The following is a 106,458-nucleotide window of genomic DNA, read 5'->3' on the forward strand; positions in this document are numbered from 1 at the left end:
ACAACAGCTAAATTCCGTTTTCTCTATTTCGCATGTACCAAATCTTGAACCTAGAGTTTTTGGGTGTACAACATATGTTCATATCCCTAAAGTCTTACGAAGTAAATTGGACCCCTGTGCAAAACGATGTATCTTTGTCGGCTACTCAGATTTTCAGAAAGGATATAGATGTTATGACCCAGTGAATAAGAAATTGCATGTCACTTTAGATGTCTCTTTCCGTGAGAGTGAACCATACTACACCGGGGGTGTTTGGGGTTCATCTCTTCAGGGGGGAAACCGAATGAAGATTCTGAGCTTAATGGATTAAATAGTGGAGGAAAAAAATGTGAAGCAGAGTACTTGGAGCTGGAGGCAATGGAAAAAAGATTGAGTACACATAATCTACCCCATGATCACCCTACTACCTCTAAGTCCAACATGTCTGATGAAGCTCCAGATTTGCCTCATTTGTTGGAGAACGAGGATGATTTACCCCCGGAAAGTGATAAATCATTTCCCGAAGAAGACGTATTAACACAACTAACTGAAGAGTCTTCCCAGAATGTCCAGACTAGTGCTACACCCGAGGTAACTATCGATTCCCCTTTTAATAAAAATTGTTCTCCTGCTCGTTTTCCACCAAGATTAAACAGGGGTATTCCAAAGAAACAATATGAACCTAACCTCAAAGCAAATGCCAAATATCCTATTAATAATTATATCTCTTCTCACCGACTATCGGATTCATATGCTCTGGTTGTTGATCAATTATCCAAAGTATATATTCCTAATAGTGTGCAGGAAGCGTTAACAGATCCAAGGTGGATTAAGGCAATGAATGAAGAGATGGAGGCTCTGAAAAAGAATGCAACTTGGGAATTAGTTCCGCTGCCCGGGGGAAAGAAAACGGTCGGATGTAAGTGGGTGTACACGGTGAAGCTTAAAGCTGATGGAAGCATTGATAGGTATAAAGCACGATTGGTAGCAAAGGGTTACACACAGAAGTACGGTATTGATTATCGTGAGACATTTGCACCAGTAGCTAAGCTCAATATTGTTCGCATTCTCATCTCCATTGCAGCAAATCGCGATTGGCCTTTACGACAATTCGACGTAAAAAATGCCTTTCTAAATGGTGATCTAGAAGAAGAAGTGTACATGGATCTTCCACCAGGTGTTAAGCTTAAATCTGCACAATCAAATAGCGTATGCAAATTAAAAAGATCATTGTATGGACTTAAACAATCACCTAGGGCTTGGTTCGGGAGATTTACATCAGTAATGAAGTTGGTTGGTTACAAAACTTTGATCACACTTTATTTATTAAACGCAAAAGAGAAAAGATAACGGCATTGATTGTGTATGTAGATGATATGGTCTTGACCGACAATGATCATGAAGAAATGAATGAGCTACAGAAATATTTATCTACGAAGTTCGAAATGAAAGATCTTGGACAAATGCGATATTTCTTAGGTATTGAAGTGTCACGATCAAGACATGGAATCTCTCTTTGCCAACGAAAGTATGTTTTGGACTTATTGACTGAAACTGGAATGCTAACATGTAAGCCCGTTGAAACACCGATGGAAATAAATCATCAACTTGGAATTTCTTCTAGTCAAAGCCTGGTAGATGTAGGTCGTTATCAACGACTAGTGGGAAAGTTGATCTATCTAACTCATACGAGACCAGATATTGCCTATGCCGTGAGTGTTGTAAGCCAATTTATGCATGCTCCAAGTGAAGAATATATGATTGCAGTGCATAGAATATTGAGGTACTTGAAAGGCTCTCCGGGAAAAGGGCTACTCTACTCAAAGAATGAAAATTCCACCATTGAAGGCTACATCGATGCTGATTGGGCAGGAGATTCATCAACCAGGAGATCTACTTCCGGTTATCTCACATTCGTAGAAGGAAATCTTGTGATCTGGAGGAGCAAGAAACAAAAGGTTGTTGCTCGCTCGAGTGCGGAAGCGGAATTTCGGGGAATGGCGCATGGTTTATGTGAGCTGCTATGGATTAAAAAAATTCTGAGAGATCTCGGAATTAAGTGTTCAAGTCCCATGAGTTTATTTTGTGATAACAAAGCTGCGATTCAAATTGCCCAAAATCCGGTACAACATGACCGCACTAAACATGTTGAAATCGATCGTCTTTTTATTAGAGAAAAGCTCGACCAAAAGATTATTCAGTTTCCATTCGTCAAGTCGGAGAGCCAACTTGCAGATATCCTCACGAAGGCTGTCTCGGGAAGGATATTTCATGAAGTGATCAGCAAGTTGAGCATGATAGACATCTATGCATCAACTTGAGGGGGAGTGTTAGCATGAGGGATTCGATCAAATCCCGAGACTGTTGCAATTAATCTTTATTCTAGGAATCAGTAATTATGGAGAAAAATATGTTTCCGTGTACATTTATATTTCTTAGAATAGAATAGATTTACGTGTATATATCTTCCTCTGTATGAGAAGAATAAAATATATCGAAATGTTTTCCCCAAAACATCAGTTCTACAATTTGTTATTTGGTCTTGCATGAGCAAACAAAAGTCAATTCAATTTATGGATATATTTGTCAATTCCATCTTAATTAAATAGAATCTTTTGGAATATTTCTTTAATTTGATCTTGCACAAATATAATTAGTATTGCATATAGCCGCAGCCTTAAAGTCTTAACTATAAACTCTCTCTTATCACTCCATTATATAATTAAAGTTAATTTAATTTTTTATTGACATTCTTCCTACTGGTGCAAAGCTGAAAAACGAAAATTAATTCGGCCTAATCAAGTTTTATCAAACTACAACAAAGGAAAAAAAAATCATTTATTTAATTAGAACTAATACCAATCAATAAAAGTTCTCAGAATAACTTAACTAATATACATCATTCATAACTAGTAAATAATAATAAATAATTAAAAAAAATGTTGAAGAAAGAGCTAGAGATCATCAAATCCAGCATCCTGAGAGCTACACAGTCTCCGGCCACCAACCATAATCGCTTTAGTCGCGTTTGATGGAAACACCACTTTCATATCACCGCACGTGGCAATCACGGTCTTGTTCTTCGCGTCTCTAACCCAAAGCTTGGCCTGGAAATCCAGCATCACTCTCTGGCGCGAATCGTACAGAGGCAAAGTCGTGTTCACACGCGCTGTTATAAAAGTCGTGTTTTTGGGCCTCTGCTGAAACGGCGGGACAACGATCTCCGACCAGTACCCAGCCGCCGCCGCCGCGCACATAACCCAGACGTTGAACTCCTTGTATTTGTGGTGTTTATGGGAGTTCGTGTTCTTCACGGAGAACCCGATATCCCACGTGGCCTTCGTCGTCTCTCCGCCGGAGGAGTTTCCGGCGAGAGACACCGACGCCCATTCGACTCCGAAGCGCGGCGGATTCTCGATGGCGTACGAGAACGCCACGCACAGGAAGGTGAGGTATGTTAACGGAAGCAGGATCATGACGTACGACACCCAACGCGGCGCTGGGGTTCCGGTGGATTCTATCCCCCCCGCCGCCGCCGCCGGCGGTCGTGCGGCGGTGTTGCGCGGCGGCGGTCGGGCGGCGGCGGTGTTGCGCGGCTGCGGTCGGGCGGCGGCGGTGGTTGTTGGAGGCGGTCGTGCGGCGGTGTTGGGCGGCGGCGGCGGTGGTGCGGCGGGGTTTGGCGGCGGAGGTTGTGGGACGGGGTAGCCGTCGACGACGGGAAATCCGGTGGCGATCATATCGTAATCGCGGGGAGGTGTATGGTTTTGATTGGTCTGCATATTTGCAGAGGGTTAGGGTTTAAGCAGAAAATTAAACCTCTATGTATATTTGGTTTAATTTCTATAAAGGTTTTAGAGAAAATTATATTTTGCTGGGTTTTGTTCTTTATTAACTCAATTCCAATATTTTTATCAAAATAAATAAATAAATAAAATCACTTTGAATAATTATCTGAACTGATTTCTCAAAAGATTTGGATATTTTCACATGGACTCGTTCTTTTAGGGGGGTAATAACTAATTATATTTTATTTACCTCCCCTATATATACTAATTTACGTACTTCACTTTATTTTCAACTATAATTTTATTTAAGTTAAATACTTCTCTTTATTTTCAACTATAATTTTCTCCTACTTCCAATATTTTTACAAACTCAATTTCTATTTTATTAATCTTTGGGTAAATTACAACCACCAATGGGGTGAGGTTAATTTACGAAAAAACCCTTTATGTTTGGGTAATTACATCTACCCATTAACTATAATTTTTTTCTTACACCTCCACACCTATGGTGTCAAATTTAACATAATCATCTAGATTTCGTGGAATGTGATCTAATTTGCACTTGGTTTGTGTAAAAACATAATTTATGATGCACCACAATCTGATATATACAAGCCAAAAAACACACCTTATGATCATCTTGCTTCAAAATGTAGAGTTTGAATGAGATAAAATGGGTACAAAAGTGATGATTTGTCAAATAATCTCGAAGATTCCACTAAATTTGAAACTGCATGCAAGGGTGGACGTGTGAGAAGATTTCTAGTTGAGGGGTGATTGTAATTACCCAAACATGAAACAAATTTTCGTAATTTAGCCATATCTCAGGGGTGGTTCTAATTTACCCTTAATTTTTTTATTTTATTTCCAATCTCTATAAGAGAATATATTTTCCTTTAAAAAAAATCACTCTACCAAGTAATGACAATTTTTATTTATTTATCCTTATAATAAACATCATTTAGATAATCAATTGGATTACAAAATTTAGTACAATACAATAAAATAAAAGTAAGATAAAACAAACGGAGTAAAGGTCAGTGTACTTGAGTTTTTTTTTTTCTTTCCTTTTTGTTAGGAAAGATAATGAAGTATAGACTGGTCTTGTAAATAGAAAGGAACAAGAAAGTCTAAAAAGAAGAAGAAGAAGAAAAGGAGAAAGGGCATAGGTGGAATGAAATGTTAAAATATTAAAATTCCCAAATAAAAAAAAAATGGCTTAATTCCACTTTGCACCCTTGAAATATACCATTTTGGCACTTTGCACCCTCGAAATAAATTAATAGCACTTTGCACCCTCGAAATACAATAAATCATGCATAATGCACCCCAAATGATTTTTTAAAGCTAAAAAATATAAATTTAATATTTGTAGTGATATTTTTAAGGATGCCAAATGTCAAATATTTTTTTTCTTCATCAATCATTTTAAAACTATAAAGTTCAAAAATAAAAATATATTCCATCAACATATTTAAAAATTATATTTTTTTATCAAAATAAAATATTTTACGAAAAAAAATCATTCAGCTATTACGTTATCAAGTTATCTGAAAATTATTTTTTCTTCCAAATATTTTCACCTAATATTTTACAAACAGTGACATAAAAGATCCACAATCGAATAATTTAGTGATAAAAGATTATTTTTTTATTTTCTTTTGTAAGATAATGTAGTTTTTTTTAAATAATCCGGTGTAATTTTTATTTTTTCGCACTTTGTCCGCTCGAAATTAGGTTTGAGGTTCAAGAAAACAACAATTTTTTTTTATTTTGTACCCTAAAAAGAAAAACACCAATGAAAAATAAATTTGCCTTTATTATTCAATTGAGGGCGCATTGTGAATGATTTATTGTGTTTTGAGGGTGCAAAGTGCTATTATTATTTTTCGAGGGTGCAAAGTGCCAAAATGGTATATTTCAAGGGTGCAAAGTGGAATTAAGCCAAAAAAAAATTATAAATCCAAAAATTTCTGGAAAAAAATAGTGCATACAAAAAGTTCAAAAATCAAACTTTCCATACCAAATTGAAATATTTTCCTGCCAAAGCCGCTTGAGAATCGAAGAGCAACGATGAAGCAATTAATTCAACGACAAACCGGTTACGATTTTGAACGAGGGTCTTCGCTTTCTGTTTTTTACTTCAAACTTTTTCATCTGAGTTGTTCTTGTCTGCTCGCAGTTAGTTCTTCGATAAGTCAAGATTGTATATTTCCTGCTTTGCATAGTTGCTGGAGCAAGATAGTGCGATGTCATTTGGATGGAACTCGTCACACATCATTATAAACATTAAACATATACTAGATAAATGCAAGTTTATGATGTAATAAGCTATAATGATCACCGAGTTATGTGCTAACAAACCCTGATTGGACGCTTTTTAACTTGATCCCATCGAGCCGGGTCTTGATCTAAACTAAAATGGATTGTGGTCAAGGATCTAAATCGATTCAATCGGACCCGTTGACTTTCCTATAAAAAGTCAAAATCCTCTCTTTTGGAGGACAAAAAGGTAAAAAGAAAACTACAGTTTCAGCCTCTATTTACTTATTATTTATTGGGGAAATGTGGGATAACCCCCTAGTTTTGAAAATATATATGGATAGGTCCTATGTATTTTTCTTGTCTAGTTAAAAACCCAAATTCTAATCTTAATTTGATAGATCCCCCTAGACAAATTAAAATACCCGTTTTGCCCTTTTAGTTATTGTTGGCACGAGATTTCTGTTTGTGAAGATTGAAGAAATCCGCCATACGTGGAAACTAAAGATTGGCAAAGATTTGTTTTCCATGTTTATTTTGGAATTAATTAGAGTCCTATTCTTGTAATATTTTTATTAGGACTTAGATTTATTTCCATGTATATATTCTAGATAGGTATCTTTTGTACTTATCTAGAATAGAAGTAGAAATCGACTAGGATTCTATTACCTAGTTAAAACGATTTCTTAGGGCCCAAGTTCGGTTTAGGGTGGATATTTCGTGCCTATATAAGGCCCTCAACCTCATATGAGTCCGATGGAGTTTCAATAAGAAAAATCCCAGCATAAAGGCTTTGAAGGGTGCAGCCCGTGCTGCAGCCCTGTCTGCACGACACGTGTGGCAACATAACAGGTTTCTTCTACCAGGCCATAAAGAAGATCGGCGTTTCGGGAGAAGTGCTTAAAAGATCTCGGGAGAGGTCGATCCGCCGTTTGAAGAAAGTTCAACATTGGAGGAAGTCCAAGAGTGCGGAGGAGGAATTGCTTTGATTATCAACAAGTTCGAGTCGTGTGCAAGAACGGCGTATCACATAAAGAGGGAGTCTTTAGTGTTTTATTAAGTCCTATTAATGTACACTGTAAATCTAAACTAGTTTTGCAAGTCCTCGTGGATGTAGGGTACGTTGTATCCGAACCACATTAAATTCTTGTGTTTTTTATTCTGCGTTTTGTAGGTTAATTACTGTGATAACACAAGAATACTGTTGCCACTCCTAATGTCGTAACACGTAGTCTGTCTCAACACATGAGTCGTTTTCTATAGGCATTCAAAATTCAACAGTTATAATTTAAAACCCTAATCCCTAATCTTTTTCTCCCACTCCCTTCCCCTTTTTTTGTGCCGTCATTTCCCCTCACCCACTTTCTCTCTCACTAACTCTCTCTCTCTCTCTTCTCTTTCTTTCTCTCTCTTCATTTCTCTCTCTAACTCTCTCTCTCTCTTCTCTTTGTTTCTCACTCTTCATCTCTCTTCTCTGTGGCTGCCCACAACCCCCGTCGTCGCGGCTAGCTCCCCCACCTTCTTACGCCGCCGCCGTCGCTGCTCCCCTCACCTCCTTGCGTTGTCGCTGCGCTGCTCCACCACCGCCTTGCGTCGCTGCTCCGCCGACGTCTTGCGTCGCTGCTCCGCCACGGCCTTGTGCCGGCCGTCGTTGCTCATCCCATCGCCTTGAACTCGGTACTAAACCATTCACTTCACTTTTTTAAGTTATTTTTTTAATTTATGAATGTCCATTCATTTTTAATTTATTTTTTAAGATCTAAGTTCTTTTCACTATTTCACCTTATTTTATTGTTTTTTTTTATGAAAATCAACTAAATTCAAAAAAATTAAACTGTGATCCGACGATGTGTAGTCAGATCTAGAATTTCAGATCTGGAATTGGTGGTGTTCGATTTGTATATATTTACTGCATTTATAAAAAAAAAAAAAAAAAAAAAAAAACACACAGATCTACTATGTTTTTGAAGATCTGTGAACAATTAATATTAAAATATTTTTCTTTGGATTAATTTGCTTTTTATTATAAATCATATGTAATTTATTTTTTGTATTTATTTGAAGATGATTCGAAATGCCTAAAGTGTGAGAGCTTTGTTTGTCTGTAATGAAAATTTAACCAGTAGTGGTTACTTACTTGGGTGATTTGAGTCAGGTGAATATACAGTCATATACAGTTATATATAGTCAGTCACATGTAGTCATGTATAGTCATGACTACATGTAACTATACATGACTATATATAGGACTTGTAGTATAATATATTCATTTGTAGTCGATTTTAGTTCAGTAAATTTATCAACAAAAACAATCATGTTTTTTTTGTATTTTTCATGTAATTTGATTTTTTATTATAAATCATATGTAATTTTTGTTTTGTATTTATTTGAAGATGAATTGAAATGCCTAATGTGTGAGAGATTTGTTTGTCTGTAATAGAAATTTAACCAGTAGTGGTTACTTACATGGGTGATCTCAGTCAGATGAATATACAGTTATATATAGTCATATACAGTCATATATAGTCAGTAAAATGTAGTCACGTATAGTCATGACTACATGTAACTATACATGACTCTATAAAGGACTTGTAGTATACTATAGTCATTTGTAGTCGATTTTAGTTCAGTAAATTTATCAACAAAAAAATCATGTTTTTTTTTTGTATTTGTCATGTAATCTAACTCGCATGTTCCATTTTGCTATTTAACTCGTATTTTTCTGTCGCAGGTTTTGTTTTTATTATAGTTTTATGACATGCAGAGAATAAAATTCGATGAAGTGCCTTTGTGAAGTTGGATTCATGCTACAGTACTCCAGACTTATGCCACTTATATAACTATAGATAATTGTATATAACTATAGTCACGTGTAGTAACATATATTTATATGTATGTTATGTGTTTTTTAATGTATAGTAATGCGTGTTCATGTTGTGAAGATTACATGCATGTGATTGTGTTTTTTCATTTTTTTTAGGTTAGTTGATTTACAATATCAAGATTAAGTTGTGAATTTTGTTGTTGGTTTAGATTAATTTTGGGGTAAAAAGATAGTATATGATTACATATAACTATACATATGACTGTGGTATACTGTAGTCGTATATAGTCAATTCAGTAAAGTAAATTCATCAAAAAAAAATTAAAAAAATTAAATATAAAAAATTAAAAAATTAAAAAATTTAAAAAATTAAAAAATTAAAAAAATTAAAAAATTAAAAATTAAAAAAAAAATAAAAAAAAAATTAAAAAATTAAAAAAAATACAAAATACGATATATATAAAAAATAATAATAAAATAAGAATTTATATTTTTTATTAAAATAATCTATAAAAATGATAAATGCAGGCCCAAATGCTAAATGCAGTTCAGCATTATGCTGAATGTAGGGGCGAAAATACTGAATGCAGTTGGGCGAAAATTACACTTAATGGTACAATAGTACTTTTGCATCTCCAAGGAGTTATCTCAAAGGGAGAATTTTAGGGATGGACCTATCCCTATATATTTTTCATTCTAGTGGTGTATATCAAATGGATCCTTATTTATTTGTGGCGCAGAAGAGGACACTGCACATAGCAGGCCTTGCCGACACAAGAAAACTATGTTGAATCATAAATTAAAAAATAAATATGTGCAAACAATACTTACATTTATATATATCCAATATCCTTCACTACATAGTAAAAGCCTTACTATAATATACAAGAAAATATAAAGAATTATATAATTGGATATTATATTCTAACGAATCAGATTAAATCCATATATATTATTATGTGGAATCGTTCAATTGGGTTTTTCACTTCCTAAGTAATTAAATTAATATGTGACATGCATTTATGAACTAAAAAAGAATATCCACAATGGATGCTCCCTAGGCACACTTGCCAATTATTCATTTTTAACTTCTATATGGGTCTCATTTATATCTACCACTCTCTAAATTTGAAAATGTCCCAACATATTAAATTATAATAAATAATTTTTTTTATTAAAAAAATATTCTTTTACTAAATATATTTGATTAAAAAAACAAAATTTGGTCTTCTCGAAAGTTCTTGAACAATCGAAAAATAAATTCAATATCTATAAACTAAGATATGACATAATGATTTGGGCCTAAGTGGTTCAAAATTCTTTGAGCTTGATGATTTGAAACGTTTATTAGAGTTCTTCTAGATGCTACAACCTGTAAAATCAATAAGTAATTTTGCACCATTAATTTATACATAATCATTTGCATATACATTTAATATATATATATATATATATATATATATATATATATATATATATATATATATATATATATATATATATATATATATATATATATATATATATATATATATATATATATATATATATATATATATATATAGTTAAACCTCTATGAATTAATACAATTGGGACCATCAAAATTTTATTAATTTAGCGAAATATTAACTTATCGATAAATTAATAATTATTAATTTATACATTAATTAATAATTTATTAATTTATAAAATTACTTTTATTATTATTTCCAATAAATGCATTTTTTTTAATTTTTTTACGTGTATATTATGCATTGTACCATTAGTTCAATGCATTATTGAGTCCGTTTCACAAACGGAAGCTCTTAATGCAACAATGGAATAAAACGATTTTATGCTAAGTTATGAGAAAATTATACCGAAAGTTCTAACCATGTTAAGAAAAGTGAGGGACGAGATTGATGGTAATGTGAACTTCAACAAGAAACAAGTGACAATTAAATTACATTGCATTAGGCCTTCATAGATCTATAAAATATGTACTTTACCATGTAATTTAAGAATTATTTTTATGCATTATTAATTTATATATTATATGGGACTTCTTAAAATTTTCGAATGTGTATTATCTTATAAATTTAGCGAATTATTAATTTAGCACGTTGTCCCCGAGTCGGGACCGGAAAAATTTATTATTTAAGCGAGGTTATTAATTTATCGGGTATTAATTTATCAAGGTTCTACTGTATATGAATTTTGTTTATAGCACATAAAAACACTTTATTAGGTTTGTTAGATGGGATTTTGGCGTTGGGCCATCAATATTGAAGCACCACTATCAAACCACCACATGGACAACTGTTTTCTTGTCTCAACTTTTAATGGATTTTTATTCTTCAAATAACTTTTAATGGAATTGGTATTAAAATATTGACGACTTTATTACAAGATGGCTGGCACTGCGATTTCAGCAAGTGAATTTGTGTCAATTGATTCGATATGAATTCCTGTGTCAATGTTCATTTGATTGTACTTATTACACATGGTTACTCTAGTGTTGTGTTTACATCTCTCGTAAAATTTTCAATTATTTTACGAAAACATAGATTTATTTAGTGCACGATTGTCTGCGAGTTCCTTTCGATATAGAAAAAGAAAAAAAAAAGAGGAAAAAGTAAATATTCAAGTTTCATCATTTTATTCACCAAAAACGAAAGAAAAACACAAGATAATGCCCTTGATGAAAAAGGGCATTTTGGTCACATTCACTGCCTCCACCTACCTCACAAACCGTGTAATAAATTAAAGCTGATGACAAATAAATTCACATTAACAAACACAAAATCACACTCAGGTGGGTTAAAAAAAAAATTCAAAAACCCGCAAACAATACGGGTCGGATACCCCGACCCGAATAGACACCCACCGGTTACATGACAGACACGACAGACAAATCAGAGCCGTCCATCGCGGGCTTCTTCTCGAAATCGGACGTCGTGCAGTAGTTCCTGATGGCTGTGAGCTCATACGGCGAGGTATCGGTGGCGAGCCACTGCTCCACCGTGAACTGCTTCTGGGCGCAGTCGGTGTGGACCCCAGTGGAGGTGACCTCCACGTAGTTGACGTACCACCCGTGGCCCGAACCGGTTCCGTCGGAGGTGAGGTTCATTTTACAAACCGGGCCGGTCAGACACGGGCCCCGACCGCTGAAGATGTCGAGATTACCCCTCTCGAAGTAGTTGTAACCCGTACCCATTAACCCGCCCCATGTTACCAGATTGTTGATCCGGATCCCGTACCCGGCTGCGTCGTATACGGTTAAGGTGATGTTTGAATCGGTTCCGCCTTTTATGATCGAACCGGTCCTCACGAACACCGTGTACACACAATCCGGATCGTCCTGCATTATTATTATTTTTTTTTATTAATTTCCATAATTAATTTATTTATTTCTTTTTTATTAAACTTTCTCTCTCCAAAATAGTAATTATAATAATCATTTGATTCAGCCCAGAAAATTCATAGTATGCGTAATGAAATTGAAAAGGGTCATCGCAAAATATCATTTTTATACATAAAACAGAGAGAGAGAGAGAGAGAGAGAGAGAGAGAGAGAGAGAGAGAGAGAGAGAGAGACTTACAGATCTGGAGAGGGTGAAGATGGAGAGGAGGATGAGGAGAGAGAAGAAGAAGTGGTGATTGGATGCCATTGCTGCTTCGGACACAGCTTTTTTTCTTGATCCGTGTCTCCCTGTAATATATAAATGGGAAATGAAGTGGACTTTTGGGAAATAATTGTAATATTAAATTACACCCACACCCCTCATGTATGCTATAATAACTTTATGGTCCATGTGGTATCGATAATTACACTCACCCCTGAAATCTAGTTAAAAACTTTAATGCAATTATGTATTGCATGGACACGTTATTTTGACAAAGAACAAACGGACTATTAGTTTCAGGAAATGTTTGGGGAGCCATGTCACCCCCTAACTCTATGTTGTTTCATCACTAGCTAAAAGTAGTCCGTTAGAATTCTATCGGAATAACGTATCAAATGCATTAATCACATTAGAGTTTCTAACTACGTTTCAAGGGATAAGTGTAATTATCGATACCACATCGACCTTAAAATTATTTAATCATATTTCAAGGGTGTAGGTGTCATTTACGCGTGTATATATATATTACTAAAAATTTAAAGCGAAAAGATTGGGATGCAAAATTACTAAATAAGTATGGCTTAATCTTACTTTGCATCTTCAAAATATAGTTTTTTAGCACTTTGCACCCTAAAAAAACTAATAGCACTTTGTATCCTGGAAAAATAATAAATCGTGCACCATGCACCATTGATTACTTTTTAAAGATAATGAAGAAAATTTAGGCAGTATTTGGAAGCATTTTGGATCTTATTTTGATTTCATTTTTGAGGAAATATGTTTTGTATTTTGGAAGGAGACAAAGTACACTGTAGCAGTCAAATCATGTTTAAAGATGTTAGAGAAATGTATTTTTGAAGAAAAAAATTGAAAGATGAAGTGATGTTTATTTGTTTTTTAGTGAAGACATTTTTTACTGTAGTAGTCAAATTATTTTACTGTAGCAGTCACATCATGTCTGAAGGAGAGAGAAACTTTTGAAATTCTTTTGAGAAAATGATTTGAAAAGTGTAATATATCCCATTTTGTTTTGGGGAAACAATGAAAACAAAACAAAAATGCATTCAAACATTTTGAAATCATGATTTTTTAAGCTGCCAAATGTAAAACAGTAAAATCAATTTATTTTTTTATATTTATCAATTCTCTTGGAACTACAAAGTGTAAAAATATATATATCTCATCCACATATTTAAAAACTATAACATTTATCGCAAAAAGCATTTGAGAAAAAATATATCTTTCTACTATTATTTTTTTCCAATAATTAAAAAATTAAATTTTTTTACAAGGTTTTTTACCAAATATTTTCATCACTTACAATAAATGATCACCACTCGAATAATTTAGTAAGAAAAAATTGTGTGCTTTTTTTTTTGCCAAAATATAGTTTTGAAGTAACATTTTTTTCTCGCACTTTATACATGTGAAATTAGGTTGAAGAGTAGAGAAAAATAACAATTTTTTATTTTATTTAATAAATAAAAAATAAAATTTTCCTCATTAAGTTATGAAAATACAAAATACGATTCAGTTTCAAGGATGTAAAATGCTATTAATATTTTACATGGGTGAAAAGTGCCAAGCCTATATTCCCAAGGGTGCAAAGTGTGATTAAGCCAATATGTATAGATATTTGCTAGAATTTGATATTTGATGGGGGTGTATTTGGACGTGGTGACTCGTGCCCACGTTATTGGTATCAACATGATTTTATTTTTTAATTTATCTTTATTTATTTCTTAATTTATATTTATTTTGTGTGGAAAGATGATATATTAGGTCGGTAGTAATCTAGTGGCTCACGTGTTTAGATTGATTGGTCGTATTTTTTATTTTTTTTTATTTTTTTAATTTTATAATTGTTTACACTTGAAGGATATTTATTCATTTTAGTGGATTTGGTATCCGATTTTGCTACACCGGATAAAATATATCATGTGATTATTAATTATTGATGTGCACATAATTACTTACATTAATAGTTAAAAATTATCAGATTTTTTTCACTAGACATAACATACCAGTGAACCGGTTTTTATTATGTGATGTTATAAATTGTAATTAAAAATGTCAAATAAATAATAGGGTAAATTACAAATACCCCCTGAGGTATGGTCAAATTACGAAAACCTCCCTCTTGTTTGGATAATTACAACCATCCCCTCAACTCGTCAAACTTAGTGGAATGTTCGAGATTATATGGAATATTATCACTTTTGTATCCATTTTATCCCATTCGAACTATACATTTTGAAGCAAAATGATCATAATATGCGTTTTTTGGCTTGTATATATATATCAGATTGTGGTGCATCAGAAACTGTATTTTTACACAAAACAAGTACAAACTATAGCACATTCCACGAAATCTAGATGATTATGTTGAATTTGACACCATTAGGGTGGATGTGCAGTAAAAAATCATAGTTAAGGGAGGTAGATGTAATTATCCAAACAAGAAAGGGGTTTTTGTAATTTGACCATACCTCAGAGGTGTTTGTAATTTACCCTAAATAATAATTGGAGTGGTACGTGTAACCTTTGAGGCTATATTTACTAACTTTTTTTCACTAAATATTATATGTTACATTTCAAATGGAAGAGTATTTAGAAAGAAATGATTATTTAAATGATTGTTTAGATATTAAAATAAAAATAGTAGCCTTTGTATACTCCATTTGTCACTTATTGACCCAAGAATAAAAAAATTGTCTCATTTATAAGAAAATGCTTATCTAATTAATATACAATTTCATGAGCTATAAGATTATATTTGGGTTGCCCACGTTTGAATAACATCACTATCTAAGCAATGGTCTAGTTGTTGAAATGCAAATATCATATAATTAATATATAATCTATTTCAAATATATAGTGAATATTTTGAATATATATGATATATGTGTAATTAAACAATTAGTCCGTATATATTAATTTCTTTTGGAGTACTTCTCTTGATTTAAAATGGGCTTGGTTTGAGATTGATTTTAGTGCAAAATATATTCAATTTCGAATAGGATTTTACTAAATTATTTTTCGGTAAATTATATAAGTTATTTAAAATCAATCTATTTAACAAAAGTATTGGAGTAAATTTGTGATTATACTTTTTTATAAAATATTTCTTTAATTCATAAATTAAACTTATATATATGCTACAGCTTCAAATTTTTATTTTAAATTTTAACAAATAGATATGATTAAAAAATAAAATATAAACTTAAGATGCACTAATCATTCATATATCTATCATCTTGAACAACACATTATTGGGTTAATCTATAAAGGCTAGATGCCCAATTGGAGCCCAATTTTGATCTCTCAACTTGTACCGGTCTTTTAGCAAACAATAAATATCAGTCTATCATCAATTCAAAAAAAAAATTTAAACCTCTATAAATTAATACGGTCGGATAGGGAAATTCTATTAGTTTAGCAAATCATTAAATTATTGAGTTAATAATTTAACACGTTTTCATTGAGTCGGGACTGCGAAAAAACTATTATTTAATCGTGGTTATTAATTTATCGAGGTTCTCCTGTATACCAGGTGAGTTTTTTTTGCAATTGAGTTAATCTCTTATTTAATGTAGACAAACCATATTCAACTTTCACCTAATAAAAACCACACAAAAAGAAAAAGAAAAAATAAATATAACAAAAGAATTTAAAAAATTCTTAACCAATTAAAATTTCTCCCCATTTAGAAGTAAAAAAAAAAAAAATCATAATTTTCTTTTTGTTTGACTGGTTTTACTAGTACTAAAAAAAATAGTTATTGGCTATTCCCATGCAAACCAACGTAACACCAAAATTAGTATTATTAGTTCAAATCCCCATGCAAATAATCAATTAGCACCACCCTATTATTATTATTCTTCTTCTTCTTCTTCCTTTCAACGCCCACCGCCGCCGCTCCTCATCTTCCAATGGAGGAGCGGATTCCACCTTCCGACAAGCCTCCGCTTCCTCCTCCTCCCTCCTCCCTCGAAACCTACGTCGTCCAGATTCCCCGCGATCAAATCTACCGCGTCCCCCCGCCGGAGCACGCCCTCATTATCGAGAGCCACAAACGCAACTCCTCCGATCAGAAGAAAACCTGCCGGAGACCCATCTGCTGGATCCTCCTCCCCGTTTTTCTCCTCTTCGCGGTCGTCTTCGCCGCCGTCATGATCGCACGCGCCACCCTCTACACCCCCGTCCCGCCGGAGTTCACCGTCACGCGCGTCATGGGAAGGAATCTGGCGCCGCCGCCGAAGGGCGGCGGCGGCAGCCACCACCAGCCGGAATTCGACGTCACGCTCCGCGCGAAGAACCCGAATGCGAGGATGTCGGTTTCTTACCTCGCCGGAGGACAGGCGTCGCTGGTTTTCAAGAGCAAGAAAATCGGGAAGGGAGCGGCGGTCAGATCGGCGGTCAGACAAGAACCCGGCGGCGGCGATGTTGATTTTCCGGTGGTTTTGGCCGGGAACGGGGCGTCGCTGACGGCGGAGATCGAGAAAAGCCTGGACGGGGCGGCGGAGAAATCGATGGTGCTGCAGATTCAGGCGGCGGCGGAGATGAACAGCTGGGCGAGAAACGAGCGGAGGGATTTGAAGATAAACTGCGAATTGAAGGTGAAGAATTCGTTGATGAACAAGACCAAGATTTCGTTTCAGGATTGCCGGACGGAATTCTAGATGGGTAAATAAAATCTACGATCAATTTAATTTATTTAATTTCTTCGTATTTATTTTCTTATTGAAAAAGGGGAGAGGTAATTAATTAAATTAAGAAAAAAAAAGTAATTAAGGAATTTTTTTTCTAGATTAATATTTCTCAGAAATTGTTGATTGCTTCTTGTTTTTTGTTTATAGTATACATTTACCTTTTTTTTTTCTTTTTTTTAATGGTTTTGGTACCATTAATCTTTAGTAATTTGTGAAATTGAAGTTGAGGTTTGTACTTCTAGTAATGTTTGATTGTTCTCGTTTGGTCGGTAAGATAAAATCTTAATTAATTATATAATTTGATGTTTGATTAATTGAATATTTTTGCGACCCCATGACTACGAGAAAAATGAACAATTAATTTAGTTTATTTTGAAAAAAAACTGATGTTTTGCAAGAACAAATAGTTTACGATATATTTCGAGATGGGACAATTTTTACTATAACACTCTAATTTTAGAAGTAACACAAATGACGGAATCCTCATCTGAAGTTTCTATGAACTGATTTGAATTTCCTAAAATAGTAAAATTTGATATTTGTGAGTCGAAAGGCCGTCAGATCACCGAAATCTTACGCAATTCATGAGCAAAGCTCATGAGTTTTGTTTTTTGGGCCGCTTTGCTTGGGAAAGGGTTGTTAATGTGCTATTAATACTCAAAAAACCCTAATAAATCGGGATAACGACCATTTTACAGAAAAATGCGAAAATGAGTTAAAACCTAATTCTATTTTATCTCAGACTTTTAGAAGTAACACGACAGACGGAATCTACATCTTATGTTTCTATGAATTGATATGGATTTTCTAAGAATTTCCTAAAATAGTAAAATTTGGTTTTTGTGAATAGAAAAGGCGTCGGATCACCGAAATCTTACACGATTCATGAGCTACGGTCATGAGTTTCGTTGGTCGGGCCGTTTGCTTGGAATAGGGTTGTTAACGTGCAATTAAAACTAAAAAAACCTTAATAAGTTGAGAAAAACGATAATTTTGCTGGATAAATGCGAAACTGAGTTGAACCAAAATTCTATTAGATTTCGTAGTATAAGAAGCAACCCAACTGACACAATCATCATCATATGTTTATATGAATTCATATGAAATTTCTAAAACTTTTCTAAAATTGCAACATTTGATTTCTATGAGTCGAAACGAAGTCGGATCACCAAAATGTGACGCGATTCATGAGCCTTACTCATGAGTTTTGTTCGTCTGGCCGTTTTGCTTGGGATAGGGTTGTTAACGTTCTATTAATAATAAATAAATAAACCTAATAAACCTGGATAACGGCCATTTTGCAAAAAAATGCGAAAATGAGCTAAAACCTAATTCTAATGTATCTCGAAATTTTAGAAGTAACACAACTGACGGAATTCTTATCTGATGTTTCTATGAATTGATATGAATTTTCCAAGAATTTCCTAAAATAGTAAAATTTGATTTTTGTGAGTTGCAAAGACGTCGGATCACCGAAATCTTACGCGATTCATGAGCTACGGTCATGAGTTTTCCATTTGCTTGGGATAGAGTTGTTAACGTGCATTTAAAACTAAACATACGTTAATAAGTTAGGAAAACCGACCATTTTGCTGGAAAAATGTGTAATTGAGTTGAACCAAAATTGTTATAGATTTCGCAATATTAGAAAAAACCCACCTGGTAGAATCATCATGAGATGTTTATATGAATTTATATGAATTTTCTAAAAGTTTCCTAAAATAGCAAAATTTATTTGTGCGTCGGGCCATTTTGCTTGGAATAGAGTTGTTAACATGTTTATCATTGTATAACATATGCAGGTCAATTGCATTGTATTGGATTTGTTGCATGCATTTAAGGCATTAGGTGTCAAACAAAATAAGTGATTGTTTGGATCAAATTCAAGATTTTAACGCTCATATGTTATTATGGTTGTACAAGTTTGGGACCAACGATATTCGTTCTTATTGTGGGGGATTAAAACCTTCGATGTTTAGTTTTTTTCATTTATTTCGGCTTATTTCATCACTTACACCATACAAATTAGTTTTCTATTTTTTTTAATATTTTCTACTTCTACTTCCCTGTGTAATATTTTTCGATATACACTGCACCAATTGATAGTTTAATTGTTGACCAAGGGCGAAAGTACAAAAATGCCCAAGGGTTTTTTTGCAATTAGTGAAACTTACAAGTTTTTAACAAATTTTTAATAATTTTATTGTTTTAAATAAATATAATATATAATAAATATAAATAATAATAATAAGAAAAATTGAATGAAAAAAAAGGAAAATAGTCGTCTTCTTCGCAGCACCCCACAACCTACACACCACCCTAACCCCAGCAAAAGTGAAGAAAAGTCGCACTACTCGCGCGTGTGAGACACGATTTGCCTCCAGCGGTCTTAATGCTTTGACTTTGATTACAAAAGGAGTTTTGAGTGAAATTTTATTTGACAAGGAGTATTTGACAATTAGGTATTACACTGGGGTGGTATTTGCAATTCACTCTATAATGATCTATTACCTTTTGCATAGTGCAATGAAAATGCTACAAAGCTAATAGTATTTCACGTGTACAAAGTGCAATTAAGCCTCGCCACGCATAATAATTTATCATCATTATTTGCAAAGTGGTCCCTTTAAAAATGCACACTAATCACGCGCGAGACACCAAATAATTTGTTTGGACGTACTAAACTGTAATTTATTTGCATAAATTTTAAGTACTTTCTTAAATGAACCTGATAGATTTATCATTTGCATTACAAGATTCTTGACCATTGATTACATATGATTGAAAATAACAAATAAAAAAATGATAAAAGAATATCACTAAAATTACTTTTTTCACGTGATATTGTTTAAGGTTATATTCCTTCAAATTTAAACGAAGTTGAAGAATCAAATCAAATGTATATAATATATTATATATAGTAATACAATATATGTTTCAGACAACGCATTTTGTGAACACGACATTTGTATTCAATATTAAATACAGAACAATATAGCGTCATTGCATACGGTAGCTCGAAATATTTTACACTAATTAGTTATGATTAAATTCTTTCCTTTTTTAATTTCTTTTATTTTTTCTTGATGTGATTCCCATGGATTAATAATGACCATTACTTTATACAAATTAAAGTTGTATTTATATATATAGACACACGCTTTTTCCTTCCATCAACAATAATTTGAGCCAAACATATTATTTATGTTCTTCACATGGGAAATTAAAGTTTTTTTCTCTTTCTTTTTTGCTCCTCCTCTTCATTTTCTTTTTATATTACACCTAGTTATTTTCACGATGTGAATTTCAACTGTAGATATACACATAATTACACATACATCCATGTGTATGTGTGATTACTGAGTGGTTAATAAATAAGATCTACGATTGAATTCCATCAAATGTAGCATCTAACGCATAATTAGGGAAGAAAAAAAAAACTATATATGAGTGATTATTTGTCATGATTAAGGTATATTTCAAGAACTTATTAAGTGGATGGTAGTTAAAGTGAGAGCCATCGAGTAGTACTTTAATGGCATAATTAAAAGGGTAAATTAATGTCGATTTTGAGGTAATGTCAAATTATGAAGAAAAAAAAGAACAAATCTTCATGTTTAGATAATTAATTACAACCACGCCCTTTAGCTATGTATGTTTTTACAAGTCGATTCTTACAGTGTCAAGTTTACTTACTGAGAGATGAGTTTTATCATAAGCGGTAAGACAATACACAGTTAGAGGAGGGTTGTAATTATCAAAATAAAAGGGATTTTTCGTAATTTGACCTTACCTCAAGGGAGCGGCTATAACTTGCCCTAATTAAAATCATGTTTTACCCCAGTGGTAATCCTCTAATCTTGATGGAGTCAATAATTACACAGACACAAGTTTTTTGAGATCCGGATATATATACTACTCCATATGTTTCATAATATTTGTCATTTTTAGATTTTTTAGCATTAAGTATATAATTTTCTATTATGCCTTTATTAATTCTCCAATATTCACTCTACATTAATTAGTAAAAAAATGTATTTTAGTCTAATAGTAGGTTTTCATAAAATCAAGAAATTTCAAACAGAAAAGCTTAGTAAAAAGTAAAATAAGACAATATAAACCATGATATTATAATATTTACAAATCGACCCGATATTTCTCTAATATTTATGTTATATTGGTTAAACTTAAAATAATAATACCGTGATTTACTCTTTAAATAATAATAATCATAATTTGTACCCTTAAAATCCAACTCATCATTGGTCTCGGAAGAGGGTACAAGTACAATTATGCATATGTAGAAGGGAACAACTTAGTGGATGTGCATCAATCTCAAAGTATTTAATTAATATTAATCCTAATTAGTGAAAGCTAAATCTCATTTAATATTTGCTTTTAGTGAGTATCAATAGCTTTCCTTGCTAGGTTTTGCATTATTAGCATAGGTGCTTCATTATTAGTAGGGATTAGGGAATATTTATATGGATAAATTACAACTGGCCCTAGGTAAGGTATATTCATTAAAAAAAAACCCTACTTTTCCTTAATTATATCAGCCCCTGCAATTTATAAATTACTTACATTTGACACCCTTTTGTTGGGTGGATGTAAGAAATTTACCAACGTTAAAGGCCAGGATGTAATTTCTGACAAATAAGGTGGTTTTGTGTAATTAATCTTTACTTCAGGGAGATGGTTGTAATTTACCCTATTTATATTCGTTCGCCTAAATTATAAGATTGGATAATAGCAATACTACCCTTGTGCTTAGCATATACCTTAATATATAAACACACTTCACTCAAATTGATGATCTATATATTATAAAAAGAATTAATCAATTTCAACCAACACTATATGCAATATAAAAGAAATAACTGAATGATATCTTTGTTATTAATATATGACAACGAAAAAGCAAACATTTCTTATATATAAAACGAGTTAACGCTAGGGCAACTGTCTGGAGTAACTCTAATGGTATTTTGATCTTATCCCATTAAAATGACTTTAGTTCTCTAATTTTTCACTTTAAAAATAAGGTAAATTATGACCACTCCCTGAGATATGCCAAATTACGAAACCCCCGTTTGGGTAATTACGGTTACCCTCCTTTTAAATTGTTTACATAAAATTTATGTAATTCGGTTATTTACCAAAACCAAATTGTATATTCAGTTCGGTAAACGGTATAAATTGTTGGCATACCGAAATTTCGGTTCGGTTTTACTGATTTAATATCCCTAAATTCACCTCTTAAGGGATATTTTCGTCAGATAATACATAGTTGAAGTGATGACTGTAATTACCCAAACAGAAGGGGGTTTTCGTAATTTGACCATAACTTAGGGATTGGCCGTAATTAGCCCTATTACCTACCCCGAAAAAGAAAAAAAAAAATCAATGTTTTTAATCACATTTTTTAAGTATGTGATTTTGTCCCCCCAAAAAATTTTTGTCTTCCCCCATTCACTATGTAAAATTAGATTTTCTTTGTTCCATTTCGTTGTTAAAATATAATTTAATACAATTAAAATTTGTACATTTTAATTAAAAATTAAATATAAATACTTATTTATCATTTTTGTGAATAACACGAAAATAAAGAATGAGGCGCTAACCTCTGAGCTAAGCGGGCCCACATAACAGATAATAGAAATTTTGAACCCTCGAAAATTTTAACATATTTCGTCCCCTTATAAAATAGTTTAGATCTGTCCCGGTCAATCACGACTAGATTGGTCCAATAAAATTAGTAAAAGGCTAAAAGCTAATATATGACAAAAAATATGGATTAGTAATAAAGGGGCAATTAATTAAAAAAAAAATTAATGGTTGAATTAACCATTTTTACTTTGAGAAATTGAAAAATAATGGACATAGGAGTCATAACAAATCCTTTTTGACTCAGCATGCAGTCCTCACAATAATATATATATATATATATATATATATATATATATATATATATATATATATATATATATATATATATATATATTGATTGATTGAGCATATACATAACTTATTAATATGGCGACATATTAATCGAATTTGTCGGCTGAAAAAACACAATGCCAAAAACACTATTCCATTTAATTGATGTGATTATGAATTATCGTAATCACATCAAAGTACGAATGGGTAGCGTTTGAAAGCAAGAAATACATGTAAAGCCAATAATTAAATTAAATTCGAGTGTTGTTAGCATTATTTATCGATCAATGAAAAAGAAACATTGTGAACGGTCAATTTAAACTTAAAAGCTCCTTCCAAAATATATTATTCGAGATAAATTAATTAACACATTAAAGTATAGGGTAAATTACAATCAACCCCTGAAGTATGGTCAAATTACGAAAACTCCCTCTTATTTCGGTAATTACAATCACGCATCAACTATAAATCTTCTTACACGTCCATCCTTGCGGTTCCAAATTTAGTGGAATCTTCTAGATCATATGGAATATTATTTCTTTTGTACCTATTTTATCTCATTCGAACTCCACATTTTGAAGCAAGATGATCATAACATGTGTTTTTTGGCTTGTATATATCAGATTGTGGTGCATTAGAAACTGCATTTTCACAGAAAGAGAGTACAAACTAGAGCACATTCCACGAAATCTAAATAATTATGTTGAATTTGATATCATAAGGGTGGATGTGTTAGAAAAAAATCATCATTGAGGGATAAATATAATTATCCAAATAAGAGGATTTTTCGTAAATTGATCATACCTCAGGGGTGGTTGTAATTTACCTAAAATATATATTTCAAACTTTATAAATTGAATGTCATGCTCTTCGCGATAGAAGTCCAAATTGCAACTTTATAAATTGAAGTTTTTGATACTTATTATTATTGTTCTTATTAGAATAAATTACAAACAATCACACTGAGCTATGGTTAAATTACGAAAAATATCATAATTGTTGGATAATTACAACTACCCCTCTCAACTATGAATCTTCTTGCACATCCATTTTTATGGTGTCATATTCAACATAATCTTCTAGATTCCATGGAATGCTCTCTAGTTTGTACTCTGTATGTGCAAAAATGCAGTTTCTGATGCACCACAATCTGATATATACAAGCCAAAAAACTCGTCTTATGATCGTCTTGCTTCAAATTGAGTAGCTCGAATACGGTAAAATGGGTATAAAATTGTGAATATTCCATTTAATCTAGAAGATTCCACTAAATTTTACACCGCAAGGGTGGACGTGTAAGAAGGTTTATAGTTGATGGGTGGTTGTAATTACCCAAACATGAGGGCATTTTTCGTAATTTGACCATAGCTCAGGGGTGGGTTGTGAGTTATTATTATTATTATTATTATTATTATTATTATTATTATTAAACCTCTAAAAAAAGGGGTCAATTGCGTCCACTTGCTTAATAAGTGGTTTGTGAGCATGGAAAGGTCAATTTTTCCTATGGAATCTTTATGGGCTTCACTCAGGCATGCTTCATCCTTCATTTCTTTTTAATATCAATGTGGTCCCTGTGGTCTACTAATTAATATTCTATTTTTTTTTTTTATATATTTACCTACTTTACATATTATGATCTTGTTTAATTTATTAATAAAATAATTATTTTTTATGGATGCTTGGTTGATTCAATAACTATGTAAACCAATCAACAATTATAAAAAGAATTGATCTCTTCTCTTACTTTGTTACAAGAATTCTACAGTTCAATTACAATTGGATTCCCGTGAGATTTATGATATTATAAATGCCGTTTCTGTTTTAATATATGGTTCGATTTCAAACACTATTTTGACAATTTTTTAGTATGAATTTTGACAAAAGTCAAATATCAAATTTGTAGTTTGTTACATTAGTTTTTTCAATCCAACTTGAATCAGTAGTATTTGACGTTAGTTTTTTCAATCCAACTTGAATCAGTAATATTTGACGTATTTGACATGAGGTGTGAGATGCGTACATAAATAAATCAATTAACACTGCCAAGAACATTAGTATTTTGAGTTATCTAAAATTCGAAATCTAACTCATTCATTCATAAAAATCATAACTTTGTCACTCGACGTCCAGTCTAGTTGATTCAAGTTAGATTAGAAATTAAAGTTAACTCAGATGACAACAGTTTCCGTCTTCTGAATTTCAGCAAAATCAGACTAGACGTTCGAAATTAAAACGGTATTAGTAGAATTAAAATAACATTTAACATTTTAGATTATAATATGCCTATATGAATCCAAGTATTTTATAATAGGAGGAGATTTTATTTAAAGGAAAACTCGGGGAAAGAGACAAAAAGAAAAAGAGAGAAAAAAACTATTTTATTTACTTAAATGTGGGCACTATATAATATATATATATATTACAAAGTGACCCCTTGTACAGGCTTTAATTACAAATAAAAAGTCGTACAAGGTCCTCCATCTTCCCTAAATTTCAATTTGAAACTTCATACTTGCATAGAACCCACTTTTGGTCCTTGCAAGAAATACACACATAATTATATATGTCTCTATATAATAGATATATCACTATATATGTATATATAATAAATAAAAAAAAAAACACCTCTCAATGTGGCAAAGACATTTTGATCTCTTCAACTCTTCTTCTCATTCTGAACTGTCGTCTTAACGACATTTTTTTCCAACTCACCAAACGCCTCAAGAACGCCATAACCTATACATACAGATAGATACACTTTACATTAAGAGATGATCATAAGACACGTGCTTTTTTTTAATAGAAGAACATTAATTTGTACGAAAATAAGATTTATCGGTGTATCGAACGATCTTTTACCTCGGACGGTTCTTGCAGAGAATAAGAGGCATTGGTTTCTTTTGGAGCCTTCGAAACAAGAATCCCGAATCCTTGACCCCTCTCTCTTAGCACCTAGTTCAAATAAAAAAAAACAATTAACCATTAAAAACAATTTACGAATACTATATATAATTTGAATAATGTTTAAAAATAATGAATACCTTAAAAGCATCTTCATCCGTTCGATCATCACCGATGTAAACGGGGAATACATCGGTACAATTCGCATACCCTACGGAATAAGATCCCATTTTTTTATTTTTTTAAAGTTAGATAAAAAAAAATTAATTGGTAGTAATTAACTATAACTTTCAATAAATTTATATGTAAACTCACCAAGTGACTCTAACAAAAACTCAAGAGCCTTCCCTTTGTCCCATTTAATAGTCGGGCGAATTTCTAACACCTGCATCGTATGTATCGTGGGAATTAGTATTTTCTTTCGGCAATTTACGACAATTAAATAGTAAAATGTCTTTTTTTTTTCAAGAAATCGGAACACACCTTTCTTCCTTGGGTCAATCGAAGATCCGGATAACCTTCTAAAACGGATCCGACTTGCCTCGCCAGTTCATTCCATCGCTGCAATAACGATATTAAAAATCAGGGGCCTTATATTTTATTTTACTTTTAAATTTAATTCAAGATTTTATATATATGAAAATTAATTAAATTGAAATTTTAAATGTGTACTACCTTCTCATCAACACAGCGGAAATGTACAGACACACAGAATTTGTTGTTCTCCACTCTTGAACCTGGAGTTGATTTTGTCACCTCCAATAGTGCTTTATAAACCTGAAAATTTATTCAATATATTTTTCAATATTTTTATATTAAAATTATTATTATTATTATTATTTTTATTATTATTAAAAGAAATTACCTCATCAATCATGGGAAGAAACTCACTGGCTGGCTGGAAAAGAACAGCTTGACTACCCTGTTAATATTTTTCACAAAATTAACTCAAGGAAAAAAAAAATTTGAAAAATTTATTGTCGGAAATTAGATGCTACACCTGGTAATTTATATTGAATAAATTTGAACAGTAGATCTACACATAACCACACACACCCATGTGTATGTGTGTTATTTAATCAAATTTACGGTTTAAATTCACCCAATGTAAATAACGGGATTTAAGAAAAGAAGAAAAAGAACTCACTTTGGTATATTTGGAACCTTTGGATGGGCCTTTAATATCCATGCCATGGCTACCAGCATAATACAGCTCAGCCAAACGCACAAAACTATACACCTGTATGTATGTATAGCTGCAATTAATTTCAAGAAACAACAAACGACAAACAAATAATTTATTTTAAAGAAAATAAAATTATATTTATACCTTGTCCCTGCACCTCCCACTGACTATAGCTGTAGGAAAATACCTAGCGAGTTTTCTCACTGTTGCTCTCATCTGTATATATGTAAAACACTAATTAGTATCATTTACACACACAAACACGTGTGTGTGTGTGTGTGTTCTTGAATGTATACTGACCGCATCAGACATGAAGGCTCTGTCTGGATCGTCAACAATGGGAGAGAGTGTGCCGTCGTAGTCCAGAAACATGACTATCTGCTTCCCTTTTGACGCGCTTGTTATTTCGTCGAACACGTTCAGTGCAGACGGATGTTGCACCTGTCGTCATTTCGTCGAACACGTTCAGTGCATCCACAAAAATCAACATGGGGAAAAAAATTTCTTAAGGAGTAAACTCAATTACGATTTGAAATTTTACCATCCAGGAGTTTTGATCGTCGGAGAAAGGGGAGGATTTGATGCGGGTTGGAGAAGAAGCTCTCATGGAATCGACCCACGTGTTGGTTCTTGAATTACTGGAACTGATATCGAGGTTGTTGTTCTGGAGAAGCTTCTTCTTCGGGATGGTGATGTAGGTGCCCGGCGGCGCCGCCGCCGGAGAGAAGCCGGAAATCGCCATTGTTATCTCCATGTTGATTCCTGATTTCGAATCCGCAATATTCACCATGTTTTTTTGGGAAATAAAAGAAGGAAGAAAAAAAATCTGGCAAGAAAAACAAAGGCTGAGAGTGTGTGTGTGTGTGTGTGTGTGTGTGTAAATTGTGTTGTGTTGTGTGTGTGAGATTTTGGTTTAGTTTTATAGTTGTGAAAAAACATTGGCGCTTGGGTTTCGGTGGGGCCCACAACCCACACAGGAGAAGGTGGGTGGGGGGGGTGGGGGCCCCCACATGAGTATCTTGTAATCCTCAAAGGTTCCAAAATTCCACACACACCCCCCACCTCCCCACCTGCTGCTGGTATCATTCTGCCGCCCTTCTCCGCCGTCAACGACAACACCGCCACCGCTAGCCACGTCGGTAGGGTGGCATGCAATTTCATGTGGGCTGCTGCCACGTGGCGTGTGGTGGGCTAACAAAAATAAGAAGCCGCAAACCACTGAATTTGGGGATGGTGGTTTGGAGTTTCCTCAAATGGAACCGTAACCGCATTTTCTGAAAATGGAAACCACTGCAAAAACACGGTTAAAATAGGAATTGACCGTAATATCCCTAGATTTTTCTTATAATTAGGTAATCTTAACTTTTTCCAACTAAATTCTACACCCCCAGACCCCAGTGTCACCTAATTACACTTTTTAAAGAAAATTAAAATAATATCAACTAATTATAAAAATATAAAAAAAGTACAAATTTATTTTTAAAATACTAAAGACGAGACAAAAGAAGGTCATAATCGTCATTTTTTGAAACATCGGGAACATCACAAAGTATAATGCGATGGTTGATACATTTTTATTTTCCTTTAACCGATTTACGACGCTACTAAAAAGAGCGAGTTGGAGGCGGTTAGGCACTGCGTCACAATTAATGAGCGAGATGGTGATTAATTGTGACAAAACCAGTAATAAATTATTTTATAATATAATATATTTCTAAATATTATTGGTTTCAACAAAATATTATAATAATAAAATATTTAAACATAGTTATACTCTCATCATTTAAACATGATTCTATCCCGGCATTGCGTAGAGTATCGCCTTCTGTTTTGGCTGTTTTGTGTAAGTGCGTCGGTGCTTTCTTACTTACTAGAAGAACAAAGTCGAGAGAGAGAGAAGAAAATAGCAACCCGACCGTTTGAACTAAAAGCCCCGACCGTTTGAACTAAAAGCCCTAACACCTCATAGGCCAAAAACCATATTATATTGCAAACTTATTGTTATCGGTATTATATTGGTGGATCAACGAGAAACTATATTTGTTAATTAATCCCAAAGTACTGATTCCATTTTTTACGCCTAAATCATAGGATTTGGACATTAATCTATACTTAGTGCTACCAATTAAACACGATTTGTTTGATGATATACCCGATAAAATACATCGGGTGATTATTAATCGTTGATCTACACACAATCACACAAATCCATGTGTATGTGTGTTTAGTGAACAATTATTTCACCACATCAATAATTAATAATATATATATTATTAGTATACGATTAGGCATGAGGGAAAGGGGTGATTATAAAACGGTCATCTTTGTGATTTGATTTTGATTCTTCTTTTAATTCATTCCTCGAAACCAATCCAATCAAGTTGTTCCAAAAATTCTAAGGAATGCAAAGATTATGATTCTTTTTTTTTTTTTTTCTTTTTCTTTTCTTTATAAGAAGAGAGCCAAGATTAAGATTCGTGGTGTTGAATATCAAAAAGAGAATGGAACCTTACGAGAAAGTAAAAAGTATAGAGAGAGAGAGAGAGAAAAAAAAATGATAAATTGTGATAAATTATTAAATTGTGCCAAATACATCAACAATTTGATATCTAAATTTGGTGTTAAATTAGATTTGATGGGACTCAAGTATACTTCAAATCATCAATTTTAGTTAGTCGTTGCAAGAGTATAGTTTATCATGGCATAATTAAAAGAAATGTTGGTTTTTCGCAAATAATTAAGAAGCTATAGTCAGCTATATGCACTGAATAAACTTCACAATCTGCATAAGTCATATATAACAAGTGGAACTAAAATCGTTAATAATTAATTTCAAATTCGAGTTATTTGACTTCATCGATCACAATTAACATTAATGACATAAATATTATGACAATATAAAAATGTATCGTTAAATGATGATATTAAGTGACGATACTTTGTATATTTTTTACTAATACTTCTTCATCTTTTGTCATTAATACCTTTTATTTCACTTCATGAAATTGTGACAACATATATAAAATAGAATGATATTTTGCAATAAAGTATTAATAATGAAAATTGGTGAGGGGAATTCTCCACACAAATGGAAAAAGAAAAAAAAATAGAAAAAAACTTTACTTTTATTCTTGCGAGTAGACAATTTATATGCTCTTTTGAGTGGAATTTACAAAATCTTTTAATTATATGAATATGCAAAGGCCTCATTTAATTGACAAATATAGGATTCTCTAAGACAAAATTGTAACATTTTTTGCATTTATATATAAATCAATATACAATAATCTTCCATAAATCAAAATAACCGTTTATTTTTCTTGATATAAAATCAGGGTCAACCCTCAAAAAGATATTATCATATTATAAATAAAATATATAATTAAAAGCTACTTATGTAATTGCTAATGACTTATCTCACCAACTAAACTTTTCCCAAATAAAGACTATATTGTCATAAAATGAAGACTATATTCAATATTCATTAAACTATAAGGTTTAGAAGAAAAAAAAAACTAGATTATGAGATTAATTTGATTCAAATATTGGACTATTAGTCATCGAGGCATAATTAGGAATATTATATTGAATAATTTTTTATTGAGTTGTTAGAAAAATATAATCCAATCATTTTCAATAAAATATTTTTTGATTAGTCATAATTGTACTAATAATTATTCATTTATTTATTCGACAGATATAGATAAATTCTCGTAAATGCATTATCTTACACGTGATTTCCAAAATCGGGATCGTCCAAATATATTATTTTAAAAAAAAATTGTTACTTAATTAAGTATTAAAATAAACTAATGAGATTATACCGAACTTTTTATTTGAAATAACAAATAATATATGTAAGATGTTCGAGATTACTCTATGCTACATCGGGTGAAATACACCGAGTAGATCTTTAATATTTATATATACATAAACACACACACACCCATATTGGTGTGTGTAGATCAACGGTAAAAAATCACCTGATATAGCATAGAAATAATCAAAAGTTCGGTCGAGGTCGAGGTCGAGGTCGAGGCTTAAAGACCGACACCACACGTGTGATGTGCCATATTTTTCTACTTTGGTTTTTTGTCCAATATATGTTTGTCAATTTTCGTGTTGAAAATTCTGAAATAATTGATTTACACGTGTCATTCTCTTGAGTGAGCTGGAGGGCAGTAAGTGGGCCAGCGTGGCATGCCCACCACATGATCAACATTTAGCATTTGGCTTTTTGGTCGACTGATTCTCCTTCGGGAGCAAGAAATAGAAAATGTGATATTTCATATTTGCATTTTCTTTTTTAATTTGTATAAAAGAAGGGTAAATTACAACCACCTCCCAGAAGTAAATTGTAATTACAAAAAGATCCTTCTTATTTTTGTGAAATTACATATAGCCCCTTGTATTTTGTAAATTCCTTACGTCCACCCTCTACAAAAAACATTCAATATAAGAAATCTACAAATTACATATTTTGTAGATGCTGCACCCCATAAAATATACCGAACTGTACTATTGATCTACACATATATAATAACACTCACACCTATGTATACGTGTGCTTAGTGAATAGTTATTCGCAATGGTGCAAAATCACACAATAATACTTTTCACCGGATGCAGCGTCTCATACACTGTAGTTACTCTATTCATCCATGCAATTGGTAACAAAGTTGAATTGAACTTTAATAGAGTCATAGGGAAATCAATTACATTATCCGCAATAATATTTATTATTTATATCTTGTGGAGAATTGAAGATAAAGATGCAAATCTTTTTATCCTGCCCAAATCCTTATCGTGATTAATATGTGTTTCATCCAACAATCTCTTTTTCGTGTCATGATAGTGTAATCATATGCACATGACATGTCATTTTTCAATAATGTTTGAAATAGTCGGCATATCCATCGAATTCCGGGCGCAGAAAAGTATGGGCGTAAATGGACTGAGTAGAGAATTAAGTTGTATTTGAGCTTGGATTTACACGCAAACGAGTTTAGCTAAGAAGACAAACTTTAATAGAGTCATATACAAATTGATATCGAGCAACGATTGTTGTGTTTGTTTATTGTACATATGATTTCACTTTTTTTTTTTTTTTTTTCTGAGCTCGAGTTGAGCTTTATATATAATTTATTGAACGAAGATATATGTTCAAATTCGAATCGTTATGTTAAACACATTACTTGTCCCCCATCACAAATTGGTAAAACATATACAATTGTTTAATTATATGTGGAACGAACGATCTCTTTCTTTGAACTAGTTTTAAAAGATGAGTTCGACCAAATTTATTTAAAACGGTATCGAATAAATCGAAACATTGTCCATTTGACTTGGTCGAATATAGTTTGTTTGTGAACTCCTACCTATTGCATGACGCGGTGTGTTACTGGTAATAATTCTGGCACGTTGAAAATTGATAATATCATATACTTTTTACATGCATATTTATTTATTTACGCTAACTTTGGGAGACGAATTATATTCGAATCTATTTAACACAATATAATTTATTTTCGAAGAACTTGAATTAATTTTAAGCCCTAGAAAATATTAGAAAATAATTATATATATATGAAGTGCCAAATTAGGGCTTGTGTTCCTTATCACGTTTGATTAGCCCTCACCAATGTATCCATGTGCCTTTCCCTTTTTATCTACACTAGTTTACAAATTAGATAATAATAAATAATAAGTGCAAGGAAAAAAGAAAATATATTATTATAAATAACTACTTGTTTATATTTTATAGTTTTTATACAGCGTTCTTTATATGTTCATAACCCCTGTAAATAAATTGTCGAGTCAGAATCATATATATATATATATACAAATTGAAAAAGGTACATAAAATTGACTTTTGAATTCTTTTTGACAATTAGATTTCATCTTGAATTTTTAAGTATTAGTCCAAAAAAAGTATTTAAAATTTCATTTACATTCCTGTTCATAACTATGGGTGTAAATGATCGAGCTAAGTTGTCTCATGGGTTCAATAAGCTAGCTGGTTAGACGAAAGCTCAAGCTCAAGCTTGAATTTTTCGAGCTCATCAAATTTTTCAAACTCGATCTTAAAAAAAATTGACGAGTTCGGTTCGAGGTCGGCTCGTTTACACCGCTGCTTGTAACTAGAAAAGGAAGATAGAATAAGATAAAGAAAATAAAAAGAAAAAAATAAATAAATAAATAAAGTTAACCTTTAATGTTATCTTCTTTTTGCAATATGAATTATCTTATTTATTTTTATTTTTTTGCAACTGAAACAGTTATATGATTTGAAGATAATGTGACCTTCCTACAAGGTTCCAGGTCGGCATGACAGTGCCATCGATCGACATTAAATTAAGTTTAATTAATATTATATATTATTAATTTGGATTAATCTTGAAAGTTAATTAACTACTAAGTATCGATTACAATCTTAATTAACTTTAATCAAAGACTAGACTTTATTAATGGAACAATTGTGAAGCTACAAATCATCAATGTGACTCGTCAAACTGATTTATATAACATATTTTATGATCATTTAAATATTTATAAATAAGCGCACACTTTGTTTAGCAGTTGGAGCAAGTGAGTTTGTGTTTACTGGTCCGAGTTCGATTCACTTGTCAACGGTTACTAAGTCGAGTTTGTTACACATGAATAACCTAATGTGGTTTACGTCTCTCGTATGATTTACAAGCTATTATACGAAAGTGTAGATTTATCCAATGTACCGAATAACTACAGATATTTTAAGCTTCCATATATATGTAATCCAATAAGAGAAGCCAAATTATATTTAATTGGAGAATAATAAATGGACAACCTACCATGGAATGTAAGTCTAACTACTGCAATGTGGAATCTAATCAGCACCCCAAAATGTGCCTACATTTGAACTCAACTTTAGTTGATGCATACAATAACAATGAAAAGTGACAACTAACCATAATTAATTTTTTTTATATATATTTTTTTAATTTTTTTTATTAAGCTTATGTCTGTTTTATGTCTTTATTCTCTAATTATAATTTTCAAATGTAGTCCGACGTAATTTTGTATCGTTGAAATATATCAAGTCAAGGTTCGGTTGGTGTAGATCCAATCAATCACATAATTATATGTTTATATGAATGTATATAAATCTTTGTTTCGACGCATCTTGATTGATCAAATGTTACAAAGAGACATATTTGTCTGTCGGGATTTGACAACAATTGTCCACGTGAGAAAGATCCGCGTATAGACGGCTCACGATCGAACATCGTAAGTGTTTGTGTGTCCTAAATGCATCATAAAGTTAGAGTATGCGTTTTTCCTGACACCAATTAATAACTCACTTACAATATTTATCATGCAAAAAGAGATTTGTTTAACCAAAAAATATTGATTCGAGGTTTTGATTCTTGAGATATCATGTCAAATTGCCAATGCCGCGTGCAAAAAGAACCAAATCTACACACACAAAGTATATAACAAAAAGAAATGTCATGTTGATTGATTGATATCAATATATTGTAAAATAGTCTTATAGATAATGTATAGTGGTATATATAATATTAGTCTAACTCGTTTAATTGCATTATATAAAAATAAAATAAATTTGGATTATAAATAAGTTATTTCTCTTTTTTTATAAGGAACTAGCATTTTCCCCCGTGCGATGCTGCAGAGATATCATTTCAAATGAAAATGATGATTAATTTAAAAGATAATAATCACAATTATAATAAAAAAAATTATTAGTGATATCGATAATAACATGAACATTTATACGGATTTAATAATACAAACACATTAAAAATAACTATAAAAACTTAATTGTCAATCATCGTTAAAAAATGAAGCATATTTTTTTTTATTAAAAAGGTAGGCTAGGAAATAACAATAATTTAGTGTTAGAATAATTAGAAAAAAAAAATAAGTAGGAGATAAAAAAATATATTTACACATAAATTAATTTATGTTTACAAATATGACATTAGGGTTTCTTAGGTTGTTCTTTTATATATAAGATGAATCAACAATCAGATATTCATTCTCATGCAGTCGGTTGACAACCACACAAGAGATATATAACCACCTAAGCATAAATTATGTGTGATACATTCCCCTTATAAAATACCACAATTAGAATCAACCATTCTTAGAAGAGTTGGTACATAACAAATCTACCATTTGAGTACATGTCTATGGTTTGAATGTTGTCCCTCCCATACTACCAGGATTTGTAACATGGTTTGAATTTATTAAAAAAAAAAAAGAAAAAAAAAAGGAAGCAATTAGACTCAATAAAAACAATTATATACAAGTCAAACTTCTAATAAACAGTACGTGTATTATTAACATATTATCGGGTAAATTTCACTTTCCATCCTTGTACTTTGGTTCGATATCACTTTACCTTACTTTACTTTCGATTGCATTTTGCCCCATGTACTTGAAAAATTGTCTCAATGTGGCCCTCGCTCGCTGGTTTCCAGACCTTTGACCTTTACACCATCTGATCTCAATCTGAAAATTACATAAAAAAAAACCACCTCTCCCCGTTTAAATGGTTATTAAAAAAAATTAAAAATAAAAAATAAATTGTGGCTGACGTAGAGGTGGCGTTTTTATAATTTCAGAGTTTATATCAAATGGTGTTAATGTCAAATGTCTGACAACTAACAGTGAGGGCCTACAATTTTTCAAGTGCAAGGGGCAAATCGATGCAATCGAGAGTGAAAGGGGTAAAGTAATACCGAACCAAATTAATTACAAGAGGGAAAATTGGAATTTACCCTATATTATATAAATGGAATTCGATTTTCCCTGCCACCATATTTAAAAATTGGGCCTCGTGGAAGAGAGTCCAATGGGCTTTTCAATGACAGAAAGCCCATTTTAAGGCTGATCATGGGCCCAATGTTTGTAAAAGGATGAGTTAATCTAAGAGCATTTCCATCCAATAGGGGTGTGGGGGAGGGGTATTCTCCAGACGATCGAAAATCGACAAGCGGATAATGGTGTGTTTCTTGGCCAAAATCTTGTATCTTGGAGCGCCAAGTAACAAAGTATAGTTTCTCGATCAAGCACAAAAGCCGAGCATCGATTCATGGCATTGGCTACGTCTGAACTACATTAGCTTCATATGTTGCTGCAAGAATTGCATGTTTCACTATCTTCCCCTCCAATCCTTTGGTGCGCCAACGTAAGGGCTAATGCTCTAGCTTCCAATCCCGTGTTTCATGCGCGAACTAAACATGTGGAGGTCGACTATCATTTTATTCGAGAAAAAAGTGGTGAACAAAGACATACAACTACACTATATTTCTACACAACGATGCGTTCCGAATTGCCGGTGACTCCCCCCCCAATCAATTTACGGGGCGGTGATAAGAGTATCTGATCGTGACCCTATTCCTTAGGATTTTACATCGACTGTATAAAATCACCGATAATAATAAACTGAGCAGCAAGATTAACGAGGATCCATAACTCTGGTCAAGTGCATGTCATGAAAGAGGAGACGAACAAATACAACATTTCTCGATGTTGTAACATATCTAAAACACCACAAACAGAATTAAATTTTCAACCTATAGTTCACTTACGAATATCGCGAAAATAAACTTAATTCTTCTTACAGCTGATGCCTCAATGCTTTTCCGACCGCTTAGCGTTGATCAACTCCAAGTCCGATTTGCATTTCTCTCTCAGATCACTCAGTGGCAATAGACTAGCTTCCTGCAAACAAACAATTCACTAAGATTTTATTTCTCTGTTTCGGGACTTCATTAAATCGATGGTAACAACTTTAAAGGGGGGAACTTACGAGCTGATTTCCCTCGTCTTCCCATAAAACAGCCATTCCTTGAAAAAGGGATCTCCATTGTTGCATCAAATGAGATTCCAATTTAGATCCTCTTGTGGAGCTTTCACCACCATGTTTCTCGTTAACTTTGATTCTGCAACTTTTTTCGGCCAATATGTTTGCTTCTTTCTGGCTCTTTTTCATCGCTAAACACAAGTTCGAATAATTCATACGATAAAATAAGTTAGATTAAAATTTGTTTGCAACTATAGTTCGGTGAATGAAAATGAACTAGTGTAAGCAACCGACCTGATAATCGAGCCTTGATATCCTGGTGTTGGAGGTCCAACCATATATATCCAGCTGATTATCAAAAACAAAAACCCATTGTAAACTCATTGAAGCCAAAAAAAAAAAAAAAAAAGAGTAATAAATATCAAAACCTAAACATTCGGAATATACCTTGTGTGCAAAACGAACAAGAACAAGATTTGATCGAGTCAGCCGCGCCACTCATATAAGCACATTCATCCTCCTTCAGTTTCGCGGAACTATTATCTATCCCGAATACTCTAGATTCCTGTGAATCGGGCAGGATTGGACAGTCAATCGATCCAGACTGACTCAGGACAAAATTGTCCCCGTGATTATCATCATCCACTTCGTTGTGGCAGCAATTAATATCGATTCCATCGTTACCATTTCCAGAAACTACTGCCTTTAACTCATTATTCACTTCAGTGTGAATAGACTCAATAGCATCGCCTTTTCCAAGATCCAACGAATTGGGCTCGTTTTCTTCGTTACGTATTTCCGAACCGCTCACTGCATATTCATCGCCACCTGTAATTACAAGATCACCCAAACTTTTCTTTGATGAATGTTCAAGATCTGGCCAATTGGCATCGGTACAATTGGGAACAACTGTTTTATCCATCTTTGTTACGACATCTTCCTTAATATTATCAATCTTGGCACAACTATCTAACGAAATCTCGATATCCTTATCTCCACCATCAACAGTCGAGTTCCCCGTAACCAAAACATTCTTTCCCTTTGAGCAATAAGCACCGTCGAAATCAGCATCGACGTCGATTGAGATCTTATTCGGGTCTTTATTTTCGTTGTGTATTTTCGAGAGACTGGATATAACATTTCCCTTTAAGGAACCGATCTCGGTGCACGGGCGAGGCGAAACACAGAGGCGCTTCGGTACATCTTTGTTAGTGAAATCGAAACTCTTGATACCGTTTTCTTCTCTCACGGTGAATCCCCTTTTACCGACCCGGTTCGTCAGATCGCCTAGGGCGGATCTGGATTTGCCAAGCCCCTCAAAAGTTTTCCCTTCGTCCATTATCGAAATTCACAAAAATAAAAACTTAAAAAAGCCTCAATCTTTCACTATTTTGACAATTTAATTGAGGAAACCCCAAATTAATTACAAATCCTGCGGCGTCAACAAACTTCAAAATTCCTGAAAATTGGAGATCCACAAGTTTAATACTTTTTTTTCTAATTTCCTTCACACTCACACACACACACACACACACACACACACACACACACACACACACACACACACACACACACACACACACACACACACACACACACACACACACACACACATTTGCGATATGAAAAGAACAGGACGGAAGTACAGGTAAAGAGAATCGTATTGATAAAATTGGACTGACCTGATTGTGGGTGATAGTGGATAATTGAAGAATCTTCGAGTGAGTCAGGTTTCCGATGGTTCCTCCGCCGTGAAGCGGCTGATTCAGTAGTTGAGATTGGGTTGATTTGAGGTGAAAAAGAGGAGCGGGAATCGAGTTTAGAAATAGGCGGAGAGCGGCGGCATTCAGATTTGGCCCCGCCTTGCCCTTTTGAATTCTGAATTTTGGGCGCGCCATTTGGTCAAAATCCCTTTGGTCAAAATCGGATAAATCGGATCGGAAATTAGCAATTTCGGTGAAAATTTCGACTTTTCTTTAAAGTTAAAAATTATTTTTCAATTGTTTTCCGGAAATTCTTGATTATTCGAAAATTTCGATGAAAAAACTTGTTTACAAATTTGGAATTATTTTTATGGGCTCGCAGAAATTTCGAAATTTTCATTCTTGTAGTCACCTATAAAACATAATTATATTGATATTTATGTAATTTTTGGTTTAAAAAAAAAAAAGAGAATTGAATTTTCTAGTATGTTTCGAAAATTAGAATCAGATCGTAAGTATAATATGTATTCCAAAAATCAATCCGAAAAATCAGAACTCAATTTTTTGGAAATTCAAATTGAAACATATTTTGTATTCGAAATTCGGAAATATTGTTTGTTATACTATATAAGCCTTGTTTGCTTACTTATTTTGGATTAGATTATATTAAATTAAATTGGATTAATTTTTTTAATTCCATAGATTACATGTTGTATTGAATTTGTTATATTCTATTATGATATGTGAATTGTATATAAATCTTTTATTTAATAAAATTAAATTGTTGTTTTAAGAATAAAATTGTAATTTTATGTTTTGGTCACCCCCTACAAAATTAATTGCATGGTGAGGGGTATTACTAATTTCATGACGTAGTAGTACTAAATTGCAAGCTTTTAACTTTAGTTGTTGCGGACTTGAGTAATATTGAATCCTACCAATCAAACATCTTACTAATTCATACTATTTGGTTAATCTAACATAATAGTAGCAAACAAACCCACTTGTATTAAGCAAAATTTATAATTTATTGTTTAAGAATAAAGATTAGATGGGATTATTTTTAAAATACTAATATATTACTTGTTTCTCCACTAATTATAAACATTACTTTTTTCAAATATTGGTTAAAATAAAATAATTAAACTCAATGGAACATCCTCATAAAAATAAAACCACCATACTTCCATTAAAGGATTTACAATTATCTACCTCAAAAAAGAAAAACAAATAATTTCACCACAAAATTCAATATATTTTTTCAAATGCTAAACGATCTCGGTGGCGCCCGATAATTATCATAAGCATTCTTCGCCGAATCGCACTTCAACGCAATATCCTCGCACATCTTCACCGAACCCTCCGAGAATTTAGTCAACCTATCAAGAACCCTAGTCAAACTCGCCTGTATGCAGCTTATATTCGAAGGCCTATCCCTATCCCCATTCCCATTCCCACCATCACCACCCTCCGTTTCTCCCTTCTTCTCCAAAGAATCAACGGCCCTGATCGAATCCCTCAAATCTGACAGAAAAGCCCTGATCCCATCGCTAACTTCCTGCGAGGGGAGGGACTTGATGCCAACCGACCAATCACGGAGCAGCACGAATATCGGCGGCGCCAGCTGGCGTCTAGGGGAGAAAGCCCTTCTGCCCTTGTGGCGCTCGCGCGGCTGGAGGATGCAGTTCTGGAGCCAGCTGTGCATGGAGTCCACGTAGGATGTGTAGCTGTTGATCCAGTCGGCGAAACTCAGCCCGAAACATTCCACCTCGTCTTGGAGCTGGTTCATGATTTGTCGCTGTGTTTCGCCAGGTGGCGCTACGGCGCAGCCTTTTGCGTGGTATGCTAAGGAGATTGTGATGTACTGGGAATGATGGCATTCCAGCATAGCTTTCCACATCCGAGTCAGTCTGAAAATAAAATTAAAAATAAAATAAATGAACGATGTTACACACACTAGAATGGGTTTCGATGATAAAAGGGCTTAAATTAGGAGTGTAATTGGATACTGGAACGGAATTTCCGAATTCCGTTGATTCCAATCCGAATTCTGATTTCGCAACAACATTTATCATATTCCAAATTCTGAATGTTCTGATTTTTAATAAAAAAAAATATGGTTGGAATGGAATCGAGATACATATTAGATCCCAATTTTCGATTCGAATTTAATTTTCAAAAATTACACTTATAATATTGATATTATTATATATTTTATATTATGGGTAACTAAAAAATGGAAATTCCGATCCAAAAAATTTCCAATTTTGGAAAAAAAAATTCCATTTCAATATCCGGAATTCCAATTTCTTCGATTTTTTTTTGAACGGGGATGGATTTAAATTTTCACTTCCAAAAAAAAATTGATTTTTTTTCGAAAGTTCTAATTTCCATCCGATCCTTCTAAATCCGACCCCTACCTTAAATAAAATTAGAAGGGGTCAAGTGGATTATTATGATTATCGGTGGTCTTTTTAGAAATAAAGAAACACTACTCACCCTTGAATAAGTTCGAGAAGCTGTGGTACCAACTCTTCATCCCGCATTTTCTCGATGCGTTTTGAAATTGAATCGACGGCATGAAGTGCTACTCTGATTCGTGAATGAAGATCTTTCACAGCTGCTCTGGTTTTATCGATTACTTGAGCACTCATATCTTTTGCAAATTGGTGCCTTAGTTGGTCACACTTTCGATCGTATTCCTTTTCTATAGACTCGCTCGCCTGAATAAACAAAATACAATTAATTTATTTATTTACTAACTAAAACGGCAAACGAAGGGAATTTTTCAAGTCAAAATTCAAAAACATTGTGAAAGATAATGTCAAGAACATAGCCAATCACATTCTCCCCGATTTTTCTGATGAATTGATAGTGAAAGTTTCGAGAACTGAAAATTTAAGGGTTTATTGCATTCAGCACCCCTAAGTTATATCAAATTGCTGATGAAACCTCCGAGTTATAAATATTAGCAAAAACCCTCTACGATGCAATTTATTTAGCAAACTACCCCCTAAAAGTATAGAAGCTAAGTGTTCTTTTTCGGCACGAATACGATTTTTAAATAACAAACAATCGAAAATGTAAGAAAATAAAGTACCTTCACTTCATCGTACAGCTTTCTCTCCCATGCATACAGTCGATCGAGCGTGGAAGAGTGACTTCCGGAAATCATGCAAAACTCTTCCATAAAATCGCTCCCACTATCATCGTTATCGTCTTTCATTGCAAGTGGATTCCTAGACGAAGATGACCGAGATGATGTTGTTCTTTTCCATGTTATAACTTTCGTAACGAGTTGATCTGGAATATATTATCGTACAAAAAACGAATTGTAAGAATATAAACAGAATAAAATAAAATAAAATTATATCGGTGTTAAGTTTCAGAACACACCGTCAGATACATCTGTACTACGGCCTTGGCAACAAGCTGCTCCGAAAGAGGTAAAAGAAATCGAGGCCGACGAAGCACCTACAAAGCACAAAATCAAGAAAATAAAATTCTCTTTCAGAAATCGGAAGCTTTTTTTTTTCGCCAATCAAGAAAACCGTTATTACTAGTTTATTACCTCTCGCATCAGCATAACCGACGTGAATCTTGCTAGACTCGAGCATTCTCGAGACTTCGTTCCCTGATTCAGATGCCCTAAAGAACCGATTATCGATATCCTTTATGCTCGATAGAAAATCTTTCGCCCTGTGCGTTATGAACTCGGAAGGGTCCTCCCTTTCAGCACATACGTCATTATCCACCGAGGATTTATTTTTTCTCGAATTCGATTGCCTATCGTTACTCTTCTCGGGTGTAACAGAATTCTCACCGTTGCCGTTTCCGCTTATAGGAGACTTCAATTTGGGAGTCGAAAACCCTTCGTGAACCTCGTCATTCGCATTTAAATCGATTTCTTTCTTGCCGAAATTCTCATCGTCGGTTTCTAAATTCGAACCGTTTTGTCCCACAAACCGAAAGCTTTCATCCGCCGGGTCGAAATAATCCCACGAAGACCCCGATTCGGGGGGAGGAGGTGGCGGCGGGGGCGGCATCGTAAATTCACCTTCTTCGAGATGCAAACTTCTCGGCATGGGCCTCATTTTGACTGTCAATGCATTAGCCCCACTCGACCTCATATAACTAAACCTAGCGGCGGAAGGCGAATGTGGGCTCAGGCCTCCATTCGCCGGAGAATCGGAAACGCCGCCAGCGTGTGGCGGCGAAGGAGAAGGGTACGAAGAGTGAGACGGAGTTTTATCAAGCTCTGTGCCGGAAACCGATACGGATGTTTCGACCAAAACTTCGGCCTCTGCGTATTTTCGAAGCGCGATTCCGACATTTCTGAGAGACTGAACATACGAAACGTGCGAAGCTGCTAACGAGTATCTCGAATCGATGGCTTGTTTGATGAATTTTTTCCTCTCTTTGCAGAGCTTCAAAGCGTTGCTTCTATCGGCTTTCGAATTCGTTATGCCCATACTTTAATTGCACCCAATTTCTAAAACACCTTCATAAAAAAAATCGACCACCTTTCAATTTATCAACCCTTTTAAGAAACCATTTGCCCAGAAAATCAATCCCACTTCAATTTTCTTTTTCTTTCATCCGAAACAAACCCCCATGTTTACAGAGGAGTTCTTGTTCCAAATTCTCTTAAATAAAAATTAAAAACGAATTATCACTAGTAAAGGAAAACCCAGATGAGAAAGCGATACAAAACCCAAAAGCAAAAAAAGGAAAAGAGCAGAGAAGTACGGGAGAAAAATGAACCTGTGCTATTTCATTTCTGCTATTCAATTGAAATTTGAAGAACCCCACACCACCTGTTTGTCAAAAAGCCCAAAAGGGGTTCAGCAAAAATGCAGATACAACGAAGCAGCCGTAGAAATCATGAAGCCCAGAAAAGAGAGTAAACTGAATAGATTGACAAATCAGTGTAAACTCAGTTCATGCACAGCACAACTTCACCTTTTCTAGAGAGAGAGGGGAGAAGGTAGAGAGAGAAAGGGTTTAAGGGCAAACGGAGAAATGATGAGAGAAATGAAGAACTGGTTAAAAGCAGACAGAGGGGAAAGTAGCATTGGAATGTGTGTGAGTGATGAACTGATATAATTAATCTATGTAATTATCCCACCACTAATCTTTAATTTAGGGGGGAATGTTCAATAAATACAAACTACAAAGACAAATGTTTTTTCTTTTTTTTTTTTTTAATTAAAAGCACCAACTTTTTCTTTACCTCCCCTTTTTTAGGGTTCTTGAATCTTTTCTTTATTTTTTCTATTTCTTCTTATTCAATTTTGTATAGATTCCACCCCCATTGTACACCTAGTTACGTAAAATATTTTGACTGATTATTAAAAATAATACGATAAATATATGAAAAATATTAAAATATTTTGACTGATTATTAAAAATAATACGATAAATATATGAAAAATAATATTTTAAAGTCAAAATCATTTATTCAGAATATATCTAAATTCAAATTTAGACATTAAACTATCAAGTAGAACGAAAGTTGTAGATTTTAGACATGCTAGTGTCGGTTTATTACATTTGCTAATATAAGTTACTTTTATCTCAAGCAATTTTTTTTATTGTTTTGCCTTATGCAAGACGGCCGTTATATGCAAGCCCATTTTTTTATTAGTTCAAACCCACATTAAGGGATTTATTAGTTCAAACTCATAAATTAATTTAATTTTATTATAGCAAGATCAAAGAGGACGAATATATCCTTATCCTCAAATAATACCTAAATACAAATTAACCCTATTTTTTTTTTTGTACAAAACCAAAAAATAAAAAACTCAAAAGAAATTAAAAAAAAAAATACGGAAAAACAAAACACGGCCGCACAGTCACGACCATGGCAGAAGACCGCCGCACGACTACCGCAGAAGACCACCGCACGACCACCGCCCAAGACTGCCGCACGACCACCACCAGACCGCCGGCGACGATCAGCAAGCCACCACCACCGCACCATCACCACCACCACCAACAAGTAAGGCCCTCTTATGAAACTTTTGTTTGTACATACGAAAACATCAATCGAGCATCGATTCTTGATAAATATGTGTGGATGAACATTAATCTATACTTATTTCTTGTTGGGTTGCAATGATTTAGGCTATTTGGAAAAAAAAATTGAGATTGAAATTGGTTTTTTTTTTTATTCTTCGTTTTTCCGGAAATCGGTTTATACAGACCGATTTATTTAACAAAAATCGGTGTTCTGATGCCGAAATTTGTTCACCAAATCGGTTATACAACTTCGATTTTAAAAAAAAAAATGGCGTTGTAATGTCGATTAATGATTACAAAATCGGGTTCTCCATCATGAATGTTTGGTGTGTATTTGATAATTTCGGTGTGTAGGGTTTCTTGGTGGCTTTGTGAAGAAGAAGGAGGAGATTTTTAAGTCGTGAAATAATGAAAGGAGATTTCTGGGGTTATGTATTTTATTTGGTCTTGCACAAAGGAAATATATTTTTTATATTTTTAATATTTTGTGTTTTTTATTTACTTTTGAATTTCATTAAGGGTAAATTAGTATTTTTATGTTGCAGGTCTTGAACTTATAAAAAATGGGCTTGCATATAACGGCCGCCTTTATGCAATTGGTGTTACAACAACATTAATTTTGTCTTTAAAAAAAAATATAAATTATATATTTAATAAAAAAAATGTGTATGTTGATATACCCATTACGCACATTGGGCCTTTAATTGGGCTAAGAGCACAACAACCCATTCTACAATTATTTATATGTGACAATTATGGCGTTAAATTTGATTGTTAGATAGTTAAAATATGTTATTTTCATGATTTTATATATTCATATATAATGAGATAAAAGATCTATATATTCATGTATATATTCCTATATATATACGTATATTTTTTTTTCAATCATTAATTAGAAATATGTATTTACCGTGCATCGCACGGGTCTATAACTAGTTTAATGAGTAAATCCCATAACTTAGTAGGGTAAATTACGGTTATTCCCGGTCAAATTACAAAACAAATCAACTTGTATAGATAATCACAATCGCCCTTCAAATATATTTTTTTTACACGTCTACCTTTATGGTGTCAAATTCAATATAATCTTCTAGATTTCGTGGATTATTCTCTAGTATTGTACTCGTTTTGTGCAAAGTTTCTGATGCACCACAATCTGATATTTACAAGCCAAGACACACATCATCTTGTTCCAAAATATGGATCTTGAATGGAGTAAAACGGGTACAAACTGAAGAATATTCCACATAATCTAGAAGATTCAATTGAATTTGACATCACAAGGGTAAACGTATAAAAAAATTCATCATTGAGGGGTGTTTATAATTATCTAAATATGAGAGATTTTTTCGTAATTTGACATTAACTCTGTAATATAGCATCATAGTGATCCAATTCGTCATTTATAGATCAATCATCTCAAGTGTATCCTAAAAAGATGCATAGGGAATTGGTTTTCTTTTTGTAATTTATGTAGAGTTTGGACTTTGGAGTTTAATTAATTATTATTTAAAAACAATATTATTTAAAAAATTCAAATATTTTTAAATTTATTTTCTTCATAAAAGTTGGTGCCTTTTCAAGTTGCATCTGCCGAATATATTCAAAGTTATATTGCTATTTATAGTAGTCGTTATTTTCAACTAGAGCATGTAAAAATTACTGTTTTTTGCAGTTTGGGGTTTATAATATTGGATAATTCGCTAAATGACAAAACTCACAGAAATAAGAATAGTTTTTTATTTTTCAATTGTCTTGTTAGAGGTGAAAATTTTTGTTTTTAATTTTACAATTGCCGATTCCGATAGAAAAAAAAAACCCCTCTAATTTTCTTAGACAATATTTTTATTCCAATTTCCGAAAATTCCAACTCATTTTCTGAAAATTACACCTATAATATGTGAAATGCTTCCGATCAAAATCTAATCTTGTAGTTTGTGTAGATGATACTTCCGTGTTAAATATTGTTCACTAGTTGCATACACCAATATATGATAATTAAGATATCATCATAAATTCGTCTTAAGAGAACGAAATTATTCTTTCGTTCACGCCTCAATTCATCTAATCTTATACTTAGTCGTCGTATTAAAAGATCGGCTTGGTTCGCATCTAATAAACCTAATTTTATGTTTAATTGTTAAAATTGCAACAAGTTCCAATAAAAAGCGGAAAAAACAAATGGAGTCTTAGAAGAACTTATATATTATACACCAAATTACTTACTTCGGTTGATTGTTAACATCTGCATACACATCCATATGTATATGCGCTTAATGAATAATTATTTAATCACATATAATATTAACAATATCGAGCGTGAATAATATAATAATGACAATCTTTGGCAATTTAAAACAAGGGTGAATTCTAGTTTTCCATTTTACTTTGGCTCGATATCGCTTTATCTCCTATACTCTCGATTGCATCGATTTGCCCCATGTACTTGTAAAATTGTCTCAATGTGGCCCACGTCGTTAGTTTCCAGACATTTGACCTTATAAGTCTGAAAATTATAAAAAAAAAATCCCTCCAAGTTTAAATAATTATTAAGAAAATTAAAAAATCGAAGAAAAAAAATTATGTCTACCGTCGTGGACTATGCTTTCTTGTTGTCTTAAATTTTTTATTATTATTTTTTTGTTTCTTTATTTTATTTTTTCTTATTTTTTAATAATTATTTAAACTGTGAGGGGTCGCGTTACCGAACAGCGTTAAGACCAAATGTCAGACAACTAACAACAAGGGCCACATTGATACAATTTTTTTAATGCAAGGAGCAAATCGATGCAATCGAGAGTAGAAGATGATAAAGTTATACCGAGCCAAAGTACAAGGCCGGGCAAACTGGAATTTACCCTACAAACAATATAATTATATTGCCCGTCAATTAGTGATTATTAAAGAGGACAAATTAAAAACCACGTGGCTTGCATGCATGCATGCACGAAAGCCGCCAAAACAATTCCAATTGGCACGATTCTCTACCTGCACTGCCCAATCGCCGCTCACTACTCAGTACTTCACCCCTCGCCATTCTTGCAGGTTTTTTTTTCGTCGTTATGTTATTTTCCGACACGATCATACATATAATATATATATATATATATATATAAAAGAAATCACTGATTCTCATAAATTGTTGATTATTTAACTTGTTCGTCTCAATCTTTAATTTTCTTCTCTACCCAAAAACTGAATAAAAAACTTAAAAATGGTGCAGATACACGATGAAGCCGACCAACAAACCCCGCCGCCCCCGCCGCCGCCGCCGCCGGCGGAGGGGGACGAAGCCATCAGCTACGGCGATCTGGAGCAGCGGATGTGGAAGGACCGTGCGCTGATGAAGAAGCTGAAGGCGGACCCCACCACAAAATCAAAGCTGGAGAAATCCCGGCTGAAGAAAATATCTCGAGCCCAAGCCGCCATTCTCAAATACATGGTGAAAGTAATGGAGGTCTGCAAAGCTCAGGGCTTCGTCTACGGCATCGTGCCGGAGAAGGGCACGGGCACCCCTCTCTCCGGCTCGTCGGAGAGCCTCCGCAAGTGGTGGAAGGAGACGGTGGCTTTCGACAAGAACGCCCCCGCCGCCATCGCCCAGATCGTCGTCGAAGAAACCGCCGCCGGAAAGATGGACCCCATCTCCTGTATGTATCTCCTCCAGGAGCTGCCGGACGCCACCCTGGGCTCCATCCTCTCCGCCCTTCTCCAGCACTGCCTGCCGCCGCAGCGGAAGTTTCCGTTGGAGAGAGGGCTGCCGCCGCCGTGGTGGCCGAAGGGGGACGAGCTGTGGTGGGGGGACCAGGGGATGGCGCAGGAGCAGGGCCCGCCGCCGTACCGGAAGCCGCACGATCTGAAAAAGGCGTGGAAGGTGAGCGTATTGGCGGCGATAATACAACACATGTCGCCGGATTTGGATCGGATGAGGGGTTTCGTGACGGAGTCGAAGATTCTTCAGAATAATATGACGGCTAAAGATACCGCCACCTGGTCGAAAGTAGTTAATCAAGAAGAAGCACTTTCTACTATGACGAAGAAATCGCTCAAAATATCCGAAGACGAAAACATGGAAGAACAAGAAGGGTTATTAGCCGACACCGCGAAAAACGACCGGATCGAGATCGAGTCGGATTTCGATACAAGCAATGATAAGAGAAAATGCGCGTTCGATCCGCCTCCATACGCGAGCGACGAAAACACGAAATGCCGAAAAAGTGATGGAAATAATATTGTTCAAGAAAAATTAGCAATTGAGGAGGATGAAGAAATGGATTTGGGGAAATGGGTAAAAATGGCATTTGAAAGAAGTAATAGCATGTCAATTAGGTCTGGGAATTATTGGGGAGAAAATCTGATTGAGGAATTGCAGTTTGATAACCCTAATATTCCTCCTCCTGCTGACGTGGACATGTTCTTACCTGATCAAGAAACTTGTTCAAGTACTTCTGTTTGGGATTTGCCGTATGAGGATAATTACAGTCAATTATAATGCTCGACTGTGAGTATTATTATTAATAATTAATAATTAATAATTAATAATTAATAATTAATAAATATAGTCCTTGAAAGGGCCTCGGTCAGCCATCTCGAAAGCTCGTAGCGCGCCACTCTTATATGTTGAAACTTTTGTTTTGAGTGTAGTTTCGAATTTGCAGTGTATTTCACTTAATATTTTGATTTTAATGTGATGGAATAAATTTGAATATGTTGGTTCTTTGACCTAATAGTTAATTCTGTGTCATTAGAATTGGTAATTAATTAATTACAGGTTAATTTGTTATTTTAAACTGTTAAAGAAAAAAAAAAACTTGCGACGATTTTGTACAACGTCGCAAATAAGTGGGTAAATAATTGCGACAAAAATCATTTTCACATTTGCACAAACCAATTGCGACGTTTTTCGCACAATCGTCGCACGATGACTAGGAGATTTGCGCCGATTGTCAAATTTCGTCGCAAACGAAAATAAATTGGCAAATACGAATTGTTGCGACGAAATATGGAAGCGTCGCAACTTTCTGCGACGAAAATAATGTCTTTGCGACGAGCCATTTGGCGAACTTTTTTTGTCTCCTGTTAAGTGTATATTTTTACACTTTATCGTATCTTTTTATTTGAGCTTTTGGTTTGATTTAATGATAATTGGTGCTTAAAAAGTTGATTTATTGCGTTTTAGGTATAAATTGAAGAATTGGAAAAGTTTGGGGTCAAAACTGCAAATTTGGAGAAAATATGGGCCAAAAGTGAAATAATCAAAAATATGCTGAAATTGGCTGAAAAAAGGCCCACACGGCCGTGCCAAAATTAGCCTATTTTTGGCACGGCCGTGCCAAATGCTGAATTTGGGCAGAAGGTGCGGCGATTCTCGCACGGCCGTGCGAGAATTACACTGATTTTCGCGCGGCCGTGCCAAATCACGTTGGACACAATTTTGGACTTTTATTCACACAAGGAAACCTAAAATCATCTACCAAGTTGGGGCACCTATTTAAGAGCAAACCAAGCACGAATCAAAGGACTTTTGACACAACCTTGGAGCGAGAGGAGCGAGAGAACGAAGAATCGAAGACGGAGAATTGACAACTCTTCATCACAATTCTTCTTTTATCTATCTTTTCTTAATCTATTCTTTTTATGTTTTTATTATGTTTTTCGTAACGAACATGCGTAGCTAAGTTTTTAATCTAGGATTTTGTTGGAACCCTATGTAGGGATTGTGAACCCTTTTTCTTGAGATTATGCAATTATGATTTTATGATTATTTCTTCTACTTGTTATGATTGTTAGTGCATGAACTTGATCAATTTATGTGCTTTATCTGTGATTATTAGGATTGACTCGACAGAGCTATTTTAATAATTAGACGGTAAGTAGAAGAGCCTTCGAGTAGTTTTCACCGAATGAGTGTGTCAATTGCATGTGGTGTCGTAGACATACAGATATCACCTTAGGTAACCATTTACGAGACTTGTTAGTTAATGCTTTATTTATAATTGGTTTGCATAGACATATAGTGAATCGTTTATGAATAATAGACTCATAATACACGCGACAGCGGGTTATGAGTAAATTAGTGTCTCGGGTTAATAATCATGAATCATATATTTCATAATTGACGGGTTTTGGGTGAGCAATTCTTGCATAGGGGGAAGATAAAATCCTAGGTCCGTTTTAATTGATATTTTCCCGTGATTTTTTTGCTTTCTTAATTTGTTTAGTTGTTTAATTGATTTAATTTGACAAACTTGCGTAGGCTGGATAAAAATCATAATTGTTAGAATTTGGTACTTAGGATTAGGTAATTTGCGTATTCCCTGTGGGATCGACATCCGACTCTCACGAGTCCACTTTATTACTTGTTTGCGATACGTGCACTTGCGTGTTGGTATTTAGCACCCAACAAGTTTTTGGCGCCGTTGCCGGGGAATACGACTAAATTATCTATTTATCCTAATATTAAATTTGAGCAATTTTTCTTACTTCAGCCGTTTTATTTATTTTATTTAATTATTTTCTTTGCTTATTTTATTTTTATTATTTTTGTTTAGGTACTTTTTATGCGAATGGAAGAAGAGAATAATCGTAGGGGAGATGACCAAGGGCGCCTACCGAATGCGGCAGGAAATATCGTCAACGAGCAAGAGCAACTTCTGCTAATTAATCCACCACCTCGTCAACGAGCATTGCATGAGTACACCGTTCCAACACTCAATGGGTTTCAATCGAGCATCCAGCAGCCCCCCATTGAAGCCAACAATTTCGAAATTCGAGCGGGACTCCTTACTATGCTCCAAAACAATGGGTTATTCAGCGGATTAGCTCATGAAGATCCACATCTCCACTTGGTCAACTTCCTCGAAACATGTGATTCGCACAAGATGAACGGAGTATCACCCGAAGCACTGCAACTCCGCCTGTTCAAGCACTCTTTACAAGGGGCAGCCCGAGAATGGTTACAAACTCGTGCACCACACTCCATCTCATCTTGGTCCCAACTAGCACAACTCTTCATGAACACATACAACTCCCCAACAAAAACTGAGAGAATCCGGAGAGAAATACAAAATTTCATACAAGATGCCGGTGAAGCGTTATTCGAGACGTGGGAGCGGTTCAAACAATTAATTCGGAGATGCCCCAATCATGGTCTTCAAGAGTGGCGGCAACTTCAAATATTTTATGACGGGTTGCAAGATAATTCGAGAACGGTGCTCGATTCAGCAGCTGGCGGTATGTTCATGAGCTTAACCTATGACGAAGCATACGAACTTTTGGAGCGAATCGCTAGGAATAAATACATGCGGGCATCGGACCGGTCAAATAGCGGAGCCATAAAGACGGGAGGAATTTTGGAGTTAGACGGGGTCACCGCAATCACTGCCCAGTTAGAAAGGCTATCAAAGCAAGTAGCAGCTTTGCAGACTCAGCAAGTCCATGCAATCAACGGTCCCAACCAGTGCTTAGAAGAAACGGAGTCTCTAAATTACGTGAATGACACTAACCGACAACAGAGGAACCCGTACTCCACCACCTATAATCCGGGATGGGAAGATCACCCCAACTTTGGATGGGGAGGAAATCAGCAAGGACAAAGGCAAGCACTACCTCAAGCTCCACCTCAAGGAGTTGACCTCGCTGACATCTTAGCAAAATTCATGACGGCGACTCAAGCATCCATTCGGAACCTTGAGACACAAATGGGGCAAATTGCAACCCAACTAAAGGCGAGGCCGTCGGGAGCACTGCCGTCGAATACGGAAGATCCTCGAAAGAGCAACATCGAGCAGTGCAATGCAATAAGTTTGAGAAATGGGAGGCAGTTAGAGGAAGGTCCTAAAAAGTCCGTTGCACCACCGCCTATTGTAGAGGAGCCCAAGGAAAAAACCGAGGTCGGGCCAAGCAACACAAAGATCACAGTAAGTGAACCTACTCCCAAGGTACCTTTCCCTCAACGTTTTCAAAACTCTAAGCTTGATATGCAATTTCAGTCATTTTTGGATTATCTTAAAAAATTGCATGTTAATATTCCTTTTGTTGAGGCACTTAAGCATATGCCGAATTGGGTTAAGTTTATAAAGGAACTTGTATCGAAAAAGATGAGGATTCCGGAGTGTGCATCAATCATAGACCTCAATGAGCAAAGTAGTGCTATCCTTGCAAATAAAATTCCACCGAAGCTTAGAGATCCGGGCAGTTGTACCATTCCATGCACAATAGGTACTAGGTATTTCGGGCGGGCGTTGTGTGATCAAGGGGCGAGCGTAAATTTAATGCCTTTATCAATTTATGAGAAATTGAATTTAGGAGAAATTAAGCCTACGTCCGTGACCTTGCAGCTAGCCGATAGATCTTTTACTCACCCTTTAGGTATAGTGGAGGATGTGTTGGTCAAGGTAGATAAATTTATACTCCCGGCCGATTTTCTAGTACTAGACATAGAGGAAGATGAAAATATTCCCCTTATCTTAGGACGCCCCTTCTTAGCAACCGGTAGGTCAATTATTGATGTAGGGAAGAGAGAGCTAAGAATGAGTGTGGGGGACGAAACAGTGATCTTCAAGGTGTACCGGGTGGATGAAAAGCCTATTACGGCTAATGGATGTTATCTTCTTGATGAGGTAAGTGATTCTAAACTTTTTCCTGTTAAATTACATGATTTAAATTTTTTTGTGGATACTAATGTGCATGTAGGAGAACAAAAGAAAAAGGTTGAGTTGGTTACAACACCTACTCAAAACACCGTGATAAAAGACGATGTTGGCAAGCCTCATGACATCAAGAAGAATAAATTCAAGGGCAATCCTAAGCGAACCAGTCGAAAGAAGAATCGGATCAACCCATTTATTCAAGACTTTCTCCAAAAGGAAGTAAGGAGATGGGTTCAAAAGCTAAGGAATTGAAGAGCAAGAACAAAGTCTGGCTGAAGACTATAAACTTAGCGCTTCTCGGGAGGCAACCCGAGATTTTCGTTTTTTATTTTATTTTATTTATTTTTCTTGTTTTATTTTGTTTATTTATTTTATAAGCATGCAAGCTAATAAATTAAACATGTTTTTAATTTTTAGGACCAAAAATCGCAATTTTGCAGCTCATACGGCCGTGCAAAACGCAACAGAAGCATAATAAAGGCGAGGGTGGAGAGAAAACCGGAGACGGCCAAGACGACTTATTCAGGTGTATTCTATCCTTAAACTTCGTGTTAATTACATTGAGGGCAATGTAAATTTTAAGTTTGGGGGTGGAAAATTACTTGTTTTTATGTGCTTTAATTTTTTAGTTTGCATGCCTTAAGTTTTTTTTGTTTATTTGAGTTATTTTATTTTAGTTTTTTCTTTCGAAAAAAAAAAAAAAAAACTAAAAATTTGCTTGAGATAAATGCTTCGATGAATCATGATGATGAAAGATGGTCGATGTTTAATGATGAAATTGCTTGTTTTATCTTGATTTTGATCGAATTTTGGTGAGCTTTTGATTCAAAGTGTCGTAGGAAGGAGTCATTGTTAGGAATCACGAATTATGCCTTGCTTTGGTTGAAAGTTTTGTGTTTTAAAACGTGGAATTAATTTATGCTATATCATATGCTATTCGGTTTTAGAACTCGCCTTAGGAATTTACAAAGTGAAATATTAAATTGTTGAGCAATTTGGGAAGTGATTTGGGCCATCTTTGAACCGTTTGAGCCTTTCAAGCCTACCTTTAAATTTTTATCATTCGAACCTTGATTGAGCCTTGGAGAAACGGTGTTCTTTCTTTTAGCCAATGTGTATAAGGTAGAATAAGTGGAGATTTTTGAAAAATTAACCCTTGGAGTTCGGTTGAAAAAAAAAAAAAAAAAAAAAAATTTATAAGGTCCTTCTTCTTCTTCGAAAAAAAAAAAAATAATAAAAAAAGAAAAAAAAAAAAGAGAAAAAAAAGAAAAGAAAAAAAAAAGAGAAAAAAGAGAAAGAAGAAGAAGAGACTAGAAGGGGAAGTAAGGACTAGTTGTTGAATTGTTTTGAAAGCTCGATCCATTGTTTTAAGAGCAAAAGTGGAGACTTTTGAACTCTTAAGAATCGAGTTTATTAAAGTCCTTAGAGGTGAATTCATTGTTTCAAACGCCTATCTTTCAAAATTTGGCGTAATCATCTCAACTCAAGAAAATTAGCCACACATACCCATATTTTCTACCTCGAACCAAAAAGCCCAACATTTGAAAGCCAAAAAGTCCCAATGATCCCAATAGCTCAATTATTTGATACTAGTCGAGTAGAGAAATTTGGTGAGTCTTTGGAGTTGAACATTATTATGCAAGTATAAATTTTCTCCATTTTTAATTTGTAAATATGGGATACTTGAAGCGATAGCATGGTTTGTGGTTTTTAGCAATGGTGAGTGAATACGTATCTTTGAATTACAAGCTTGTAAATTTTTGAGAATTGTTATGATAATTGCAAGTTCTGAAAAAAAAAAAAAAGTTGACCATTAATCTATGTGATGAGAGGCATTTGTTGAGAGTGTTGCTTTGAAAGTTGCTAGTTTTTGCTTGAGGACAACCAAAAGATCAAGTTTGGGGGTGTGTTAAGTGTATATTTTTACACTTTATCGTATCTTTTTATTTGAGCTTTTGGTTTGATTTAATGATAATTGGTGCTTAAAAAGTTGATTTATTGCGTTTTAGGTATAAATTGAAGAATTGGAAAAGTTTGGGGTCAAAACTGCAAATTTGGAGAAAATATGGGCCAAAAGTGAAATAATCAAAAATATGCTGAAATTGGCTGAAAAAAGGCCCACACGGCCGTGCCAAAATTAGCCTATTTTTGGCACGGCCGTGCCAAATGCTGAATTTGGGCAGAAGGTGCGGCGATTCTCGCACGGCCGTGCGAGAATTACACTGATTTTCGCGCGGCCGTGCCAAATCACGTTGGACACAATTTTGGACTTTTATTCACACAAGGAAACCTAAAATCATCTACCAAGTTGGGGCACCTATTTAAGAGCAAACCAAGCACGAATCAAAGGACTTTTGACACAACCTTGGAGCGAGAGGAGCGAGAGAACGAAGAATCGAAGACGGAGAATTGACAACTCTTCATCACAATTCTTCTTTTATCTATCTTTTCTTAATCTATTCTTTTTATGTTTTTATTATGTTTTTCGTAACGAACATGCGTAGCTAAGTTTTTAATCTAGGATTTTGTTGGAACCCTATGTAGGGATTGTGAACCCTTTTTCTTGAGATTATGCAATTATGATTTTATGATTATTTCTTCTACTTGTTATGATTGTTAGTGCATGAACTTGATCAATTTATGTGCTTTATCTGTGATTATTAGGATTGACTCGACAGAGCTATTTTAATAATTAGACGGTAAGTAGAAGAGCCTTCGAGTAGTTTTCACCGAATGAGTGTGTCAATTGCATGTGGTGTCGTAGACATACAGATATCACCTTAGGTAACCATTTACGAGACTTGTTAGTTAATGCTTTATTTATAATTGGTTTGCATAGACATATAGTGAATCGTTTATGAATAATAGACTCATAATACACGCGACATCGGGTTATGAGTAAATTAGTGTCTCGGGTTAATAATCATGAATCATATATTTCATAATTGACGGGTTTTGGGTGAGCAATTCTTGCATAGGGGGAAGATAAAATCCTAGGTCCGTTTTAATTGATATTTTCCCGTGATTTTTTTGCTTTCTTAATTTGTTTAGTTGTTTAATTGATTTAATTTGACAAACTTGCGTAGGCTGGATAAAAATCATAATTGTTAGAATTTGGTACTTAGGATTAGGTAATTTGCGTATTCCCTGTGGGATCGACATCCGACTCTCACGAGTCCACTTTATTACTTGTTTGCGATACGTGCACTTGCGTGTTGGTATTTAGCACCCAACATCTCCGTTGCGACGATTTTGTTTCGTCGCAAGGGTTGAATTTTGCGTCGCCAATATCCTTTTCTCGTCGCAAATTTTCGTCGCCAGTGTTGTGATTTGGCCTAGTGAGGCCTCGGTTAGCCATCCGGCCCAATAAGGTCGCCCGGTCCCAGTCTAGCTCTCGCCAAGGAGGATTTGCGACGAGATCTTAATTAACGGAGAATCACGAGCGTCTGGAAATCAGAACTGATTGTGTGATCTTGTCATTTATAACTCATCCCTATAGGCTCAAACTCGGCTCACTTATTTTTTCGGGCTTCGGGTTTATATCGGGCTTATATCGGATAATAAAAAAATAACTATCTTTACAACTTTGCACACGAACGTGTTCATAAAAAAAAGAAAAAAAAAACCTTCGCAACATAAGAGCAAAATGTAAAATACTCTTGAAGATCAAATAGACTATGTCGTTTTATCCAATATGAAATATGAAATTTAATATCGCAAATAATTAATCCTTAAGTAATTAAAAAATAAAAAATGCATGAGTCCAAATCGAAATGAAAAAACATAAAACCATAGAAGCAATAGTCGCTAGATGCACTCCTAACTCTTTCCGGAAATCTTGAAACCTGCAAAAGGAAAAAGACATAAGAACAAAAAAAACAAAACAAACAATATCATCAGTATATATTAATTTAATTAAAAAAAATTATTTTGATGTTAGGGCTACAATATATGCTGTCTTCTGATGTCATAAACTAGGAGTCTAGGATATAAATTTGTAAGGAAAAAAAATGGAAATACAAACTCAATAAAATCTTTAATTTTTTGTCGAACAGTACTGGAAATACAAACTCAATAAAAAATGAAATACAAACTCAAAAAAATAATGACCCAATTTTCGTCGAACTGTGGAGATAAGTATTCAAAGTTATATCTAATACCTTTTGATATCACAAACTGGAATCAACTACAATAATCCCAGATTTTACATTAATTTTCTCAGAATATGAAATTGTATTTAAGAAAAAAATTAAGAAAAAAAAAATACAATGATAAATTAAGATTACCTCCATTGATGACATATGCAGAGAAACCCTAAACGTGATTTTTGCAAGATACTGTAAATTCTAGTTTTAATGTTTTATATGAATTAAGAAAAAGGTTAAGATACGCTGTAAATTCTAGTTTTAATGTTTTATATGAATTAACAAAAAGGTTAAGATACGGTTAGCATCTTTGATGTAGGAAACTTATCGTTTTCTAAAGATTGATTTTGATTAAATTTATAAATTAATTACTACTAATTGAGTAATTGTTGACTTGTTTCCATCCGTACATATTACCTATTAGTTAAACTATTTTGCAGGATATATATGGGTCATTAGCAATAAACCCCTCATATAGATAATAAATGGTGATATGTTCACCCCTTAAATCTTTTTTTGTGATAACCCCCTAGAAATTGTAATCCCAATTCTACCCTTATGTCAATTAGCATAATTAGTCTCAATTATTCCTTTTTGCTCTCTTTCCATAACAATAATTTAATTCCTAAAAATCTGCTTCCAAATTCCTAAAAATTTGATACCAAATCAAAAAAGTGATTTTTTTTTTTACTTTTTTAGTTTTTATTATTTTCGGATTATTTAGCTATTTTTATTTATTTTTATTTTTAAATATTTTTTTAATAAAAATATTATTTTCAATTTTTTTTAAATTTTTGTAAAACAAAAAATTGATTTTTTTTCTCGACAGGTTTACAACTCCGAATATGACTATAGTTAAATATGACTATATTTGACTATGTAGACATATTCTTTCTTTATATTGCAATTTTTATATCTTCAACTTAAAAATTCCGATTACATAGTGTGGTATAGTCATGTTTACCAAATTATATAAAACATCGAAGATTCCCTACTGTTTACGAAAACAATCCAATCAAAATCCACACACAAAAATAATAATTTTGAATCTAGTTATTATAAATCAACTTGAAAACGAGAAGATAAAACATATTCGAATATGACTACAGTCAATTTTGAATTTAGTTATTATTAATCAACTTGAAAACGAGAAGATAAGACATATTCGAATATGACTACAGTCATATTTAACAGTAGTCATATTCGAATATGACTACAATCATATTCGAAAAATACATACATATATGAATATAGTCATATTTGAATACGACTATAGTCATGTTATTGTTACTGTTTAGATCTGAAACTGTAGTTTCAGATCTAAAAAAAAAATCGAAAAAATATATAAATAAAGATAGAAAAATAACGAAAAGAGGCATGGGGAGTCGACGACAGCGGCGGTGGTGGCGATAGTGAAGGAAAAAGAGTGAGAGAGGCGGAGACGGTGGTGGTGGAAAAATCTGGAAAAAAAAAAATTGAGAAATCAAGAAAGATAACGAAAAATAGAGAAAGAGTCCTACGTGGAAACGAAGGAGGAGGTGGCGGCAACGAGCGACGACGGTAATGGTGGTGTACAAGTCCATGTGGAGACGACGGTGGTGTAAAGAGCGAGAAATCCATAGAAACAACGAACACGAGAAAATAATAAATCACTAATCGAGTGAATCAACAATAGTCACATTCGAACCAGAGTAGTCACGTTGATGCTGCTGTTTCAGATCTGGAGGGGGAGGCGATGACAACGACGGTGAATGAAAGAGAGAGAGTGGGTGGATTTATAATTTTTTTACTTGAGAAGAAGAAGAGAAATTGAATTTCGACCGGCCGGCGGTGACGAGGGCGCGAACAACGGTGGCATCTCCGAGGCGGACGGCTAGGTGTAGTGGGGTGAGCGGCTGTGATCGGTAGCTAGGGTGAGCGGACTACGACGGTGGTGCGGAGAAGGGGAATGATGGCGGCGATGGCAGTTGCAGATCTGCAAGGGAGAGAGAGAGAGAGAGAGAGAGAGAGAGAGAGAGAGAGAGAGAGAGAGAGAGAGAGAGAGAGAGAGAGAGAGAGAGAGAGAGAGAGAGAGAGAGAGAGAGAGAGAGAGAGAGAGAGAGAGAGAGAGAGAGGAAGAGGGAGAGATATACAAGAGTGAGAAATAAAATTATATCACGTTAAAAACCTAACACATGGGCACTTTAGTCTTATCATGTCTGCTGGGGGGTCTCACTAATTCAAATTGGGAATTGGATTTTGGAAAAAGTCTTTAAAGTCAATTGGGTTTATATCAAAATATTTTTTAAATGAGGGGGGTATTGCATATTTCCCCATATATATATATATATATAATATTTTATATTTAATTATCAATTTAGTCAGGCTTTATTCGGGTTGAGCCATAGTAAGCTCAAACTCGACCCATAGTTTAATCGGGTCTAATTAAAAGGCTCAAACTCGGCCCGGCTCATAATTAATTCGACTCGGCTCAAATAAAATCGGGCCGAGCCATCGGGCTTCGGGTAGGCCCGGCTCAATTGCCGGTCCTACTCGTGTGTAATAAGTAAAGTAGTATCAATTAATAACGTAAGTAAAGGATCTTAACTGATCTTTGGTCTTGTATATAAATGAACGTTAGAAACCCTAAACGTTTTGAATAATACATTGATACTCTCTCTTTTGCGTTAACTAAATTAATTATGTTCGTAATCTTACCGCCGTCGCTGGACCAAAATCCGACGACATCTTGTGTACGTTCTTACAGTCTTAAGGGAGTAGAGTTTTGAAGTTATAAGGTGTCGAGGGTGTAGATCCTACACCATCAGTCCTAGCTAGTCATTAAGTGTTAATTAACATGTTTTCCATGATCTTAATATTTTATATAAATATGATGCATATTTATAAATTTATTGACTTTATACATGTTTTTTTTCTTCATGCAATTGGTTGCTCGTTTTCTTTTGATCAAATAGCGTTTCTAAACCAACAAATCTCACTCAATGAATGGGTCATATATATTTTAACTGGTGAGGTAAGATGAGAGTTGTAATGTAGTGGAAATTAAAATCTTATAAAGAATTTGAGAAAATTCCTTTGGTTGTTATTAATTAATAGAATGAGAATTTCTTCTCTTCCCACTCTCTTCTCTTCTCTCTCGTCTCTCTCTATTTTAGTGAAAAGTGCAACTAAAAACAGTAATTAAATTATACAACTAAAAACATCTGTTGAAAAGTGCAATAATTTTTTTTTTATATAAATATGATCTTGTGTTAGGTACACATTCAATAAGTCGAATATATTGATATCGATAAATTTTAAGAAATGAATACATAACTAATAGTAATCTTGAGTATATAAATTATTTTCATTCATTATTATACAATCTATATTACTTTTTAATAATTTTATTTTAGTTACTTTTTATTTTTTTATGATCCAACAATTATTAGATTGTTATGTGTATTATTGTGAAATAAATAAAATTTAAAATAATTGATATTGAAGGGGATACGTGTTACGAATAATACTGTAATAGGGTACGTGCTACATATGTTATAATTTAAAATAATTAATATTGAGTGGATAAGTGTTACAAATAATATGTTAATGGGGTATGTGTTACATATGTTATAATTCGAGTAAACTGCAAAAACTACCCCTGTGTAATCCCAAAATAGCAAAAACCCCCCTGTGATAAATAAACTAGCAAAAAACCCCCCTGTGAAATTATTTAAATAGCAAAAACCCCCCTATGGAACTATTTGAGGGTTGACTTGATATAAAAAGACACAAATACCCCTGGAGTCTTGCAATTAATAAATTCTTATATTTTATAAATATTTTAATTATTTTATTTAAAAAATAATCAATTTAGTTGTTTACTATTTTTTTTAATTTCTAAACAAATAAATTAAAAAGAATAAATATACATATAATATGTATATATATAAATACATTTTGAGGGTCAATTTTGTCATTTCAAGTCTAAAAAATCAGCTAGGGGGGATTCTGCCTTTGACTAAATTTCACAGGGGGGTTTTTGCTAGTTTATTTATCACAGGGGGGTTTTTGCTATTTCGAGATAACACAGGGGTAGTTTTTGCAGTTTACTCGTTATAATTCATGGGTGTCAAATAATGTATTTAAATCCTTTTTATAAAGAGGACAAATTAAAACCACGTGGCGTACATGCACGCAATCCGCAAAACCTAAATTAATGAGGATTGTCAGGATTATGTAGCTCTGTGTTCTGTCCAAGAGCCAAAACCCTTATTTAATATTTTTTTCATCGGCCAATCTTAGCAGGTTTATTGCGTAGAATCCCCCAGTGTTTTATTTTACCTTGCATGAAATTCCCCATTTTGTTAATAATTAACACCGTTAATTATTTAGGGGATTCCATCCAAATTTTTCATAACACAGGGGGTTTGGTGCATATTTTCTTCAATATATGGGGATTTTATGCAAAAAATATTTTATTTATTTAAAATTCAATTTTTCTTTTAAATTAAGTCAAACACATATATTCAATTGCAATAAAAAAAAATTAAAGGCTAATGGTAAGGATGAAATTTCTAACAAGTTTTTTTTCTTGTAATTTCCGTTTCAAATTTATTTTTTAAAATATTAGAACATCTTTTTTCTCAATTGGATTTCAAAAATTTGATTCCATTTCTTAAAAAAAAAGTTGCATGAAAATTGAAACTAATTAATTTTTTTTAGGAATTTCCAATTTTGAATTCAAAAAGTGTTTTATCAATGTATTTTATAAAAATCAAAATTATATACTTATAATATCAATATTATTATATATTTGTATAATTTATCTTGGATGTATTATATGTCAAAGAATATAAATAATATGAAAATTCGAATTTAGTTTTAATATAAATAATTATATTAATAATTTTGAAAATTCGACTTTCAAAAATTGATAAATGTATTTGACTTATTTCAAAAAAATAATTCAACTTTTAAATAAATAAATATATTTTACATAAATTCCACTTGTATTGTAAATAACATGCACCAAACTTCCTTTTATGACAAACTTGCATGGAATCCCCTAAATAGTTAACGGTGTTAATTGTTAACGGAATGGAGGATTTCATGCAAGGTAAAATAAAACACAGGGGGATTTTACGCAATAAAAGTAACACATGGGGGTTTGGTGTGTATTTTACATAACACGGGGGGTTTTATGCAGTTTACCCCTCCATTAACCTATTATTATTTGTCATGTGGTATTTAAAAATATAATTATTTACATTTAAAATTTGATAATCTATTTTATGCTTGTGTTTGTAGGGTAAATTACGAAAATTTCCTTGAACTTAGATTAAATTACAAACAACACCCTACCTATCCGTATTTACCAAAATTCTCTCGACAATTTATTTATGTCTTACATGCACCTAGCCATTTATGGTGTGACGTTTCACGGAATCATTTTCACAGTAGAAAAAAGATAATAATCAAATAAGAAAATAACAAACACGTGGCATCATAATCAAGACGACAAAGAAGAATAAGAAACGATGGATGCGTTATACATTTGATTCACAGTTCGATTTGAACAAAAAAAATAAAATTAATTGAACCGAACCGAACCGAACCGAACCGATAGAACAAAATCCTACGTGTACACTCCTACTAAATATAGCATCCAATAAATAAAATGCAGCCCTAATGACAAGGTTTTCCCATTTAAAATTCGATTGGTGGTTATTAAAAAAAAAAAGGACGTGGAATAGATGCAGGCAAGTTGCAAAACCCTAATCCAAATTATTTTCTCTATCTGCACTTCCCAAGAGCTAAGGGGCCAAAATCCGCCCCCTTCGGCGCTCAGTATTACGTATGTACAGCTCTGCCGTCAGCCAATTAATTAGAGGGCAAATTGCACATCAGCTCCCGTAAATTTTTAATATTTGCACTTTACCCCCTTAATTTTTTTAAAAGTGAATGTCTCCCTTCAAAGTGTTATTCATGTTGCACATTGCCCAGATAGCAAAACTCCGTGGATTATTCATTGGAATTGAGTATTTTTGTTGCACGTTGTCTCGTTAAATGTTATTTTTTTGTTGCAGGTTGTCCCTTAAGAACAATACTTTTTTACACGTTTTCTCTTTAAAATGTTAGTGTTATTGCACAATGCCCTCAAAAAATTGACTTTTAGGGCAAAATGGAACCAAAATAGTATTTCGAAGATGAAGTATACATTTTTTGAACTTTTAGGAGAAAATTATAGGGAATGAAGTGCATTTTTTCCTTAATTTAATCGAGTATAACTCTATTGAATAAGCTTTAAAAAGTTTAGTATAATGATTTTTGTCTAACTTTATTGATCCGTTGTATCAGAAAATTAAAATCATAGAAATTAAAGAATTGTTTGTTAGATTTACAATGGAATTTGAACGAAAGCATAATAATAATAATAATAATAATAATAATAATAATAATAATAATAATAATAATAATAATAATAATAATAATAATAATAATAATAATAATAATAATAATAATAATAATAATAATAATAATAATAATAATAATAATAATAATAATAATAATAATAATAATAATAATAATAATAATAATAATAATAACAATAATAATAATAATAATAATAATAATAATAATAATAATAATAATAATAATAATAATAATAATAATAATAATAATAATAATAATAATAATAATAATAATAATAATAATAATAATAATAATAATAATAATAATAATAATAATAATAATAATAATAATAATAATAATAATAATAATAATAATAATAATAATAATAATAATAATAATAATAATAATAATAATAATAATAATAATAATAATAATAATAATAATAATAATAATAATAATAATAATAATAATAATAATAATAATAATAATAATAATAATAATAATAATAATAATAATAATAATAATAATAATAATAATAATAATAATAATAATAATAATAATAATAATAATAATAATAATAATAATAATAATAATAATAATAATAATAATAATAATAATAATAATAATAATAATAATAATAATAGTAATAATAATAATAATAATAATAATAATAGTAATAATAATAATAATAATAATAATAATAATAATAATAATAATAATAATAATAATAATAATAATAATAATAATAATAATAATAATAATAATAATAATAATAATAATAATAATAATAATAATAATAATAATAATAATAATAATAATAATAATAATAATAATAATAATAATAATAATAATAATAATAATAATAATAATAATAATAATAATAATAATAATAATAATAATAATAATACTCACGAAGAGTAATATAATATAATATTTCAAGTGCAACCATAACAATTAAGGGCAAATTACCAAAACCCCCCTGAGGTAAGTCTGAATAACGAAAATTCCCCCCACGTTCTCGTAATTACGAAAACCCCCCTGAGGTATGCAGACATCTTACAAATCGCTCTAACGGTGTTAAACTCGATAGAATCTTTTTGATTCTCCCGAATATTCCTCCGATAATACCAATTTTGCCCTTGTACACGAAATTACCCTTAGGGGGTAATTGTAAGCATTTTATTTAATGAGGGGTCATAAATATATAAATAAAATCCAATTCCTCTCACGCCAGCCCACAATCAGACGACACATTCGAGATTGACTTCAAGCTTCAAAGCCTCACCGGGATCTTGCCTGCCGCCGAGAACTCGCCCACACACCGACTGATTTCGTCCGTGGGGCTTCCGTCCTCCTCAAAGCACCTTGATCCGTACTCCGATGATGGTACCTGCAACGCCGGGAGGGATTCCCGGCGGGAAAGCTCCGACGATCAAGTCAGTGATCGAAAAAGATAAGTATATGTGTGATATTGTAAGAATGAATAGTGTAATAATGCGTGTGATTAATGGTCCTTCTATTTATAGATGAGGAAACCTTGGCCTCCAAGGTTTCCTTTTTTAGGGTTTGCTCCTCCCTCAAGTCAAGTGTTTTGGGCCTCTCTTATTGGGCCTGCTTTAGGTCATGCTTAAGGTCACACCTCTGCTGGAATGCGAGTCGCGGTGTTGCCAGCTCGTCATTCGGAGGTCGCAGTTCGGCATCGTTTCTTATAGTAGTGAATTGGCTCTTCTCAGTTCGTATTTATTCATCTTGTCACAGTGGCCCGTATCACCGACAAAACTTGCCTCACCGCCGGAAAATAAGTCCTCCATCGCCGCCGTCTAAGATGTCCTCTATTGCCGTCGAAAAAACGTCCTCCATCGCCGCTCACAAATGTCGATTTTTAATTCGATACACAAGTGTCGATTCTTTTCAAAAATTTCGACATAACAGGTAGGTGTCGAATTTAAGAGGAAAATTTGACGGTCGATGTTAGAGGGAGAACTAATCCGCCGATGCCACTGGATTACTTCGGCAATTGCTTGGGTGGCGGAATAGCGAAAATCAAGCACAAAACACTTGTCGGGGAAGAAGGGTTTGTAATTGCTGCGGAGGCTATAGCTTTGGATATTAAAAACAGGGTGAATAACAAAGACGAGGTTTTGAAAGGTGTCGAGAATTGGATGTCCGATAGTGAGAAATTTGTAGGGATGAGGACAGTTGGGGTTTCCGATTCGCCGACGTTCGACTTGTGCGATGCGGATTTCGGATTGGGAAGGGTGAGAAAGCTTGAAGTCGTGTCGATTGATTGAGAGAAGTATTCGATTTCGTTGTGCAAGTCGAATGATTCCGAAGGAGGACTGGAGATTGGGTCGTCTCTTCCGAAGGACGAAGGGAAGAAGAAGACTCAATATATTTTTCTCCTTTTTTGTTTTTTGTTTTTTTTTGTTTTTATTTATTTTTTCGTTTTTATTTCTTTTTTTTTTGTTTTTTAAAGATTAATTTATATTTAATATACAACATGTAAGTGGGGTTTTCGTTTATATTTAATATACAATATCGGTTTAATACTCCTCTGGATAAATAAAATCAATTAAAATATATAAATAAAAAAAATTCGGTCAACCGTTAGTCAAGGGGGGTTTTCGTAATTACGAGAACGTGGGAGAATTTTCGTTATTTAGGCTTACCTCAGGGGGGTTTTCGTAATTACGAGAACGTGGGGGGGATTTTCGTTATTTAAGCTTACCTCGGGGGGGTTTTGGTAATTTGCCCAACAATTAAATATATGATAAATTACTGCCATCTCTTCCACCTCTTGAGGTAATGTTAAATTACAAAAACTTTCTTTTGTTTGGATAATTACAACCATTCCTCAATTATAAATTTTCTTGCACATTCAGCTTTATGGTGTCAAATTGAACATAATCTTATAGATTCCGTGAAGTGTTCTCTATTTTGTGTAAAAATGCAGTTTCTAATGCACCACAATCCAATATTTACAAGCCAAGAAACACATGTTATAATCATCTTATTTCAAAATATGGAGCTTGAATGGGGTAAAATAGGTACAAATTGGAAAATATTCCACATAATCTAGAAGATTCCACTAAATTTGAGGAAAAATGTGTAAGAAAATTCATAGTTGAAGGGTGAGTGTAACTACCCAAACATGAGAGATTTTTTTGTAATTTGACACTACTTTTAGAGGAGGTGGCCGTAATTTACACTTCCATATAAAACCAAAGTATATATAACTTGAAAATATGTGTAGTAGCTTACTTTAAACTAATTATTATTATAGTTCTTCCGAGGACCTATAGCTAATTTTCCTTGTATTCAATTCCTCCGACAAACACCGGCGCCGTAAGTGCAAATTAGCAACAGGAAAAACCAAAAAAGAAAAAAAAAAAAAAAAAAAAAAAAAAAAGAAGAGAAAATGGTGCAGATAGACGTTGAAATCGGGCAAACAATAATCCGAGCGGCGGAGTTGAACGAGGAAGAAGAAATCAGCTACGACGATCTGGAGCGGCGGATGTGGAATGACCGGGCTCTGATGAAGAAGTTCAAAGCCCGGCCCGGTTCACAGCCCCGGGTCGAGCAATCTCGCCAGAAGAAAATATCCCGAGCCCAAGATTCGATTCTCAGATACATGGTCAAAATCATGGATGTCTGCAAGGGCCAGGGCTTCGTCTACGGCATCCTGCCGGGGGAAGGCACCCCGTTGACCGGTTCGTCGGAGAGCCTCCGCACCTGGTGGAAGGATACGGTTGTTTTCGACAAGAACGCTCCCGCCGCCATCGCCGAGTTACTTCTTCCCGAGATCGCCGCAGCCGGAGTTTTGGACCCGGTGTCCTGTATGCATCTGCTGCAGGAACTGCAGGACACCACCCTGGGATCGATCCTCTCCGCCTTGCTTCCGCACTGTCTGCCACCGCAGCGGACTTTTCCGTTGGATAGAGGGCTGGCGCCGCCGTGGTGGCCGACGGGCGACGAGCTGTGGTGGGGCATACAGGGGGTGGCTGGGGAGCAGGGCCCGCCGCCGTACAGGAAGCCGCACGATCTGAAGAAGGCTTGGAAGGTGAGTGTATTGGCGGCGATAGTACAACACATGTCGCCGGATTTGGATCGGATGAGGGGTTTCGTGACCAAGTCGAAGATTCTGCAGCATAACATGACGGCGAAAGATACCGCCACCTGGTCGAAAGTTGTTAATCAAGAAGAAGCACTTTCTACTATGATGAAGAAATCGCTCAAAATATCCGAAGACGAAGACGAAGAGGAACAAAACACGGAAGAACAAGAAGGGTTATTAGTCGATAACGCGAACGACCGGTTCGAAATCGAGTCGGATTTCTACAATAACAACGACAAGAGAAAATGCGTGTTCGATCCGGCTCCGTACGCGAGCGATGAAAATACAAAATGTCGAAAAAGTGGTGGAAATTATAACAACTATGAGGATGATGAAATGGATTTAGGGGAATGGGTAAAAATGGCATTTGAAAGAAGTAATAGCATGTCAATTAGGTCAAGGAATTATCGGGGAGAAAATCTGATTGAGGAATTGCAGTTTGATAGCCCTAATATTCCTCCTGCTGACGTGGACATGTTCTTACCTGATCAAGAAACTTGTTCAAGTACTTCTGTTTGGGATTTACCATATGATCACCACAACCAATTACTGTGACAAGTAAAAACAACTACTTTTCCATGATCTTTTATATATATATATATATATGGAGTTTCTTTTTGGATTGGTATTTTGTTGTGAATTATAGTCATCAGAAAGTACTTGAGGAAGTGGTATCAAGAGATTGCATATTTATGAATAAAAATTATATATGTGTGTGTATATATATATACATATATTCAGATTTTTAACCTGTCAAATTCCGACTGACGTAAAACACGTTACATCTTCAAGAAGAACGTCATCGTCAAATTCGCGGTAAAACAATGATTGAAACATATTTTAGAGCTCCAAACCTTATGAAATTACCATTAAAAGAAAGAGTTCAACGAGATGAATACAACGGTAGTTAAACCATCAAACTGCGACTGCCAGAAAGAAAGTTATATACGACTTCGAGAAGTACCATCGTCGCTTGGAAAACGTATGGAGCGGAAATTCGTATCTTTGATAAAGAAACTAACAAAAATTCCCCTTTAAAATTTAGTTAAAGGCAGAAATCTCTATGATGACTTTCGGGTGGCTCACTCGTTGACTTTTGGACGTGAAATGATAAAATTATCCCTCAAAATATATTTATATGTATATGTATGTTCTTTTTAATTTGATTGCTTAGAAATTAAAATATCATAAAAAAAATTAGTACACAATTAAATTGAAAAATTAATCCAAAAAGTTGGTAGTCAAATTAATTATATGTTATTTAAATACAAAATAAAAAATACATAAAATGGAATTTAAGTTTTCTTTTGATGCAGGGATAGTTTAAAATATATGCAGAAAGAAGTCAACTGATAGTAAAATAAAAATAAAACACTCAATTGTACTTTTCTAATTAAGATATATCAAAAATAAAATAATTAAAATATTTACAAAATATTAGAATTTGTTAATTGCAAAATCCTAAGGGTGTTTGTGTCTCTTTATATCAAGTCAACACTCAGATGGATAATGAGTCGAGTGTGCTATATATGAATAATTTAATCGGGTTTTTTTGTTAATTTCTTTAATACATGAAATTTTTACTATTTAGAAATTACACATGAATACTTTTGCAGTTTATTCTATAAAAGTAATGAAGTAAGTATCGTGATAATTTTTCCAACTAATTAAAGGACAAACTAGTATTATTTAAAGATTTTCTAATAATGCATTAACTAATACATAAATAATGAATAAATAAATAAAAATTGTTAAAAAAAATAATTCTAGGGGCGAGGGCCCACCCTCAGTCTACTCCTACATACGTCATGGGTAAGTGGGAGAGGCCGTCGCTTAATATTTATTTTTAATATTTTCTATCCCATTTAAATAATAATATCGATATAGTTGGCAATACAATTATATATATATATATATATATATATATATATATATATATATATATATATATATATATATATATATATATATATATATATATATATATATAAACACACACTAATTAGACGGATAATTAACAAACAAGTATAAGAAGTTGGAAGAAAAAGAAAGCTCATGATCATATTACTCATTACTCATTTAAAGAGTGTATATGTATTTATAGGCATGAGAATGTCTTAATCACTATTAAATATGGGGGCAACTAAAATAAATTCTAAATTTTTTTCACTTCAATACTTTCAAGTTTAAAACTATTTTTTATAGAAGTTTTTACAATTTTTTCTTAGTTTAAACCCATAAATAAAAAAAATTGTTATCAAAGTACAAAAACGCCATTCATCAACTAAAATACAATTTATACAAACATTTTTTTTATTCTTCACTTCAATACCAAGGAAAAAAAGAAAAACAAATCTTCTCTTCGTCTCTCCATACTCAAATCCCTTAAACCCTATCTTATTCATCTTCTTAAATCCTCCAAAACATCTCCAAATTAGAAAAATCAAAACCTCACAAAACTTATAAAATGGAGTTATAAGACAATAATATGGTAGTGTCTATGGAAAGATAACCCATTAAGGTATGTATCCATGTTTTTTTTGAGCTTCGAAGTCGATTTTGAAGTTTTTTTTTTTTTTTAAACCCGCTGGCAATTTTCGACACATATAGGTCGATTTTTTGTCAATTTTCGACACCAACGTGTTGAAAAAAAAAAACAAATTTCGACACATACCTGTCGAAATTTCTCCCAATTTCAACAGGTATGTTTCGAAAAAACACTGTTGTTAATTTTTTTTTTTTTGAATTTTTTTTTACCAATAGTGTTTTCGACACATACCTGTCGAAATTGGGAGAATTTTCGACAGGTATGTGTCGAGATTTGTTAAAAATTTCTAAATATATCTTTTGACACGTTGGTAGCGAAAATTGACCAAAAAATCGACCTGTATGTGTCGAAAATTGCCGGCGGGTTTAAAAAAAAACTTTAAAATCGACTTCGAAGCTAAAAAAAAACCTCGATACTTACCTTAATGTGTTCTCCTTCCATATATATTACCATATTATTGTCTTATAACTCCATTTTATAAGTTTTGTGAAGTTTTGATTTTTTGAATTTGGAGATTTTTTAGAAGGGTTTGTTGTGAGGAAGAAGAAGGAAGAGGTTGAGGGATTTGTGAAGAAGAAGATGTGTTTGAGGGATTTTGTGTGTTTGTATTGAAGATAGAAAAATGAAATTTTTAATATTTGTATGGTATTTATTTTCATTAAGGGTATTTATGTCATTACTTATTTATTATTCAGTTTTTTTTTTTATTGAAGTGAGAAAAATTTGGGATTTGTTATAGTCATTCCCATTAAATATGTCATTATATCTGGTAAATCCTATAGTCTAATTTTGACACTTATCTTAATCCACAATATTATAAGGTCCCGTTTGGTTGGCAAGATAAGATTAAATAATCTAATGAAGCTCAATTATTTTATTGGAGCTTGAAACGTCCAACAAAAAAAACTCATTAAAAAACAAGATAAACTAAGATAAGACAAGATAAGCCATGATTATATAATTTTGGCGGATCGACCCGGCAATTTATTGAGAATACTAAACATCAAATTAATTTTTGAAACCAAACGTGGCCTAAAAGTATTTTATATATAAAAGTAATGTAGTATCGTGATAACTTTTCCAACTAATTTTAGGACAAATTAGTATTATTTAAATATTTTCTAATTAATAATACCCACTAATATATTATGAACACAGTTATAATTGGGATAATTACATTTTTGGTCTCTTATGTTTGGCCTGATTTGACTTTTGGTCCCCCTTGTTTTAAAGTTAACAAAGTTCACCTCCAAGTTTCAATTTTAAACACTTTTAGTACCTGCCGTTAAATTTCCGTTAGCAAGTAACGGAAAACACTATTTTGGGGTGAAAATTGAAATTTTAATTTTTTTGGGGCTGAAAAATAATTACAAATTAAAAATAAACTACTTATAAATTTTAATAATAATAAAAAATAAAAAAAAATTAACCAAACAAATTATTTTTTATTATACTTAATATTATTATAATTATACTATTTACAATTAAATTTTTAATAATAAAAAAATTAACTAAACAAATTATTTTTAATCATACTTAATATTATTTTAATTATACTACTTATGATAAAAAAAATAATAACAAAAAAATTGACTAACTAAACAAATTATTTTTTACTATACTTAATATTATTATAATTATACTACTTATAATTAATTTTTTTAATGATAATTTTTTTTTTTGCCAAAAAGATTTTATTTCTCCACTATGATAAAACGTTTTGGAGCCTCGTTGGTAATAAAAAATCCGAAGCGACCCTATCGATTTTTTTGTTTTTAATAATAAAAAAGAAATTAAAATTTCAATTTTTACCCCAAAATAGTGTTTTCCGTTACTTGCTAACGGACATGTAACAGCAGGGACCAAAAGTGTTTAAAATAGAAACTTGGAGGTGAACTTTATTTACTTTGGAACAGGGGACGAAAAGTGAAATCGGGACAAAAATGTAATTATCCCGTTATAATTAGTTAATTCATTGAATTCGAGTACTTGGCACACGTACTGTACCATCTTGGAAATGGAAGAGACCCCGCCAATTAAAAAATTAAAACAACGTGGCATGCATGCATGCATGTAGACAAGCCGCAATTAACCTAATTAGAATTGTCACGGTACGGTTTTCTCTCTCTTCTCGATCTGCCCAAGAGCCAAGTTACCCAATTTAATTTATTTTTTAATTTTCATCGGCCAATCTAGCAGTTTTTCGTCGTAAATTGTTATTTAACTTTTTTGTCTCAATCTTTTCTCCTCTGTTTCCTGAAACAAGTTCAAGGGCAGAACCCGGTTTGCAGTCCCGGCTCGAACAATCGCAATCGCAATATGGTCTCGAGCCGAAGACTCCACCCTCAAGTAAAATGTCAAAGTCATAGAGGTCTGGTCTGCATGTCGCGGGCAGGGGCGGAGTCGGGGTTTTTTCTTGGTGGGCTAAAATATGGGGTGAATTAAGAGATTTTTTTATTTTTATTTATTGACTAAAGTGTATATATAAAATTGAATTTTTTTGGGCGAAAGTGCATTAACTGATACATAAATAATTAAAATAAAATTGTTAAAAAAAATCCAGGGGTGGCACCCCAAACCATACCTATGGGTACGCCCCTGGTCGCAGGGCTTCGTCTACGGCATCTTGCTGGAGAGCCTCCGTAACTGGTGGAAAGAAACGGTCAGGGCCGGTTCTGAGAGTATGTGGCGGTCGCTTAGACCCCCAATTTGTAAAAAAAAAAAAGAATTGGGGAGTCTGTTCGTGTCTCGAGTTTAGGCAAATCCGTCTTATAATCAACATTTGTTATATATTCTAAGATTTTGGCATTGGCATTTAATCATATAATAACTAAATCCTTATTATAATTTTATGATTTCATTACTGAGATTGATCAAAATTATGCATCAGAACTTCTATTTTGTTCAAATTATTTATCCATTCGTTGTACTGTATATTTATATAAGTTAAGTTAAAATAATGACATTTTAATTCTTTGGTGTTTACAAATAAAATACTTTTATGGCTGGCCTTGTATCGGAAAAAAAAATAACACACGAATCGATAAAAACCGAGCAGTTATAAAATTGACATATTCAATTTTTAATCTTACAGAAACTGATACATTTCATTCACAGCCGAACCGAACCAAATCCTACATGTACAGCCCTACTAAATATAGCATCCAACAAACAAAATGCAGCCATGGTGACAAGGTTTCGCCATTTAAAAATCCTTCGATTCGATCGATGAAAAAGAACAGGACAAAAACATATGCAGGCCAAGTCGCGAACGCCTAATACAAATTATCATCACGGTTTTCTATATCTGAGTACTGATCAAGAGCCATATGGCCAATTTTTTTTCTTTTTTATTCGGCGCGTACTGCTCCTCCATCGGTCCATATCGATTTTCGTCGTAATGTTTTCTCCGACATTGATAAAAAAAAATATATACAGGGCAATTAGTTATAACTTATCAGTTCTTCGGCCGACATAGTTTTAAATACAATGAACCCCGTCTTTTTAAGGATTCCGATTAAAGTTCCTCGCGTTTTCTACTTTTCTTAGTTAAAAATTTCTCTTCTTAGCAACAACACGCGCGCTTAACCATAGTTGAAGTTAAGTCTATATATATATGGTAAATTATAACCACCTCTGAGGTATGGTCAATTTACAAAAAAACACTTCTTGTTTGGATAATTACATCGACCCTTCAACTATGATTTTTTCTTACAACTCCACCCTTATGGTGTTAAATTCAAAATAATCATCTAGATTTCGTGGAATGTGCTCTAGTCATGTACTCGTTTTGTGTAAAAATACAGTTTCTGATGCATCACAATATGATATATACAAGCCAAAAAACTCGAATTACGATTATCTTGCTTCAAAATGTAAAGTTTGAGTGGGATAAAACGGGTACAAATATATTAATATTCCATATAATCTCGAAGATTACACTAAATTTGACACCGCAAGGGTGGACATGTAAGAAGATTTATAGTGAAAGGGGTTTTTGTAATTACGTAAACAAGATGGGTTTTTTGTAATTTAACCATAGCTCAGAGGACTGGTTATAATTTACCCTATATATTATATATATACCAAGGTTCTAAAAGGCGGTTATCGGGTACGTGGCGGTTAGGGACCGCCACACGATAAATCGGCGCGGCGGTGATTTATCGGAGATAAATCGGAAATATATCGGTTTTTAAATTTAGTGTAATATATTTCTAAATATTATTTGTAAATACTCAAAATATATATAAAAGAATATTTAAACATAATTCTATCCTATCATTCATATGTTATTATATAATTCTAAATACTCAATAAATAACAAAAAAATTAAAAACAATAAGATCATAATATAATAAAAGATTCTTACGAAATACAAATACCAGACAAGTCTTTCGCATCAACAATTAATATAAACACAACAAAGCATAAATTGCGGGTAGTACTTGGTTTGGTTTTGGAAGTTGAAAGAATTGGAGAAAAACAAAAAATCAAAACATATTTTCATTTTAATTTAAATTTAAAAAAAAAAAAAAAAACCGATTTGTTGTCCGATATATCGGTTTGACCCGCCAAAAAACCGCCGCAAACCGCCTCGCCGTAAAAAACCGATATTCCAAACCGCCTCAACAAAATCGTAAAGGTTTATAACCGATACCGATATGGCGGCCGATATATCGACCGCCACGACCGATATTTAGAACACTGATATATACTTACTGAGGGTACTGTATTGATTTATAGTTGATGTTAATTTTACGTTGAGAGAGTTGTGAAAACATTTATAAGTTAATAACTATTAATTTATCAATAAGTTAGTATTCCGTTAATTAAATAGTTAAAATTTAGTGGGTCCCAAAATTTCATACCGTTTATCAAATCGAAATATGCGGGTCAGTAACTGAATTATCGAAATTTTATTAAAAGTATTTTTATGAAAATTGAATATTTATTTATTTTTTTATAAGTTGTAGTATAAAAATAATATATTTTAGTGTACAAAAATAAAATTTCGATATTCGATAAAATTGAATTATCAAAAATTTAGAAACCAAAAAGACGAATACCGAACTGAATTACGGGTTCGGTATTCGGCACTTATCGAATTTTCGGTTCGGTTGGGTTTGTTTTACTTAAGCTAATTATGGTTCTCCCAAGGAACTATAGCTAATTTTCTTTATATATATATATATATATATATATATATATATATATATATATATATATATATATATATATATATATATATATATATATATTATATATATTGCAACCTTTAATTTTGTTTCTCTCAAACTTTTCTTCTCTATATTCCTCCGAACAAAAAAAAAACACCGGCGCCGTAATTAGTGCATTTTGACACCAGGAAAAAAAAAAAAAAAAAGACAATGGTGCAGTACTTAGACGGTGAATTTGAGCAACCAATAATCCGAGCGGCGGAGTTGAGCGTGGACGAAGACATCAGCTACGACGATCTGGAGCGGCGGATGTGGAATGACCGGGCTCTGATGAAGAGGTTCAAAGCCCGGCCCGGTTCACAGCCCCGGGTCGAGCAATCTCGCCGGAAGAAAATAACCCGAGCCCAAGATTCGATTCTCAGATACATGGTCAAAATCATGGATGTCTGCAAGGGCCAGGGCTTCGTCTACGGCATCCTGCCGGAGGAAGGAACCCCGTTGACCGGCTCGTCTGAGAGCCTCCGCACCTGGTGGAAGGATACGGTTGTTTTCGACAAGAACGCTCCCGCCGCCATCGCCGAGTTACTTCTTCCCGAGATCGCCGCCGCCGGAGTTTTGGACCCGGTGTCCTGTATGCATCTGCTGCAGGAACTGCAGGACACCACTCTGGGATCGATCCTCTCCGCCTTGCTTCCGCACTGTCTGCCGCCGCAGCGGACTTTTCCGTTGGACAGAGGTCTGGCGCCGCCGTGGTGGCCGACGGGCGACGAGCTGTGGTGGGGCCTACAAGGGGTGGCGGCGCAGGAGCAAGGGCCGCCGCCGTACCGGAAGCCACACGATCTGAAGAAGGCGTGGAAGGTGAGTGTATTGGCGGCGATAATACAACACATGTCGCCGGATTTGGATCGGATGAGGGGTTTCGTGACAAAGTCGAAGATTCTGCAGCATAACATGACGACGAAAGATACCGCCACCTGGTCGAAAGTTGTTAATCAAGAAGAAGCACTTTGTATTGTTTCGAAACGATCACTCGAAATCCCCGAAGAAATACCTGAAGAAGAAGAAAGATTACTTGTTGCGGATCATGAAAAGCCCGATTTCTATTCGAGTAACGATAAGAGGAAATGCGCGTTCGATACTCCTACGTACGCTAGTGACGAGAGCGCGAAATGTCAAAAAAGCGTCGATTACGATTCGATATGGAGTGAAAATTACAACAACGACGAAGAAGTAATTGAGGAGGAAACGGAATTGAGCCGATGGGTAAAAATGGCAATTGAAAAGAGTAATAGTATGACAAATAATGTATGTGGGAATTATTGGGGAGAAGATCTTATTGAGGAGTTACAATTTGACTATCTTGGTTATGGTGGTGAAGACGACATTGATCGGATGTTTTTACCCGGGGAAACTTCGACTACTTCTGCTTCCGCGTTCCCGTTTGATCAACATGCGTAACCAACGGGAAATCGAAAAACGACTACGAAGTCTATACGAGGTTTCCCATGATGTTTTATGTTGTTGCTTTATGGGAGTTGTCTTTTGTTGTTATGAACTCTATTTATTGACAGCAGAAACTGGAGTTGATGGTGCATATGTTTATGTATTTTGTTAGTTATGTCAATATTGTTTATTATATGTATTTCACATATATGGTTATCTTTGACTGATAATTAGGAAGAGTAATTAGATGTTACTCCTGATTATTTTGTACTTGACGGATTTTCCACAGCAAATTTACACATAATCACACATATTCACGTGTATGCGTGCTAAGTGTGTTGGAGTAACGTATCCAGCCCGTTGTGCGGACGTTAGTTGCTCCAAGTAGTGAAGCCCTAAGAGTAAATTTTTTTTAAGATGTTATTTTTACAAGTTATTGTAGTGTGGCCAATTTAATTCATGTTACATCGAAATGGGATTATATACAACATACCTGTCAACCTGTGAGATGCTACATCTGATGTAATACACTGTGTAATTTTGAACAGTAGATCTATATGAATAATTCATTCGCTAAGTACACATACATATGAATGTGTGTTATTATATGTAAATTAATGGTTCAAAATCACCGATGTACTTCATCGGGTGTAGTATCTACGAAACCGAGATTGGTAATGTAAGGTAAAAAACATATATTCTTGTATAGACACAATATAAAAATAGTAATTTGGGCTCTAATAACAATCATAGAATTAAGGTTATGGGTTGTTTGTTGTAACTTAAGTTTTCTCAAATATAAATGGGAAATTTCAGTTTTCCCATTGTACTTTGGCTTGTTATCACTTTACCCCCTTCGATTATAGATTGCATCGATTTGTCCTTCTGCACTTGAAAAATTGTATCAATATAGCCCTTGCTGTTAGTTGTGATGCATTTGACATTAACACAGTTTGATCTAAGCTCTGAAATTACAAAAACGCCACATCTCCGAGTTTAAATAATTATTAAAAAAAATTTAATAAATAAACAAAAACAAAAATAATAAAAAATCCAAAACAACGAGAAAACATAGTCCACGACGTCAACCACAATTTATTTTTAATTTTTTAAATTTTTTTAATAATTATTTGAACCGGGAGGGGTGACTTTTTTGTAATTTTCTGAATTGGATCAAACAGTGTTAAAATCAAAGGTCTGAAAACTAACGTCGAGGGCCACATTGAGAAATTTTTCCAAGTACAAGGAGACAAATCAATGCAATCGAGAGTAAAAGAAGGTAAAGTGATAACGAGCAAAAGTACAAGGGTAGGTGGAATTTACCCTAATAATTAATTAATCAATCTTATATACAAAAGAAAGAAACGTTAGGGTTATCCTAAGAAAAGCTAATGGCATTTCTGTAATTATTTATTTTTTATGTTCGTGAAGAATCCTTCCGGCTTCAATTCCCTATTTTTCATCAATATATCTCAAATCTTAAGAGATAAAGATAGGAGTTGGATTTGTTAAATCTTAACTTATTTGTTTGGATTATAAATCATATTACGAAAAAAAATAATGTTATATAAAATAATACTTAAATTTTACTATGTTAGTGTATTATATTTATTCTATTATGTATTAAATTTTCTTTTTCACATTTAAAATACGACCCCGTGCATCGCATGGGAAAAAATATGCTAGTAATAACTAAAAGCAAGGTTGTAAAAAGCGGTAATCGGGTCCGAGTCGGTCAGGCACCGACTCACGATTAATCGATGCAGCGGTGATTAATCGGTGATAAATCAGAAATAAATTGGTTTTTAAAATTTAATATAATATATTTCTAAATATTATTTATAAATACTCCAAACATATATAAAAAGATATTCAAACATAGTTATATCTTCATCATGTATATATCTCCATAACATAATAAAAGTTTAATAATCATAAGATCATAATACATAAATATCCTTATAAAATATAAATAAAAAAACAAATTTTTTGAATTTACATTTATTCTTGAACATTTCTGGCATACATCATTAGTTCTTTAACAATAACAATTAACGTAAACAAAATAAGGCATAAACTCATATTTTCTTTTATTAAAATCCAACTTTTATTTAGAAATATTAAAAAAAAAAAAAAGAAGAAAAAAACCGATTTTTAACCGATTTTTGCCACCGAGTTTGACCTACAGGTTTGACCGCCTCGGACCGCTTCGGACCGCCTCAAACCGCCTAAAACCGTCTCACAGGCAAAAAACCGATTTTTCAAACCTTTACACTAAAATCGTAAAGGTTTTGGACCGCCTCCGCCTCGGAGACCGATTAATCGGCCGCCTCGGCCGATTTTTAGAACAATGACTAAAAGAGTCTAAAACAAAGAAACAATAAAAATAATTCAATTTGGTGATATGAGTCAAAATGAATGGGTCTCCCAGCAAAAGCCACGTGGTGTACACGCACGCAAACCCAATGAAAGTTTGTTGCTCTCTCTGCCGCGCGCAGTACTGCCCCAACATGCCAAACTCTTTCATCAGTGCTCACATCGCCCGATCTTTGAATTTCACCGCCAAATCACGCGTTTTCTTCTCTACGCGCCACCACCCCCCATTACTCTGCATCTTTTCTTTCATCTTTTAATTAATTAATTAATACGTCCCCTCAGTTCTCGTAAATTGCACTATTGCATATATATCGACTTTGTTTCTCTCATCGGTACTCTCCTTTTCAATTTCCCGCTTTAAACAATTAAAAAATAAATAAATGGCGGAGATAGACGGTGAAATTGATCCCCGGAGCCCGAGCGAGGCGGCGGCGCCGCCGCCGCCGGAGATGGACGAGCTACTGAGCGAGGACGAAGCTCTAGGCTACGACGATCTCCAGCGGCGCATGTGGAAAGACCGCCTCCGCATGAAGAAGCTCAAGGCGGCGCGTGAGATGGAGGAGCCCGAATCGCAGTCGAAGCTCGAGCAATCCCGCCGGAAAAAAATCTGCCGCTCGCAAGACACGATCTTGAAATACATGGTGAAGATCATGGAGGTCTGCAACGCGCAGGGATTCGTCTACGGGATCGTGCCGGAGAAGGGAAAGCCGGTGACGGGCTCCTCCGACAGCCTCCGCAAGTGGTGGAAGGAGAAGGCGGCGTTCGACAAGAACGCCCCCGCCGCCATCGCCGAGTTTCTCCCCAAGATCGTCGAGCAGACCGCCGCCGGAAACCTAGACCCCATATCATGCATGTACCTCCTCCAGGAGCTCCCGGACACCACCCTGGGATCCATCCTCTCCGCCCTGCTGCAGCACTGCCTGCCACCACAGCGGCGGTTCCCGCTGGAGAGGGGGCTTGCGCCGCCGTGGTGGCCGAGGGGCGACGAGATGTGGTGGGGCCTACAAGGGGCGGCGCGGGAGCACGGCCCGCCGCCGTACCGGAAGCCGCACGACCTCAAGAAGGCATGGAAAGTCAGCCTCCTGGCGGCGATCATACAACACATGTCGCCGGATTTAGACAGGATGCGGAGGGTTGTCAAGAAGTCGAAGATTCTGCAGCATAAGATGAGTGCTAAAGATTCCGCCACGTGGTCGAAAGTCGTTAACCACGAAGAAGCGCTTTCGAAATTGACGAAAAAATCCCTCAAAATCTCGGACGACGAAGAAGAAGAAGAAGAAGATCGTATCGAGTCCAATTTGTATACGAGCAACGACAAGAGGAAGTGCGGTTTCGATTCTACGTGCGCTTCTTCGAAATCATTAAAATGCATCGAGGAATTAGGGTTTTCGGACAAGGATTCGAGTGACAAAATGGAATTAAGTGGATGGATACAATTAGCGCTCGAAAAGACCAATCATGTTTCGTATGGAGATTATGGTAATTATTGGGGTGGTGATCAAAATCTGATTGATCAGTTACATTTGGATACGGGTTACGGTGGCGGCGGCGGCGGCAGTGGTGGTGATATGGCGGAGTTGCTCTTGCCGGAGGAAATTTCGACTTCTGTTTGGGATTTGGCTTATGAGAATAATGAAGAGTAATACTAATAATAATTATTATAAGTACTACTAATAACATGTCTTTTTCCCCATGTTTAATTTAATTTAATTTATGTCCTTTTTTTTTTTCTTTGAGGTGTTTTCTTTACTATATGTCATAACTCATATGTTTGTTATATTAAAGATTGTGATAAATATATATTTATGTTTATATTTATATTTATATGCATATTCACAATTTGGATGAAATAAATAGAGAAAGATGGGAAAGTAACAAAATTAGTAGAGAGATGATGGTATAAAACTTAAAAGCTAAAAATGGCAGAAGCTGTGCCTTTGAGGCAAGCATTCTTGAAGTTCCAACTTGGTGCCGGCGCAGGAATATCCCTTTCGGAATCTTGCGATTCCTTTGCTCTTCACCTCAACCTCCACCGCAAAGACTGCACAAACGGGTCTGTGGTCGGATAATCTCGACTCTCCTCGTATGTACGACAGCTGTTCGATTCCGTTGCCTCGCCATAGTATTCTGTCGCACCTGTAGTAATATATTGAAATTATAATCCATCCATTGCTAAATTGTATATGTAATATGGGTTGATTCGAGTTCATCGACACATTGACATGATCAATCGACACGTCAACCACAAGTCAAAAATACACACACAAAGTACGAATACGTGTATTCTTATGTGTGAATGAATGATAATGACGTATTCAGTGTATTTCGTCAGATGTAAGTATGATAATTAACCGATTTATTTTGAAGTTGAATAGTAAAATTTACCAGGCGGGGGTCCTCCTTTTTCTCTTGGACTTGGTAGTTTCTCCGGCGTACGAATCGGAATTATGAGAGTATTTATACGTCGGAGCAAATAATATCTTGCCTTCACTCCACCCGCCAAACACTCTTCCCGCTTTTTTCTCCTTATTCAGCTATCGAACATCATCGTACACACATTAGTATACAAAAATCAAAATCTTTAATCCCTCTTAAGCAAATTATCCTTACATTACTCAAGTACTCAACCTTTAATCAATCATATCCCCTTTATTTGCAAACATATTATTAACTAGAAAATACGATTTTTTTTTACAGCCACCTCTTAATGTAATGTCAAATTACAAAAATAATCCCTCTTGTTTGAATAATTACAATCACCCCCTTCAACTATGTATTGTCTTCCACATCCACCCTTAGAGTGAAAGAATATTTTTGTAATTTGACCTTACCTTAGGGGTGGCCGTAATTTGCCCAGAGTCAACAATCGCAACCTTAAATCAAAGGTGCTGAAAACTTGCACGTTTCAAGAAAATGAGTTGCCTAATTATGAACTTACATGATTAAGATTTGGTCGTGTTATTACTAATTAGGTTTATTTTGACTTTTTAACAGACAATAATATTATTAAAAAAAAAAAAAAGTCAACAAAAAGATTTGACTCCACCAACCTGATCTTTCTCCAAGAGTGAGTCCCAATTATTATCCTCCAACAGAATCCTTGCTTCTTCATACCTCAATCCCACTCGATAATTCAAATCCCCTAGCCATATCACACGGCTGCAATTTTTTTTTTTTTTTTAATATTTTACACATTATAAAGTTAATTACCATATATTCATGAAGAAAATACAAAAGTTGTATTTTTTTTTATTTTTTATTTCATTTTCTATTTGGAATTAAAAAAATATTATTTGATTTAACATACTCGTGATCGATGATTCTGTCGGGTATTCGTCGACCCGAATTCTTGCAAATCCTCGGAAACTGAGTTCCCTTTAGGATCTCAGCTACGTCCGAGTTTCTTCTTAGCTCATCTCCTTCTTTCTGCCCGGAGGCCAAGTGGCTACACACGAAGCAAAAGCTCGTTTGGTGTAACGTCATGCTTATCGATATACAACCCTGCAAATATATAATTATTGAAATATTACATCTTAGACGCGGAACTCAGACTGAGAACTTGACACTGCATGAATAGATGCACTCGACAACACATTCCTTAGTCAAAGCTGTATATTTTCAGTCTAAGTTATTTATTTTTAGTCTAAACTGCTCGAAGGACTTCAAGCAAATTCAAAATATCTACTAGGACTTTAAGTTGTAGAAAATAATTTTTGAGGGACTTTAAGCTAATAATCCATAAATAGTTAATAGTAGTACCTTATTGCCAAGACATCCCATGATTCCTCTTCCCATGCAAGAAATCCTCAAATGTCCGATATCTTTCACGACTTCTCTACGAGCCCATATCGAGAGGAATATCCCGACCATTTGCTTGCTAGCAACGAGTTGGTAATTCATCGATCTCGTCGTGGGCAAAGAAATCTCGGCCATTGAAACGAAGCTGTCGTTATCTATGCTCTGACGGGAATAATCCAACGGCGGCGACGAACGAGCGTCGTCTCGAATCTCCTTTCTTGAACAACTGCACGCCTTCAGAAGTTCACTGTCCATTCTCAGATTCTTGCTAAGTGCTTTCAAAGATGGCTTGTGAAATATGTTGTTGTGGTTGTTATTGTTATTTAACTTTGAGTCCTTCGAGTTTCTTGAATTTACGCTTGAGTCCTTTGAGTTTCTTGAGTTTACGCTCGAGTCCGACGAGGAGCAAACGTAATCGTGGTAGGGTTTGTTGAGTGCATGGCTTATGAGTGCTAGCCATTTTGATGCTGGCTCATTGTCTTCAATCACTAATACATTTCCAGCACTTAATGGAACAATTTCTTGAAACCTGATATTTAATCGATCACATAAAAAAATATATAAAAAACGAGAAAAAAAAAAAAACAATTTTATTGTGTTTTTATTGCAAGAATTCTAACACAAAAAAAAAAAGGTAATAACGATTAGTACCCGAGTACGTATAAGTCCGCGGAGCCCTCTACTTGCAAGAAATCCTCGAGTTTGAGTCCGTGGTTAGGTGCGTTCCCTCCTACATTCCACGTAGCAACGAAAACCCTACAATTGTTTTTAATTTTTCAAGAAATTATAAAATCACTTTCTTTTAAACAATAAAAGATAAATATATATATATATATATATATATAAAACAAAACTCCGAAAACGCAATTATTTCTAACTCGTACCGAATGTCTTGAACTAACGTAGTAGCAGATGCCATTGATTGATCGAAACTCGAGAGGTTTAGGCTTTCAATCCCCAAGCTGCTGCTACTATGCCTTTCTGAGAGACAAGAACAAATTAATACTATGGCTTCTTTTTCATTTTATTTTTTATAATGTTTTATAATATATGTATTTTTTTTTTTTTTTTTTTTTTTAATATCAACATACAATGAATGCCTTGTACAACTATCCTAGCTATACATGCATATTAGTCTTCTGTTAGGTAAGCTACCAGAAATAAACACACAATCAAAGAATACGAGTTTTTCGACTATTTTTACACGTGGCATGATCCCGTTTCGTACTTTGGAGATGATGCTGAAAACTCGAAAAAAAAAACTCGAGAAAACGATCGAAGATAATTGATATAATCTTATAAAGATTGGATTTTTATTTTATATATATATTTTAAATATCAAATGAATGATTAATTCTTACCTGAGAAACCTCTTCTAATGGAGGTTGATGCCTCCATAAAACTTTTTCCTCTTGATGTAATACTTTTATCCAATTCTGTCACAAAATTAATTAAATTAAAAAAACATTAAATATATTAATTATAAAAAATAAAAAAATAAAATTAAAAACACAAACCATTTTCGTTTTCATTTTCATCTGATTGAAGAATATCCTCCTCTGAGCTTTCTCTGCTGTTTTTCTTGGAACCAAATATCTTTGGAATAATACACTTTTTACCCCCATTCAACAAATAAACATTCATGCAACACCAAAAAATAAATAAATAAATAATTAATAAAAATAATGGGGTTCTTTTTTTTTTTTTTTTTTTTTTAATATATATAGAAAAACAATACCTTCTTTTTCTTTTCAGATTTGACAGAATTGTCAGCGGTGTTTGTGGGGCTGCCGGATCTGCTGCCGGTGGCCTTAGTCATAATAACATCGGCGGCGTCTTTAGGCCTCGCCGGCGGTGACATTCATTCATAACATACATGCCATTAAAATAATAATAATAATATATATTTAATTATTTTGAAGACCCTCATAAATGCAGTATTTTCATCTTTGATTTCCAATGGGGAAAAACTTTCAAGATTATGAAAATGGAACTTTGAATTTCTGTGTTCTTTGACTTTTTGTTTTCTTTTTTTGTTGAAAATTTTATTTTCTGCTAATTAGTATTTTTCTTATGCTTTAATTAATTTTTGGAATTTTTTTTTTTTTTTTTTGATATTTTGGTTTGGATTCTGTTATATGCGATCAGCTATTGGCGCCATCTCTTTCGGGATAGGAAGATGTAAATGGTTAATACACAGTTCAATATTAGCTGGCAATTGGTAATTTTTGGGCATTTATTTATTTAATTTATTATTTTTTTAAATTATTTTCCAATTTTAATATCATAATTTTGGGAATTTTGAAAGATTAAACTGGAAGGTAAGGAATAATTTCCACTAAATTTTAACTATATATATTTTGTTTTAATTTTTTTCTTTATAGTAAGTGTGCTGGAATGATTGTATTGATTCTTTAATTTCTGGTCAAGAAATGTTTATAGAATAAAACTAAATCTGACAGAAAATATTTTGAACAATTTATTTCTGATTTTAAAAAAATTAACCGAATATTTTTATAATTAGATTATACTTTACCATTTTATTTTTAATTAGATGATACTAAGTTCTCGAATACAAACTGCAACAAAACTAGGGGTGAAAACTGGAATGAAAATTTCGAGTTCCACCGATTCCGATCCATAAAATTTCAATTTTGGAACAATATTTTTCAATTCGAATTCCGAAATTCTGACTTCCGATTCTTCCGAAATTATTAGGATCGGAATTGGAATATATATGAGATTTCGACTTCTGATCCAATTAAATTTCCGAAAAATATTTCCAAAATTTCAAAAAAAAAAAAAATTCCGAATATTACAATCAAAATACCAATATTATTATGTATTGTCTATTTAAGTTGAGCAAAAATTGGAAGATTATGAATTCAGCCTATCCTGATCCGACATTTTTCGATTTTGGAACAAGTTTTTTATTTCCAATTTCCGAAATTCCGATTTTTCCAAATTTTTTTATAAACGAAATTGGAAATAGTTTTTCACTTCCAAAAAAAATCGTTTTTTTTCCCAAATGACTAATTCCGATCCGATCCGATCCGTCCGATTTACACCCATAAACAAAACCAAACAGAATTTCTATTTTTCCTCTAAAATAATAAAAAATAAATCGGACTTATATAACAATAAACGTACAACACACGCGCCAAATAAAAATCCTTTGTAATAGCATTCAGCAAAATATACCTCAGAATACATAATCTCTTACAAGAAGCATCTTCTTAATCTCCATCATTGGTTTGGTTTGTTTAGTCTAATTGTTGCCTGTACAAAGCCAAGCTCTGCAAAATAAGAAGATTCAAGTAATAATTTCAAGAAGCACTTTTATAATTAAATCTGCTTTTATAACTGATTTTAATCGACCGTAAGAAGTGAATAATACCTCAGTATAAGCATAAGCACCAGCCTCGGAAGAACCAATCGGACTTCCTCGCCTGAAAAAGTTTCCTTCTCTATGAATGTACAGCATAGGCACACCGGTCGACAGCTCTAAATTGATGACCTGTCATATCAGTAAATAAATAAATCAATAAATCCGTCATAAAATGATTCTTCAAAAAAAAAAAAAAAGATTGTTACCTGTCGAGAAGTCAACTTATCGAGATACATAATTATGGACCTCAAAGAATTCGCGTGAGCTACAACCATCACATGCTTTCCACTACAAAGCAATGGCTCGATCTGTAATTAACACTGTCTCGTATCATATGTTGTTATTACACGCTATAAATAAATAAATAAAACGACATTTTGAATTTTTTTATTTATTTATTATTTTTCTTACGTGTTCTTTGAAAAAGGTGACAGCTCTGCCTAAGCACATTTCTAAGCTCTCCCCGTTTGGGGGGCGAACGTGATAGCTTCTACGCCAGTTATGAACTTGCTCCTTACCGTATTTTTCAGCAGTTTCTTGTTTATTAAAACCTTGTAGCTCCCCATACCTATCGACAGAAAAAAAAAAAAAAAATAAAAAAAATATAACAGAAAACGAAAAAAACGAAAAATGATTTTTTTTTTACATTCTTTCATTTAGTTGCCATGCTTCGATGACGGGAATAGTTTGCTTTGTGGTGTCCTCGCTGTAAATCTGACTCCATATTTTTGCTTGTTCCGTCTCGTGATGCATAATCACCGGATCCTGAAAACGTCGAGTAAGTAAAGGTCTCGTTTGGTTCCAAATATAAGATTAGTCAAGATAAGATTATGCAATCTTACGAGAACTCAATTTTATAATTGGAATACGGAGAGCACCAAACAATCCCCCAACAAGCCAACATAATTTCGGGTCTGCTCGAAAAGTTAATCGTTGGATTAATCGTGGTTTATCTTACCAACCAAACGAAGCCTAAATAAAGGTTCTGTAAGGGGGCGGTATTAACACCAAACTACTCGAAAAATAACAAATATTCTATATAAAATACTATATAGCTCACATACAGTTGGGGGGTCACCGCCCCCCATATCGAAAACCAAAAGAGGCCTAAAGGTTCTGTAGGGGGGCGATAATAACACCATACTACTCGGAAAACAAATCTCTATATAAAATACTGTATAGTTCGCATACAGTTGAGGGGTCACGGCCCCCCATATATAAAACTAATCGGAAATTTTTTTTACCTTCATGCAGTGGTGTTGTGTAAGAGCAAGCATTGTTGTCATTTGAGCACGGATCAAAGCGGATGTATAGATAATGTCCAAAGGTAGGTTTCGAATTCTCTTACCGGCTTCAATTGCTTCGTCGACTCCTTTACTAGTCAACGGCACATCCACGCAACCCGTGAATAGATTCTTCTCGTTCCACATTGATTCTCCGTGCCTCATCAATATCAAAACAGATTCCTCTGCCACACAGAAAATAATAATAAATAAAATAGAATTTCCAACGGATCACGTGTTATTACAACATATGCCGAAACTTCGATTGTGGAGGACTCACTTTCAGCTGCTTGAAAATCGTTGGGGAGAATCTGGGAAGAGGAAGAAACTGGATTCAGACATGATGAACTGAATCTTTTGTTGTTGCCTGTAAGAACAAACGAAAGTGGTCCAATTGGGGATTTTTGAAATCTCTTACGAGAATGGGAACCGCCGCCATTTATGAATGCCCAATTGGAGCTGAAAGCTCGAGGAATAACAGTATACATTCTTCGATCAATACCAGCAGATTTTGATTTTCAACTGAGCCCAAAACAAAAAAAATAAATAAAAAATTAGAAAACCCTAGTTGAAGGATCAATGGAAGTATGGAACGATGAACAGTTAAATTGAAATTAGAGAATAGCTGATCATTAAAAAGATTGAATATTATCAATTTAAAAATATTGGAAATGGATTTACCTGAAATGGATTGAAATTGCGATCAAAGTTGCCCGCCGGCCGGAGGTTGGTGGAGAACAGTACGACGTCGTATTGCTATTGGAAGGTTGTGGGAGTTCTTAGATGGGCTTGGGCTTATGAGATGTTTACAAGTTTAATAAAACTTTAAACAAACTAAACCCAAAATTTTGGACTTCAATAATATATTATAGTTTACTTAATTTTTAATTAGTCTCTATTAATTTGTAAATAATAATAAGAAAAAATTACGGCCACCCCCAGGGTACGGCCAAATTACGAGAAAAAAACTCCCTCTTGTTTGGGTAAGTACAGACACCTACCTCATTTTAAATATTTTTACATAAAATTTATGTAATTCAATTATTTACCGAACCAAATCGTATATTTAGTTCGGTTAACGATATGAAATGTTTGGCGTATCGAAATTTCGGTTCGATTTTACCGAATTAACATCCCTAAATTTATTTGGAGGTGTCTTTTCGTAGTATAATACATAATTGAAGAGTGGTTGTAATTACCCAAACATGAGGGAAGTTTTGTAATTTAACTATAACTTAAGGGGTGGTCGTAATTTGCCCTAATAATAACTGTTTGATTTCAAAAGTTAGGTTGTTAGATAAGAAAATAACTACTATCACAAGTTTATTTTGTCATGAAACAAAAAATGTTGGCCAAGTGGTTCCGCAAGGGATGATCTAGCGGTTAAAGCAAGTGAACTGGTGTTAATTGACTCAGGTTCGAATCCCATACTAAAGGTCTCTAGGTCGAGTTTGTCACACATGGTTAGCCTGATGTGGTTTTTACGTCTCTCATATGATTTGCAAGCTATAATACGAGAGTATAATCTTATTAAATGCACCTATATAGTTCGTTGCGGGTTCTTTCACTACTAAAAAAAAAGTTGGGCAAGTAAACCCGCATTGAGGGCTTTTGTTCCCATTTGTGCTTGATAGACACAAATCAGATCTAAATTTACATTTTCCTATATATTATGTGATTGTTATTTCATTACTATGAATTAATTAATGTCTATTTAAAATTTGTACAAAAATAAACATTTACAACAATATTTTTCATTAATATTTATAGCCAATTTTCAATCAATAAAATTCCCATTTTACATTTCAAATTTAAAGTTCCATATTTGAATATAAAGTTTATAATGTAACTAATTCATTTGAGAACCATATGTTTAAAAACTATGCTTTTTAAAGATGCAAATCTAATGATAAAAACAAAACTTTAATTTTCAATTTTTCCAAGAACAAGCTAAAACATCACCTCTTCTCTTTCACCAACGTCAATGGATATCTAAGACAAAGCACGGAAGTTATATACTACACCGAGTTCGTTATTTAATCGAATATTTGTGAACTGTAGATGAAGTTAAATAATCACACTACACATGGGCGTGTATTTGATTACGTGCAGATCTACGGTCAACACCCGATATTACTAACCGGGTGTAGCATAGAATTTCCCGACGACGACGACAAAAAGACAAACAACAAGATCATCATCCATAAACCATACATGAACTAAAACTATATCAAGTACTAATACAAAGGATAAAAAACATAGGGAGATCCTATGATTATGAAAAGCAACAAAAAAAACTAATTATTAATTAATTATCTCAATGATTAATCTGAGTTGATCAGTTGTCAATAATCTGATACTTGTGAAGGATCTGGGCACAGTTGGACAATGGAATATTCTTGAGGAATCCCATGTTATTAGCATAACGAACATTGTCGGTCATGCCGTTGTTGCGGGTGAGAATAACACGGGCCCGATCACGGCCCGCGTTAGGCACACTGCATTCATCGTCGGAGCTTTTCACCAACACGGCATCGCAAAAGTCTTCGCCGCGATCGCTCTGCACAACGGCGCTGTAACACCCGCTCTCGTCCGTCACCGCCTCCTGTGTGTAGGTGAGTTTAGCACTGTCCCTATCCCTGCACTCTATTCTCACCTTCGCACCTGCAATGCACACCCCACAAATTATACTTATTATAGATCTAGAGAGAGAGAGAAAATCTAGAGAGAGAGAGAGGATATCTACGGCCTTACCGGGCATGTACTTGGTGACGTCGGTCTCGAAGCCACAGCGGCAGCTGTCACAGTAGACGCAACCCTTGACCAGAAACGGGTCGCCCGCGAAATGGGCGGTAACGATTGCGGGTACAACGCACACAGCGAAAAGTACTACTACCAAATTAATCTTATCCATTTCTCTTCTTTGAAATTCAATTGCGAAAAAATGGGGGAGTGATGAAAGGAAGAAGAAGGGGGGGGGTGATGTAATTGGGCGTCGGTGGTAGGGTTTATGTATACGGTGTTGTGGGGTTCGCGCACATGGGATGATACCACCATTATCGTACAAATTGGATTTTTTATTTTTTTTTTTCTAGAGAGAGAGAGAAAGAGAAACGGGTTTGGCGGGAATCTTGTGTCGGTGGGTTTTACTGCGGTAGTTGGAGTGTATGGAGATCTGTTATGTAAGGGTGATGATATACGCAGGCCAAATTAAACATTCAGGCACTTTTTTACCATGAGTTTTTATTTTTTTACCATAACTATTTACCTTTTGTACTATTCATATGCACAAAATCGGACTTTTTTTATTCATGTGCTCGTGTGAATTTACGCGAGCACTTGGCAAGTGCTCGTGTGAATTTACGCGAGCACTTGGCAAGTGCTCGTGTAAATTCACGTGAGCACATTAACAATTTTTTTTTTTTTTTTAACCCACTCGTGTGATTTCACACGAACAGAGAAGATATGCTCGTGTGAAATCACACGAGCAGAACGTCTCTGTTCGTGTGAAATCACACGAGCAATTAAAAAAAAATTTAACAAGGCCTGCTCGCGTGAATTTACGCGAGCACTTGCCAAGTGCTCGCGTAAATTCACACGAGCAGGCCAAAGTCCGATTTTTTTCGTTTTTTTTTTCGGATTCGTAATCTACATAACAAGAGGATCGTAAAAACGTAAAAATTACCTCCGATCTGTTGACGATTTGCACGGGCTTTGCGAAAGAAAATCGAAAGGGTAGAGAGAGTTTTTGAGTTTTTTACCTTTTGTTTTTTGAGAAATGGTAAAAAATGTGCCTGAATGTTTAATTTGTGCCTGCACAAATCATTTCAGGTTCTGTAATTGATGACTGGAATTTTCGAATTACAAAATATATGAACTATTCGAAATTAGTTTTTTTTTTTCTTTTCAATTCGATTTCTAGGTTTTGATTTTTCGATTTTTTGGATTTTGATTTTGAAGGAAAGCGGAATTGCATATATAATTATCGGAAATTTCTATTTCTGATACGATTTCATTAGGAATACATTATTTCATTTTTTTTTACAAAAAAAATTATATTTTATTATTTTATAATTACATAATATGATGTTATGATGATATATATATTATACAAAACATAGAATTACCCAAGAGCCAATTAACTAAAACCAAAGTAGACATGTTGATGCTTTTTTTTTTTTTTTTATTTTTTTTTTATTTTTTTTATTTTTGTATTTTGTTGGTAATTCTTACAATTGTGTGAGATATTAAATAAAATAGAATGCCAGAAAATTCCTAAAAACTACCTAAAGATCGGATCATTTTCGAATTTGGACGGCAAAAATTATAACATATTGCAATTTCTAAGAATTCCAAAATTCTGCCTATTTTGAATTCTGATTATTCTTAAACGTAAATTGAAACACATTTTTAACTTTCAAAACAATTCGAAAATTTCTAAAAAACAATCATTTTCGATCCGTTCTGACCATGACCCTTACCTGTACGACCCTTGTCCCTACCCATATCAAACATTTTTTTCCCAATAATATTACTAATTTCATGTAGATTAATATTTAGCTATTTTATGGACTAAAGCGAGTTATAAATTTGGCCCATTTTCGTTACGTGAATAGTCAAGAATAGGTGTGTAAATGAGTCGAGCTCGCCAGATTTTTTAAGCTCAAGCTCATCGAGCTTTCATATGATGAGCTCAAACACGAGCTCGAGCTCGGCTCATGAGCTCATGAGCTTATAAACAACTAAAAATGAGCTCAAGCTCGAGCTTATGAGTCCGCTCAGCTTACACCCCTAGTCAACACATTGGGAAATAGTTGATATAGAAAATTAGTTGTATCTTAATTATATTCCATTTATATAATAATTAAACAATAACGTAATAGCACAAATTTTATATTCAACTTTTAAATATTAAAAAAAAAAAGTAAATAATTGTTCAAATAATACATCCTGTACAGTGTGAGTGAGACTGAGAGAACACGTGCGAAACCTAACTTAAAGGATGATCAAGGTTTAGAGTACCCAGATCAGATCCATGGGCAGCAAATCTGGGTTGACCCGTTTCATTGATAATTAATGCTCCATTAATGAAATATATTAATAATAATCACGATTAACGAGCAAAGGTCATTAACCAGTGATTAATGTCTTTGTCTTGTGCTTTAATTTTTCAAGAACACCACATGCAATGCACGTGATATGATTTATATCTGGGCCTTAGGGCATCTCGTTTTCATCTGATTTAGGTGTTTTTAGTCTCACACCCAAAATTTATATATCACCATTACACCTAAAATTATAGAGATTTGGTTTTAGCCTCCCACCGTGGTCAACTCCATATCACTAAATACTCAAATCCTATTTTTCCACCAAATTTTTTGGTGAAGGAATTTTCATCTCCCACCGGTCCACCGTTTTCCTATTTTTTCCACCAAATCCTATTTTCCCTACCAAATATAGAGGTGAAACTAGGATTTGGCGTAATTAATACCAGTTTTCTAAATAGCGGTTATGGCGGTCGATATATCGGCCGCCATATCGGTATCGGTTATAATAAACCTTTACGATTTTGTTGAGGCGGTTTAGAATATCGGTTTTTTTATGGCGAAGCGGTTTGCGGCGGTTTTTGGCGGGTCAAACCGATATATCGGTCAACAAATCAGTTTGTTTGTTTTTTTTTTAAATTTAAATTAAAATGAAGATAGGTTTTGTTTTTTATTTTTTTTCATTCTTTCAACTTCCAAAACAAAACCAAGTACTACCCCGTAACGTACCCGGCAAGAAAGAAGAACTTAGCGATAAACCCAAAACATGAGTTTATGCTTTGTTATGTTTATATTAATTGTTGATGCGAAAAACTTGCGTAATATTTGTATTTCGTAAGAATCTTTTATTATATTATGATCTAATTATTTTTATTTTTTTGTTATTTATTGAATAATTAGAATTATATAATAACATATGAATGATAGGATAAAATTATGTTTAAATATTCTTGTATATATATTTTGAGTATTTACAAATAATATTTAGAAATATATTATATTAAATTTAAAAACCGATTTATTTTCGATTTATCTCCGATAAATCACCGCCGCGCCGATTTATCGTGTGGTGGTACCTAACCGCCACGAACCCGATAACCGCCTTTTAGAACCTTGATTAACACCATTTTATTAAGTACCATATAAAATCACTATTTTAACTAATTGCACCCGATTACCAACTTATTATCATATTTATCATAAATACATTAGTATTAATTATTAAATTAGTTTTTAAATATAAATACATTTGTTATTATTAACAAAACATTAATTATAAAAATATAAATATGCTTACTTTTAATTAATTTGTATATTTTGTTGGTATCAATGTTTATTAGTTCATTTTTTTACTTAACTAATACGCTAATTGCTATTAATAAAATATAATAAGCAACAATAGAATGATTAACGAGACACACTTATTGATGAGATACATGACGAGACATTTAAATTGAAATACATAGCTCATAAAATAACAAACAACATAACATTATAAACAATAACACAAATTATATAAATTCAAATCATCATGAACTGCTTATTTAAATTCTCACGTCGTACTTAATGGTCTTTGTTGTCACAATATATTGTTGTTGTTTGGAGATTTCGAGACACAAACATCTTTTAAAATAATTTGAGTTCATGTTATTTCATGTTTAGATAGTCTTTCAAAATTGAAAACATAATTTTGAAATTATATAGTTAAGAAAATTTATTACTTAGCATTGGATCTATACTTAATATTTAGGAAATAAAATATTATAAAATTACGATTAACATTTTCGGGACATATATGGTGAAATGTCATGGGAGACCAAACCAAATCACATTTCATATATGTGGTGAAATGGTGAAATATTATTATTTTAATATTTGGTCTAAATTCTGGTGAAACCCATTGGAGACCAAAAACACCATTTTTCCACAAAAAATGGTGGAAGAGTAAAATGGTATCCTACCGGTGGAAGATGAACCCATTTTTTCACCACCATAAATAGGATTTGGTGAAAAAATGGTGAGACCGGTCGAAGATGCTCTTATTTTGTTGGATTACCTTATGATCTTGGCCCAATGTATGAGTCTATTTGCATTATGTTTAAAATATTGAAAACATTTTTTGTTTGTATGAAACTATTTATCACGAAATTTTCGGGATTATAAGTGGAAATCGTATGGATCGGGTTAAAATAAACACTTTTGAAAGAAACTTTTTTTCTTTTGTGCATGCACCAAAACAGTGCTTTACCCATTGATGATGCTAAAAATAGATCACCTTAAATAGTTGAGATCGAGGGAGCTGGGAGAGCAAAGTGGATCACTGCTCGCGTGCTAGATGGTCCTGAGATACATGCGAACAAATAACACGTGAACTAGGCCGGGGGTTGATCCGGCGGAAACCCCTCCGACGCTAAGGTCAGACGTGCGGATTGTGGAAATAGTTCAGAGAATACAAATTATCGTATTACTCAAATAAATAGGGCGCACCTTTAATAAATGAATTATCTCGTTATTTATACCTTGTCAATTGGTTGGGTCGAAACAATTTATCGGGCCCAACCTTATTTGAGTTTGATTGAGCCTCTGTAGAAATAACTATTAAGTTGGGCCTGTGGTCCAGTAAATGTGGGCTATTGAGCTGGGCCAATAGGCATATCACCCATATATGTTCAGTCAACTGCTGCGCATCACCGCATTTCGAGGAGAATCAGCTAGCTTTGGATTCGGGTGGCATATATTTCGGGAAGGTAATCGGGTAGCTCACGAAGTAGCGTCACTGTCTAAGAAAGGTCCGTGTAATTTAGATGTTCTTCCCGTCAAGATTCAGTCAATCCTCTACTCGGAAATGAGCTAATGAAATAATTTTTGATCCTAAAAAGACAAAATAAGTAAATACTTTGCAATATGAGGTGGGATATCATTTTAAATAAATCAAATGTACAATAACATATTAAAGTTCAATCACTTCACAACCATAATTTTGCATCAACTTTTTACTGCCAATTGAAAAAGCACATCATTACAATAAATTCAAAATTAATTGTTCATAACTAGGTAAAATAAAGTTACAACAATATTATTACAGCAAAATTAAATTAAATAAAAAAAAATAATAATAAAAAAATTAATGTTTAGCAGATGACTTCATCCTTGGAATACATTTCCCTTTCACTCTTTCTACTTCACCTGCTGCTTCTCTTAGACCAATTACATTGCTCCTGATCACCCCATAATTATTAAAATTCAAAATATGTACTAATTATATTTTTATAATTATCAACAATGCCATAATAAATAAATAAATTAAAATAACAAGGATTAAATAAATAATTAATAATTAATGAACTCACCTTTCTTCATTGTGGGAAGATGATTTCTTCAATAATCCAGGCTGAACCTCAGTTCTTTCCATACTCATGGACTCCACTATGCTCCCACTAAAATACTCTTTTTCTTCCGCTTGCAATTTCCCGAACCGCCTCGGATTCTCGAAAACCCGATCGATCATAATCTCGTCATCCTCCACCACCACCACCACCTTCTCCGTGACTATGCCGCCACCACCGCTCTTCCTATCAACAGTGCGAGGCGGTGGTGGCGGCTTGATCACAACCGGTGGCGGCACAGTCTTCCTGAACGAAGCTGAGCCGCCACACGCAATGAGGCTGAGCAGCATTGAATTGATGCTCAGCGCAGGCTCATTGCCTACTTGATCACCATCTTCATATCTCTTAGAAGCGCTATAATTATTATTAGTATTAGTATTAGTATTATTATTAGTAATTATGATGTCATTATTCGCCTTGTCGGAAACAGTGGAAGAAGTGGTCGACGGAGGGGAAGAAAACGAGGATAATAACAAATCAGAGGCGCCATTTTTATGTGGTTCTACTAATTGTTCTTTAAATTCTTCTTCTTCCTCCTCCTCATCTTCTTCTTCGATATGATAATTATCACACTTATTATTATTCGACATTTCTTCGGGCTCGTGTTGTTGTCGTCTTGAAGGCAAAGACTTGCGTTTGGGCTGAACAACGTTGCCCAATTGAAGGTCGTCATGGTGCAATTTGTCTGCTGAAATATAGTAATATAATTCCATCGAATTTCATAAACAAAATTAGAATCAAGAATTAATGACCTAACAAATTACTTACTAAGAACAAAATTAAGATTAAAAGCAATTAAGTGATTGATTAAGTAAGTAATTACCCAGCTGAATGAGTTCAGATCCTTTGAGCACAAATTCATGAGCACCTTGTGATGGATGAATAACATCGTTTACTGCTAAATCATTCCACACATATCCATTCTTGTAGCTCCTAATTTATTAATTAAACACTATACATTTAATTAAACACAAACACACACACAAAACACTCACACACATATGTATGTATATATATGTATATATATATATATACATGCAGGTGGCGTGCGTACCTTTTGCAAGACCAGGAGTAGAGTGAAGGCATCCCTTTACCCCTGAGTACTGTGAGGCGATCCATAACATCTATATACATAGAAGCAAAATTAATGTGTAAAATTGTTCATGCATGTGTGTGTGTAGTGTATGTGTGTGTGTGAGAGAGAGAGAGAGAGAGAGAGAGAGAGAGATTATTAATTACCTTTGAGGCGAAGTTGTTGATGAGAGAGATGGGTGACTTCCATGTAATGAGGATGCTCAAGGTGGCCATTTCTAGAGAGATAGTACACTATCTCAACTTTCTTGAACGCCGGCGCCCTCATCGTCGTCGCCGCCGCCGCCGTATTTCTTGGCCGAACAATTTCACAATTATTATTACTTTTACCTCTCTCTGATTGGCCAATTATCTTATCTCTGCAAACCCTCCTCCCCCCTTGAAAACCAACCTCCCCCATAATTACTATATAATTTAAATTCTTCTTCAAAATCTTGAAAACTCAGAAACACACACACACACACACACATGAGCGAAACAGAAAGATAACAAGTGCGAGAGAGTAAATTAAAAAAAAAAAAGGGTCCTCGATTACCGAGCGCGTGTACAGAAAATTCTATCAAAGGTCAAGCAAGGTGACTGTGTGTGTGTGCTAAATATTATTACAGTGTTTGCATTGGATATATAGATAGATAGAATAGGGTTGGTCTGACTTTTAAATTAAAAGCTGATATATATGCGGGGAAGAAAGCACAAATAAAATATTTAATTAAGACACAGTCTTTTTAGCTACGGTGGGCAGCTACGTACGTACATTATATATATATATATATATATATATATATATATATATATATATGCAGAATCTATATATAGTACGTAGGTACGTAGAAGAAAAAGTGATGGGATCTGATTCTGCAATATGAGAGAGAGTACAAACATTTAATGCAGAGGATTTATCTGTGTCAACTCTTCGTTTATTTTTCAGAGTACAAGCTATGAACAGCTACCTATTAATCCCTGTCACAATTGATGTATGTATAGATAGATAGGCCTTTAACCTAACATTAAAATTTTTGTTGTGGTGTTGCAGAATGCAGATATGATGAGTTATCAACTACTTACTTTGCCCCCACTTCTTTTAATAAACATGCACGTGACTTCATATCTCATTTCACAATTTTTTTTTTATATTAATTATTATGGTAAATTACTGTCACCCCAGATACTAAGTTATATTAGGTAAATACTCCATATGTTAGGATAATTACAACCAGTGACGAGTTCAGGAATTTCGTAAGGGTGGACTTAAATTTTCGGGGGTTTGGGGGCAGCGCCCCCAAATTTTTTTTAGGGTTTTTAAAAAAATAGGAAAACAAGAAACAAAAAACGGAAAATAAAAATACAAATTTTAGAGTTTTTTTTTTGCATTAATTTGGATTTTTTGTGGGCTAATTAATAAAATTTGGGACTTTTTTTGCATTAATTTGGATTTTAATGCTAATTAATAAAAAAAAAATGGGGCTTCTTTTGCATTAATTGAAGTTTTGGGTGGGCTAAATAAATATATAATATTGTATAAGGGGGAAATTGTAAATGGAGGGTGGGCTTGAGTCTACCCTTGCCTAAGGGTGGACTCGCCCCTGATTACACGTCCACAATTGCGGTGTCAAATTTAATGGAATCTTCTAGATTATGTAGAATATTCTTCAATTTGTAAATTAATGGAATCTTCTAGATTATGTATTTCTTGGCTTGTAAATATCAGATTGTGGTGCATCAGAAATTGTATTTTTGCACAAAATGAATACAAATTACAACATTCCACAGAGTCTAGAAGGTTCTGTTGAATTTGACATCATAAGGGTGGAGTTGGACGTGTAAGAAGACTCATAATTAAGGAATGGTTGTAATTACCCTAACATGAGGGATTTTTTTTCTTCGTAATTTAACCTTACCTCAGGGGTGACTGTAATTTACATCAGTTAAATTACAAGAACGAAGTTACGAAACTCAAATTCCCTTTTAATGGTATTCATGAAAATTAACCAACAAAATGTATATTTTAATTAAAAGTTGAAAAATAAAATAACTACAATATATTATATATGTTAAAATATGAAATTTTATGGTCTTAATTTCATTATATTTTAGGTAGGTAAGCTACTAAAGAAGATAGAATGGTAACACAATAAATCAAATAACTTATGTAGTATTGAAAAAATTGAATTGCATTGACTTTTATAGTATATAATCCGGGATCGATAAAATAGGCTACAACTTTAGAAAAAATTATGGATGTAGTAAATATTTGTGGGCAATAATTAATTAAAATAATTCATTGAGTCCAGAAATTTGCACTGTTGCAAAATATTGAAAAGGACAAAAGAGCAATTTAATAGGCAGCTAGGGACTGAGAACTGCACCAACTCAATATGGCAGGGACCCCTACCAAACCCTACTATACCTTGCATGTGCAATGTGACATTTATTTTGCTATTTCTTTTTCTTTCTTTTTTTTTTTTTTTTTGAAATTAGGATGTTTTTAGGTGGTATCTGTCTAGCACGAAAACTTTATCAGGTTGACGTTTTCGCGTTTTGAAAACGTTTCCTGTAGGAAACTCGATGACACCTGTCGGGATACCTTATGGGTCATTTTGCAATTTCTAAAAAAATAGAAATATGTTGAATATCGAATTTTTAAATATTTTTTATGTTTCCAAATCATTTACATGAGTTACTGCCGATTGATAGTTGATAATAACATTTATTTTGAATATATTTGTAGAAGAATATATAAAAAGAATCTATATATAAATAAGGGTAGATTAAAACCATCCTGGGTATGGTCAAATTACGAAAAAATCTCGTATGTTTGGATAATTACATTTACTCTTCAACTATGAATCTTCTTACATATCCACCCTTATGGTGTCAAATTCAACATAATCATCTAGATTCTTTGGGATGTCCTCTAGTTTGTACTCGTTTTGTGCAAAAAAACAGTTTCTGGTTCATCATAATCTAATATATACAAGTCAAAAAACACATCTTATGATCATCTTGCTTCAAAATGTGGAGCTCGAATGGGATAAAACAGGTACAACATTGAGAATATTTCATATAATCTAGAAGATTCCACTAAATTTGAGACTGCAAGGGTGGACGTGTAAGAAGATTTATCGTTGAGGGGTGGTTGTAATTACCCAAATAAGAACGGGATTTTTGTAATTTTACCATACCTCAGGGGGTTGGTTGTAATTTACCCTATAAAAAACTTATTTATGTTTATATAGAATATATATTAATATACCCCTATACTTTTAATATTTGCACGTTTACCCTAAGTTGTTGTATCCCCATTTTTGGAACATGTTGTTTCCCGGTATCAGTTCCCCGTATCGTCATTTCCATTTCCGTGCTACATAGGGTGGTATTTATTAAAAAGAAAAGGAAAGGGGGTACTCGTGATATATGTAAAGATGTAGGGGCTCGAGACACAATTAAAAAAACATTATAAATTGAGCCCATGATATGATTAATATTATGTGCGCTTCCTCAGTTATGTATATATTTAGTTATATACTTATATTAGCTACCGAATTCGAACTTTAGAATTAAAAATTATGGGCCTATATTGGACTTGATATATTTAATTATTTTTCCTATGATTTTTTCAATTTTGTTTTTTTTTTTTATCAAAAAAATAATTAGCTAATAAATAATTAATCAAAACAAAATATTTTAGTTGCTTTTGATATTGTATTCATATAACCCATACACTTTTATTAGTTATCTTAATACAAAATTTTCATAAATAAACTTCACAAAAGTTAACCAACAATATTTTTTTCCATATATTTCCAATAAAACTTGTCGTCGCTACAAGAAACTAAAAATGGCGGGGAAAAAAGAAAGAAAAAAAACCGAAACGAAAATTCCGACCACAAATATTACATCGCCAAACACTTATCCATATCACATAATACTAGAAATTCTTCGCACCAATTTTTTTTTTTTTTTAATAATAATTATAATTAAAAAAAAAAAAAAAAAAAGCAAGGAAATTAAAACAGGTCAGATTTTATATTGCCTTCACTTGTACTCCAAAATCATGTTGTTTTCTGGTGCTAATCCAACACAAGCCCTCATTATATTCTCCAGCATTGCCCTCTGCTTCGAAAGCGCGTTCACCACCGGCGTGCCAGGTGGCACCTGTTCATTGGCAAACAAAACCAGACGACACTCAAATAAATGAAATCACAAGAATACCCTTCACACACTATGTAATGCCATGCCCTGGCAGCCCCATTTTCGTCATAAATAATAACCCATCACCGATAACGACTCCTGTGTACCATAACTTTTGTTTACTCATGGACCACATTAAATAAAAAATTAAAAAAAAAAATCCTTTTATCAATTTATAATAAATAAATTATATATTAAAAATGAAAAATGTATCTTACCAAAGGGGCTTTGGTTAAATAGCTAAGGATAGTGGCCACAGGATGGAAGGTGTGGAATTTGCCCTGCAAAAAAATAAAAATAAATCAAAAAATAATAAATAAATGAATCCAAGAAATATGGAACTCAATTATTGTCAGAACAAAGACAAAAGAAAAATCTCAAGCTAAGAGTTAGGACCATAGTTCATTTTTATTTAATTATTTATATTTGTGTAAAAAAAGACAGACCTCTCCTTCAGCTTTGAGCTGAATGCGAGTGCTGAGCTCGGCGAGAAGGACCAAATCGAGAATAATCGGAGCTGCGAGAAGTGAATCTTCGCACGTATTGTGCAACACTATAGTGCTCTTCCCTCCCATAAATATCTCCGACGTGTACTCGTCCATCGCCCGTTTGCTATCTCCCACATACGGCACATACTACACAACCATCATAATAATAATTAATATTAATTCATCGCAATTTTTTTTTAAATAATAAAATAATCTCGTAACGAAATATATATATACCTTGATAACAACAACATGATCGGGGTGCTCCCCGGGTTCGAAGAGGATGCCATTGCTAGCAACCATGTCGTCCACAACGTTGCTCTTCGAAATCTCCTTTGATCGGAAAGTTTGTGGGGCCGATAAATTCATCCCGTCGTTGTTTCCTAAATGGTTGTAGCTCACAATTGATGTTGGCTAAAACAAAAAATTAAATTAAAATTAGCCCATCAATTAAATTAAATTAATTTAGCTATTTTTCTTTTTTTTATTTTTATTTTTTATAAAAATTAATTATATACCTTAATACCAGCTCCAACAAGAAAATCAACAAGCACAGATTTCATCTTAGTTTGACCACTCTTGAAGTCATCTCCACCAATCAAACAGTTCCTCTGGATAGCCATTTCAATCAGCCCTACAAAAACAAAACTCAATTAAATTTAATTAATTTTTAATTAATTCTTTTTTATGATAAAATTAACTTGTGTTATGAATTGATGTACCTGGTACAAAAGTGTTTTGAGGGCTGCCATTGATAAAAGGGATGTTCTCGAGAACACAAGCGATTGCGAACAGAGTCGAAGGTGAAATCTCGGCCTCGTTTTTATCGACGGACGCCATGAGATTTTCCATGGTGTCGTTCAGACCAACGACAACGTTGCTGTATCTCTCTGTGTTGGCGGTCCACAGTACCACTATTCTATCCACCTTGTTCTTCTCCTTAAACTCCCTAATAATCATCGAAAACACACACAAAAATCGTCAAAATCACTACAAAAATCAATAAAAATCAACAAAATTTCTTAAATTGAATAAAAATTAAGAATATATTAAACACACACAAATTGTCAAAATCACTACAAAAATCAAGAAAATCAATAAAATTCAATAAAAAACAGGGAAAATCAGGAAAAATCAAGATAATTACTTAAATTGAATAAAAATTAAGAATATATTAAACACACACAAAAATTGTCAAAATCACTACAAAAATCAATAAAAAAATCAAGAAAAAATTAAGAAAAAACAGGGGAAAATCAGTAGAATTTCTAAAATTGAATAAAAATTAAGAATAAATTAAAATATATACCTGATGTCTTTGATGAGTTGTTGGACTTGTTCCTTCTTGGTGCCTTTGATGACGTTGTTGGCTCGTGAGCCCTGATTGGCTGCGATGAAATCGGCATCGTAGATTCCGGGGAGCGGGACCATGTGCTCCATGTACGGTCGGAGCTGCTTCTGCAGATCGATGTCCAACACCTTGGCACGGCCCATTGCATCGGCCAGGTTCATGTCACTGATATCCCATCCCCCGAAAACGACGTCGTCCGGGTTAACCTAATTATTTCCATAATCCAAATTCAACATTAAATTACATCAATTTTAAATGGGATGATAATTGTATGTATATATGTATGTATGTATGTACCATTGGGAGCAAGCTTTTGAATGGAGCGTAGATCTCTTCTCCATTGAAGGATCCAACTCTAATGGAGGAAGCTTGAGTTAGTGAGCCAAAGTAATTTGCCTGTTGCACTTTGTCCTTTGTTGCCCATGAAATTCCCCTGCAATTTTTCCATTACAATTTTCTCATTTTTTTCGGCAATCTCGAAAAATAACGAATCTCTCTATATATAAATAGAATTATAGACCACCTCAAAAAATAACAAATCTCTATATATTTAAAAGTAACAAATCTTTATATATAGTAGAAAACCCTTTTGGCTACGCCACTGTAACCAATCTCGAAAATTAACAAATCTCTATATATTTATAGGGAACAAATCTTTATATATTAAATGGGAAACCCTTTTGGCCGTACGCTGGCTACGCCACTGATTCATACACGAAAAGGGACATAATATAATAAAAAAATGGGTCTTTTTTCTTAGTAATTCTTGAAAAAAATAAAAATTAATTCATCATAAACCCTAATTGAGAAATTGAAATGAAACAAAAAAAAACACAAATTATATAGAAATTGGACTAAAAAAAAAAAAAATGTGGGATCAAGAACTCACTCGCGATTAGCGATGACGCCAGCAGTAAGGGTGGAACCATTGTTACCTCCCCACCCAACAAGCATAACCCTACACAATAAGAAGAAGAAGAAACCCATTAAAATTAATTCAAAATTTACAAAATCAAAATCAAGAAAATTAATAAAAAAAAAAAATACCCCAATTTAGGAACATGGGTGTCAGTTTTGAACTCATATTTGACGGTCTTGGGCTTGACAATCCACTGGTAAGTGCCATTTCTGGTCTCATGAACAAGCTCTGTGGTTTCATAGTTATACACTGACTGAATATCGTCCTCCGTGTACTTCACGTTCGGGCTCTCCACCTTAAAGCTCTCGATAAACATTTTTTTCTTTTTTGTGTGTGTGTGTGTGTTTTCTCAGAGCAAGCAAGATTTGTCTAGAGAGAGAAAGTATAGAGAGAGAGAGAGAGAGATGCAACCAACACCAAGATTTTGGGAGTGAGAGACAAGTGTGTAGTGTGGTTTAATTCTTCGGCGGTGTGTGTGTGCTGTGTGTGTGAGATTTATGAGTTGGGGCACCGAGAGGCATGGATATATAGGCGGGGGATAGGTGTACACGTGGCGTTGCACCGCCCGACTTGGCCCCACTTCTTTGAATTAATACATGGCTCATCGTACTAATTCATGCTTGGCCATGCAAAATTCAATTGCCCCCTTTTTTTTTTTTTTTTTTTTTTTTCCTACCTTGATATTTTTTTGATATTGTATGGTTTATTTAATATTTTGTCAATTACATTAAAAATGATAATATTTAGATTATATTTCATCGGCTATGGATTTAATGCAAGGAAAAACATTATGTATGTGTAAAAAGTCTTGTAGATGCTATTGTTGCTTGAATTAATTGTAATTTGAACAACAAATACATACATAATATTGTACGATTTTACAATTCGATTCGATTTGAACCCTTTTTCGATTCAAATCGCTGAATAAATGGTGTATTCCCAAAAAATTGCATGATTTAGAATTCAATTTGTACGATTTTCAGAAAAAATATATTTTTTCAGAATAAAATTAAAAATTAAGCTAAAATTTAAAAACCATTGCGCTAAAAGTATGCTAAAATTCCCATGATATATTTTATTTTATATTCATTCTACCTAATTAATAATATTAATAATAAATATTTAGATTGATGGATATCACTGGTAATAAATCATGCTTTTTTATACTTAACTTTTTACTTTCATATGTTGCAGATTTTCTATGCAATATATATAATTTTGTCATATCGTATTTCTTTTGATCTTTTATCCCTTTTCTACTAATAAAATGATAAACTCAAAAGAAATTCATTATGAGAAAATAGAAACAAAAAGCAAATAAACCAAAAATGAGGTGACAACTGGCTAATAAAACAGAAGCATTGGTGTGAAAATGAGATGACAACTGGCAATTATGGGCTTTACACGTGGCAAATACTTTGTGATGATGATTTGTGAACTTCTTATTGGGCCACGTGTCCTATGCTCCTTCGTGTGAATATGCTAGAAGGTGAATGAAACTGAAAGAACTTGTGAGAAGATGAGCAACCGTTTGAAAATGTTTTATTTTTTTAATAATTATTTTTAATTATGAAATATTTGAAAAATTAAATAAAATTGATCTCACATTAATTGGTTGGCTCCTTCTTTTTCTGAGTTTAGCTTTAAACTTAATTTATTTATCATAGTATCAAGGCGTTAGATTCGCCGAACACAATGGTTGGATTTGACCCCAATAATTTTATTTATTTATTCATTGAACTAACCTTTTTTAACTAGGGTTGAGACCATGTTGAGTTGAGTCGATTACAGATCTAAAAATCGACTCATCCGACAAACCAATTTTGACCACAGTTCTTAAACTGGACAATTATCCTTTGATGTTAATTGCTATAAGATGGGGAAACCCTTAAAATTGTAGATTAGTAATGTTTATGGGGGTATTTATGGAAAAAG

At 33.7% G+C, this 106,458-nt stretch overlaps 15 protein-coding genes and 1 non-coding gene across 17 annotated transcripts; 6 read left to right on the top strand and 10 right to left on the bottom strand.

Annotated features, from left to right (window-relative positions):
- Nucleotides 1-11,465: 11,465 nt before the first annotated feature.
- Nucleotides 11,466-12,591, bottom strand: LOC105965188 (PLAT domain-containing protein 3). Its single transcript, XM_012989713.2, has 2 exons — nucleotides 12,432-12,591; nucleotides 11,466-12,190 (listed from the first exon to the last, which is right to left on the bottom strand). The coding sequence occupies exons 1-2, from the start codon at nucleotides 12,498-12,500 to the stop codon at nucleotides 11,720-11,722; spliced, it is 540 nt and encodes a 179-aa protein (XP_012845167.1). The 5' UTR covers nucleotides 12,501-12,591; the 3' UTR covers nucleotides 11,466-11,719.
- Nucleotides 12,592-16,204: 3,613 nt separating this feature from the next.
- On the top strand, nucleotides 16,205-17,497 carry LOC105964967 (NDR1/HIN1-like protein 13). Its single transcript, XM_012989474.2, has one exon. It carries the CDS (start codon nucleotides 16,388-16,390, stop codon nucleotides 17,135-17,137), a length of 750 nt encoding a protein of 249 aa, XP_012844928.2. The 5' UTR covers nucleotides 16,205-16,387; the 3' UTR covers nucleotides 17,138-17,497.
- Nucleotides 17,498-25,469: 7,972 nt separating this feature from the next.
- Nucleotides 25,470-28,085, bottom strand: LOC105965246 (putative trehalose-phosphate phosphatase H). Its single transcript, XM_012989776.2, has 11 exons — nucleotides 27,739-28,085; nucleotides 27,498-27,638; nucleotides 27,342-27,413; nucleotides 27,159-27,251; nucleotides 26,877-26,933; nucleotides 26,687-26,788; nucleotides 26,495-26,572; nucleotides 26,327-26,396; nucleotides 26,152-26,222; nucleotides 25,970-26,062; nucleotides 25,470-25,846 (listed from the first exon to the last, which is right to left on the bottom strand). The coding sequence occupies exons 1-11, from the start codon at nucleotides 27,985-27,987 to the stop codon at nucleotides 25,739-25,741; spliced, it is 1,134 nt and encodes a 377-aa protein (XP_012845230.2). The 5' UTR covers nucleotides 27,988-28,085; the 3' UTR covers nucleotides 25,470-25,738.
- Nucleotides 28,086-36,663: 8,578 nt separating this feature from the next.
- Nucleotides 36,664-39,115, bottom strand: LOC105965321 (uncharacterized). The gene is made up of 5 exons (XM_012989862.2): nucleotides 38,691-39,115; nucleotides 37,456-38,467; nucleotides 37,303-37,356; nucleotides 37,015-37,199; nucleotides 36,664-36,926 (listed from the first exon to the last, which is right to left on the bottom strand). The coding sequence occupies exons 2-5, from the start codon at nucleotides 38,345-38,347 to the stop codon at nucleotides 36,837-36,839; spliced, it is 1,221 nt and encodes a 406-aa protein (XP_012845316.2). The 5' UTR covers nucleotides 38,348-38,467; nucleotides 38,691-39,115; the 3' UTR covers nucleotides 36,664-36,836.
- Nucleotides 39,116-39,771: 656 nt separating this feature from the next.
- Nucleotides 39,772-43,843, bottom strand: LOC105965189 (bZIP transcription factor, putative (DUF630 and DUF632)). 2 transcript variants are annotated; one of them, XM_012989715.2, is made up of 6 exons: nucleotides 43,476-43,843; nucleotides 42,283-43,212; nucleotides 42,108-42,185; nucleotides 41,812-42,014; nucleotides 41,211-41,434; nucleotides 39,772-40,621 (listed from the first exon to the last, which is right to left on the bottom strand). In XM_012989715.2, the coding sequence occupies exons 2-6, from the start codon at nucleotides 43,181-43,183 to the stop codon at nucleotides 39,973-39,975; spliced, it is 2,055 nt and encodes a 684-aa protein (XP_012845169.2). In that variant the 5' UTR covers nucleotides 43,184-43,212; nucleotides 43,476-43,843; the 3' UTR covers nucleotides 39,772-39,972. The 2 variants fall into 2 exon arrangements, with proteins under 2 accessions (XP_012845169.2, XP_088678646.1); XM_088822520.1 differs by having other exon boundaries at nucleotides 42,283-43,357; nucleotides 43,476-43,802.
- A 4,090-nt stretch (nucleotides 43,844-47,933) lies between these two features.
- LOC105964968 (putative ETHYLENE INSENSITIVE 3-like 4 protein) lies at nucleotides 47,934-49,387 on the top strand. The gene has a single exon (XM_012989475.2). It carries the CDS (start codon nucleotides 47,953-47,955, stop codon nucleotides 49,225-49,227), a length of 1,275 nt encoding a protein of 424 aa, XP_012844929.2. The 5' UTR covers nucleotides 47,934-47,952; the 3' UTR covers nucleotides 49,228-49,387.
- A 2,394-nt stretch (nucleotides 49,388-51,781) lies between these two features.
- Nucleotides 51,782-51,888, bottom strand: LOC148768900 (small nucleolar RNA R71). The gene has a single exon (XR_016033346.1). It is a non-coding gene; the product is annotated as a small nucleolar RNA R71 (small nucleolar RNA).
- A 500-nt stretch (nucleotides 51,889-52,388) lies between these two features.
- On the top strand, nucleotides 52,389-54,973 carry LOC148768901 (uncharacterized). The gene has a single exon (XM_088822521.1). The coding sequence runs from the start codon at nucleotides 52,394-52,396 to the stop codon at nucleotides 53,636-53,638; it is 1,245 nt and encodes a 414-aa protein (XP_088678647.1). The 5' UTR covers nucleotides 52,389-52,393; the 3' UTR covers nucleotides 53,639-54,973.
- A 12,364-nt stretch (nucleotides 54,974-67,337) lies between these two features.
- On the top strand, nucleotides 67,338-68,593 carry LOC105964969 (putative ETHYLENE INSENSITIVE 3-like 4 protein). Its single transcript, XM_012989476.2, has one exon. It carries the CDS (start codon nucleotides 67,343-67,345, stop codon nucleotides 68,591-68,593), a length of 1,251 nt encoding a protein of 416 aa, XP_012844930.2. The 5' UTR covers nucleotides 67,338-67,342.
- A 7,380-nt stretch (nucleotides 68,594-75,973) lies between these two features.
- LOC105964971 (putative ETHYLENE INSENSITIVE 3-like 4 protein) lies at nucleotides 75,974-77,221 on the top strand. Its single transcript, XM_012989477.2, has one exon. The coding sequence runs from the start codon at nucleotides 75,974-75,976 to the stop codon at nucleotides 77,219-77,221; it is 1,248 nt and encodes a 415-aa protein (XP_012844931.2).
- Nucleotides 77,222-79,962: 2,741 nt separating this feature from the next.
- On the top strand, nucleotides 79,963-81,310 carry LOC105964972 (putative ETHYLENE INSENSITIVE 3-like 4 protein). Its single transcript, XM_012989478.2, has one exon. It carries the CDS (start codon nucleotides 79,963-79,965, stop codon nucleotides 81,223-81,225), a length of 1,263 nt encoding a protein of 420 aa, XP_012844932.2. The 3' UTR covers nucleotides 81,226-81,310.
- Nucleotides 81,311-81,352: 42 nt separating this feature from the next.
- On the bottom strand, nucleotides 81,353-85,483 carry BST1 (DNAse I-like superfamily protein). Its single transcript, XM_088822522.1, has 10 exons — nucleotides 85,119-85,483; nucleotides 84,898-84,991; nucleotides 84,742-84,816; nucleotides 84,265-84,361; nucleotides 84,032-84,136; nucleotides 83,342-83,909; nucleotides 82,890-83,083; nucleotides 82,633-82,741; nucleotides 81,968-82,116; nucleotides 81,353-81,718 (listed from the first exon to the last, which is right to left on the bottom strand). Exons 1-10 carry the CDS (start codon nucleotides 85,239-85,241, stop codon nucleotides 81,496-81,498), a joined length of 1,737 nt encoding a protein of 578 aa, XP_088678648.1. The 5' UTR covers nucleotides 85,242-85,483; the 3' UTR covers nucleotides 81,353-81,495.
- A 993-nt stretch (nucleotides 85,484-86,476) lies between these two features.
- LOC105965334 (2,3-bisphosphoglycerate-dependent phosphoglycerate mutase 1) lies at nucleotides 86,477-88,918 on the bottom strand. The gene is made up of 8 exons (XM_012989880.2): nucleotides 88,733-88,918; nucleotides 88,332-88,573; nucleotides 88,013-88,236; nucleotides 87,415-87,533; nucleotides 87,180-87,336; nucleotides 86,975-87,076; nucleotides 86,778-86,897; nucleotides 86,477-86,676 (listed from the first exon to the last, which is right to left on the bottom strand). The coding sequence occupies exons 2-8, from the start codon at nucleotides 88,537-88,539 to the stop codon at nucleotides 86,644-86,646; spliced, it is 963 nt and encodes a 320-aa protein (XP_012845334.2). The 5' UTR covers nucleotides 88,540-88,573; nucleotides 88,733-88,918; the 3' UTR covers nucleotides 86,477-86,643.
- A 1,317-nt stretch (nucleotides 88,919-90,235) lies between these two features.
- LOC105965348 (major pollen allergen Lol p 11) lies at nucleotides 90,236-91,206 on the bottom strand. Its single transcript, XM_012989893.2, has 2 exons — nucleotides 90,806-91,206; nucleotides 90,236-90,715 (listed from the first exon to the last, which is right to left on the bottom strand). Exons 1-2 carry the CDS (start codon nucleotides 90,963-90,965, stop codon nucleotides 90,390-90,392), a joined length of 486 nt encoding a protein of 161 aa, XP_012845347.2. The 5' UTR covers nucleotides 90,966-91,206; the 3' UTR covers nucleotides 90,236-90,389.
- A 5,014-nt stretch (nucleotides 91,207-96,220) lies between these two features.
- LOC105965037 (protein SOSEKI 2) lies at nucleotides 96,221-98,012 on the bottom strand. The gene is made up of 5 exons (XM_012989548.2): nucleotides 97,722-98,012; nucleotides 97,537-97,606; nucleotides 97,306-97,415; nucleotides 96,447-97,170; nucleotides 96,221-96,314 (listed from the first exon to the last, which is right to left on the bottom strand). The coding sequence occupies exons 1-5, from the start codon at nucleotides 97,972-97,974 to the stop codon at nucleotides 96,221-96,223; spliced, it is 1,251 nt and encodes a 416-aa protein (XP_012845002.2). The 5' UTR covers nucleotides 97,975-98,012.
- A 3,335-nt stretch (nucleotides 98,013-101,347) lies between these two features.
- On the bottom strand, nucleotides 101,348-105,067 carry LOC105965190 (inositol-3-phosphate synthase). The gene is made up of 10 exons (XM_012989716.2): nucleotides 104,652-105,067; nucleotides 104,494-104,562; nucleotides 103,902-104,037; nucleotides 103,563-103,810; nucleotides 102,976-103,202; nucleotides 102,772-102,887; nucleotides 102,491-102,667; nucleotides 102,212-102,400; nucleotides 101,984-102,046; nucleotides 101,348-101,729 (listed from the first exon to the last, which is right to left on the bottom strand). The coding sequence occupies exons 1-10, from the start codon at nucleotides 104,837-104,839 to the stop codon at nucleotides 101,610-101,612; spliced, it is 1,533 nt and encodes a 510-aa protein (XP_012845170.2). The 5' UTR covers nucleotides 104,840-105,067; the 3' UTR covers nucleotides 101,348-101,609.
- Between the last annotated feature and the right edge of the window lie 1,391 nt (nucleotides 105,068-106,458).

This window comes from Erythranthe guttata, chromosome 8 (genome assembly GCF_056151865.1).
Source record: "Erythranthe guttata isolate IM_541 chromosome 8, IM_541, whole genome shotgun sequence".
Taxonomy (NCBI): Eukaryota; Viridiplantae; Streptophyta; class Magnoliopsida; order Lamiales; family Phrymaceae; genus Erythranthe; species Erythranthe guttata.

Excerpts from the sequence above, each read along its gene's own strand:
- LOC105965188 (XM_012989713.2), bottom strand. The coding sequence starts at position 12,500 with ATGGCATCCAATCACCACTTCTTCTTCTCTCTCCTCATCCTCCTCTCC. Across the intron at positions 12,191-12,431 it reads TCTTCACCCTCTCCAGATCT|GACGATCCGGATTGTGTGTA; the intron begins GTAAGTCTCTCT and ends ATAATAATGCAG.
- LOC105964967 (XM_012989474.2), top strand. The coding sequence starts at position 16,388 with ATGGAGGAGCGGATTCCACCTTCCGACAAGCCTCCGCTTCCTCCTCCT.
- LOC105965246 (XM_012989776.2), bottom strand. The coding sequence starts at position 27,987 with ATGGTGAATATTGCGGATTCGAAATCAGGAATCAACATGGAGATAACA. Across the intron at positions 27,414-27,497 it reads GAGCCTTCATGTCTGATGCG|ATGAGAGCAACAGTGAGAAA; the intron begins GTCAGTATACAT and ends ACATATATACAG. Across the intron at positions 26,223-26,326 it reads GTTTTTGTTAGAGTCACTTG|GGTATGCGAATTGTACCGAT; the intron begins GTGAGTTTACAT and ends CTTATTCCGTAG.
- LOC105965321 (XM_012989862.2), bottom strand. The coding sequence starts at position 38,347 with ATGGACGAAGGGAAAACTTTTGAGGGGCTTGGCAAATCCAGATCCGCC. Across the intron at positions 37,357-37,455 it reads TTGTTCGTTTTGCACACAAG|CTGGATATATATGGTTGGAC; the intron begins GTATATTCCGAA and ends TTTGATAATCAG. Across the intron at positions 37,200-37,302 it reads TATCAAGGCTCGATTATCAG|CGATGAAAAAGAGCCAGAAA; the intron begins GTCGGTTGCTTA and ends ACTTGTGTTTAG.
- LOC105965189 (XM_012989715.2), bottom strand. The coding sequence starts at position 43,183 with ATGGGCATAACGAATTCGAAAGCCGATAGAAGCAACGCTTTGAAGCTC. Across the intron at positions 42,186-42,282 it reads CGGTTATGCTGATGCGAGAG|GTGCTTCGTCGGCCTCGATT; the intron begins GTAATAAACTAG and ends TGTGCTTTGTAG. Across the intron at positions 41,435-41,811 it reads AGCTGTACGATGAAGTGAAG|GCGAGCGAGTCTATAGAAAA; the intron begins GTACTTTATTTT and ends TTGTTTATTCAG.
- LOC105964968 (XM_012989475.2), top strand. The coding sequence starts at position 47,953 with ATGGTGCAGATACACGATGAAGCCGACCAACAAACCCCGCCGCCCCCG.
- LOC148768901 (XM_088822521.1), top strand. The coding sequence starts at position 52,394 with ATGACGGCGACTCAAGCATCCATTCGGAACCTTGAGACACAAATGGGG.
- LOC105964969 (XM_012989476.2), top strand. The coding sequence starts at position 67,343 with ATGGTGCAGATAGACGTTGAAATCGGGCAAACAATAATCCGAGCGGCG.
- LOC105964971 (XM_012989477.2), top strand. The coding sequence starts at position 75,974 with ATGGTGCAGTACTTAGACGGTGAATTTGAGCAACCAATAATCCGAGCG.
- LOC105964972 (XM_012989478.2), top strand. The coding sequence starts at position 79,963 with ATGGCGGAGATAGACGGTGAAATTGATCCCCGGAGCCCGAGCGAGGCG.
- BST1 (XM_088822522.1), bottom strand. The coding sequence starts at position 85,241 with ATGTCACCGCCGGCGAGGCCTAAAGACGCCGCCGATGTTATTATGACT. Across the intron at positions 83,910-84,031 it reads GCGGACTTATACGTACTCGG|GTTTCAAGAAATTGTTCCAT; the intron begins GTACTAATCGTT and ends ATTAAATATCAG. Across the intron at positions 83,084-83,341 it reads TGGGATGTCTTGGCAATAAG|GGTTGTATATCGATAAGCAT; the intron begins GTACTACTATTA and ends ATATATTTGCAG.
- LOC105965334 (XM_012989880.2), bottom strand. The coding sequence starts at position 88,539 with ATGTATACTGTTATTCCTCGAGCTTTCAGCTCCAATTGGGCATTCATA. Across the intron at positions 87,337-87,414 it reads TGGCAACTAAATGAAAGAAT|GTATGGGGAGCTACAAGGTT; the intron begins GTAAAAAAAAAA and ends TTCTGTCGATAG. Across the intron at positions 86,898-86,974 it reads ATAAGTTGACTTCTCGACAG|GTCATCAATTTAGAGCTGTC; the intron begins GTAACAATCTTT and ends CTGATATGACAG.
- LOC105965348 (XM_012989893.2), bottom strand. The coding sequence starts at position 90,965 with ATGGATAAGATTAATTTGGTAGTAGTACTTTTCGCTGTGTGCGTTGTA. Across the intron at positions 90,716-90,805 it reads CGTCACCAAGTACATGCCCG|GTGCGAAGGTGAGAATAGAG; the intron begins GTAAGGCCGTAG and ends TGTGCATTGCAG.
- LOC105965037 (XM_012989548.2), bottom strand. The coding sequence starts at position 97,974 with ATGGGGGAGGTTGGTTTTCAAGGGGGGAGGAGGGTTTGCAGAGATAAG. Across the intron at positions 97,607-97,721 it reads TCAACAACTTCGCCTCAAAG|ATGTTATGGATCGCCTCACA; the intron begins GTAATTAATAAT and ends CTATGTATATAG. Across the intron at positions 97,171-97,305 it reads ATCTGAACTCATTCAGCTGG|CAGACAAATTGCACCATGAC; the intron begins GTAATTACTTAC and ends ACTATATTTCAG.
- LOC105965190 (XM_012989716.2), bottom strand. The coding sequence starts at position 104,839 with ATGTTTATCGAGAGCTTTAAGGTGGAGAGCCCGAACGTGAAGTACACG. Across the intron at positions 103,203-103,562 it reads CAACTCATCAAAGACATCAG|GGAGTTTAAGGAGAAGAACA; the intron begins GTATATATTTTA and ends GATGATTATTAG. Across the intron at positions 102,668-102,771 it reads TTGTTGGAGCTGGTATTAAG|CCAACATCAATTGTGAGCTA; the intron begins GTATATAATTAA and ends TTTTTGTTTTAG.